Here is a 121,896-nt window from a genome sequence, read left to right as displayed (position 1 = left end):
CAAATTGATGAATCACATCTACATACACACACACACACACACGCATATAAATATATATACACACACACACAGCCTATTATATAAACACAAACTTTTGTCAGATGAAATTATTCGCGATTAATTAATTTGACAGCCCTAAAATATATAGAATTTACATTATAATTTAAACATTTTATAAATATAAAAATATGTATTATTAATAACAATTATTGTTCACAAATATTATGCATTAAAATTGTAAAAATGCATTCTTCTTTATAAATAGTCACAGTCAAGCTGAATTGAAATTATCTAACACACACTACAGCTGATGCGTATTTTCAGTTATGGAAAGTAAACTTAAAGGTGGTTATAAATGTTATTCTGGTTACATCAGAGGGTTAGTCTTTGATATACTTCAATACACAATACGTTATGACTGCCTGTTTAAGCGGACGTAAATGAGACAATAAATTGTGCTCTTTAGCTCATACTGTATCATCCTCTGCTTTTAGAGGAGAAATCTTTATTTCAACATAGCAAAAAATAAAATTGTTACATATTTTACAAAATTGCATAATCAAATTATGCACGTTTGGAGTTAAATCCATTATGTAATCCTTTATTTTTGCTTAAAGAAAGCAAGGTCTTAAATCTAAAGGTACATAAATGTGCCCAAATATATCAAAAGAAAATGCTGCTGTTGTATTACAGAGTTATACTAGTACATGTGAAATACCAGAACATCAGTATGTAGGAAAACAATATTTTAAACAATCTCATAAATAATTTTTGGTATGAAACTCTTAATATACATATTTACACTTGCTTCTCCACAAAAAGTATTTGGGCGTAAACAGTCCCCGTGCAGTGTGTTTCGGGCTCAAGTTGTGCACATCCAGTGGAGTCTGTTTTCAGTTCAGGATTCGGTTTCACCAGCTCCAGCTCTGCGTATGTCAGACTGTCCTCTACCACCCTTGGCTTGAGGGCGAGAAGAGCGAAGACAGGGCGTTTCAGATATATGAACACTACAGTATGTGGTCAGAGGTCTAAAAGGGGCGTTTAGTATTCACTGAGGAATGTGGGGTCAGACAGAACAACATGAAATTATAGGTATAATTTTAGGATTGTTCGTAGACGGATGGAACTAGGAGTCTCAAGTAGGAACAAGCACTTCATCTGATAAGTAGATATTTCAGATGGTCAAAGCAAGTACTTCTAAAAAGGGAATGCACACAACACAAGTGGACAGAGCAGAAGCATAGATCAATTCATGTCCTCCGATACCCTATCAATTACACTCATTTAAACAATTTCACAACACAATGCTGGATCTTAAAACATTTTCTTTTCTTTTTTTTTTGCTGCTTTTCTGCATTTCTGTGATTATTTCCCTGGAAACTAATCTAATAAGAATCAACCATGTTAAATAAATAATCACGCTTTGGAAAGCAATAATAGTAAATAAAATTATAACACCCATAAATGGAGGTAGGTATAGCAATAACTGTGGCGAACATAGAGCTCTATGAGAAAGCTACATTATTTCCCTCTTGCATGTTTCTAGTCTGTGAAAATTCAATTGAGAGGCTAAAGAAAGTGCGTTGTTAGATGCAAATTTAAAATTGTGAATAAAAAGATTACACATACAAAATTAATTATGAAAAACATTATAAAAGTAATTTAGCAAGATATATATTTAGGGCAATTATGAAACCGTATCAGCATCACTTAATCTTTTTAACGTTTTAGCATGAAAGCAAATAATGCTCTTATGTAAAATGAATTCGATAAGAGTCGGCATTCCTACCATTTTTGTAGGTTGTGGCTTTAAAAGTTTGCTTCTACGTGGTTTTCTTGGTGCAGGTGCTAGAAAACAAACCAAAGAAAACATAATATGAAAAATATATAGATTTTCAAGGGTTCGAAATTTGGAAACACTTCACAATAAGGTTCTATAGTGTACCATTAGTCAATGGAATAGCAAGCATTTATTAACCTTGGTTAATGTTAATTTCTACATTCACTAATACATTTTAAATGTTAAATTAACAGTAATTAATGTATATTGAATGAATGTGAGGACAAAAGCATCTGCCAAATGCATAAATGCAATAGTGTATTTATAATTTAATATGAACCTATATTATTAAACGCCATTAAAAAGTTCATTGTTGGTTCATGATACCTAATGCATTAACTAATGTTACCCAATATTTTTGATATGACAATATGTACGCAGGGAGTACATGGTGTTTCAATGTACCTTTAGCTGGTATCTGTGGTGGTGGTAGTGGTTCAGTGACGTCTCTGAGATGAGGTTTGTGTCGTTTCTCTTTTCTGTGCATTGCGGGAGAGGAGCTGGACACACTGGTTACTGTCTCCCCTGAGCTGGACATTTAAAACAGAACAATGTTACGCTTAGAATCAATCTAAGAATCAATCATACATACATAACAGTAAAGCAGTGGTAAACCAGGTCTACCTGTTTTCTGGGCACTTCACAAGGTAATAATTGGCTAGATGGAGACAGACCAAGCATAAAAAACATTAGAAACAAATTAATAAATAATCTATGTGACATAACAAGAAAAACAGGATTGTACAACACGAAAATAATTTCATTTTGAAATGAATTTTTGCACTGATGACATTGTATCGTTAAAGTATCGGGTAAATAATTTGGACTCTAGGGTAAAAAGCTCATCACCTCGTAGTCTTCGTTTGTGCTGTAGGTGCTGACATGTGATAGTCATGGCAAAGACAAGCATGCAGACCAGACCGACAGAGCAGATGAGCACAGCACACAGATACAAATCTGAAAAAGATCACAGCAAAATAATGCGCTGTAAACACGTTATTACAATGAGCGCGAACCCTGCAAACAAACAAATGATAACATTCTCCAACAATCAGTATTACATTCTTTTTACTTTTAACAAATGTTATTAAAACTATGAATTACACCCACAATAATGTGTTGTTTTATTTTGTGTTTAAAATGTAGTGGATTTTGTAATAATGCAGTGGAAATGTTGTAAAGAGTCATAAACCAAGGAAGAATCTTTATTCCAATAAAAGCTTGGGCAAAGCTGACCACAAAAATAAACCAAACACTGTGAGCACACTTGATTTACACTTGGTTGAATTTGGTTTGGTCTTTCTCCACCGGAAGGGAGGAGATGTAACACACTAGCCAAAAGCTATCTAACACTAAGCTGTGATCCAAGCCAGTGTCTTTATCAGTGATTGAGACCATACACCAGACTGCAATAAACAAGCTCTATTTTATTACAATATTGAGGCAACAGCATACCTTCAAACATGCTCCATATGACATCAGCTTTTCCTGTGCTTGGTGTATGATGTACTGAAAACATTAAGAGAGAGAGAGAGAAAGAGAAAGACAGACATAAATACAGCTGCAATTAAGGGGCCAACCACAAAAAAAGGCATGATGAGTTATGCAAGCATTGCTGGGAGCATCAGAGCAACTGCAACAATTAATAATTAAAGACATTTTTAAAATATTTTTGGTAAAAATCCCAAATACAATCATCACTTTGACATGGGTGGCACTGTTACCAAATTGATGTGTTAGGAGACAATGACACATATGAAGTTTAAGGTCAATATGCCAAAGCGTTGCAGATTTATAGCCTCAAAATAAGCTTGGCACCATGCCATCAAATTTGTTGATGTGTTCGAAAAAGTAGCTTTTCAAAAAAAAAAAAAAAAAATGAAATGGCAGACAGCAAGTTTGACCGAATATGGCATAATTGGTATTATTGTTCTTGGTATGACTCAAGGAATCTATAAAGACCAGTTTCATTAAAATAAACACTGAATTAAAAGAGTTTTATGATTTTTGGGCAAACCGTTCAGTTATAAGCAAATAAAGCTATTTTTCATGTCTCCTGACCAGTAGGTAGAGCTGTGCCAAAATGCAGCATGTTGCCTCAGGTCATGCTTGTGATTACATGTACCAATATTCGTCTCAATACGCTAAAGCGCTGCGGAGATATAGGCTGCATGCAAAATCGCAGACTTAAACAGTATGTGACAAAAGAAGTATGTCCAAATTCAAAGTACTCGTAAAAGAGTAGGCAAAAAGGACCCGGATGACCTACTTCCGATTCTGAAGTGTGCATATGATGAACACTTTACTATCCCATGAGGCCCCGGGAGAGGATTTGTGAATGGCAGTGAAGCGGGTAGGTCACATTATAATGACAACATGGCGAATGTAGTATGTCCAGATTACATTCATTCTACACACTCTCATACTATATAGAATATACTTTTTTAGCTGTCGTGAAGTAGCCTAATTACTTTTTCAAAATAAGTACCTATTCAAGAGAGTATGCTAGAAGAAGAAGGACAGCTAACGGATACAATGGACCCTTTTCACATATCCGGGGTTCTCAGAAGCAGAATTTGTCAAAGTCGGGTAAATTTCTATAGCGGTGAATGGGAGATGAAAGCAAATATAATTTTGAATTTGCATTTGCTCTAATAGCAAAAGAAAAAAATCCGCAATAGCGTTTCTACAACTTTCAAAAGAGGGAAAAATATAGAGATTGATTACAGCAGTCAGAAGAGAAAGATGTCTAATTTACTGTCACTCCCTCAGCTGTTGTATTAGAAACTGCGTTATTTTGCTTTTTACAATTTACTGCCAAGGCAATATAACACAAAGTATATTTAAAAATGAAAATATTAAACACTTTACTAGATTTGCGATGTTGATAACTGTGGTAACGCACCATCATCAGTCCATGAAAAGGGTACATAGGTGCCTTAAAACTTGACAGTGCTAATAAAATGCCATTACAATTTTAAATGACACTTCATTTATGTAGCTGGTTGGAAGCATTCGAAGTAAAAAAAAAAGCGTTTAAAAGTTAACCCTCTGGGGTCTGAGGTGTTTTTGGAGTCCTTGAGATGTTCCGACATGCCCTGACATTTGTGCTTTTTTCAGTTGCTTATAAACATATCAATGGCAAAGGTGTAATTACACTCTATTTAGCACAAACAGGACTACCATAATATGTGAGCCACATGTATGTACATGTTTTCATTTTTGAGAGAATAATGTTTATGCATGGTTATTGAAAAAACTAAAAATGAAAGTTTCTGAAATAAGGCCACAAAACACATACTAAATATGTGTCAATAAGACTTTTGACTAATGGATTTTTTTCTTCAAAACGATGTGAAAATCATCCTGCCTAATCATTCACATAAAACGATACATTGATTTAAGTTTTGTGAAACACTTTTAGTTTGGAAAGCCAATATGCGGATGGGGCGTAAACGCTCCAACAGCATCATGCATATTTAGTAGTTCACACCTGATGAGACAATGCCCCTGCATACTTAATGAGCCATTCATTCAGGTGTGTCACCTATAGCCACAAGAAAGAATACAAGAGCAATATATATATATAGAAATTATTGAACTTAAATACAAGCTTCATAAAAATGATCATTCTAGAAGAAAATTTCAGATGGCATTTAGAGGCTTTTGCATCTGAACTCTTCATATACACACACACACACACACACACACACACACATATATATATATATACACACTACCAAATTGGTTCACAGTTGGAAGCATCGCAATTTTATTTTTTTTTTCACAAATTGTGCTTGCAAATTGTATAATATCCAAGGTAAACATGTCTAGTAATTGTGCAGTTAATTCTCATACTGTATTTTCAGTTTTGGAATATTTATCCTCTCCCCAAATTTGTCACTAATAAAACACAATACAAATTATTTCAAGAAAAAAATTATATTTACCTTTTAATAGTTTGTTTACATCTACCTTGTAAATATATATTTTTTATTAAAAAGGTTACAATTACAACAACAATTCAAGTGTAATCTTTCTTTGTAAAAACTAAAGTATACAAAACGTATTATTTGATGACTTTATTTTTGACAAAACATACTATATTTAACATATGAGCAAAATTGGCAAACAAAATCTTATTTGATGTGGCAGTCTATTGTACAGTAAAAACTTTATAATCTATTCAAAACTAGTCAACGTCTTTCAAAACTAAAGTATACATTTTATCATACGTATTTCAAAGTAAAGGATTCATTAGTTAGTTGATGACTTTATTTTTGACAAAACATACAGTATATATTCCTCATCTCAGTATAGCAATAGAGTTTGCTAAAAGCTGTTCATACAGCAGTATTTGAAAATCGATAATATTTTGTAAAATTACATTTATATTTGCATTTATGTCAAAACCTAGACACTTTTAAACATCAAAATGACATTTATTAATATGTATTCGTGTAAAAATGTCATATAAACAGATTTTCATATTTAATTTTGCATGGAAACGCTTCCAAGACGCTTGCGTGTCGCGTGAAAAATAGGCGTCGGTTCTATTTATAGCATGCACGCGTTGCTGTATATCTGCAGTGACAAAGCAATTCGCGTCTCACGCAGGCAGTGTGCAAACTCAAAACTGTTAACATGGGAGCCGAAATAAAAACGGACACGCCACGCAGCTGAGACGCTTACGCCACGCATCCAGTGTGTCACCGGCCTTATCCAGCTGATGTGGGCGTTTCACAGGTTTGTATGGATCGCCTCACATTTGCGTTTGTATAGCGCGGTCTCCGTGGGCGGAGTCACATTAAAACTTAATTAGCTGAGATGAGAACGACTGACATCTCTCTCTTTACATACATATTACATAAACTGTGAATATTTGTTTTTTATAAAAATTACTTAATTTAAAAGAAGAGAATTCAAGCTTCATGCCTGTGTGTCTGTATGCTTGTTTGACTGAGTATTCGCTGAGTTACAGTTCATTTTCGGACGCGTTTCAGAATTGACTTCACTGACAGTGAAGGCAGAACTCGCATCATGTTTATTTTTCTTTATTTGGCGAAAAGCACAACACTTTGTTTTTATTATGAGTATGCACAAAAAAAATACACACTAAACAGGATCGATTGATGTATAACACAAGCATATAAGATAAAAATTAATATTAGTATTTAGATTTTTTTTTTTGCAGTGATAAGGACCGACCTCAGGGGGTTAAAAAAGAAAGAAAACAGATCTTATGAGCACTGGAATCAGTTTGTAGTTTTATTGACCTTTGGGGTTAGGTTAGGTTTTTTTTTTTTTTTTTTCAATTGCAAACTTGTTTGGGATGTTGTGGATTGTATTGCACTTAACATTTGTATTGCAACTTTACAATCTAAGTTCAGGGGAAAATCTCTGTATTATCATATTGTTGAAAATTTGGGTCAAGTCTCAACCCGGTCATTCTCTCCAACATCTTGTTTACTGTGGATATTTTTTGCAGGGTTGTGCTTGATGAGGCTTCAATATGACCAGGCAAGGACATTTAGTTTAAAAGGAAGTTGCATTAGCGGCCTCTAAAAATACTTAACCTTTGACCCTGAGAAATGTGGCTTTAATAAATCTATCACAGAAAGCTTATAAACAGCTATTAATACATTCAGCATGCATTACATCAATGTTTAAATATTTAATATTTGTTTACCTGGGAAACTAAGTTCAGATTTTTGAGAATACATGGAAAATCATACTCTTTCTCTCATTCATTCTTTAAGTTTTCTTCGTTCAATGCTTGCTGCATGGCATTTTTTAAACAGGTCAGGGGAAATTGCTTGCAGATGTTGAGAGCACTGTTGGAGAGAATTACTTTCAAAGATAATTGTAAGATAGTTAAAACTTCAAATGGGCTCAATAAAATGTAGATGATTGAATGATGAAACGCAATAAAAAGTGTAAGCAAGAACCTTGTTATTTGTGTGCCATTAGCATGACAAAAACTTGAAATTTCCTGTACACTCCCTCCATCTGCCAATGGTCAGCCAGAAACATAGTTCTGCCCCTAAACCAATACCATGAGTCAGTGTTGCTGTGTTGGTCAGGTTACCCCTTAAATGCATGAATGTTTCGCCAATCATTATTACATATTCGGGTATTTAGCGACCCGGATCTATATCTAACACGGCTGGATCTCTACCTTCTCGGTAATATAAAACTCTCCTGATATTAGAGTAACAATTACAGGAGAATCAAATAAAGCATATTTTGTTTCCTTTTGGAGCTTGAAATGGTTCAGTTTGAGCAGATGTTTCATGCCATCATCACTGTCCTCGTCAGAGCTCATTTTCCAGCATCTGGCTCATATTCGCAACCTCAAACATATTCTAAAAACTATCATTTTCAACATCTTCAAAATCAATATTTTGATCGCTGACAGCTTCTTCACCAGATCCACCATCAAGTGACAGTGACTAATATTTGATTGCGTTCAGTACTTGCTCTGCAATAAATCGCTGAGCCATTTCAAGTTTTGCTGATGATACTTCCTAATCTTTTGTTTTCTGTCTGCGGTAACTATGAGTGAAACGTCACTTCATCATTGTGTATCAGATATTGCCACCTTGTGGAAAATTGGTGAATTGCACTTATTCAGTCATCAGAGATTAAATTATTGTTGTGAAGAAAAAATATACTTGCACTGTTACACACATTGGGTCATTAGTGACCCTATATTGTAATTTTTACACAAAAAAATAATGGTAAAACAGGCATTCTTTTATAATTGTATATATTTCTTTCTTGTTAAATAGTTTATAATGAATTGATTGAGGAATACTAAGGAGGTTGATGTCTAACTTGAAAAAAATGTACGAGGATGTGGGTAGTGAATAACGTCCCAGGTCACTAAAGACCCGAGGGTTAAGATGCTAAAGAAATGTAATGGAAGGGTAAATCAATCTACAAATGGTTCTCTCTGCATATTAAGCAAGGAGAAAGGTTTTTTTTTTATATTAAAATTACACACTGTTACATTATCTTAATTACTAGAGCAGTGAAAGGCTCTAGAGAAATCCTTTCCAAAAAAAAAAAAAAAAGGACACTCTGTCCACAGCAGATATACAGTTACACATCTGATCTGCATTTTCTTTCAAGTCAAAACCATTCTATAAAACCCCTGCTAAACTGAAGGGTTCAGCACATTTTCAGATCTGCAGAAACACTGTGCAATAACACTCGAGAACAAAGTGCACACTACATTCGAAGTCAAACGGGTGAGGAACGGGGCATGTTTGAGTGCCGCTTTTGTTTTGGAAAAGCATTAAGTCATTTGCTGGCCGACCCTGTGGCTGCAGTGATGGTTGAAGTGGTTAACCCCGCTCTGTAGTCCTGCTTTGGTCTATGTTTATGGGGGATCTCAGCTAGCTGACATTGTTTTGTTGTGCATAACAAATTCCCCGGTTTAATTCAACCTACGACCTACATTTCCTTCCTTATTGCCTCTTGTTTGTTTACTCTTTCACTTGTTTTTTTCTTGAACTGGTCTCAGAGTCGGGTAAAGTGGGGTATCTGTGGTTGTCTAAACTCTACAGTAATATTCTGTTGCTTATATCCCTCAAACCCACATCTTTATATCAGAGATAAATGCTGGTGTTTATCTTCAAATAAATCATCAGCTATATGTGCACTTTATGTGGTGGTTTAAAAAAATAAACCACAGTTTTTCTCTTAAAATAAACTGCTTAAATATACAGAAATTTCACAGACTTGTTACTTTTAGAATTTAGCTTCTAAAGCATCAGTTATACAAAGAAAACTATACAAAGGAAAATGCAATGGTTATTCATTGCCGATGATGAAGGATAATAAATAACTTCACTTTTTGAATGGTACAAAGCTACTTTAAAGAAATGGTTCATCCAGAAATGAAAACTGTGTCATCATTTACTCACCCTCATGTCATTCCAAACCCATATGACTTTCTTTCTTCAGTGGAACATAAAAAAAGAAATATGACTTGTGCACTATATTCCAAGTCTTCTGAAATCTATAATAGCTTTGTGTGAGGAACAGATTGAAATGTAATTTATTATGCACTGAAAATCTTTACATATGCTCTAGTTCTCACTGGCACGTTCATGAGAGAAGCAATGTCTGATTTGTGAACGCATCATTCGTTTGAGTTGGATCTTTTCAGATGACTCGACTGATCCAGTTTACAAAATCGTGACAAAAACTGTTGAAGGTGAAGATTATCAGTGGAAAAATTTATATTTTAGTCTATTGATCACACAAAGTGATTTCAGAAGATGTATTTACAGCAAAACGCACAAGTATTATGGAATACTTTTATAAAATGTTGATGAATGATATTTTATGGTGTTTTTGCATTTTTTTTAAAGTTTAAAAGCTCTAGTAAATTCTTCAGAACATCTCCTTTTGTGTTCTATGGAAGAAAGAAAGTCATACGGCATGCAATAAGTCAACAATGACAACATCTTTTGAGTGAACTGTCCCTTTAAGTGCAAACAAATACTTCTTTGTTCTCTTCATTGTTGCTAGAATCAGGCAATTGCCGTTTATCGGGCAGATGATTAATCCAGTGGACGCTGAAGCATTGGGGACCTCTCGCTGTCCGAACACCATAGGAAAACTCATAATGCAGCCAGAGTAAATGTTTTCAGTGGCATCCTTGCCAAGCCTCCTCGCTCTATCCCCACAGCATGTCCAGGTTGCTCTCATTAACAGGCTCATGGTCTGTTTGTGTTGGCCCAAAACACATTTAGAGTGGAAATGATGTATATATGTGGAAGGTGGAACCCTGAGACTTACAAACACACCGAAGCTAGCATGTAAGAAAAGGCTACAACGTGAGAAATGGAAACGTTTACGCTTCATTTTCTTGTTGATTATTTGAAAATTTTATGGACCATTCTAAAACTATTTGGATTAGGGCTTTGAACCGTTGACATGGAGTAATGTCACTGTGAATCTGATATAGTCACTCTTTTGTGATGTTCTGAAAAGACAGACCATCCCCTCTGTAAAAGAGGTTTACAAATAGCTAACAATGACCTTTGTCACTAATTGTGGAATTGAAATTGACCCTGTGCTGGATGTACTGAAGGATTAGTGAACTGGAGGAAACAGCTGTCGTGTGGTTAGCCCTGACCGTGGCAAGACATCACTCTTACACCACATCCAACTCAACCACAGTGTTCGCTGGCACTAGTGACTAGGCTCTGAGTTGAACGGTTAGTTTTAAACGCCGATACTCCAGATTGCTTACTTGCATTAAAAAAAAAGCTTTCACATTGTGCAATTTTTCTAATCAAATGCGTCTTGCATTTTTTTGTTATTGCACTAATTAATTTGTCCAAAAGGAATGGAGGAGGTGGTCCAACAACAACAACAACAAACTTACGCACATTGGAGAAATTATCGTAACATCAAATGTATGATGGTTTCTACGCAACATTTTATAAATGAGGCCCATAATGTCTCACAAGAACAATTCAGATGAGTTGAATGTTGAAGAGTCCAAACTTTCGGATTGTACTCGTAGTACACAGTGCTCTGTTTTGGTATGCATCAAAACAGAGAAGCCACAAAGTTAGCTTGACAAAAATGTCAAAATGGCAGACGTGTCAACTACCAAAACACACTGCAAATGTGGTTTCAATGTATGATTAATCATTCAGTATTTGTATAACGTGCAATAAGTAAAAAAAAACAAAAATGCTTTTTGGTGCTTGGACTCAGGTTTACTAACATGCTAAAGCTAATGGTCGCACTAAATGAGAGGATGCACATTTGACATATGAAAAAGGTGAATGCTTCTATATAAAAAAAAAAAAGTGTTTCATTTGAGACAACATTAGCCTTCAGAATTCATATACTGAATGGCTGAGTACATAATGTATTTTACATCATTTAATAAAAAAATCCTCAAGTTACCTCTTAATTCCATGCTCCCTGTTCCATTCGACAAGGCCCTCCACTTGTTTCTGTGCTTCCGTATTTCCTGCACTTTACAGGTGTAGTTACCCCCATCCTCCAGGGACACATTCAGGATAAGCAGACGGTAGATCTGTCCGTCCATTTCTTCCCACAGGCGGAACTTTGTCTGGGGAAAGTGCTTGCTGTAGTTGCCGTAATACTTGGCTTTCTTCATGCCCATCCTGACCACGAGGTGCTCGTCTTCAGGAGTGGGGAAGTAGAGCCAACGTAGCACCAGGACACTGCTGCTTCTCTTCCTCTGAGACACTAAGCAGGACAAAGTGATGTTGTCTCCTTCCATACACATGCTGACTGGCCCAGGGGTGACGGACACATTTAAAGCGGCACTCAGCTCTGGGGAAAAAAACAACATGTTTCTCTGTATTATTACTGCTAATGTATATTGATTTAAATCCAAGAAAGTCATTCCTAATTTAAATGTGCATACAGAAGAGAAATAAAAGAGATCATGAAAAGAAATCTTGAAAGATAAAAAATAGCAAATTTGACCATAGTTTTTTTTTTTTTTTTAAATGTATAATATAAATGATATTTATCCTTCAATTTTCTTTGGAGCTTCATTTGTGATATCTCCTATTTTGGCCTAAATCCATGACCATTAAAGGGTGTAAAATATTTTGAATGCATCTGGGCTCAATATGCTCTGCCAAACAGAAACTACAGGTGGAAAACATTTGTCTGCCTTCTTGAACTAGAGGGTTGAGCAGGGAACACGACAAGAAGATTGTATCCAGCTGTTAAAAGCCTTTGTCATGTTTATGTTGTGTCCCAATTACTCGAGTCCCTCAGGGGTCAAGCTGGGCTCTGTTTTCAATTCAAAAACCACATCACAAGAGAGATTTGGACATAAACAAAAAGAAAGAATCCTAGTTGCTTAACTAAGACTGTTCAGAACAATGCAGTCTGGCATATTTTGAAATATGCACTGGAGAAAAATACACAAATATAGAGTAAAAGTAGGTCAAAGAGGTTTAAAAGTTTTGCTTAAATAGTTTTATGCAGATAAAGACTGGAGTTACTTTACATGTGTGACAAACGTGAAGCAGTCATCTGAAAAATCATCTCACTGACCATGTACCCCCGATAGCAATTTTTGCCAGTTTCGTCACTGCATATTAAAAGGCCAACATAAACACACATCCTTACCTCCAATAAAAGCCCTAGTCAGGAGAACTATCGCAACAGCGGAGAGCTTCATTTTGCAGACCCGCAGGCTCCATAAACCCAACTAAACGTCAAGAAAAGAAAGGAGTCCCTGAGATTTTTTCTCCTTTTCTTTCTCTTTCTCCCTCTCACTGTGTGTGTGTGTGTGTGTGTGTGTGTAATCTGAAACAGTGCGTGCTCTGTTCCCAGTTAGAAACACCCCTCTTTCCCAGTCTTTCTTTTTTCACCCGCTCTCATTTTCTTTCTCTATCCTGAAATCACTCCCCCTGCCAGTGAAAAGTACGTAGGAAATGTCATTTCCCCGAGAGAGCCTTTGGAAGCAGCACAAATTTTCAGCTGGACCTACAGCATCCGAAAGTATAGGAGCAGCGGCCAGGTCTTAGTGAGGTTTAAGAACTCAGCTTAGATAATGAGTGAAGACAGTGGCATGTCTCACAATGACTCACTTTCCAAAGTGAGAGTCCAAAACCCCCTTTATATAAATATTACATTTATTATGACAGTGGTAAAAATTGAGTTTACCGTTATTCATACTATAGTTTAAAATGTAAGCTGAAAACTTAGCTAGTTCATCCAAAAAATTGTATTAATGCTGATCCAAACTCTTTCTTCTGTTAAACACAAAGGAGATTCATTTGATTCACTGATTCATTTCTTCCATGCAGTTACAATGATCGGGACTTTTAAGCTTTAAAAAAGGATGCAAAACTATTAAAGTATCTTAAAAATAGTCCATACATCTTATGCACCATGCATAATATATATAAAAGCTTTGTATAACAATTTACAAACTGACCAAAATGTCTTTCAAAATTCATACTTTGTATTCTATGGAAGAAAGAAAGTCACAGGTTTGGAATGACATGATGAGTAAATGATGACAGACTTTAAACATTGACTACTGAAAATATGTCCACAGGATGCAGTTTTCTGTCTTCAGCACACAGTTCTTGTCCACCCATCTCGTGGTTTGAAGCATAATGGTTTATTGGGTAGAGTAATGTGCTGAGCTAGTGGTTTCTCCTACTGGGAACTGCTGCCAAGAGGAGTTGAATTACACAATGTGCTTATATATAGCAACAGAGTATATGGCTACAGCTTAACACGTGTCCTGCCAGTGCAATACTTCAGCTTTTGTCTTTAACTCCGTATTTTTTGGAAAAAATTGTTCCATTGTTCTTACTGGATCAAGGAAAAATGTAATACAGCATGTTGTTATATGCTGTCTGGAGACAAAGCCTGTTGAGAATTTCACAGTCTACAATAATTTATGAAACATGTTGAACTCAACCAAAGGAGCATGTGCAAGAAAATGGCAGTTATTAGTAAACTTTGATATGCTGGGATCAGTCGGTCACTACATTAATCTACAGACATTTCCCATCTTTCAAAGCAAGCAAGCCTCATGATCACAGTCTCAGCAGACAACAATTGTCAACAAGCAATAAACAATTGTCTAAAAATGTATCTTTCAGGGCTGCCTCCAACTCACTGATTACAATATTGACTGTATTTCACAGCTTTGGATATAAAATTGGAATACTATAGCATACCTTTACTTAATACTGTGCAATATTGTGTATCTATATTTTTTAAATAACATTTGGAAAAAAGTAAGTCAAAAAACTTTAAAAATCACAGCTGATACCATATCTGGTTCCTTCATCATACTGAAAATCTAAACAGTCAATCTAAGCATTCATACTCATATATCCTTCAGAAGTATCAGTATGATGTGATGGTATTCCAAACCGCCTTAGACAATACAAGTAGTGACATTGCGTCTGTAGTTCAAATTAGTTTTTTTAAAGCTAATTTATCAGGTTTTTTTCTATTCTAATTAACCAGTTAATCAGGCCAGCAAAATGCAAGAGAAACTCAATTCATTGTAAAATAATTACATACCACATTCATTCCTGCTATCAGGACTCTACACTGACTCCATGTGGCTACATCCTCTCACACGGATCCAACTCAGTAACGCATTCACTTTATGATATATATATATATATATATATATATATATATATATATATATATATTATAGTTTATAAGGTCCCAATTGCTCCGAATGTGTATAAACCAGTGTGTGTATGTGTGTTTTTGTGTGTGCGCCAATCAAAAAAAAAACGTTATCACTTATGTTACCCTTGTAGATAATGTAAGACACAGTGATTCTTACACTTATTCAATTACAGTTTAAGACATTGCCCACCCGCAGACCTGACTCCTGCAGCGAAATCATGCATTTCATATCAGAGTAGATTAAAAGGGCTCATGGAGAGAAGCTCTCAGTCAATCAGTAAGTGGCTCGTTAATGTAATACACGAGTCAGCGGGAGATACGGAATAACACGCACAACAACATCTCGGCTAACACAAGAGCCTCGGGTCCGGTCTCTTCTTCGGACATCTCCGGTATGGTCAGTGCTATAGGTTCAGTTAGGTGCTCGACCGACCTCCACAGATGCCTCTTAAAGTTTTTAATGGGAGTCGAGAATCAGGGGAAATCAAAAGGAGATGCTCTCTCATATCTCTGGTATATGTAGCATCTCGAGGGAGCTCTTGTTAAACTCATTTGGGCCACTCGCAAGGCAACAAAGCAACACAAAGACACCCTTCCATTAAATCACTCGCTCAGTTTGTTTGTTTATTGGCTCTGCCATTAGGGCAAATTATTCTCAGTTAATTGGTTTTATAATTATACCACTGGATATGCAGAGGACCAGCGTTGTGGCACTCAAAAAAAAAGACCCAGCGTGGAAATGGGACTGTTTAATGTCCTAGATTATTTACATATTATAGCCTGTTGCCGTTCCCCACCAGCCTCACGGTGTCAGTAAACCGTGACGTATTTCTGGGAATAAAACTCTTGAATCATGATCTTTGGAAGTTTGGAACAAGGCTTATTAGCTGTGAACCACTGAAATACTGTAGGAGGCCCAGTGGATCAGCATTTTTAAAAATCCCATAAGATATGAATTAAATCAAATAGATAGGGCTGTATATAAAAGCGTTTTGTCACTCAGAATTCATCACAATTCAGTTCATTCTCTTGTAAAAGCATGTAAGGGAAGATCTATTGACATTTTCATTTAAATGACTGTGGGGTTTTAATAAAAAGAGACAGAGCAGGCCCCTCAGGAGGGAGTCATTTAGCTCAAGCTTTATTCAGATGGGGGCGGTGGCTGATTAAGTCACAGACCAGCTAATATCCCTGATACAATCAATATCCGAGAACATTACAGAGGCCATAAGAAGGGCTATGCGTTATTTTCTCTCAACGGGATTTTGTAAATGAGCCTGGGAGTATAGTGATGTTACTGTAATATTTGATGGCTTAAGTACTTTCAGTGACAGTGATTATTGACGGTGTTAATTATTAGCCTTTGATAGGAAAACAACAGAAGCCACACTACAGAGTTTATATAAAAACAACTGTCATTTCAATTAAGATTCAACAACTCCCTCACAATTCATTTAGTTTGTATTATGTGGACTTCATATAATGACAAAGTGATTAAACACTCTCCTCGCCTGCCATTGGTTAGATAAACAGATAGCCTCGCCCCCAAACTCACACCATTGGTTGAGCCGATGTTGCTGTGTTGGGCCAACAAACAGCGTTTGTGTGCTTATACTGACAATCCACGTACAAATACAAAAGGCATTATTGTTTGTAGATATTTTTAGTCCAAAATAAAGCGAAAGAGAGTGTGCAAGCAGTGGTCTCAATATCTTGACAACAAAAATAAACTAAGAGTGTATTAAAACAACATTGTTATCTGTTACCTTTTAAAGCATTTAGAAATATTTGACAAGCAGAATGTCTGTAATTGCAGTACGATCCCATAAAAGTCATGCGGGGTGATTCACAGAGGGAATGACCAGTGCTTGGAAGAGACCATTCCAGCCTGTTATGGGGTTCAGCACCTACCTGATCTCTCAAGGCCACACATGTAATATAATCAGAACTTTTACAAGAGTGCAGTATCCCACTGAGCCCCCTTAAATCTACCCATGATAGCGAAAGTTGCTCCCACTATCCCCGACATGGCAGAATATGTAGAAGTTTTTACACTGAAAAAAAAAATTTAAATAAAAAATGATGTGTGTGTGTTTTGGGCTACTCAAACAAACAATTTCTGAGCTTATCCTGTGAAATTCCACCTAAAAATGTCTTATTTTAAACTGAAAAAAAAAAAAAAAAAAAAGATTTTGTTTCTTATGTAAATCTTGTTTTGTAGCCATTTAGATTTTTTTTTTTTTTTTTCAGGAAAAAAATCTTGCAGTATAAAAACATGCCTTTTTAATTATCAAAAACAAATCCAAGAAAATATGACTATTTGCAAAAATTAATGAAAAATATATATAAAATTAAGCATTTCTAAATGTTAGTACTGCAATTGTATCGCTCATGTTCTCAGCTGTGAGACTCATGTTGTTTTCATCATAACATGTCAACTTGTTCAGCTGAGGATATAAGGCAGTGCTGTAAACTACAGCTGTGAGTGGTGAGGAAGTGGTGAGCGAGAGTGGAACAGCTCTGACGAGAGCTTAGCAACAGAGCTCTAAAGAGGAGAGAGGGCGGCCCTGCTGCTCCATATGTGAGTGTCCATCACCTTTACACACCAGGCCCTCTGCTGCAGCCAAGACTCCTGGGAAAGAGCTCACTGCACCCATGTCCTATTATAGCAGTGCCTGGCTGCAAAGTTAAGACTGGCGTGAGACAGCTTGACATCAGGAGGACATTTGAAAATGGACTGACTGAGGGGGGAGGTGCCAGCTCAAAAAATACCCCTCCTATTGTGACCCATTTATTCCCCCCTTTTATTAAGATAACTGGCGACAGAGACTGTGCAGTTTATAAATTGTACTTGAACCTTAATAACTGACAGCTGCTGGTATTAAGTACAATTGAAAATCGGGATACAAATACAGGATGGAAAAAGGCTAAAAATCCCAAGGAGGGATCAGATATCATCTGTTGACAAGTCTAAGGCACGATTCAGCCAAAAGAAGTGGGTGACACTTGTTAGTGAGGCAACAAGCTATTTTTAGACCGTGGGCACATGTTCATCTGGTTAGATACATGCTATCCACCACAACAACTCCACAAGTGGATACATGTCATGCCACAAACAACAGGGTTTTTTTCATTTTTTTTTCTGTTGGCATTATAAACTCCAATGGTGCTCAAATGTAATTTTGACTATTAAGGCCTGGCACGGCACAACAGAATTACAGGCTTATTTTTTTTTAGTTTTTTTTTTTATCTGCTTGACACTTGACACCACATGGTTATTCCAATACGTGTGGTGTCTTAAGCCTTCATCCCATGTTTCCAGCTCGATCGTCTCTGCCTGATGCCACTGCTATTTCAGCGTTTCTGCTTCTGAACCCTCGTTGCTTTAGCCCCGCCGGGGCTCTTGCACAAAGTGGCCTTTACATCTGCTCTTTGTCAACTTTAAGGAGAACCCTCAGAGTTTGCCACATATAGTATGCTACGGATAAGGAATGGCTTCTTTCTGAAGCAAGAGAAATATTTTCTCCACTAAAAAATGAGATATAAGAGCAAAAGGTAAGAAAAAAGCTCACTTGAGTTCAGAATGTTACAGTTGAATGTTATAGTTTATGTAAGCTGTTATAAAAATATCAAACTGAAAATGTGTTGCTTATTATTATATGGTTTATAGAAATATGTAATTGAACAACATAATATGTTAAATGTGTTATTATTTGTGGACATGAGAACCATACTGCAAAAAAACCCCCACTGCATTTAAAGCATTAAAGGATACTGCAATGCTAAACACATTTGATTTGAGTGATTCAGCATCCAACCTATGATCATTGCAATAAAACCATGATACTTTTAAGTGTACTAATTAATTAATTTATTTATTTATTTATCTTAAATAAAACATATGATGAACATGCAGTTTAACCCTAACTACTATTTATTATGTTGTCATACTACTTGTAAAAAGCAAAGATGTAACCAAATGTTAAAAATGTAGGAGTGGCAGTTTAAGAATCTGTCTTCTTAGATGAGCACTAATCTGATTATTAAAGGGATGTGTCTATGGTTACAGTGCTGTATGAAAGTAGCTTCAGTAGCGTTCCAACCGCTCTGTGAAGGCAGGGCAGGCAGGGACAAGAATAAAAGAGTTATGTGAACTATGCAAATCAGCTTCAAACAAATACCCTATTTTGCTTCTGTTAAAAACAATAATAAATAAATTATATTATTTTCATCTAAAGATTAGGCTGAGAACCATTACGCTGTTTTTAATCATTCAGACAACACAAACAACTCTGCAAGTGATTAATAAAGTATAAACATATACTTTATCAATATACTAGATCAACACAAAGCAAAGGGTATTCAAAATTTATTCACACTAAAATGTCTTGCATGTTTCAAAGCATCAGGGGAATTTATTTTTTACTTGCGTGTTTAAATTTGTAACCACAATAATGTAGGGGGTATTTATAGCTATTCCCCAGAATTAACAAAGCATCTAGAAATAATTGTCATTGCATTTGTTGTACTGAATCTTGCTCTGCATAAGAAGCTTAAATATTTAAAGAATCCATATTTAATCTTATTTTTCAATTGTCACAACTGTAATAAACATTTATGCCTTCTATTGTAATATGTAAAATCAAAATGTTAACAATTAACATACAAAAGGCCAAATGTGACCCTGGACCACAAAACCAGTCACATGGGTTAATAATAATAAATACTAATAAATAAGATTTCCATTGATGTATGGTTTGTTAGGATAGGACAATATTTGGCCGAGATACAACTATTTGAAAATCTGGAATCTGAGGGTGCAAAAAAAGTAAATCGCCTATAAAGTTGTCCATTTATGTTCACGATTGTGCTGCATTCACTCACAAAAATAAATGTTTTATATATTTACGGTAGGAAATTTACAAAATATCTTCATGGAACATGATCTTTACTTAATATCCTAATGATTTTTGGAATAAAAGAAAAATAGATAATTTTGACCTATACAATGTATTGTTGCCTATTGCTACAAATATACCCGTGCGACTTGTGACTGGTTTTGTGATATTAGGTCACAAATGATCTAATACTAGAAAATAATAATAATAATAATTTGTTACATGTATATAGTACTTCTCTCTGCACTCAAAGCACTATACATATGGAAGGGCGAATCTCCTTAACCACCATGGATATAATGCTTGAACCAAATGCTTTATAATTCTACCAATACTACCATATGAAAGCCATGTGCATGTAAGCAAGTGTCAGAGAAGGTTAATATGTGATCCTGTGTACGAATGGAAAGCAGTTTCCTTCTCTAAATATACTTCACGTGATATAAATGTGCAGTATGCAAGGTGGAGCTCAACGGTTTGGATGTCATACTTTATAAAATGTCAATTGTGCACTAGACATCTGAATCACTCAGCAATAGCAGTGTGATTTGCGAGAACTTTGTTGAGAACTACAGTGAACTGCTAGTTTATGACATCTCTGCTACTCTTGCAGGAAAGGAAGGCATTTTGATCACCTTTTAGAAGGTGAACTACTTAAATGCAAGACACCCTGCGTCAGCCATCTCCAAGACTGACAGGGACAACTGTGACCTGTCCATGAGAGTAAGAGTGTGAAATGAGCTCCCTGGAAAAGCGCCACACAGGCCAGCGGGGAAGCATGCAGGGCCACCACAAATACTCAGATGGCTTCAGTGACACATCCAGCAGTGGCAGCTTTATGGATGACACGGACAGGGAGGTGAGCAACCTCACCGATCGTGCCTTCAGGAGCCTGTGCATTGGAGAGGAGGCCATTTACAATGACTCGGAATTCCCCTCGTCTCCGACCGAACGACATAATGCTTTTGCAAAGGAAACCCAGCAAAAGACAGTCTCCCAGGAGACATTTTCATACAGGATTCAGGATTCAGGGGAGGCAGAAGGACAGTCCGAGATGGCCTCAACATTCCAGCATTCTTACACGGATGTAACCCATCAGCAACAGGCTTTTATGGAGGGAGGCTTTTCTTATATGAACAATGGCTCCAAGGAGGTGACGTGGCAGCAGAGCAGGAGCGCATCCAGAGTGTCATCTCTAATCAAAGCCTTTAGTTCAGGGGAGTGTTACCATGAAAGTGGGACGTGTGACGTTATTCTGGCAAGGGATAGGTATAGAGACTTTGGCAGTGAATCATGGGACAGATCAGCTCTGCTAAGCATCCAGAGAGAACTCTCTGAGTTCTCAGGACATCATCAGAATTTTAAGTCAGGCCCCTTTCAGTCTTACAGAAACCATTTTTACACATCCGACGTGGCTGCAGCCGTGGCCCAGATGGACACAACAGTCCTGATGAGTTCTTCAAAAAGAAAGATCAAGGAATTGAACTCCACAAACAGTTTTTTCCATAGCGAATTCAGTCCCTTCCAGCTGTGGGAAGAGTACAACAGGTTCCCCTTTGAAAGTACGAATGTGTCAGGGTTTATGTCAGCTAGTGAATTCCCAAGGTGGTACGATTCTCCCATGTACAAAGAGCTGAAAGACCACAATAGAATTCCTAACTCTCCGTGCGAAAGTCGACTCTTCAATCAGAGACAAATTCAGGACGTTGTGCCCAGCCAGCGCTCCAGGTCCACGGTCCTCCAGAAAGCCTCAGCGATTGAGAAGAGATGTGAATCTGAGATGGCTTCCAACTATCCACCTTGGAAGAAAAACAATAACTTTGTAAGGAACAAACTTCCAGGCAACCGACCCTCCACGGTCTCACCTACTAATGAGAGAACATGCAGGCCAGATTCAAATTTGTTTGGCAATAACAAAGTTACGCACGAGTTAGTGGTCGAGAGCAGAGTGCCTAGCAGTGTGACGCCATTCAACATCACCCAGCTCCTCACACCGGTTATTCACACAAGACAAGAAACAGAGACGTCTGAGATCCTGCAGTTTGCACACACTCCTTCTGTTTCTGATTATTCCTCTCAGGGTGAAACTGAACCTAAACTTCAGACTGATGTCAAACATCTGCGTGATAGCTACAAATCCAAAGCTTCAAGTCTGCTGTTCAACCTCAAAGACAACCGAAAAAGAGTCAAGAGTACATACAGTCCAACTAGATTCAAAGGGCAAGAAATAACAGATCGAAATAAGCAGACGTCAAAGCTGGAGGGCCGCGAATCCAGATTTTCGGATATTCTTGTATCCCAAGAAACGGCTCAGGAGAATTTGATTGGAACGGATGCACGGGCCTCATGTAATCTAATCCGAGAGCCCAGTGCAGCCCCCATCACCCCTAAAGATTATACAGATGGCTTTGGATCATATGATAATTTGACATTAGCTTCACCTCAAATTCAGGACGGAGTCGCTAATTACAAATCGTTCCGTGGAAGTTCAGAAGGTTACTCTCACAGCACAGATCTGCTGGCTAACACAGAGCTCTCAACACACAATCTTTCAGCACAAGGTAAAAGCTCTCTGACTTCAGAAGGTCAATTAAAAGATCTCAACGGTACTTTTAGTCCTGCTAGGCCAGAAATAGCAAATATGCTTCCAAAGGCTTACCCACCGACACATTCTCTGCCTGCTCAGACATCATTGAGATATGGTCAGAGCGATAACATGAGTGAAAATGATCTAAAACAAAGAAAGGACTTTGGAAGAAAAACATGTCTTGAATATAGCCAAAACGAGGCCATTAAAGAAAGATGTCCTTGGGACCATCTTGGTTCTGTCAAGGAAACAAACGGAAGATCGGAATCACGGCCATTTGGAGGAGAAATAGCAGCGCTGATTGAGATGGACAAACAGAGGAAGGCAACTGCCAAGCAATACTCTGCCAATGACAGTTATTCTGTCCAAAAGGAAACGTACATGCAGAAAGTCAATAAAGACATAAAACTTGGTCGACTTGCAAAGGAGGAAGACACGATATCACCCAGGAAAACGCCTTACAGTGATAAATCTGTACATGACAAACAATTAAACACATTTTCAAAGCCTACTGAATCATATGGAATACCAAGAAACAGTCTCCAGAACAAAACATCTCCTCTAAAGGAAGTCTATTGTGGTTTACAAAGCTTCAATGTCAACAATTATCTTGAGCAAACGGCGTCTTCTAACAGTATGGCAACCCAAAATACATTTGATCAGAGAGCTCATGCACCTTTACAAGACCATAGAGGTCAAAAGAATGAAGGATTGTACTCATATCAGCCATACAAGTATGAGCCTAACAAACAGTGGCACATGGCATCGACAAGTGAAGATAGGCACACTAAGGAAAGTGTACAATGGACACTAAAACAATCAGAGATGATGGAACAAACTGTTGCAAAGAGTTATAAAATGTCCAATACATCATCAAGTACCCAACACATAAACCATAATGAGTTTTCCACCAACAACGGTGCACTAAATCCTGGTCAGCACGATAAAGATTCAGTCGTACCAGTTGACACCTCAGATCAAAATAATACAACTAAACAAGAAGACAGGTTCAGCATCAATGATATTCTTGCCATTAGAGATAATGAGCAAGCAAGGAGACTAAAGGATAATACATTTGTTTTGGCTAAATCAGAACACTCACAAAATCAAATTAAATATGATACAGCTGATAAACTAACCATTTCAGAGCCTGTAAAAGAGCAAGAACAACAAGGCTACAAAGTGCAGGATGTCACGAGTCCATCACCTGCCTATATAAGAAAGGATTTCCACAATACAAATGAAACAAATATTAACACTGACAGAATAATGATTAAAGATCCTGACAAGGTTACAACAAGAGTGTTTTCTTACAAGGAAAGAGGCCAAAGCAAACAAGAAATACTGACGTCAAAATTGAAAGCACATGCTCAAAAGGAAATATCTGCGATTAAAGAAAAGGGACTTGCCAAACAAGGCATTCTTGCAAGAAATGCAACAAAATCAAGCATGAATATCAATGGCGATGGTCAAGAAGGTCACTCTGTTAAAAAGGAGATCACAGCAGACAAGCTGAATCACTTGTTTCAAGATATCACTTATTCCAGTGTTACCCAGAACAAAGAACAAATTAAAACACACAACGATCATCACAAGAATGGATCTCCACCATCAATGGAAAAACAACCTCTTCATTTTGAAGATAATCAGAAAGCAGTATTGGAAAAGAAGGGCGAGAACGTAAAATATAAACCTTTGGCTATAGAAAGGCAGAATGACAAACATCCAGCAGACGATAAAGAGATGAAGAAAGAAATGTTTACTCCGGACAGAGTGGCAGATATAAAAAATGATGTCCAGAAAAACTACCAGCCATCCCGAATCTCACCAAAGGATGTTAACACCAACAAGGAATCTGCAAAGCAGAGACTTGAAATGTCACCAAGTGAGTTGATGTCCAGTCATTTGACAGCAGCAGTCAAGACAGAAAACTCCAGTCCCCATAATCCACCTGCAATCCTTAATGAAAAACAAACAATTCAGCATGATCAGAAAGAAAATCTGTATGGACGTCAGTATACTTGTTCTGAAAAAGCTATGACTAAACCTGTTGATCAAATCAAAAAAGACTTACCAGATATCACTTATTCCAGTGTTACCCAGAACAAAGAACAAATTAAAACACACAATGATCATCCCAATAATGGATCTCCACCATCAATGGAAAAACAACTTCTTCATTTTGAAGAAAATCAGAAAGCAGTCTTGGAGAAGAAGGGCGAAAACGTAAAATATAAAGCTTTGGCTATAGAAAGGCAGAATGACAAACATCCAGCAGATGATAAAGAGATGAAGAAAGAAACATTTACTCCGGACAGAGTGGCAGATATAAAAAATGATGTCCAGAAAAACTACCAGCCATCCCAAATCTCACCAAAGGATGTAAACACCAACAAGGAATCTGCAAAGCAGAGACATGAAATGTCACCAAGTGAGTTGATGTCCGGTCATTTAACAGCAGCAGTCAAGACAGAAAACTCCAGTCCCCATAATCCACCTGCAATCCTTAATGAAAAACAAACAATTCAGCATGATCAGAAAGAAAATCTGTATGGACGTCAGTATACTTGTTCTGAAAAAGCTATGACTAAACCTGCTAATCAAACCAAAAAAGACTTACCAGATATCAATTATTCCAGTGTAACCCAGAACAAAGAACAAATTAAAACACACAATGATCATCCCAAGAATGGATCTCCACCATCAATGGAAAAACAACCTCTTCATTTTGAAGATAATCAGAAAGCAGTATTGGAAAAGAAGGACGAGAACATAAAATATAAACCTTTGGCTATAGAAAGGCATAATGACAAACATCCAGCAGATGATAAAGAGATGAAGAAAGAAACGTTTACTCCGGACAGAGTGGCAGATATAAAAAATGATGTCCAGAAAAACTACCAGCCATCCCGAATCTCACCAAAGGATGTTAACACCAACAAGGAATCTGCAAAGCAGAGACATGAAATGTCACCAAGTGAGTTGATGTCCAGTCATTTGACAGCAGCAGTCAAGACAGAAAACTCCAGTCCCCATAATCCACCTGCAATCCTTAATGAAAAACAAACAATTCAGCATGATCAGAAAGAAAATCTGTATGACCGTCAGTATACTTGTTCTGAAAAAGCTATGACTAAACCTGTTGATCAAATCAAAAAAGACTTACCAGATATCAATTATTCCAGTGTTACCCAGAACAAAGAACAAATGAAAACACACAATGATCATCCCAATAATGGATCTCCACCATCAATGGAAAAACAACTTCTTCATTTTAAAGAAAATCAGAAAGCAGTCTCGGAGAAGAAGGGCGAAAACGTAAAATATAAAGCTTTGGCTATAGAAAGGCAGAATGACAAACATCCAGCAGATAAAGAGATGAAGAAAGAAACGTTTACTCCGGACAGAGTGGCAGATATAAAAAATGATGTCCAGAAAAACTACCAGCCATCCCGAATCTCACCAAAGGATGTAAACACCAACAAGGAATCTGCAAAGCAGAGACATGAAATGTCACCAAGTGAGTTGATGTCCGGTCATTTGACAGCAGCAGTCAAGACAGAAAACTCCAGTCCCCATAATCCACCTGCAATCCTTAATGAAAAACAAACAATTCAGCATGATCAGAAAGAAAATCTGTATGGACGTCAGTATACTTGTTCTGAAAAAGCTATGACTAAACCTGCTAACCAAACCAAAAAAGACTTACCAGATATCAATTATTCCAGTGTAACCCAGAACAAAGAACAAATTAAAACACACAATGATCATCCCAAGAATGGATCTCCATCATCAATGGAAAAACAACTTCTTCATTTTGAAGAAAATCAGAAAGCAGTCTCGGAGAAGAAGGACGAGAACATAAAATATAAACCTTTGGCTATAGAAAGGCATAATGACAAACATCCAGCAGACGATAAAGAGATGAAGAAAGAAACGTTTACTCCGGACAGAGTGGCAGATATAAAAAATGATGTCCAGAAAAACTACCAGCCATCCCGAATCTCACCAAAGGATGTTAACACCAACAAGGAATCTGCAAAGCAGAGACATGAAATGTCACCAAGTGAGTTGATGTCCGGTCATTTGACAGCAGCAGTCAAGACAGAAAACTCCACTCCCCATAATCCACCTGCAATCCTTAATGAAAAACAAACAATTCAGCATGATCAGAAAGAAAATCTGTATGGAGGTCAGTATACTTGTTCTGAAAAAGCTATGACTAAACCTGCTGATCAAACCAAAAAAGACTTACAAGTTACAAGCACGGAGACTACAAAATCGAACAGCAGTTTGAATAAAAATTCTCTCTTGGGATTGGACAGAAACACAGAGGAACCTAATGTACATCATAAAAGTAAGATTACTGTGGAGCAGTCTAAAAATGAACCAATCAAAAATAGCTCTGGGATTACAGCTAGTCAACTGACATCCTCATCAAGTGACATGAAGTTTAAAAATGGAATTCCACCTTCTAAACGACTAATGGAACCTGCCAAATCAGAGCTCACCTCAAACCTTCAAACAAATACACTGAGTGCAGATGCAGAGAAGCTTTTAAATAGAACCTACAAACATAATTCTGGGCACAGTTCAGATTCAGAGGCATTATCAACAGAAAATATGGTCAGAATCAACTCTGTACCAGCAAATAATCCAGCCTCACAAAGAACCCAGGAGCCAAAAACACTAAAACCTTTTAATAATGAAGACGGACAAGCATTAATAATCAAAAACATTACAACAAAGGAAAATGACTTGGCTAAGCAACAAAATAATAGTTCACAAGTAAAAGCTGTAGAAACTACCTCTGCAAACCAAATGGTGGAGAGTCAGTCAAAACCAGGAACAAATAAACAATCACTAACACAAATAGCATCAGCTAAAGCAAAAGAAAGCTGTCAGCAAAAAGAACTCCATCAAGATGATGAAAATACAAAGACTCTGCTCTCATTTGACAAGAATGAACTCCCCAGGAGCCATCAGAGTATGTCAAGAATAAAAAACAATTCAGAGGCAGTAAATAACAGTCAACCCAGAGAGAAAAAAACAGAAAGTGCAAGCCCAAAACAAAAAGAACAAGGATTTCCTAGACCATTAGATATATCACTTGAGAAAAACAATAACAAGTCCACAAAAGAGTCTCAAGAAGTGAATCCGGGCAATTCCGAACCCAAAAAAGCAGCAGAAGACAAACAAGAAGCAAATGTTTTCTTCCAGCATAAAGTATTAGTAGATGAGGGTGTGGAAAAGGACAATGGACAGCCTATTTCAACACAGAATGAAAAATCCACAGCAGATATATCAAACATCACCATTCTTACACCTAGCAAAGAGGAGCCTGCAGAGGAACCCATGATTTACAGTATTTGTGTGTCAAGAAAAACAGAAGCATCTTTAGACGATGAACCTATGATCTACAATATTTGTGTGTCAAGTAACTGTCATATTGATGATAAAGAAAATACAGGAAAACAAGATGAAGTGAGTTCTGATGAAACTGAGAGATGTGTGAAGGATGAAAGCTTTCATATTAAAAATGACAAAGCAGAAAATGAGCATGATGACGTTCACAGACAGACTGAAGTGTCTTCAAACATTGGAGAAAAAGAAGACAAGATTGGAAAATGTGAACCGCCTGCTCCCGTGGATAAGTCAAGTGTCATAGGAAGAACCAGTACATCATATGAGGATCTCTTAGTTAAATATGGGCTTCCAGTCAGAGATCATGTTCATCTCACATTAAAACATATGCAGGATGAGAGAGAAAAAAAAGAAAAGGAGGAAATTGAAACTCACCATTCACAAAAAACAATAAAACATGGAATCAACAAAACTCTGGTATCCAAAGAGAAAAGCCTGGATAACACACAAACACATCCAGATGACACAAGACAAGCACCCATTCAGCAGGAATCCATTACAAGTCATCCTTTAAAAGAGAATGAGAGCAAAATCAAGCAAGCACAATATGATATCCCTTCAATAACTTGTTCCAATAACATGGCTGAAAAACAACAGATTAAAGGAAACGATATACCAAAACTTGTTCATTCTACAAGAGATGCCACCCTTATGGCAAAAGATTTAGAAAATGTTGAACAACAAGATCAAGATACTCATAATATTGACCCATCAAAGCAAAGTAGGAGAAATGATATTCAGTCAAAGGAAAAGAAAGTTGAAGAGCAAATGAGAAACACTGAGAAAACGCAAAGTCTGAGGATGATAGGAAACATTATTGATGATGCATCTAATTCTAGAAAGTCCCCAAAGAAACCTGAGAATGCATCCCTGACTGCTAAACAACCTGCAATAACGAGTGAATCAAGAAGAGCAACAAATACTGAAGTTGTAAAGGCACCAATTTCTAATGCATCCATGGCAAAGGATACAGTCACAGAATGTACATTTCCTGGATGGACAGTACCTAAAAAGAAGCCTCAAATGGTGGAAGGTGAAGACAAAATGTTTAATCATACTGATACATTTATGCCGCAAAACAATACAATAAATGGAAGAGAAACATTTAACTTAAAAGTTCAGAAAACTACACATGAGTCAAAACAAGAGGATTCTATAATAGCTATGAAACAAGAGTCTGTCTCAAACAAAGATGCCCAAACTCTGCAAAAGAATGGAAAGGGGGATTTCGGGGAGAAGAGGGCACAAGAAAAGTTACAAGTTGAATTTAAAACAGGTAATGAAATTACAAACAGGATGAAGATGGTTTTAAAAGACGGCGCTGCCACAGATGTTAATAATTATAAGGATAAAGTTAGCAGTATTGGTGAGGATGTGTGTAATGTTGTAAAACAAGACCAGGCCTCTTTTGAAGTCCCAAAAAATAACTTAGAGGACATAAAAGTGTCTACAGAGGAAGTATCATCAAACAAAGAATTCATGGCAGGCCACAAAAACCAACATGAAGTGATAAAGAGGGAACATTTGAAAGGAAAGAAAGGAGCAGTCGTGACTGACCGTGTGGGTGAAAAAGACTTTACAGAGCAAAAGACGTTACCATTGAAGACCATTACAGCCCAAAATGAACCCAAAACCGTGGATAAATTGAACGGTACCAGTGAAACGACACAAAAACATACATATGATGTTGGAAAAGAAATCACACCACCTAAGAAAAATGGTCCAAGTGAATCAGAAAAGACCAGTCAAGGACCAGTTCGCAAACAAGAGATAAATATCTATGATGATAAACAACCTACACTGAACAGTGACAAAAGAAAGAAAGAAGACCCTGTATTAAGTCTGAGTGGACAAAATAATGGTGATTTGAAAGTTAATGAAAAGAGAAACAGTCTCAGAGGGAAGAAAGAAAGAAATGTTGAAGCTACGGAGACAAAACAGGCTGAATGGACTAATACAAACCAGTCTCAGCCAGGGAGAAGTTTTGTCCCTGAAACAAAAGGAAGCGTAAGTTATGAACAAGAGAATTCTCAGTTAAATCAACAGAACACAAGTAAAGAAGGTATATTATCCAAATCAGAGGCTACACAAAGGAACAACAAGGGGACTAGACCAGAAATATCCGCTATCGTAGACTATGCTAGATTGAAAGTTATCTCTGCTGAAGATGATACAAAAGAGCATGATGTATTCCCCAAACTAGAGTTCTATGATCAGTCAGTTTTAAGAATTCATAAAGATTCACATGTAAATGTGCCAGATACAAGGGGAAAGTCTAAAAGAGAGATAATTTCAAGGGAGAAATCGCAATTGAAAAATCAAACAGTTAAAGAGACCTTTTCACAAAATTACAATCAATTGAATCCCAGCATGAGTACAGCTCAAGCAAAACCTATATCACTGGTAGCTTCAGGTTCACAAGGTGGAGCCACATCAATGGGCACCCAACTGATGGCTTTAACAAACCATAAGGAATCAAACACTAAACCAGCTTTCATGGAGCATCCAAATAGAGGAGAAATAAATAAATTGTATCAACCCAAAAATCCCCAAGGTACAAATACTGTACCATTGCAAGCCGAAGGTACAATAAGCAGATCAAGACAACTGACTCATGACAAAACAACTGAAAAGGCAAATATTTCTCATTCTGGAAGACAAGAATCCCTTGCAAACTTGCCTTCATCTAGCACTGTAAAACTGGCAGACAACCAAATAAATATGACATCACCACCTGGAGAAGAAATGGAAGAACTACAATATTACACAATAAATGCTCTTGATACTGAGCTAAAGCCAAAGGAAACAAGTGAACCACCTCCTCCAAGTTTCAAAATGTCTCAAAACAAAGACTCAGATGAAAAATCAGAGGAAGAGAAAAAGGAAGATAGACTGTTTTTGCAGAGTCCAACAGACTATGGTAAAGTTCACGCGACAGGACCGCGATCCAACTCTTCTTCTCCAGCGATGGGGAAACCCATCATGTTCAGAGTGAAGGATAATACCATGAGAACGTCTTCTGTGACCAAAACCGTCAAACCATGCTTTCACAGGTCATGTGATGACTTCAGAGTTGGCTCACCAAAGGAACACTTGAGCGGTTCAGAGAAAGAAGATGAAATTCTCCCCAATCAGTCTGCTAACCCTCCAGTCTTACATGAACCAGCTATTGCAGTCCATCGGCCCCATAAAGTAAAAGAGACACTGCACAACAACTTGTCCTTAGCCGAATACACAACAAAACAATCAAAGAGCCATCAGAGAAGAAGCCAACTTTTTGATGAAGAAGAAACTCATTCTGTCATCAGCACAATGTCAGAGGATATGGACAACTGTACAGCGAACCTCACAGATTTGGCTAACATACGTTTGGCCTTCATGCCCAAGAATGAAACCTACAGAGACAACTACCAAAGGCCTGCATCTGCCTGCTATGAACGACCAGAGTCAGCCTGCTATGAAAGGCCAGAATCAGCCTGTAGTGATATGAGGCCACTGGGTAAACCTCCAACGGTGCCCCCCAAATCCGAAAAAGCTCTTCGACGAGCACAAAGAATCGCAACGAGGCGTATGAAAAAGGCAGAGACCCCCAAGATGCCGCCTGAAAACCAAGAACAGCTAGAGTCCAAATCAATCAGAGATGTCGCCGAAATGCCCTCTTCACCTTCGGACATACTGTCAACACATCCAGGGGTACAAGCCTCACCTCCTCTTTCACAGTATGACATCCAGCCAAATTACACCCACCCAACACACAGTATAGTTGCCCAACCTTTCCCCATGACACAGAGAAAGCTTTTGCAAGACCCAAACTCAGGGCAGTACTTTATGTTGGACGTACCATTATCGGTTAAGAAAAAGACATTTTATGACCCAGAAACTGGTAAATACGTACAGTTGAACGTCCGTCAGAGGTCTCAAGGTGCTCTAACGCAGCCAGCATCGGTGGAGATGTTAAACGCTCCCTACATGCTGTATCGTGGGTTTCTGCCAATGGCCGCGTCTTCATTACCACCCATGAGGTCATCGTCTGAAATGTCAACACCGGCTGCGTTAACAGACGAACAGGATATGATTGAGACAGGTAGCGAACTGTGGAGACAGAATGTTTATCCGCAGAATGCAGAAAACAGAATTAACACCAATGAAAGACACACAGATATTATAACTATGAGTGAATTAGAGGACTTTGCAATGGAGAGCACGTGACGAGTAAAGTTGTTTAGATATTAGGTAAATACTTTTTAAATTTGTACACAAATCTACAGTTACATGACTGTATATCTAAGCTATTTAACTGTGACTTTTAAATAAGTTAAAAAAGTTCTTAAAACTGTTTTTGATTTGTATTTAAGGATTGCTGTTAAACTGTGTTTTGTAGCTGAGGTAGGGCAGGGGCTCTTTATTGTCAGAAAAAGTCAAGGGAAGAACTGTGAAGCATTCCAATTAATTATGTTAAGCTAAACATTATTTTGCAGTGTACTTGTTTATAATACAACAAAGACCATGCCCACTGACTGAGCACACAGTACATTTAAGGGAAGTACATTTCTGAAGCGACTACAGCCTCATCCTCAGACCCAGCCAGAACCTTCACTGATCATTTTGTCAAAATAAAATTAAAGCTAGGTTTTTTTTTTTAAATCAGATTTTCCAAACGACCCACAATATGCATGAAAATTGTACACTATGAAGTTTTGACAGTTTAAAACTAAATACTTGTCCCTTGATGTGCTTTGGCAGGTTGCATATTAGTGGTCTGTCTTTACCTTGCCATGGTTGATGATGTATGAGTATGACTATGAAATAATTGCCTTATAAACTTGCAATGTACTACTTTTACAGTCTTTCATAAGCTCATTACATCATCATTAAAGAAAGATTTGAAATCAAAATGTTGTGCCTGGCTGCTGTGTCCTCACACAGAACCCATTAAAAATATAATGCATTAAAAAATGCAGGTATTATCTGATGTAACAAACTTGATGAGAATGAGCTTCATTGCTCTCTTTACCTCATTCCTGTGGCTCTACAGACTGATATATTTGTGAGTTTGAGTGATTTCAGTATCTGCACAATAGACCACTCTAGTGGACATAGGGTGCATTGCACTTTGTAAGTACAAACTGTGTTCTCTAGTAAATCAATCAATTATATATTACAAAATATCTCTAAACATATCTGTTTGTCTAATGCTTCTTAAGAAATATGGCTGATAATTATTTATTTATTATTATTTTTCTTTTACGTTCTGTGAAACAGTACTTCCAGTGGGCATAATAAATATTCAGAATCAAGTAAGAAAATCTTTGAGCGTCATCAGATCCATTAACAATATTTCTGTCTTATCTTTCTCAGACTTATTGATCTCTTTTTTACATAAGTGCGGGCAGCTGTGATAACTGCACAGATGTTGACCGTATCTTGACCTATGCAGGAAGCCCATATCTCAAACAACTGGAGCACCAGAGTTTGGATATGACTTCACTGACAATGTATCATTAATGCAACAAAAGAACTCATTAACTTCATTCAAACAGAATTTGAAACAAATGATTTGTGTCATTATTTAGTTTAGTTTAGGGTTTTTAAGGCTTGCTTGGCCTCTCTCCAGTTAATTTGATGTAACAATGCTTCTCATAATAGAATGAATTACTGCACTGAATAATCAATAATCCACGTGCAATGAATGTTACGAACAATCTTCTAAAAATATTACTACAATAACTCTAAATTACTTAAAACCATCACAGGCTATTTGTTTTTCTGTTTGCTTGCTGTGCGAGAATTCATTTTGGAAAAGAAAAAAAGATTAACAACAGCAACAGTGTCTAAATTGATTTTTCCCCTGAGTTGGGTTTTCTCAAAGTGGAGACATCTTTATCAGCCGTTGCAATGCGCAATTACAATATGATTTCTGTTGGCTGAGAGAAGCATACAGAGGATTACAGGTCATGTATGAGTAGCAAACATGTTTTAGGTTTAGATATAAGAAAACTGTGATCGCTATAACCAACATCTTGCCTGGTTTTCACGAGTTCACATTTTCATATAATCATTGCAAGGCTTGTTGTTCATGATGGAGATTATTAAACCCAATTTCAAAATTCCCCATGGTCTACTTAACTAATAAAAAAATACATAATATTTCATCAAATAATATATTTAATACAACATAATTTGCACTTCAATCCACAGGATTAGATGAACACACTCCTCAACTTCTTCCACAAATGCCCAAATGTAATATTTGAATAATTAATTGCTCAATTGACCAATAAAAAATAGCATAAGAGTTAAAGATTTGTGTCATTTAAAATGCACAGTTTTTCTGTTCTGGGAAAATAGAGTCAAAATATGAATGACTCATCCTGAACGTCCAATCAAAAGCTGTCTAGAATGAGCATGCCCCGCCCCTAATACCACCTACTTCTGAAGAGCTATGTCCATGGCGGGCATGTAAACAAATAGTGTTTATTAAAAATAGGGCCAATTAAGCTCTTCAACATAGAATACAATAGAAAATATATTAACACAGCTAAGAAAAACTGTATGCTACTCATCAAGTACATTTCTGTATATTTATGTCAAAAGATTGAACGGCTTTTTGAGCATTTTAAAACATTTAGATTATGTATGCAGGCATATTAGCACATGACTAATTATAAACTTAAATACATTATAATCTTAAATGCATTAGACTTAATATTTTAGGTAAATATTTATATTTAAATCTCTACGTAAAATATTAAGTCTAAATGTAGACATTAATACTTATCTTATAAGCAGATTGGTGAAAATGTCCGTCAGTCAGCCATCAGCCTTCACGTCATGCAGAATGATGGGAGAAATTTCGACAGTGATCGATCTAGAGGGCGCTGTGAAGACAGAATTCAGCAGCACTTTGTCTTTACCTTTTGAGACCTCTTGCATATTATAGGCCTATGTTTTGTGAGCTGGACCAGGTAATCTTTTCGTTTGAGCTGAGATAAATATATAAATTTAAAAATCAGTCAAATATGTGTGCTCCGCAAGCACTGTGTTGATTTCTAGAAATGGTCATAACGTAAGACTTTTCTGGTGTCACGTGATCTTAGCTGCTTTTTCGTCACTTTGCGTAGGCCTAACTCAATTTTTAGCGCGGCTTCTGATTTAATTTTTAAATTTAGACTCGATGTAATATTTATTTAATATTTGCTATTTAACAAATTATCTGTAATAGTATTCTAGATGTTAGCCTATAGTTAATCCAAAATTTATAAAATCATTAAAAATGGCACAACCAATTTGAACCTTGGTCTTAAGTTAAGTATGGAGAACATGTATTATTTTCAGTATATTTTGTTGTAGATTCAGTAAATTCTTTCATCTGTTTATTGTGAGATATGATATGAGTGTCACTTAATATCATGTTTAATAGGAATTCTGCTTATTATATGGAAAAATGCTGTCATACTAGCTAATTAATAATATTGCCTGTTCATAATTAACCTTATTTGTATACATCAAAATATTCTCATTTTCAGTTATTGTCATATTGTCACACATTTCGAGCAAAGCATATATTATTGTGTCACCATAAAACACAAATGCCATTCTGCACTGTTTCATCAGGCAGGACTTTTGACATTATCTGGCTCTGCTTTGTCATCAGGGTGTCACATCATGAATAATTAAATCACTACTTTGTGATAATACATAATTCAACATCAATTATTAATGCTAATGTGCTTGCAGTTTACTCAATTGTGTTATTGACTATCAAAGTAATTTCCTGAAAATCCTCAAGGACAAGAATTTAATCAGTCCAGCCCCTTTTCAAAGGTAGCACTGTTAAGTGTTCTTAATCTAAGTACCTTTTTTCAATATTTCTGCTATGTTTCTTTGAAAACAGGTACTCGCATTTCCTTTTAATACCAATTTGATGGTTCATATGCTCCTAAATGACTATTCCTCATTCACTATCATATAATTGCACTGTTCTAAAATATTGTGGTTTTGTTTTTTTGCTATAAAAGAAAATAACAAAAAGAATTCAAGCGGCATGACTAAGCCTCTTAAAAACCTAGTGACAACTGAGCCTTGTTGTATATCCAATGCATAATGTCATAATTAGCACCTATCACATCTTTGTCATCATGGGAAGCATGTAAAATAGCTATGTGATATGAGAAAGTCACAATATACTTTAAAGTAAATAAATAATAAGACCAACCGCTGCTTCCATTTTTGCAGCCCTACCGCTTGAGAACTAATTAATAATTGATCATAGCCAGATGGTGTGAGCAATAGGCAACAGGAGATGTACATGATTGCCTACATGTTTAATTGTTTTACAGAACATGTCAAAACAGGACCAGTGTGTGGACTCTTGCAGTCTATCACGGACGTACAGATGTGATTACAAGAGAGGTGTCAGTTGTCATCGCATCAGCATGAGTAAGAGTTACCCGGATCATATCATAAAACATGACAAACCACTTAATATACAGTTCTGTCCTTGATATTATCTTACATATATTATTTCACATTAGTACATTTATATTTCAGCATGGCATATATCTTGACACAATGCAGACTGTCTATCATCACCTGACTTCACAGTACACTAGTCAAACATCAAAGTGGATTGTGAAAAATTAAATGTTCACATTAGCAACCAGGGAGTTTTCAGTTTGCCACAGAGCATGTTCAAAAGTCATTCCGCCACTGAAACCGAATTGCAGCGCCAGACGCCCGCATAGACCCGAACAGGGCAAAACAACGTCAAGAATCATGAGTAAAAGTGAACGAGAAGAGGAAAAATTACAATTGAATTATTAGTTTGACACATACAAACACACAAAATGCACAATAAGGGATTGCACTTAACACCGTCCTGTCCAGGGTATGTCAGTGCTCTCAAAAAAGAGGCAGCAGGCATTCAATGTTTGATTATAAATCCTTCATCCAAAGTGTGTCCTCCAATTAGGAAAAAAAAAAACAGCAACCAAGATTTCCTCATTTCTTATCCGGACCCTCCTTTTGGCAGTGCAGATGCTTGTCTGGAGTTCTTCGTAACGATGTGATCTTAGAGGTGCCGGAGGCAGGACTGGAATCGCTTCCTCCAGCAGAAACAGTGCTTTGTCCCAGACCGACCCCTGGACCTGTTGTAGACCCGGCTCCCAGCAGGTTAGCTGACTGAAGAACGGCCTCTGAATGTTCCCTGGCCTTCATCCGCAGGGCTGCGACACTGGCTGTCCGATTACTCTGGCACCCATATGGTGGCAGGAAGGAGAGGCCCATTGGGTCAGGCACACAGCAGGAACACAATGGACTTCCTAATGAGGTAGACCGGAATAGTGTGTCATAATGGGGCAGTCAATGTCCTTTATCATTATAAATATGTTTTATTTCACACTGCATATATATATATATATATATAAATAACAATTTAATGGTAGATTACAGTTCTGACTAAATCTCTATCTATCTTTCTATCTATCTAGTCAACAACACAGACTGTTGCATTTTCACCCATATCAGCTGCAGAAAAAAAAAGTAACACAAATAAAAACTATCTTATACATTTGTGCATGTTTTCACGATGACGTCTAGTAGATCCTGGATCTTACCTTTTAAAGTTGCCACTTGTGACAGGGCTTGTGCATAAGTGGCTGTGTTCAGCAGAGTCCCTGGCAGACAAGATGGGAAAAAAGGTCCACCTGAACCCACCACTCTGTTAATACTGTGCATAAAGGCAAGAATTTGGCATTACATCTCTTTTGAAAAGCAAACAAATATCGTTTGTAAACGTCGCATTTGATTAGATGATCTACACACTTCTGCTGTAGTTCCATTGGTTCTTTCTTATTTCTGCTATGGTCAACAGGAGACTGGTTGAGGTTTCTTGCAGGAGGTGCACCTTCACTCATTTGCTCTTTACCTCCCTCCTGGTCCGAAGTTCCTCTCTCCGTTTTTCTCCACTTTGCCCTCCGGTTTTGAAACCACACCTAAAGAGAAAGAGAAAGAGAGAAAAAAAACCCCCAATGAATAAAATTTTCCTCTCTTTTAGTTTGATTAAAAATGCTAACTCTGTTGTCATTTTTACTCACTTTCATGTAATTTCAAACCTACATATTTCTTCTGCGGAAAAGATGTTAGATATCCTTTTGTGTTCAAAAAAAAGAAAAAAAGTGTAACATGAGGGTGAATAAATAATGACAAAATGTTCCTTTTTTGGTAAGCTATCCCTTTAATCGCCTCTCTTGAGACACAAACACATTGTTAGCTGCATACATTTTAAAAATGATTATTTTCACACAATGCACATTTCTGAAATGTGCCGCAGGATCTAACAAGCCAGTGACTTGTGTCAAACTTCACGAACACAACTGCTGAGCATATGCAGTGAAGTTCTTGTATGTTAATTGAATGAAGGTCATTGCCTATAACAACATTTAATTGAGCAATTTTTCATTATCATTTTTTAATGACTTCCTACTGACAGTCTCCCTGCTTCTGAGAGAGAACCATGATGAAGTCGTTTATTTCTCTATTTAGTGATTGTTTGACAACATCAGATTCGATTAAGTCTGTGCTCTCTAACGCATTAATCATATTTGAATGGGAAAGGTTGCATAATGCAGCCATATCTCCACCGCCTGGCCAGCATTGTGCAAAGGTACAATGATGTGAACAAACAAAACACCACACACATATAGCCGGCTCTCTCCACATAATATGACACAACAGTTTACTGGCAGGACAACAATATGCACAATGTAATTGTGGCAACATTATCTCACCCTTGCACCTTCCAGCTAGAAGTCATGATCCCCCAGCACTGAATGCTCTATAATTGCACCATTAATCTCAATTTGCAGTTTGTTCTTAATGCAGCACAAGCCAATTGACACTTTAAAAACGGTGGGCGCCCACTATAGCTACTACAACAAAACAGAAAATTTATTTCCTAATAATAATGTAAGTTTAATATCCCTGCATGCTGCGACCGATTCATGTTCAGATTTAATAATAGGAATCGGGTAATCCGATTAGAGAGAAATAATTTGTTTACAATCCCTAATTTACAGCAGCGAATTCCATTATCGCGTCGCAGTCATTGGTTTTAAGCGATAGTAAGATGACCCTGGGGAACAAAAGGGAAACTATTATATTTCCTACAATTAGATCTGAGCTCAGAAGGAAACCCAAAAGCAAATCTGGAATGCAGGAAATTACATACAGACACGTTGAATGTAATTACACGTGGCCAACTTGATATTACCGCGGATGTTTTGCAAGGCCTCAGAATATGAAATCGAAGGTTTCAGGTGCGCGAGCGGTTTATAACCTAGAATCATCGTTCTCGGGACGTTTGTCTTGCTCAAAAAGCACTGCAACCTCTCTCCATTTGCTGAAACGCGGAAATGGCAGTGCATCTAAGCAATTTTTATACCTTAGAGACGAGGGCAAATTAGTGTAGAACATTACCACTAGTTAATTATGAATGACCGATTAATCAACCTAATCTAATATTCCACATTATGTTGATGTTATTAAAGCGCATCACGGAAATGACAGAGTGGCTTCATTTACTTTCTTTGGCCAAAGGTGCTCTGAGCCCTTTACGTGATGTATTTCTCGTATATCTCTGGATCAGGTCAGTTGTGGAAAGTGTCTCACCTGAACACGAGCCTCTGTTAAGTTGATTTTCATCGCCAGCTCTTCTCTCGTAAACACGTCCGGATAGTGGGTCTGTGCAAAAACCGCCTCCAAAGCCTCCAACTGTGTGTGAAACATTTTTATTTGGCCTTATTGCTTGAATGCATGCTTTATAATTCAGAAAGAAATATCTGCTTTTCTTTGCGTTCGCTCATGGGTAAAACACGGATAAAACTCACCAAAATTGTTAAACTGGTGTCTTAAAATTTTAAGTAAAATTAAAGTGATGACAAAGTGGTTAAAACTTTGTATTTACTGAATAAAATGACAGGAATCATTGCGACAATTTAAATGGATAAAAACAAAGATGTTGTTCTAATGAAAACATTTTTTTACATTAGAGCAGGCCAAGGCTATGCTCTTCTTCGGCCTTTTTCTCGTCTTACATTTTTCCATTGTCATGCAACCTTGATAGGCTAAGCATAAATAAGCAAAGGCTCTACTTGTTTGCTTTAGTATTAAAATAAGTTTACTTCCAAAAGATTATGTATTTGTCATATTTATGTAGCCCTATGTTTACGTGCATTTACTTTACACGCGGAATGCCTAGTAAAAAACAGGACTTTATAAAGCAATATTATAATGCAAATAAGTATCAGGACAGTGGTATGCATTTTGCTCCTCACTAACCTGTTGTAAAGTGAAGGTTGTCCTGTTTCTGCGTTGTTTTCTGCGCAGAAAACCGTCATCGAAGTCTCCAGAGGCGTGATTCCCAAACCCATTTGTGTTCACTGTGTAAAAGAGTAACGCGACACTATTAAAATATTATATTTCTGGTATATATAAATGCATTTTCTTATAGCCCTAAATAAAATGATTTCCCTCAGTTGCCTAATTCACAAGGAACCGTTAATTCCTTGTAATCTGCTTGAGACCTGAATGATCACTTTACACAATGAGAAACCATGACCAGCAAAATGCCAGTTGAAAAGCATGACATCTAACATCTGTTCTCAGACAGACTGCAACAAAAAGTCTCAGCTGGGCGGCTGTCAAGCTCTCGGTCACAACATTAAACACAATAAAGCCATAAAACAAAACACAAACATGGGGAGATTATTAGCCATCTTTGATCGCGTAATATAATGCATAAGATTTAAATTATAGACGACGAAAAAGGAAGCGTCTCAATATTTATGTTTTTAATACAGGCCTTTATATTTAAGATTACAAAGTTAAAATTTTACATAAAACTTAAGAAATTAAGTATAGCCTACTTACATGTATTGGTCCTGCAGCACTCTCCTTCTAACTGTGGAGGACAGTGAAAGTAAAACATGTTTTCCGGTGTTTTGCGAGTGGAGAGAATATTTCTCTCTGCATGGAAAAAAAATGGCCAAACGTCAATAGTATAGCCTGTTCTCCAACTATTACCGCGTCTTAAAAAATAACTTTAAACAACACTAATACTTCTCTGCAACCGATTTGAAGTGCATAAAGTAAAAAAAAAAAGCATCTGTACCAATAGATGGTCTTGATGCAATCGCGATTCTCGTGTCTCCTGCTCAACCTCAGCAGAGCAATCGCACTCCCACAGTCAATCACTGAGCGCTCCAGTTTATCCGCTCTCGCGCACACAAGGAGGGAGTGACCAGATGTCTTAGTGACTGTTTAGAGCATGACAACACTCGCCTTTATAATCTCACGCGTAATTGCAATTAATCAGATTTTCGTTTTCAGGACATTTGGATAGGTTCTCCGCGCCCAACCGGATTGCGCACGTGGTGGTAAACGTCAAAAACCTCCAAGGCATTAGACTATACTACGAAAGTGTAACTTTAGCTCGATGCATGCATGCATATTCCCAAATCACGAACACACGGGCACAAAGCACGATGCACTTTTTTTTTTTTTTTTTTTACACAGTTGCTTTTTATATTAAAAATCTAGATGACTGTTTTTGAATTTAAAATTGGCTGTCAGACCAGTAATTGCTCATTATATGGGTTAGGGGTCCACTTTATACGAGAATCCACTGGCTGCGCGCTCGCAGGTCCAAATTTTGATTTTGTTCACAGCAAGGGGTCCAAGGATTTATTTCCCACTCTCGCGTAAATGATATGCAGCGGGACCCTTTCAATTACTTTTAAAACGCACGCGGGACGCCGCGCGCAGACACCGCCGCTCCTCTGCTGCTGGAAATGAGGCTCCGAGTAGCAGCTGAAATTTTGAAGTGCAGGACGGTATTGGATGAAATCACATAAACGGCAAAAAAGCAAGTGTAATGGTGCATAATTGGTTCTCTAATAGCATTACACAAGGATAATAGCCTGTTATGGCCCCCTGCACTATTAAGTGCTTCCCTGGCGTAGAACGTTTATGATATTAAGAGGGGAATATAATGATATTTTAGTTATTAAATGCGTGTAATTAATTTATGCACTGCTGAAAATAAAGTTGGTGTTATCGTCAAAATGCATCGGAAACTGGGGGACGAGCTCTGTATAACTTCCTGACATTTGTATTATTATTATACGAAACGGAGATATATTTAGATTGAGAAAACCAATAGATCAAGTGATTTCTACGATCTTGAGAGGCTGAATGGGAGAGATGAGAGTGAGTGTATTACAGCAGTATATGTGCCAGCTGAAATGAGTGTCATAAAGCGCTGTCTTTAGAGTGCATGTGCTAGTGAACAATTGCTGTTTTTAATTTTTAACTAACAGAATAATTGTGTGCGCACGAGGCCTCGTAAGAAAATAAAAGAAAAAGAAAAACTTTCAGCACCATGGTCAGCGACAGGACTGCTCGCGCACAAATATCCACCATTAAAAAAAAAAGACAACTTTTGGTTAATAGACTACAAACGAATAAGTAAAATACTATTATTCTGAGCCCATGCATTAACGACTAGGCTACATAAACGAATAAAGTTTTAATGAGGTCGGAAACAGAGCACTGAATAAATTCATAAACTCAATCTGTTGTTTTCTTTTATATTGTTTCAAACAAGCATTTTCACAGTTAGTTCTTTTAATGATTCATTCGCTCTAGTTTGAAGAGAAAAGTATTTACACAAAAGCACAATTTAATTATTATTATTATTTATTTTATTTTTACAATTGAAGAGGTCGGTTTGTTTTTCATTGGTTGTGTACTAAATCGCGCTGACAAACAATATAAGACGAACTCTAATTTCTGACACATTAACTTACAAGAAATAAAACCCTGTCCCTGAGAGCCCATGGCATTGTGATTAATGTGCAACAACAGAAAATCATTGTTCCTTTCAAAATGAGCTCAGATAAGCCCTCATGAGGTGGTGCATCTTCCGGCTCATCATCTAGTGATGCATTAAATTTCCTAGATCAAATTAATAAAATGTACTAAGGAGTTGATGTAAAGGATGATGTTTATTGGGTAACTTTTAATGAATACATTTAATTGTTCAAACGTATAACAGTATTCCCTAAACTCCATCACTGGCTTTACACATTGCAATTACATTAAATCTCATTTGTTCCCAATGAACAAACATTAAATGGGAAGTAGAGGTAGATACTCTCAAGACATTAAATAATGTTGGCTATAACTTTCAAAGCCACCTATACTCACTAAAACGTCATGTAAACAATTTGGCACCAAGCACCTTTAGGGTGGAAGCACTATATAAATGTACATTTTCCATTATTAAAAAAGATTACAATAGTATTGCAATGGTATTGCAATAGTATTATAATATAGTACAGCAAAACAAATACTGGTCTCATAGTTACCTGACCAACACAGTTTTCAGGAAATTTCCAAGTTCAAGTAATTTCCAGGAATTTTACAAAAACAAAGAAAAAACAGCAAGAGACAATTCTTTTCATACAATAGGAGTGTTTTACAATAATAGGGCCAATACAATTCTTTTTTTGTACTTTTTATGGCCAACCTGGAAAGTTCTGGAAAGTTTATTGAAATTAATTGCATTTTCACATTTCGTAATCTTTTAATATGCTCCGCTCCGTTTACCTGAAGTCAGCTTTAAGCTTCCACATCCCTTCCTGCCCGGAAAGTCTGTGGAACTCACAAATATTTCTCAGCAGTTCTCTGAACACTGGTGTTTGTGTGGAAGTGAGTCTTGGGGTGAAGTACTCCAGGATCTCCTTGGTGCTCGCCTGGCCATCCACCTGAGCTTGGAAGGCCACAAAGTTCCTCAGGTCGACCAGAAGCTCATCGTGTTCAGTAGGAGTCACATGCATGGCGGCAGACTGAGTCTCTCTCTCTTCCTCTTCCTCATCCTCTTGTCTTTGTGGTTGATTGAGGTGATTCCTGGCTCTCATTCTAGCGAGAAGAGAGGATGAGGAGAGAGAAGCGGATTCCTCCTGTGCTCCATCGCCGCTGAAGTGAGCAGCAGATCCTGGCTTCTTCACCACTGACTTCTTTATAATAGCTGCATCCTATATTAAAAAAAAACTTGCTTAACATCATTTATTATTTTATCGCGGGTTCACAGGATATTGTACCCATATAGACGTACCTTGCATTTCTCTGCTGCTTTTCCCGTTGTTCCAGATGACTGAGAAAGAAGTGAGTTTTTCTTCTGTCCAAACCTTCTCCTAAGAGAAAAATGTATGTTAAAACAGCCTTATTTTATCATTGACATTTTATAATATTACAAGACACATAATATTGTTCAGTTAAAATTAAAGGGTAAGTTTACCCAAAAATGAAAATTCTGTCATTGATTACTCACCCTCATGTCGTTCCAAACCTGTAAGACATTTGTTCATTTTCTGAACACAAATGAAGATCTTTTTAATGAAATCTGAGAGCTTTCTGTCCCTCCATTGACAGTCTACGCAACTACCACCTTCAAGCCCCAGAAAGGTAGTAAAAGCACCATAAAAGTAATCCATGTGACTCCAGTGGTTTAACCTCAATTTTATGAAGTGATGAGAGTTTTGTTTGCGCAAAAAAACCCAACATAAGTACTTTATTTACAAAATATAATCTTCAACGCATGATCAACCCTAACGCAACGTCTGCTCTCACATCAACACAACATATATGCGTAGTGGCATATATTAATTTGTGTTCCGAAGATGAATGAAAGTCTTACGGGTTTGGAACGACATGAGGGTGAGTAATTAATGACAATTTTCATTTTTGGGTAAAATAACCCTTTAAAGGAGACGTACTTGACTGGAGGTGGGGTTGCTGTCGTAGACCCTCTTGAGAAAGGCAGCCTGCAGTTTTGCCTGGAGACCTTCAGAGCTCTCAGCGCATCCTTCGCCACCCTATTGGCCTCAGCTTCCACAAGTACATAGTCAGGGTTCGATGACTCCATGATGCTGTCATGCTTCATGACACTGTGTATCCCTGATTTTTTAAAGAGTTTGGCTAGAACATAATCGTCACTCTTTTTCTCATTTTTTCTCTCCTCCTCCTCTTCCTCCTTTTTGTATCTCTTTTTCTTCACCAGGTGAGAAATACGGCAGCCCTCAAACCTGACATCCTCAGAGTGCTTGCGTTTTTTATGCTTACGCTTGGGTCCGTCTGAGGGTAACGTGTCCTTTTCTGGCATTTCACAGTGCTTTTTCTTCTCTCTGTGCTTTTGAGGGCTGTTCGTAGAAGAAAGATCTTTACTAGTGCTGTTTGTCAAACGGTCAGCAATGTAATGAGGTTCAAGGTTATTGTTCGGTGGCCCAGAAGCACTGTTGTTTGAGAGACCGTTGACTGAGGTAGCGTTTCTGTTTCCTGATAGAGATGAGGAATCTTGCTCTTCAACGCAAAATGCAGATGAATGAGACAGTGATGGTCTCAAGGTCCCCTGAGATGGACGAGAGATCTTGTGTCTTTTTGGAACCTGCACATCTGATCCTGTGCCTATGAAAAAAATACAACACAATTCAGAAGAGTTCTGTACTGTATCTACAAATGGACATCTTTGTATCTTATTTACCCCTGAAAGCTGCATTGTAGTACTTTAAGGGTTCATATTATTACTCTAAGTTAATAATATACACCCTTTTAGGAGTAGATAAGGTACAAAGTTGTCCCTTTAAGGGTACTGCCCCAGTAACAAGCTGTTGTACCACTAAAATGTAAAATTTTAGCATTTGTTTTTCTGACAGTGTACCAAAAATGTTTTTTGTACATTGCCTGATTTTAACACATCTCCTCTTTGTCACATCAGCCAAATGAACAGAGCATTTCTTACAATGAAAATATGCTCAAATGGTTAACATATCCATGAATTACCTGCAAATATTGCACTGGTTTCTGTTCCCTGGGAGCCGTCAGGATTGCTCAGCGTGAAAAGTTCATAAATGTCGTTAGACTTGAAAAAACGTCTCTGCTTAGGATCTTTTAGCACTCGGTTGGTGAGAAACTGTTTGAAGATTTGTCTATAGAAAGAGACAAGAAATACTGTAGTTGTTTTTTTAATCGCCATTAAGATACACTCTAGCCCCACATTTCCTGAATTATTTCCTTTATAGCCTAAACACTGACATGCCAAAATCTCACCCTGCTGGATGGTTTATCAGTTTAACAAATGCAGGTTAGTTTGAAATTGCAAAATTAATATGCCAACAATCCCACTCTTCGCGGTGTTTCGAAATTCCCATTGCCTCCCTACAAATAACCCAGTAGTCTACGACAGCCTTTAGCGACCAATTAGCGAATTTGTGTTGATATCTAATTAAAAAAATAATGCATTTCAATTACTGTCTATTGAGCTCCTGCAGACAGAAGTAGGACATTATGGATTGTAATAGTCCTCCTCACCATTACCAGCTCCATCTCAATGCCCAGTCCCAGGAAACTAACCTGTGGTAAATCTTCTCCTCAATAGTTCCAGCTGTCAGCAGCCTGTAAACCGTCACCTGCTGTTTCTGCCCGATCCTCCAGGCACGCTCACGAGCCTACAGGAAGAGGTCAATAGTTCAGATCATTACCGATCAGCAGTGCATGCTACAAGCATCAGGTACAGCAAGAACATGCGTTTTGGATGTGAAATACAGCTTTGGCAGACCTGAGTGTCTGTGCTAGGGTTCCAGTCTGGGTCGTAGATTACAACCCGATTTGCTCCAGTCAGATTGACTCCCAAACCTCCAACTCTTGTTGTCAGGAGGAAGACGAAGATGTCCTTGTTCTGTAAAAAGGGGGGGGGGAACAACTGATTAATAAGTTGGTTCAAAAGCACCATTACCATCACAGAGAGCATAAAACATGCCCTGCTATCTCATATTTACCTGGTTGAACTGAGCAATGAGAGGCTGTCTGGACCCAATGGTAGTGGTGCCATCCATTTTGAGATAGGAGAAGCCATTCTCCCTCACGAACACCTCCAAGATCTCCAGCATCTGTGTGTGTGTGGGAGAAAGGGTTTCAGACAGAGCATAAAGAACAGGATTAGTGCTAATAGGATTAAGTGAGATTAATATTACATGTACAGAAGTACCAACTGTGTGGGTTTTAGGTTCTCTCTGAAGCCAAATCTCATTTCTATTGAACAAAGACAGCTGGGTCCTGACAGACACCCTACAATGCAATAAGATCTCCTAATGAATTCTATTAGAGGGCAAAATGACATAATAACTTTATTGGTCCTTTAGTGGTTCTGCTGGAGATGGTGAGAGTGCAGCTTATCCATCAATACTGTGGGTTTATTCGCACTTCTTTACTTCAGCGATGGCCTGATGGATCTATTTATGTGAATTTGGCTGAAATCACCGAATCACATCTTTGCTGTTGTGCATTTTGTCTATCCTTCTTTTCGCCGTTCCTTTCTTACTGACCTGTCTGGATTGGGTGAAAAGCAACACTCGGTGTCCCTGTTTGAACCACAGGCGCAGCAGTGACTCCACCACAATCATTTTCCCAGAGCGTTTCCAGTAACCGAAGTGCTCCTCCTCGGTCAGCTGGTCATCAGGGATGCCTCGGAGCAGCCGTGGCCCGCCTGTGAACAGATCCGGGTGGTTGCACATCTTCCTTAGAGCTATGAGGCCTGAGAAGACCTAGAACCACAGGGTGGGGGATTGAGATTAATACACCGGATGGATATGTTAATACTTTTAATGGAGGGAGAAAAACAATTCTCTCTTTCCATGTAAGAAATAGGAAACACAAATCTTAATATTAATAAACTTGGTTAATTTAATGAAGGTAATTGACCAGAGCAAAGTAAAGTCTCTTCCTTGAAGTAAATGCAGCAGTCTTTGCATTATATATGTGGCTTAATGGAGTTTGTGACCACATAAGAGGGGTTTGTAAACTGCTCTGCAACCCACAGCTTTTGTCTACTCAAAACACATTTAGAGCATTGTGATGAATAGTTTGTATAAAGGAGCTTTTCCTTGCTGTGACACTTTGCACATAAAGAGAGTCAATAGTTCACAATGACTATTTTTTTTATGCAACAAGGCAAGCATCTTCACAGGTGTGTAAGGCTGACAAATTTGCCAATTAAACAGATTCTGCATCATTGTGATGAGGTAATTTACAGTAAATCAAACGTATCTGTACACATTAGAATAGTACAAGTCCAGTTTTACATATTTCATACTTTCTCCATTTCACATTGGTGTTAGCATAACAATTTGCGTGAAAAAAAGTTAAATTAAATTTTAGCAAGTTTGTACTAGTAGTTTGACCTATGTTTGCTTTTATGAGAGCTGTGCGAGCTACACAAGTTCCTTTAAAACCTGTTGATCATGTTGTCCTGGATAACTTGACAGAATTATCATTTTTATTGACCAAGAAATAATGGCAAATCATACAATCATTCTTATTTATTTTACATGATAAAATGCCTTAAAATACTAAAACTTTATTTTTAGGTTTAAATTAGATTTTGAATCCCACTATGGATTGGAGTGTTCAAACATCCCACTATATAAATTCAAGAAGCTCTCTAAATGTTTTTTTCTTTACACTCTTTTAAACAAGCACAATTGTGTTTAAAAAATAGCAGTACAACATCAGTAACCTGATGAACGATTGTTATTAATAGTAGTGATATTTCTGCATTGCAAAAAATGTACTTGTAGATGTAATAGTGTAATGGAAAAACAACAAACCCAACTGTCATGACATTTGATTTGATTAAAAAGTTGATTGGTGAGGGGAAAATGTATAAAAAAAGCAGCAAATTATAGGATGCTCAGCTAAAATGTTCTCAAATGCTTTAAAATGGCAACAAAAACCTGAAACACGCAGAAGTAAATAACTTCAACCCCATTGGTGACATTAAAACTCACAGGAACTGTGGAATGTAGTTTGTTAATGGCTGAAATACCTGTTTCTAGGTGCCAGAAGTTGATTGACTCGATGCAACGCAGATACACAGAAGTTATCAAAAACAATGGTTATGTAACTAAATATTAGTTTAGTAATTTAAAGTGAAGTCAACACTATTATTATTATTTTTTGAACAGATTAATAATCCTTTTCTTTGCTTCCTGTAAAAGAATAACGCAGACTTGATAAGCTTTAATTTGGAATTGAACGTGTAATGTTTTCAGTACATTTGAAATATGGAAATAAAAGCTATTGAAAGATATTTGCACTTTATTCACTTTTATTAATACACTGCTATTTATTTGAACACAACTGTATGTGAACATATAATGATAGGGGATGTCACCACTCTCAAGTGGACTGAATAATGAATAAGGCTTTTTACATAGTGGGGAATAGAAGATCATCAATTTTGAGCAATCACACTGGTGTTTTACACATGTATCCCTTACATGCATGTCTCCATTCAGAATTTGATAAACCTCTTTGGAGTCCAAAAAAGTCTGGTAAACCTGCCGCTGATCTTCCGTTAATCTGCAGAACAGGACCTGTTTGGACAATAAAACATTATGGCCTGTAATTGAGTTGATGTTTGGCTTGTAGTCAACATATATTTGATTATTCAACACTAGGAAGTTTCAATGTTTCAAGCTTGATGCTTTGACTTTCTTTGGAACTACTTTTTCAGATAAAACAATATGAACTAACTGGCCAAACTGTGCCTAAAATGCAAGTGATGCTGTCATGCAAGGAATACAAAGATAACTAGTTGAGTATAGATTCACGTCTTTTAAGTATTGCATGGTCACCTGTTCGTTTTTGTCAGGTAAAGAGAGGTTTGCTTTCACATCAGCCTTCATTCTCCTCAGCAGGTAAGGGTTAATCGTGTCACGAAGAACACAAGCACATTTATAGGCTGTCTGGACCTGAGGATTATAAATAAAACAGATAAATCCATTTGTGACAACAAAAATATTAAGCAGCACAACACTGATAATAATAAGCAATGATTCTTTAACACCAAATCAGTATATTAGAATGATTTCTGAAGGATCATAATAATGTCTCTAAAAATCAGAGTAATGTCTGCTGTAAATGAAGCTTTCTCATCACAGGAATAAATTACATTTTAAAATACATTAAAATAGAAAACAGTTATTTATATAATATATATTTTTATAAAATATATGCAGCTTTGGTGAGCATAATAGACTTCTTTCAAAAACATTAAATAATCTTACAGACCCCAAACTTACAGTAGTGTACATGTTTGAACTTTTTGCACGCAAACACACCCACTAAAATATATTTATGTTTATGTTTTTGGCTAATTAACAAGCATCCACTTCAATACATTTTATGAAAGCCAAATAAATGAGTGTGTCCTGAGGCATGTCAACAGCCGCTTGTTCTCTTTCTCTCCTCCTATCAGCAGATTGACACATTAAAGATTCATAAGAGTGCTGCTGGACTCCAGAGGGGGGCTACACTCTTTTATCAATAATGTTCTCCTGATCCAGCGTTAGGCCAAATGCCATTTAGCTGTAATTTAAAGGGGTTCGCAGATCAAAAGTAAGCCTGCAGTGGAACCACAACACTGCAGGGCATACAACGAGCCCAGATTAGGGCCCATTTGAGAGGACAAAAGAGAGAGAGAGAGAGAGAGAGAGCAAGAGTGAGACAGAGAAGCAGAGGTTAGATGTGTGAATAAGTAGTGATACAGCATATGCTTCATAATAGAGCTGGCTGCAAAAGAGCTAAAGACTTAATGTTTCAATTTTTAATTTCTTTTTTTTTTAAACTTTTAAGTTTTTCACCATTTTTAAAGACCCCTTTGTTGTGTCTGCAGAGTTATTGTGTAGCCACTAGATGTCTGTGCTTGCTTCTTTATTTTATTACAAGACATACAAACATCACACCATTTATTTTTCCCTAGTTCGTTTTAAATGGTCCTGCAATGTGAAAGAATATTTGTACTTTTAAAAATAAATTTGTCTCTGAATTAATATACGGTCATATACAAGCCGCATGCATAATTATAAAAGAATTAGATACATGTTGTTTAAAAGGCTCTTAAACCTTTCTATAATATCAAAATGTTTCTTTTTTTACAAAAAGAACTCCAGAACTCTGAAACACATACTTTTAAAGTAGAATGTCAAACACACACACACACACACACACGAGATTGCACATGATTTGAATTAGTGCACAGGACAGACGTTAGTTAATGTTTCATATATTTTTGGTGCAAAGAAATATGTACAGCATAAAGTGTGTAAATTCTAATTGCAAGATTGTAAAGTCTTCTCTCATTTCTCAAATGAATATCCATTAAAAGAAAATGTATGAACGTATGAGGCTGGTCAGCAGGACTATGCAGACAGCTGGGAAAGGAGAGAGCACCATGAGTCAGGGGTTAGCTATCTTCAACCATTTAATAACATTAATAATTAGTAAAGGTTTTTATTATTGGCAAAGGAAACATCAATAGCCTTTTAAAGCAGTTCGGAAATGAAATCCATAAAGTAAGTGTGCTATTAAAAAGGTTTCCTAATAATGGCACATCTACATTCCATTCACCATGCAGCCATCAGTACGCTGTTAGAAGGTTTTTATATGCCTTTGAATTAATACAGGCACTTCCATCTCCGTGTAATATACAGTGTGTTCTGCGTTCATTACGCCGTTATATTTGATGTAAATGATAGGTTTATATATGAATAATAAGAGAATTTTAACTGCACTGATCAGTAAGCTCTGGGTGATGAGTGGTTCACCTGAACTGCAGACGCATTAGAGTATCCTCCCATGGTAATGGGCACAGAGAACTGCTCCATGAAGACGGGCAGGGTCCCCAGCTTCCCTGGAAACACAAAGTCAAAGAGCGACCACAGCTCTTTGAGGTTGTTCTGCATGGGTGAGCCCGAGAGGATGAAACGGTGGGGTGTCCGGAACTGTGTACAGGGAAAAAAAAGAAGAAATCAGTGATAATCCTTCATAATAAGATGTAAGTTGATCAAGTAATCAAAATAGTTTTGGAAGCCTACCTGTGCAAGCGGTCAGATACTACTTGACAGTGAAACCCCGTTTAAGATGGATTTGGTTTTAAAGCTCCATTAGCTTCAGTTTATTCAATACCAAATCAAAGTGTTGAGAAATTTCCAATTGATTTTTTAAATAAAGCGATCAATAGCTCTGGCGCTCATTTAACTTGATGCAGACTGAACTAAGTTAATTTCGAAAAGGTCAACTAGTTTTACCTGCGTGCTTTGTGAAAACCGCAAGTCTTTATTTGACAGCTTGATTGTAAAATCCAGGAAAAATCTCTGAAAAGAAAGCAACGGTCACCTGCTTGCATGCCATAGTCACCCCAGCGTTGGGGTTCCTAATCTTGTGGCCCTCATCCAGGATGACGTAATGCCAGTCGTACTTCTGGATGTAATCTTGCATAATGCGTATGTATGAGTAGGAAGTGATGAGGATGCCGTGACCTGCCACTATTTCCGGGATGAGCTTCTCCTGAAAATAAGGAATAAAGTAAAACCGGAAAGTAAACTCACTCGCACAACAATGTCTTTTTTGGCTGTTAATTAAATTGAGGAAATTGCAATAGGTTGAGGGTATCAGGCCCCTGGCGATAGCGTCTTCATCAGAACGACGAGTCTATACGTCTGCTTTGACGTCTCACATGAACGGTCTCAAGAGTGTTCCAATTATAGACGTGCAAAGCGACTAACCTCTGTTCCCAACCCCCCCCCTCCACATTTTTTTTTTTTTACTTTGTAGCCAATTAATCAGGTACATCTGCTCTACAGGAGTGTTAGTGTTAGCGTGAAGGCGGTATCATTAGGTGCCAACGCTGCATAAACGTTCCTCTGTCTCTCTCCCACAAGCTCTTGAGACCAACTCTCCACCTAGAGGGCAAAGCACGGACTGCCAGACAACAACCCCCATTAATCACTGTGTCAGGCAGGATGGGGAGGGGGGCAGTGAAGACCACTCACAGTAAACACTTCACAGCCGCCCCACAGCAGCTCCTGCTACCTTAGCTTTAATTAATTTAACATTTCCTTGGAGCCAATTCGACTCCACACACTAGGATATTTGCTGACAAGGGGAAAATCTCACGCTGGCATAAACGTTACAGGCCGAAGCGACACAGTTCATCTTAATCTAGTTGTCATGTTGCTTGTATAGAAAAGTTAGAGCATTGAGATTACATGTGTTGAGAGTAAACAAAACAGTTTACATTATGGAAGTCACAAGAATGGACATCCTCAGCTCCAGCAAAGCGTGTCTCACCTTTTTGCTGGTGAAGGAGCCCGTGTCGTGGAGGACAGCAACACGGAAAGGAGGCCACCATGTGTGGAACTCTTTCACCCACTGATGCATGACTGTAGCCGGACACACAATGACCGTGGGTCCCAGTCCAGCATACCTATAGGAGAAGGGAATGTGGTCACAACACTGGAGAAACTATGTTTTTACTAGGTGTTAATATGCAATAAGTCATCTGCTTGAAAAAAATAATAAAAAAAATAAAAAAATAATATATATATAAGAATTTTGGGTAAGAAAGTTTTTTTTTAATTAGAAATTAATAGGAGCTATTAATATATAGTAAATAGGAAAATAATACTATTCAGTAAGGATGTATTAAATTGATAAAAAGTGACAGTAGAGTTATAATGTCATAAAAGGAGTGTTTCATTTATTCAAATCAATGCTGTTCTTTTTACTTTTTTTATTTATCAAATTAGAATGATTTCTGAAGGATTATGTGAGACTGGAGAAATGGCTGCTGAGGAATTGTATATACACATGCATTAAAACACATACTATATACATACAAACAGTAAAACAGTGTGGGCCAATTCCTCACTGAATTGAATCCATCACAGCAGTTAGTGAATCATCATCTGACTCACTTACTGAACAAGTTACATTACTTTCAGTGATGTCATCCTTATCGAAATGAGGGTAAGTTTTGTGTCAGTATAATTACTGGCTGATTGTCCATTTTACATTTTGGAGAAATCCTAAAATGTTTTACTTGCAATTACACATTAAACTTTAAGGTGATGAACCCCATGAGCTTACACCACAGCTGTTCTGGTCTTCCTCTCCATGTGAGTGTTCACTAAAGAAATGAACTGAAAAAACATGCACTAAATGGCTTTAGGAGCATTACAGCTTGATATGATATTCCGGATTGTGAAAGCCATTGATAGCGAGCCATAATTGAGTTTGCAAACAATCAATTTGCGGATGGGCGACGCCAGACAGCTTATTGACCAGCCAGGAGGGCCTCCACCCCGAGAGTGTTTGGCAAGAAAAGCAAAAAAAGTAAAAAGGCACTACCTTAAACGTGTTTAATTACATGTTTCATGTTTCATTTTCCACCCTCCCCTCCCAACAAGCAGTCTCTATTTCATGTCACGTCCTTGTTTCTCCTTTGATGTCGCCACTAAGAGAATTAGAGGAATATCATAATTGAAACGTCTTTAATAATTCACGCCAAACCTCTCTCCACCAGAAATCCAGCTGCTGAAATATTCATCGCAATCGAGACTTTGAGTCTGGGAGGGGTGGGGGAGACAGCCGACGTCTGTGTTTATGTGTGCTCGTGTTTATGAGTGTTTGTACACATGTATGGGTGCATGGTGGACTCAATGGCTGATGATGATGAGCGTGTTTTGGAAAAGAAGAGACTCAAAGCACAAAGACAGAATGAAGAAAACAAGAAAAAGAGTGAGAGAAGGTATAAATACTATGGAAGTTATTATATTATATAAATATAAATATTATATATATATATATATATATATATATATATATATATAAATATAAAGGAATACTATTTCCACCTCAGACAAAGATATTAAACTATATCTACGTAATTATAATATATAAATAATATGCAGTGTATAATTTTTATCCTTATATAGAAATGATTAATTACGTAGAAATTATTTGTATTCTGAGGTAGAAAAAGATTTTCATAAATTAAATTAGATAAATACAGTAAAAGTCTACAAGCATGTAGTGTCCCTTGCCTGTAATTGGAGCCACGTGTTTTTAGCTTGCTGTAGCTCAGGCCTGCCAGGAAGGCAATTATCTGTATCGTCTTGCCCAGGCCCATCTCGTCTCCCAGAATGCCTCCTGCCTGCTGGCAGTGCAGTTCCCACATCCACCTGACACCTGTCTGCTGATACCTGGACAACAAAAGCAAACGTTTTGTCACACAAAACGCAGCCACAGCACAAACACAGTGGCTGATGAATTAATCATAGGGCCATTATCACTATTGATTCTGGATAAATGGGCCATAAGTGTTGCCCAATTGATGTGCTGTAAAACACATCCAGAACACAACAGCCTGAGTACTTCTTTCTAAGCCTAAAGCACTTCACAGCTCAGCTTTCAGGACTCATACATTTAAAATTGTGAGTAATTTTTGTACACATTTAATATTTCACATTGGCTGTGTCCAAAAACTTAGGCAGCTGACTTGTTGCCTCGCTGCTTTATCAGGCGATGACTTTGCAGGCAACATTTGCACCTCGCGAAACTGATTTCGGAGAGACTTCGAAAACGTAATGGCAAAGGTAATGATCCACAGAAGAAAAAAAAAAAGTGAGAGCTTTGGTAAAAACTAAGAATATTTAATTACTACAATAGTAATTTCTCACTATAAATGACATAAAAAGTTACGGAATGGAATGCACAGGATTGTGGGATATCAAAGGCAGCGAAAGATACATCTATGCTGCCTTTAAAAATCAATCAGATGAAGGTATCTCAGGAGACAAGAAATGAAGCTAACACTGGATTCAGGCGGGCCGTGATGCCTTCTTACCCTGGAACGCATCCTCCGAAGGCAGCATTTTTTAACTTTCGGACACAGCCATTGTATGTGTATGTGTAAGTTATTGATTGTTTTCTTTCACTATGTGTGATTTGTGCGAGCCATACTTGAAGAGTTTCTTCCAAAGGAAACCAGGCACTTTATATCCTTCATCAAACTCCGCTTCACTCTCCTCAGTCTCCTCTTCCCCTGCTTCTCTCTTTGCCTCTTTTTCTCGAAGTCTTTGCCTTTTCCACTTCCTGCAAGAAGACAAAACCACAACATTACCACTACATTTGTAATGCTCTCTTCACAACCGGCATCAGCTTGAAGCCTCTTGAAGCTGCACATAATCACAGTACATTCACCAAATAGGACTACAGAATCAAGAAGTTGAATCTAATGAATAAACCCGTTTACTTTACAGGGCTTTTTCTTTTTCAACTTAAAATTATTCGTTTCCAAATAATATCATGTAAAATAAATATAAATTTCATTGCATTGCATTCACTCATTTCCCATCTTTAAATGAAACGTGATGCAAGTGTGATATCATATATATTGGCTTTACATTGGCCTTTGACCACCTTGCACTCTAAGTTATCAGCATCGGCTATCATTCTAAAGTATAAATCTGTATTTTACAATTTTTTTCCTCATAAAGATTTAAAATAATGAAATGTGAAATTTTTTAATGAAATGTAATATAAGTGTGAAATACTGTATATATCAGATTTATAATGGCCTTCAGCAAGATATCAGCAAGGCCTTAAAAAATCCTTATCGTCCGACCACTAAGCACAAGGTTCAGTAGCAAAACGGCTTGAGTAGCCGTGCATCATCGTGTTAAAAAATAGAAACAGGCCACACACCGGTGTGGACACAGCGTCAAGCTAAACAACAGACCCCATCGAGACATTTCCCATGCTGAAGACTTCACATACCGTATTTGATTAACGATCTTCTCAAACTAAAACAAGTCTACTGCTGACATTTAAAATTTGACTCCGTTAAAGATGCCTCCAATGGGAAAGTCGGCAAGGTACAGTCAGGTACCAAAAGTCCCTGGCCTCGGTTTTTAATTTCCTAGCCAAAAAACTACAGACAGACAAAGGCAGAAACAGAAGAGAGAGTGAGAGCAAGAGCGAGAGACCTTTCCTTTCCTCTGCCCCTCACTCCAGCAGGCCAGATTTAATTGACCCACTTCTGGCTTCAGGGAAAGCTACAGCAGTTAGTGGTAGTGTCGTCAGAAAAGCAAATTAAGATTGATACAGACAATTAGGAGTTTGAGCTCCCCAAGAAAGGAACGGAGAGAGGAGTGTAGGGAAAAAAATCCATCTTCATTTGGGGTTGGTCCTGTCACTCCGCAATGAAACTGTTCCCTTTATCTGGGGCTTCCGAGACTGCACTTGTAATTAAGTCAAGACTAAGCATTGGTTCAGTTAATTATGTTTTTTTCCCCCCTTTCCTCCACCACTCAGCATTGCTGTGCTTCACCATAGCAGCATTCACATTTAAACCAACCAGAGCAGGGAAACTATGGAGAGAGAAAGCATGCCAACTCAATTTGCTTACTATAAATACAAATGCATAAATCTTGTTAGGTTTGCTTCCATCTATTTGCACGTTAACACTGGAATAAATACATGCATACCATAATGAGAAAATATGAATAGGCATAGAATTTGCTTAGTCAAGGAACAGCAGCCAATTTCATCAGTGGATTAGGCTATCTGTTCTAGCATACATGCTAGGCAAAGTAACTAAACATATGAATGGCCTTTGACTGTAATGATTGTGACAGTTTAGGAAATGATGGATTCAGACTAAACTTACCTAATCCTTTGCCTGTAACACTCGATATCTCCATCATCTTTACATTTCTTGACTTTTCCGCCTTTCTGAGAGTCTTCATCCTCTGAGCTGCTAGGGATGTACTCGTCGCTCTCGTCCTCCTTCTTGGGTTTCCTGGTTTTGGCCTGGTTCTTCTTCTTGTACGGTTTAAGTTCGTATTCTTCATCTTTATCCACCCAGAACTCATCATCATCATCTCTCTCTGGTTCCTCAGGATCCATCAGCTCATCACTCGGGACGTACTCCGAACCCTCGCTATCTGACGTCTGTTCCCCATCGCCTTTCCTCCTCCTGGCTCGGGACGGCTCCTTCTCCACCTTGGGCCTAGCTTTGGGGTGAGCCCTCAAGGCGGTCCTCTGGAGCTTACGCATTCGCTTTTGGAGCTTCTTATCTTTGCTGGAGAGGGATCCGTTCTTTTGCTCTTTGCCATGCGTCGTCTCTCCTGAGAGCTTCTTGGTGATCTTCTTCTTTAAGATGGGTCTCTTCCTGCTATCCGCTAACATGGCTTGATCGTCAAGGTACTTGTCAAATCCTGAGTTCTCGCTGAGCATAACCTTCCGCGGCTCTTTCTTCTCTTGCTTTTGAGGGATCCGTGAACCGAAGGGGGTCATGTGACCTGTGCGGATGAGCTCTTCCCATTCGGACTCCTGAGCTGGCATAAGCATGCTGCCCAGAGTGGATGGGCCTGGTTCTAACAGAGACAAACAGAGTATAGATTAATACCACTATTGTCATGAAAGCATTTTAAAGCAAACAATCAAAGGAACACAACGAGAGAAATTAACTGGGTCACACTTTCCATGATACAGCCATTCTGTAACATTTTGTTAAAATGTGTTCACGGTGTTTTTTTAAGAATGAATGAATAAATAAATAACCTCTGAAAACACTGTACATAAAGCACTCCAAAATATTTAAACTGCATTAGAGAATTTATTGTGTTATCATCATTTTTTAAATAATTTTATATAATATTTAAAAGCAATAATTGTCAATATTATAATTTATTTGAACTGATTGAGCCAGTGGTCAAAAATGTCAAATATGCTGTGCAGTTTTATGTTTAGAAAACAATATATAGTGAAAATAAGATTTTTTTTTTAAAACAATCCCAAGGCGCCAGCGTTGCCCCTTAAAAAGTACCACTACTGGTCCCACAATAGCATATTAAAACAAACATCCAAGATACAGACATTCTGAAAGTGTATAATTTATGGCGCCCATGGCATATAAGCAAAGTGACTGTTCAGCAAGATCAAATGAGTATATGATGCATCAATGATAAAGCTAATAATGTATGTAAAGCTTCTGCAAAGGACTGTGCTTTAAACTTACCTTCATCATCCTCAATCAATAATTCTGCCTCAAGCTTCTGGATATCCTCTCCATCAAGAACAGCCTGCAATCTCTTCTGCTTGGCTCTGATCTTTTTTAACTGCTTCTCCTGTAAAAGATAACAGGCTTCTGAAGTATTGTGTGGTAAGGGTTTAAAAATAACAACAACAACAACAGTGTGTTATTGAAAATGACAAGCTCTTTTTTCGTTATGAATATAAAGTGTGTGTATATATGTATATATATATAGATAGATAGATAATGCTTTAAAACTGAGATGGCAGATCTAATAAAATTCCAACAACATAAAATCTATAGTGGAATAAGCTAAACCAAGCAAAAACAATTATAATAATAACAACAATCCAGCATATGCTCACCTTGTTCTCTTTTTGTCTTTTGACAGACTCAATTTTCCGACTGATGTCCTTGCTCGAGGCAGCATAAGGGGTTAACTGCTCTAAAATTTTGTTGATGTGCTTCAAAGCACTTGTACATGACCTGAAATACATTACAAGTCAATTACAAAAGGTGACATCACATTCCAGCACTGAGATTTCATTCATTGACAAATGTACATGTTCAGTGTTTCAAGATCAACAAAGGAAGCATAAATTCACCTGACGTCATCCAGTACGGACTCATATTCTTTCTCTGCCTCTGCTTTGGCCGCAGCCTGGTTGGCCTCCTGAATGGCCCTGTCCACCTGCTGCAACACACCTTGCTCGAGAACATCTTGGTCATATACATCCACTCCCAATCCCTGCAGCTCAGCAGCCTGAGAGTTGTGGTCCACTGATCGGATCTCCTGACGGTTGATGTGGAGTAGGGGCTGTGATTTTCTAGGATTCTGTGCCCCAACATTATCCGGACATGTAGCCGCTGGCTCTTCCTTACTGCTTCCTGGGATGGAAAGGCCATTGTCTTCTTGGACTCCAGGAGTAAGGGCACTGACAGGGCTGGACATGGGAGGCAGGGCCTGGTCCTTGTTACCTTCTACTGGCATTGTTAAGTAACTGTGAATAAGGAGGATCTAAGACTGTAACTTTGGACATATTTAATTAGACACCACAGTAAGAGTAGTATCATAACAGGGAAACTCTACAGTAATTGACAATGGCTTATGTATAGAATCATAGAGTATATATTTTTTCGTAGTTATCTCTATAAATGGTAAAACATATAGACTGAGCAATTACAGTCACTGAAGAACACAACAAAAGACAAACACAATGACTGAATGCTATAACAGCCTCGGTTTTCACAGTAACGCACAATAACAACGCGACAAATTGATTAATTTGAAGACAAATGTGGCTATGCTATATTTGATTATATCCTTTCTAAATAAAAATAAAACAATTTAAAGAGTGTTTTAAGCAATAGTATTGCTTATGTGCTAAATGCTAACTGCTAGCATATTATTATTGTCGTTTGTCCTCAACTTAACTCAGACTTTAAAAAAGCCCAGCAATAAACAACAAACCTTCACAACGACCCGACTCTTTCAAATGATTTATTCGTTTAACGTGAAATCCATTAAGATTCGTTGTTTCGTTGTGTACTACTATCTAGCATGTGAACTTGTTACACAATCAATGCATAATAAACTGTGAAGGAAGAGAGTTTAAGGCACCGTAAATGTCCCCGGCTGAGGAAACATGCCAAAATAAAAGTCGAGAAAAATTCCTCTGTAATTAGATCCTCTGCTTATTTGTGACATAAACCTCCGATATAATGATAAAACCTGGATGCATTTTTCTATAAATGTTTAGTGTGTTTTTCTTGAATGAATTAATGAAATGAATGAATTAATGAATGAATGAATGAAAACACAGAACACAAAACACTCCCGAATATTTAAATGTTATTGGAGCATTTATTGTGTTATCATAAATTGTGCAATATTTACATCTATTTTTGAATTTTACATTAATTTTATTTAATATTTAACAGTCATAATTGAAGCCAGTATTATCATTTATTTTAATTGATCGAATTAGTTGTCATAAATTGGCAATATGCTGTGGGATTTTTATATGTTTAGCAATGTATAGCGAAAATAAGTTTAAATTAAAAAAGTTAAATTAAAAAGTTAAATCTATAAAGAAAATATCTCTATGAAAACAAATTCCAAGGCGCCAACGTTGCGCTTAAAAAGTTTCTTATCATACAGCGCCCTCTTGAGATCAGAATTTTTACAATTCCTTCCATGAATTTACCATAGCAACCCTCTTGGTACCGTTTGATTTTTACAGTAGCCTAGCAACAGTAAACTTTATTAAGGGGTTGAACTTAATATCTAAAAACGATTTCTCTCTTGTTTAGTGTTGATTCGGTAGGTTAAGCAGGATCGTGGTTGAATACTGGTGAATGAACTGTAGATGGCGGAAGCGAGTTGCTTGATATTGCAAACTCTCAATCTCCAGTCACTAACTCCAAACTTCTAGAGCTGCAATCATTTGTGAAGTGCTGTCATATTTAAAGACAAAGGAAACATGGAGACGTTTGAAACCAAGCAGTAAAAGCCGCAAGTATCATAGTTTTACTCTGTTTTCCAGTCGTGTTTTTCCTCAATGTCCCGAGGAAAGAATGAGTGACAGTGTTTGTGACACATCAAAGCAAGCGATCAGGAAAACAGCCATTCCATAATACCATGTGCTTGGTGTGCACAACTTTGATACTGTAAAGTTATTACTTTTTTTTCCTGATGATACCATGCCAGCCAAATCCAATTGTTCTTAGACCTTGAGTTTGCTGCCAAAATGTTTCTTCCATATGACAGGTTTTCCATTCCCATATGTTTCCTTCTAAAAGCCTGAAGGAAATCATATTATATTTATAGCGTTGTGTCAACCTGGGATTACTGAGGTACTAACTGATATATCCAGTGTTTTATTAATATCCCCTTCTATGTGTTTATCATTAAATTGAATTAATTTTTATCTGCTATAGCCTACTTTCCTTATAGTCCCCATCATGTATGTGTATCACATGATTTTATTCTTATTTTTAGTAGTGTATCTTACTCGAAAAGTTAAATGAAATTTCTGTTTGAATTGATTGCAACAGTTTAAGGGGATTTTGAAGTGTCTGTTTTTGCAATAACGCCTCGTAATTGTGCAGAAATGCTACATAAGTTGCCAGTAAAAGACAAGACTTGATTGTAATCACAAATTATTTATTTCAATAACCCAAATCTAATAATAATAATAATAAATAAAAAAATATTACTTTAGAATAAGAAATTAATTATAAAAAAAGGTAAATAAAACCAACACCAAAAAGCAGATATGAAACGTATTTTCCCCCATTCCCATTTATTTTCAATTTGGGGTCATTTTGACCCTGAGGACCATTAATTAATTAACTTAATAGTTACAAAAAAATAATCCCTTTCTGTCATGCGTAAGTAACATGAATCTAGGTGAAAAAGTGATGAATTGCATCAAATGCTTTACTTCATATTGTAAAATACTACATATTGTGCACCACCTGGAAGGTTTCAGTGGATCACCCTGAGCGTTCGTGTGCATGAATCTTAGGTTAGCTTGCTTTTAAAGGCCATTCTTCTGATGATGCTATAAATTAAACTGTCACTTCTTTCCCTTACTTTGTAGTTTCTGACCCCCGAAGTTAGATCTTTGCGCAGTATGAAGGATAATGTTACTTCTTTTGGAGCTTCAGATGATTATTGATTGGTGAGCAAGTGTAGTGCATTGGATAAACCTCAAATGAACTTTTTCTTTTTCACAGAACCCTTCAGGAACTTGACTTGAAAAGAGATACGGCTACATCGGCTCTGTATATTTTACAGAATCCGTTCCTAATGTCTTGATATGATTTTTCTGTTTATTTTTTCGGCCCAGTTTTCTATACCATGAACAGAAACTGATGCAAAGCCGACGGTCTATGTGCAAAGCGTTTATTTACAGTGCATTTCAAAATAAACAGAGGATTTAATTAAAATCTTATTCACGTTTCACTCAGCCATTCACAAATGCAAAGGAATCTTAACCAAACATTGAAATTGTTCAAATATACACAGCATGTGGCGGCAGATTTCTTATGTTTGTACATTGTGAACGGACTTTTTGAAAGTCACGTAGGCCCACTGAGCAGAAGCAGAATAACTTATTGCATATCCATAAGGAGTTAATGCTAAAACTAAATAACAAGTTAAACTTTTGCTGGTGCTGTAAACAGATTTGCTTTGCTGAAAAAAGCAAACATTATTAAAAAAACCCAATTAACCAATTAAAAATGTAAAAGGTGTGCTATTCACTGTTAATCTTCCTCTCTGGTGAACTGAGGAATCACTGTGGCTTCATCATTGTGTCAGTGAGCTCAACTTGAGAACTGACTCGCAAACAAACTGATTCACATATGAATCATACAGACTGGTTTGATTCATTGAATCAACCTGAATTGGACATAGCTCAAAATTTTCATTGAATAATTTAAATTTCAGTCTGTTTGTCTAACCAAACTTGAAATATAGTGCACATGTTGTATGACTACTTTTATAATTCTTTTGATATTTTTGCATCCTTACATTTAAAAAAAAAAAAAAAATGTTTATCAGAATTCACTGAAAATGTTTATGGCACTACAGGCCACTGTAAATCTCCTGCCATCATGAACAAATGTAAGTATGACGAAATCACTTAATCACTGCTTTACGTCTCTCTGCCCTCTGTGTGAATTCTTTTGAAGGTAGATGAGCAATTAAAATATTTACTCAGCATGTACAGTGCATGAAAAGGGGAAAGCTCAGAGGAGGGAAATGTAAATTGATGTTTGAATTGCTCCCAGCACAAGTCTGTACATGTTGCTCCGGGGGAGAGTCTAGCGGAGAAAGCTTACTCAAATAAACCACGCAGCCACAAATGAATTACCTCAGCAAGTGATATGCTCTTAATGTTGTTTGGAATCAAAGGCTGACCTGTTAAGAGGAATGTAAACTTGCTCCATACTTGGGGAATTTTCCCTGATCTGACTTGCCCGCATATCTGAGCCGTTTATTGAATCTTTTAAGTTAGTAGCCAACGAATTGGGCAACTACCTGAATACGTAGATGTAATGGCTGTACGTATGTGCTTAGAAACCTGTTGGTGCTGGTAGATTAAAGTGCAGTGCATGTACATCTTGTACAACTTTATGTACGATGCAGCCATGTTAAAAAGAAATATAAATATAGTTTTATCTTTTTAAGAAATACATTAGATTTCCATTTTAAATAAATTATAAATTATACAAATAAATTATTTATTTTGAATAAATTATTTATTTTGAATAAATTATATTTTTTTATTTTATAATTTAAATATTTAATGTAATTATTTGTAAATATTATTTGAGAATAATATATTATTGACTATATACACTGCCTGGTCAGTAAGATGTAAAAAAGAAAGAAAAATAAATTAATGCATTTATTTAACAGAAATGGATTGAATTGATCAAAAGTGACACTGACAGTAAAGTCATTTCTAATGTTACGAAATATTTTTATTTCGAATAAATCCTGTTCTTTTGAACATTTCTATTAATTTAATATTCCCAAAAAGATATAAGCCTATCACAATTTCGACAGAAATATTAAGCTGCACAACTGTTTTCAACATTGATAATAAGAAATGTTTCCTGACCATCAAATCAGAATATTAGAATGATTTCTGAAGGATCATGTGACACTGAAGACTGGAGAAATGATGCTGAAATTTCAGCTTTGCCATCACAGGAATAAATCTAAAATTATTATTATTAATTAATTAATTTTTTTTTTTTTTAAACCGACTGAACCCACACTTTTGAATGGCAGTTTAAAACCACATAATCAGGATATACTCCCTCCCTCCCCCCATTTCAAATATATAACGATAAAAATAAATAAATATTATCATTATCATTAATATTTACTAGTTTATGTGTGTGTGCATTACTGTTGCATGACATGACTCTAATGTCAGAGCTGGAGTTGGCATCTGCGCCCAATTCCCTGCCCTCTTAATTCAGCACTACTAAGTCTCGCCAAAATTCCCACAACAGTAGGGGAGATTGAAGACTAATATGTGATTTCTTTGAAGCAAATGAAGTGAACCGAAAGTCTTTTTCTTTTTCTTTTCTCTTACCTTTTGCTTGCCATTGTCACCATGGGAACATAATGTGTTTGGAGACCCATAAGTTCCTAAAGATCTTTGCCACCACATCACAGATGCATTGAGCAGTTACCCACAACTGTGCGTACAAAGCAGGCACGTAACAATGGGTGGGCTAGCATGGACCTGCCTACACCCCTGACACAAAGATCAACTGGGGCTTTTAATCAGATATTTAAATTTAGGTTGCCGTTTCAGTTGTGCAGGAGCAACTTTTTAGGATTGCACAAGCAGAAGGCACCAGAGCTAATAGACATGAAATAAATGCCACAAAAATACATTTTTATTTGTATTTCATGGGGTCGTTAAACTCCTTATACTTGATTGCATGGCTTGTTTGTCGTTTAGTTCATTGTTTTCACTGTTATAGGTTTGAGAGAGGTTTTACCGGAATAGGTTTAAGTATTGAAAAAGTATCATCAATAATAATAATTTCGACTCTGGGTTAGGTGAGGTACTTGGAGTACAAAGAGAAAAGGGGCATTTTTTAGGATTTAAAAGCATAAGTGAAGCTTATAATTTTACAAATGCACTTACATCAGTTCTTATGTATTTGAGCTATAAAGCTTTTTAAATAATTTTAGGGTTTTAGGCTTTAATGAAGATGTAAATTTGGATGTAACTGTACACAGAAAAGGTTAGTAAGGGATTTGTTGATACTGAAATCATGTTAACATGCATACTATTTACGTCATGTGGCTATACTATTTAAACAGTGAGTATTTTAACATTTATGAATTGGTCCCATTCACTTTTCAATGTAAACTAGGCTACGTGTTTTTTTTTTGTTTTTTAAAGAAAAGGAAGGGCAAGTCGAAAATCATTGTTGTCTTTTTGTGGTAATACACATGATATCTTACAACAGGTGCTGTTGAGTTTAGTTTGTACTGAACCTTCAAGACTCTTGACTGAGGCACTATAGGCACTTTTTTAGACTCAAATGAGAAGCCAGCTGTGTTAGTGCTTCTGCTATATCATGTACAGATAATCATTTATGAAATCAGAGCTGGGGAACTGTCCATTGAGATTTATGTCGTTTGTAAGATGTCATTATATGGATCCACAGTATAAAGATTAGTTTTAGGGAAGGAAATGAGACTCATACATCTGTAGGCATCTAGCAAAACATTTCCATTTCAATCACATTCTTCATGAACTCCAGTTCAGACAGGTGGAGTGTAAAAAGATCACTGGGACAATTCACCCTGTCATATCCCTAAACAACACTGCCGGGATCTAATATGTCTGGCTTAGATTTGAGTTACAAATGCACTAAAAATGCACAAATTGTTTATGTGACCAAATGGATGGACTTCCTGTTAAATAATTTAGCTTTCTATTTCATATTAAGGTCTTAATTCATAGGGATTAATTGTTTATACACTGGGGATAATCACTTGTTCCTGATTGCACAATTACATTTACTGATTGGACATTTATCAACAGCTGACTCTGCCGTTCACTGTACTTGTATTAACATAATTTACTCAGAAATTGCATCATAACATGTCTTCTCTAAGGCTCATGTCCTTTCTTCTTGTATGGTAGTAATTAAAGTTTTCAGTCTTTGTAGGGAATGACTACAGAGAACAGATTTTGATGATGATAAATGACTTGAGCCCTTGCTTCATATTTAGCTTGGATGAGTTGGTAGCATCACGTCCATTAGCTAAGCAGTATTGAGTTAAAACACATCTGTAAGTGATTTAGCAATTGAAGGGACCATTATATCCTCTTCTGAACTAATGCTCGCATCTGATGTGTTGACAGGGCATGAAGGTGTGGAGACCGCTGGCGTTGAGGTGTCGGTGTCAGACAGCAATTCACTCTCTCTGGACTCTCACAGGGCTCTAATCATCCACTGCATGTGTGTCAGTTTGCTGGAACCGATTTGGCCACTATCAAATCATAGCCTCAGATGTGTAAGAAAATGCAGCTGTAGTCAAAATAATGATTAACCTGATGAGTAGACATGTGGTCATGCTGGCGAAAGTGTGACTGGAATTACATTTGTGTGTGTGTTCAGTGTTTGCTGTGTCTTTTCAGAAATGGCTTCGGGGATCCCATTCACAGGCAGAGCTCCAGGGGGTTGCAGTTTCCAGTTTGGAGGAGTCGAAGGCCTGAGATTAATAACCACAGAAATGAGCGTACAACCAAAACACAACATATCCGTGCAATCTGCTGTCTGAGTTTTCGCTGACACTGAACAGGTACAGATGCATAATACAGGGAAGGCAAGGGCTTAGTACATGTTAGAAGAAGGACAAAGGAACTGCTGCGTCGCGTCCTAAGGCAATAGTTCACCCTATTTGCATACCTATCTGTTGAAAAGAGTAACTTTGATATTATGCTGTTAATAATTAGTTTCACACATAAGAAATAATGTCATATGTGTTAGAACAGCATGAGTTTGAGTTAATGATAACAGAATGTTTATTTTTTGGGGTAAAAAAGTTGTTACTGGGACAGGACCATTTCAAAAGCTACACATTTGTACCTTATTTATCCGTAAAGGGTGAAACGTATTACCTAAATGGTACACATTTGTACCTTTTGAAGGGGTGTTGTCCTAATGACAGTTTTTGTACCTTTTTTCGGAGAGTGTAACATTTGAATTGCATTCAATTCAAGGTCTATAGTAGTCAATAATAATTTAGATTTAAGATTTAGCTCTTTTCCCTGTTTTTCTGATATGAGGTCAGCCTTGTGAAAGTATGTGGAGAAATAAAAGTAAGGCTGCAGATATAGGTGTTACATTTTCATCATTCTCATCTAACAGATCAGTGTGTTAAATGCGGCTCTGGCACTTTTATAGTCTTGCTGACAGTTCCTGTGGTAGGAAACATGCTTTCACTGAATTTCCCCTCTCTCCTGTGTGCCACCTTCCCTTTGTGTTCATGTCTCCCTTTATGAGAATAAATTCACTGTCAACACTATTAATGAGCCATCACGCCTCCCTGAGTCGGCAGACATACTGTACTACTCTTTGAGTTCTAAAGAATCAAATTAATCATGAGTAGCTGCAAATGCCATTGTTTGATAGATAGATAGATAGATAGATCTTTTAAATAAATCTTTTTATTAATATTAATTATTATTTTGTTCTGTCTTATCTTAGTTTATTTATTTTCATTCATTAATTAAGTCACTGGTCAGCTAGTGACCTGGAAAGGTAAATCATACTGAGTCACTTTTTTTTCTCTCCCAGAATCGTTGTTTTTGGCACAATATTTGGTATCTAAAAGCAAATGCATGCAATCCCAGGATATATGAATGTTTACATTAATTTAAGAGGCTAAATCTGTTACAGTAGGCTAAATCTTAAAATAAGTCTGCGGCATTTTCCTTTTAAGTTTAAATGAAAATGTACTCAAGTTCATTCTACTTTGAATCAAACTCATAGACTAAGAAAGCATTACTAAAGATGCTCTGCTTCCAGACAATTTCTTAATATACATTAAATCAGATTTTCTTCATTTCATCTATATGTAAAAGGTTTAGAGTATGCATAATTTTCTAATGTTGACAGTCTCTGTCCGTGACTGATTATTCATACTTGGTTCTCCTTCATAAACACAAGCATGTACAGTAGCACTATTGGGGAAAGAGGCTTCTTGATGCATTACAGCAAGCTCAAGTAATTACAGGCTTTGCTATTACATTTATGAGAATAATTAGCGTTTTACAGTAAGCAAGAGAACTGGGTCTTCATCATTTAGAAGTGCTGATGCTTGAGCAGCAGTGAAAAACTTGAGGAGTTCAGTGCCCTGATATTAACTTGCCCCTCTATTATCTCTAATGAGACAAACAGATGTGTGTGGCATTGTTTTTTACAGCAGTGCAGTGACTTATTCAGCAAAAATAAAGCGTCCCAATGGAGATCCCATGCATAGAGTACAGGAAATGTAACTGTGGTAGGTTGCAACACAGAAGTAGCCCTGGTCTGATGCTTACATCCTTTTTGTAAAAAGTTATTTTGTTGAGGAAAACAAACTGATGCGGTGTCTTTGCAGTTCGAAGAGGTCAGTGGTTCTTTTCTTGGCTGTTTTCTCAAGCATTGACCTTGGGTTTGGACAATTAGTCTATGCTATTGAACAGGGACAGACCTGAGCTTCCAATCAAGACTTGGGCTTTTTGTTTTCCCAGAAGTCAGTGAGAGACAAAGGTCTCGGGTCAAAAGAACTGTCCCCCCGTATCGTTCTGTCTTTTGCCCATGTCAGCTGGTGGAGCCACTGATATTTTCTAAAGTCTGGAAGAGACTGAAGGCTCACAGATTGACTGTCTGGCCCAGGGCAGAGCGCATAGGTGGGTCTTGAGGTTGATGTTATTTAACTCAGGGGGCCAAATCAGAAAATGAGCAGTCACAGATCATTTACAAGGGACCTTCAAAGTTCAACCAAGCACCAATCCAAAGTTCTGTCCTCACTTCCAGCATTAGTAAATTTGCAGTGTGCCCCGCTTGAATGCTGGGAAACAGATGCTGCTTTTGTCAAGCACAAGAAAAATCCTGGTAGACTGACGTTTTATGATATTAATCTTGGATGATGAAATAGAAAAAAAATATGTTGGAAGTATAAAAGAGGACATTCTGTCTTAGATCTTGTTCATGCTTCTGCATGTTTAGAACTGGCACGGTCATAATACATAACCAGTGGATTTTGTGTACAGTTGCCGGTTCCAGCCCCACAAGGGTGGATATGCTATATTGAATTATTAATTTAATTTAATTCAACACACACACACACACACAATTTATCTTGGCCTAAATATTTAGAATGCTGCATTTTTCCAGCATTTAGATGTAGACTGTGTTGTCAGTTAAGCAACTAGAGAGAGCAGACCTCAGGTAGACCTCAAGGGTTCAAACTTAACTTGTTTCAACACAATAAAGTCATGTTCTACAAAGGTTGTAATGTCATACAGAATTAAGGTTGAAGCTGTGCAACCTTCTTTTAGCGGCCCGGGGGAAGACCTGTTTAACACTTAAACGAGTTTAACCAGCTACAAATCCCACCTGACAGAGTCACAGCCCGTGAAACGTCCAATTGCTTTTGTTTTTATCATTTTATATATTGTGCATGAAACCTGGAGCTTTCAGAAATCAACTGCAGGTCATGTAAGACATATTGTGATGGATCTTGCATCTTACTTAAATTTTTATCAGTTGCACAATCTCCTCTGGGAGAAACATAATGCTCTTCATCATTTTTTTTTGAGGGGTCATTGTGCAATGTGGAACATCAGGAATTGGAGTAATAAAGTCAAGAATCAGCTGGCCACATTTAATAATAGTTTGAAAACGTGAACAGAATGTGCCAAATTTTTTAGAAGGTATGTATGGCAAAGGTCTAAGATTTCAAAAGCAAAGTGTCTTTCGCCTTTGACATCTTAGAGGTTCACTGCACCCGAGGACTATAAAGAAATAAGTTAGCGTAATCAAAAATAAACAGTAAATCGACATTGGAGGGAATGATGAATGGTTCTTTGGAGGGTCAAGCATACATTCTAGTTATGCAATGTTCATTTACTGTGTTACAGAATGTCCAAAACTGACCACTAAGGATTTTGGGAATGGATTCCTTTGGACAGATTTGAGACAAACACGGTGTGGGAAAGTCCCAAAGCCCCAAAAGCTTTACCTGCTATGTGTGTTACATGACTGTCAACACCTTTGTTGTTTTATTTCAATAAAACGTAACTAAGAGGAGTACAATATGTGTACTTTTGGTTTTCTGGCAGTCAGGAAGGAAATCATGTTGACATGGGTTGGATTGGCATTACTAACAGAGCATGTTCTTGGCTTCGTTCTTTGTTTTTCTTCCTCGGCACCCAACGTGGCTGCTGTCAGCACCTGGTCAAGGTGCCAGTTAGGTGCAAATAGATCATTGTAAATTCCGGGCTGTACCTTCATTCATTCACAAAAAAAAAAAAAAATCTTTGCAGGAAAAACCACTTGAGTGGTTTCCTTTTCCCAGGACCCTTGTTATCATGCTCTAGGCTTGGTGACATTACATTTGTATAATGTCAGCTTACGCTGCACTTCCTAATTTACTTTTAGCAGCAAGAGTTTATTTCTTGCAATCTGTCCTTTTTGGCAGACGATCATTTAAACCTATTGGGACTTTCTTTTTGGGGTTTTTCAACTGTCTTGCTGGTTTTTAGTTGAATCTAATCAAGTGAAGGTTATGTGAACTCTGGGTTCTGCTGTGACTTGGCAAAGCTTTCAGAGAAAATTGATTTTGTAACGAATCAGATCATATGTCAAATTCAGTGCACTAATAATTTGACTGAACTCACAACAAGTGTGGGGGGAATAGCAGCTCTTTTCTGGATAACTAAATGGCCCAGAGTAGAACAGCAGACATAGACCACTCCTTAATATATTATTTATGTACATGGAAAAGGTTATTACAAAGAGACTCAGTTGTATGATCACTTCATAAATATGCCCACTTGCTGCAATTCGTTTTGATGAAAAGAAAGAAATATTTATTTTTGCACATTATCCTTAAAAAATAGTGAATTTGTACATAGCAGTGAGAACAAAGCTCAAGCAGACTGCCTATAACATACTTAAAGGGATACTTCACTTGGCTTGGTAGGGCAGCGAAGCAAGTGCATTCTGGGAGTTGTTGTCTTTCATCCACATGAGCCAAAAATAAGTTTTCTGGCTTTTCTCAGTCTAGAAGGCACCAACTTCTAAAATAATTTCACATTTCTACTACATAAATGACAGAATTTAAATACACATTCATCTTTGCAGTGGTGAAATATCCCTTTAAGGAACATAATTATGACCGCCGCTAGCGTAGCTAGCGAAAGCGGTCATATAGGGATTGTCAAAGTTTTTTTTTTTTTTTTTTCCGTCATCTACTGAATTTTTTCGTCAACGATACCAGGGACACCGAAACACCGGGGAACATGAAATTTGGTGGGCATGTAGCCCCACTAGACTTTTATGGAAAAATTTCGTTTGGTCCCCGAGGGCCACTCCCCCCCCGCGCTGGGCCCCCCCAAACCCAAAAAATGCAGTTTTTCCTAAATAACTACCTGAACCGTGGCACCGAGGATGAAGAATTTTTTATGGTATGTTGGTCTACTAGACTTTTACGGAAAAATTTCGTTTGGTCCCCGGGGGCCACTCCCCCCCCGCACTGGGGCCCCCGTGAATTTTTCGTCAACGATACCAGGGACACCGAAACACCGGGGAACATGAAATTTGGTGGGCATGTAGCCCCACTAGACTTTTACGGAAAAATTTCGTTTGGTCCCCGGGGGCCACTCCCCCCCCGCGCTGGGCCCCCCCAAACCCCAAAAATGCAGTTTTTCCTAAATAACTACCTGAACCGTGGCACCGAGGATGAAGACATTTTTATGGTATGTTGGTCTACTAGACTTTTACAGAAAAATTTCGTTTGGTCCCCGGGGGCCACTCCCCCCCCGCGCTGGGCCCCCCGTGAATTTTTCGTCAACGATACCAGGGACACCGAAACACCGGGGAACATGAAATTTGGTGGGCATGTAGCCCCACTAGACTTTTACGGAAAAATTTCGTTTGGTCCCCGGAGGCCACTCCCCCCCCGCGCTGGGCCCCCCGTGAATTTTTCGTCAACGATACCAGGGACACCGAAACACCGGGGAACATGAAATTTGGTGGGCATGTAGCCCCACTAGACTTTTACGGAAAAATTTCGTTTGGTCGCCGGGGGCCCCTCCCCCCCCGCGCTGGGCCCCCCCAAACCCAAAAAATGCAGTTTTTCCTAAATAACTACCTGAACCGTGGCACAGAGGATGAAGACATTTTTATGGTATGTTGGTCTTAAGGGCCCACATCAACCTAGCCCATAATCGATTGTCAAAGTTTTTTTTTTGTTTTTTTTTCGTCATCTGAATTTTTCGTCAACGATACCAGGGACACCGAAACACCGGGGAACATGAAATTTGGTGGGCATGTAGCCCCACTAGACTTTTACGGAAAAATTTCGTTTGGTCCCCGGGGGCCACTCCCCCCCCTCGCTGGGCCCCCCCAAACCCAAAAAATGCAGTTTTTCCTAAATAACTACCTGAACCGTGGCACAGAGGATGAAGACATTTTTATGGTATGTTGGTCTTAAGGGCCCACATCAACCTAGCCCATAATCGATTGTCAAAGTTTTTTAGTTTTTTTTTTCCGTCAATCTACTGAATTTTCCGTCAACGATACCAGGGACACCGAAACACCGGGGAACATGAAATTTGGTGGGCATGTAGCCCCACTAGACTTTTACGGAAAAATTTCGTTTGGTCCCCGGGGGCCACTCCCCCCCCCGCGCTGGGCCCCCCCAAACCCAAAAAATGCAGTTTTTCCTAAATAACTACTTGAACCGTTGAACCGAGGATGAAGAAATTTTTATGGTATGTTGGTCTTAAGGGCCCACATCAACCTAGCCCATAATCACTCATTTGTGATTTGCGCCCCTCCCATAAAAAATTAAAATGCAATATTATTCTGCTTTAATCGCCCCTATCTTCAGTGGAGATGTTCAGAACTGCACCATATTTCATGTGTATGATTAACTTGACATCCTCTGGGGTTATGCTAAGTTTCGTAGAATTTCATCCATGGGGGGGTATAAAATAAATTCATTTATGTGCACATTTAGTGACTGTACACTCATCGGCCTGTAGATGGTGCTGTTGAGCGAAGGGTTGCTGGTTTAGGATGATACTGTCACACACACACATGCAGGAATACAAACAAACGCAAGCATGCACACACACTGACATCCACAGGCACAGACACACACCCATACACACACATACAAATCCACATGCACATGCACAGACACACACACACAAACACACACGCGCACACACATGTACGCACGCACACATACACGCACAGACACACACAGACACACACATACACAAACACACACACATACACACACACACACAGACAGACATGCACATACTACTACTTTTTTTAGGTATCAGCCATATACCCGATTTACCAATACCCAATGTGTTATGCTTGGGCAGTATACTAATGACGTGGGTGGGACATGTTTCATGCCATGTTAGATCACATCCTGAGAGTCTACGCTTTCAGAAAATATATAGTTTATATAGTTGAATCAGTTTTCTCTTCATGGTACAGACCAAAATGTATTATGTGTACACTTTCTTCACCTAAATCCATAAAATCCCATTAATTTCAATGGGACATTTACTTAAGTGTTCTACTAGGTACAGTGGGAATGAGTTTAATTTTGTTTACATTGTTTTTTTAAAACTCTGGGACCAGGGCTACAAGATAAAACCACTTTTTTGGGGAAAAAATGTTTTTTATTTCAGTAAAACACAACAAACCCATGCCAAAGTCAGATAACAGACTTTTACCATCAACAGGCACCTCAACCGTTTGGTAGAGGTTTGTATAAATTGAATGGGAGGGTCCTTTGAAAAAAAAAACACAGATTTTTCATACTTAGTATGTATAAGTATAAGTATATAAACTATTTTGATCCCGTGAGGGAAATTTGGTCTCTGCATTTATCCCAATCCGTGAATTAGTGAAACACACTCAGCACACAGTGAACACACAGTGAGGTGAAGCACACACTAATCTCGGCGCAGTGAGCTGCCTGCAACAACAGCGGCGCTCGGGGAGCAGTGAGGGGTTAGGTGCCTTGCTCAAGGGCACTTCAGTCGCTTTTTACTGTTAACCACTGTTATGGATGTGACGTTTTCACATTATGGATGTTAAGTGTCTAAACTAATGACTTTTGATATAAAACTTAAATAGTAATGGCAAATAATTACAAAACTCTAAATTATCCATGATCCACAGGAATACTCCAGACAGTCTTTTAAAATATACAACTTATATACATAAACACGCAATACAGCCAAATTGCTCCACGTCATTTATTTTTGTGGAAAGCCAGTGCAGGCTTGAGCGGCGGTCATATTTTGTACCGCCATGCGGTACATCTAGTTTAGTTTTTTACATGTAAAAAGTATAACTTTTTGACCTGTTCCAAAACCTATGTTCCAAAAAGCTGCATTTCTGAATCCAAGTAAAAAAAAAATAATAATAAAAAAAAAAATATATATATATATATATATATATAAAATATACTAATAAATATATTGTAAATAAAATGAACCCAACTACACTCTACGAGTTTTCCACTGGTACATTTGATAATTAGTGACAACGGGTCAGGATGTGACATGTTATATTCGGACAAAATGGAAAATGGAAACCACTGTATAGTGATGTATACAGTTGTCCATTGACTGATCTAAGGCCTTCAGGGCACTGAAGTCTTCATTCTATACTTTATAGCATATAAACTGTTCAGAATATAGTCGCCACCCTTCATTCTTCCCATTGACAGCAGTCAGGCCTTCAGGGCACTGGCCAGTAAAGAGATTCTCAGAGAAAAAATGTAAAGCTATAGAGTCTGTTTAGCTGAATCCGATAGAATAGATCCTGTTCATGTTAATGAGAGGTGAGAAGTTGGGGACAAATGTTCTATTGGGTTTCCATTCCAAACACTACAGATTTCAACTCATATGTGAGGACCAGATGTTTTGCCACAGGGATGGAGTACATTTCTCATCTAGAACCGCACAGGAACGTACACATTTCTTTGGGAATGTGCCAGAAAGGGCTTAGGTTCTATTGAAGCATGTCTACCTCTACTCGTATTCACAAAACACATTTTTCCTTCTTGATAAATAAGAGGAGGTTAATTTTATTGTTTTCCTGTATAGGTGAAATGTAGCAATTGGCTGTGTCTTTGCTTTATTTGTGCAATCATTCTATTCCTGTATAAATTTCTTCAAAGAGTCTGAGTTTGGGTTTGCTGCTCACAGCTAGTTAATCAAGTGAAATCATTCAAACCATTCCTGGATTCCTAAAAGCTGAGTGTAGTTTCAGCAAGAGATTTCTGTAAAAACTGCAAACCCAGTCTTTTTTATTATAAGCTTTCTGATAATTGTACATTGTGTTTTTGCACATGCAGTAATGTGTTTTTTATTCTGTTTTATTCTTTGACCTTTCACAAAGAAAAAAATGCTGAACATGGAATTTGCAAGTAAAACTTGACAGAGAACCAAAATCCATCAGTCTCTATCAGATAAGACCAAACATTGACTACAATCTTTACTAATCCCATGGGGCCAGAGAAAAATATATGTGGCACACTGTTACCCCTTCCAACATTAGATTTAGTTTTGCTTGCTTAAGGTATGTGTATACAATGTGTGGGGCCCTTTATGCTGAGAATATATTATTCTGTCAGTTGGTCTTTTTTCCCATGATCTAATCATGTTTAGAGTATCAGGAAATCAATAGAGTGAGAACACATTGGTCAGTTTGTACATTTTGTAAGTTGTTAAATATAATATATATTTTGAATCTCTTGCTATGAAAGTCAAACTTTCCTTCTGATGAATTTGACCTTCTATACTCTGGTGAAGGAGTTTGGATAAATAAATGTACCTTCAGTGTGCCCTGCTGGTCATCTCTGCAGTACTTCCTGTCCGACCTCTATCAGGTAGCTGGATTTCCCGCCCTGACACTGTTGACTCAGCTGGGCTTAGTGAAATGTTTCTATTTGAGCACACTGAGTAATACAGGTCCAATTTGTAATGCTGCTAAAAAGGTTGCAGCCTTACTAAACAAGCTGTAAGCCCTGCTTTATTATCCTTCACACCTTTAGACCAGCACAAAGCTCTTTAAAGAGAATCTCACTCAGGAAAACAAGCTTCTACTCTGAGGCCCTCTTATGAGCGTGTGAAATCCCTGAGCATTGGTGTTTTTAGAAGCCCAAGCGTACAGAGGCAAAGGTCAGGAGAGCTTGGAGGTCCCATACACGAGGTTGCCCCTAAGATATTTTGCTGGGGCTTGAAAGGAGTCTAAACTTCCTCCCAATTTCTTGTATGGGATAAAGAGAGGTGTTTTACCGGGAGGCTTAAACATTTTTTTTTTAGCTTTTTTTTTTTTTTAACTCTTGAAGTGGTTCTTTTTTTTCAAGATTAAACATAATAAATCTCCAAAAGTGATGGTTCTAATATGTTTTCCCTCACTTCTGTTGAAATAACAAGAGTTGTAGAGTGGTTTCATTCCTCTTCCGGTGGCCGCTTTCTGAATTAATCACTCTCAACAGGTAACTTTCAGTGGGCGATCATGATGAATAGCACCCAACTCCATTAAAGTAAAACACTGGTGATTAATAACATCCCCAGACTTCGCATACAGAGCAAGACAAATACACATCTCTCCTGACCTCTTGCCGTTCAGGGTGAAATCATAACCTTCCTCTCCTCTGCACACACACAGCAATCAAAACAAACTAAGCCTTAAGCTGGGGAACATTGAAAATGTGAAGCACACACTGCAAGAGTGAAACTTATCACCCTTTGAATGTTTAAAGTGATTGGATCACATTCTAATGCTGCTCTTTTAAATACAGTGTTGAATGGTGACTACGGGCTTTTACCTGAGAAACAGAATGAAATTAGTTACGTTTTTTTTATAAAAGTCTTTCTGTCTTCTTGACAGCTGTCATAACCATTCATTTTAATGTTGGCCACAATCTGGAGCTCTTTTTCTCTGTAAGAGCCTATATTGTATTATTGATTTTATTATTTGAATGTGACATTTTGTTTTGTTAAATATAATATTTGTGGTTACACTTTATTTTAAGGTGTCCTTGTTACAGTGTAACTATACTGAGTATATTATACATATTATACAATACTGAGTAATATTGATTAACAACATGTACTTACAGTAAGGTTTATTGGTTATAATTATGTATAATTTACTGTTATTACTGTAGTTAGTACATGTACCATTTGTGACAGTCACTGTAAAATAAAGTGTCCTTGTTACAGTGTAATTATACTGAGTATATCATACATATTATACAATACTGAGTAATATTGATTAACAACATGTACTTAAGGTTTGTTGCTTATGTATAATTTATGTTATTACTGTAGTAAGTACATGTAACGTGTGACAGTCACTGTAAAATAAAGTGTTACCATATTTACTTACTTACTTTTAGTACTTTCTTTTAGAGTTCTTTTAGAGTAGACTTTTTCTGTGTTTGTAACTCAGCTACTTTCACTGTCTGTAATTTCACTGTTTTAACCTGTAAAAAAAACGAAGAAAAGAAACCAGTTTTACATCAGTGGTTTGGACTACAAGCTCGTTGTGTGTATTTTTGGTCTCAAAATAATACGTTGGTCATATTGTATTTGTAACCATGTAAGAAGCTTCTACAAACTTCTACGAAGAATGCTGAAACGCTTTAGTCTTGTAGTGTGCACTTGGCTTTTAATCAGCACAGCTGCTCTCGCTTTTCAATTCTGCTAAATTCCCTTTATGACCGTTTACCATTTGAGAAATTAGTAGTCAGTTGTGTTTGCCGCATCTCATTCTGGTTGCTAGCAGCGTAGAAGTGTTCTTTCCACAATTATTGTAAACATCTGATGTGTTTTGCTTACAGAACCCTTCCAATGTATTCCATATGGCTTTCTTGATGCAGTTTGGTTATCGGTAGCCACATGATCGCCTTTGAACCGATCAAGCAGGTCACGCAGGAAGCAGTGTGTATTTCAGAACACATTTATCATAAAGTATCTGATCTCTGCGGTCTCATCCGGTTTTAGTGTCAAGAGCACAAATGAGCTCAAAGCCCAGAACAACAAGCAACATAAACAGCTTTCAGTGTTCTCAGTGGGGTGGCTGCTCGTTTATCTCTCTCAGTGAAGCAATCGCTTAGCGAAATATTTTCACAACTGTTTGTTCAGTGTGGGGCATTAATGGGTCATTTGGTCATTATCTGTTCTTTGCATTTCTAGCGTTGAGATTCGATCATACGATCTGTGAAAAATAGTTACTAGTTGTGGATGACTTGATGTCAGACCTCAGGCTGATTACTAATCTCTGCTTTAGCTCAACACTAAGGGAGCTAGAATGAAACTGTCATTCAGGAATTCACTGGAAACCTTTACGGTCTTGTTACAAACCATCTAATAAAAAGAAACTGAACTTTTCCACTTTGTAGAATCCGCTATAGTGTATAGAATATTTAGGGCCCTATCTTGCACCCAGCGCAATTGACTTTGTCCACCGACGCATGTTTCATTCCTATTTTGCACCCGCGCAAAGCGCGCTTTTCCCTCCACAGAAGCACGTTGCTAAACCAGGGAATGAACTTGCGCTCCCTGGGCGGTTCAGCGCAAAAAAGGAGGCGTGTTCCGGCGCAAACAATCCCTGGTGCTATTTTACTGTTCCATAAAACAATTGCGCCACTGGCCAGAAAAAACCTAGTCTAAAGTCAGTGGCGCCTTGCGCGTTGTTCATTATGCTATTTTAAGGGCGCATGCTTGACCATAATGTATAGCGTGCACAACACGCATACACTTTGATTCTCTAATCTACGAAGCAGCAGTTTTCATTTATGCAAATCATATTATTACAAACGATAGATAGATAGATAGATAGATAGATAGATAGATAGACAATTTATTATAAAAGCATACATCTAGCTTACACATTTACCCACATTATTATATACCTGTTTAACCGAAGCTAATTTGGGTGTGTTTCTCCATCCCCAATGTCACTTCTCTCTCTTTTACGGCCGTGACGAGAGCGTTGCTCTCCTCGGCTGTGAACCGCTCCTGGCGCGCGCCTGGCAAATCCGCCGTTATAATAGCAATACGCCAAGGAAAAAGCGCGTCTGCTCTTAAAGGGAATGTGAGATGTCGCTCTGATTGGTTTATTTCACGTTACGCCCAAACCACACCTATGAATAATGAAGCTACTTCAGACCAACCCATTTTAGATTTGCGCCTGGCGCAAGAGTCATTTATCCCGCCAGTATAATAGCAACAGCGCCGAGATCCGCCCACAAAGTTACTTGCGCTTTGCGCTTTGACACTTGCGTTTCAGATCGTTAAAATAGGGCCCTTAATCCGCTATTGAATTTGTCATTTAAATGATTTTTTCAGATTAATTAATGTCGCTATTTAGCATTAATTGTGACATAGGCAGACCTAAATTCAATACGAGACAATTTATTCAGACACAGTATGAGTTGCAGACATGTTTTTCCACCCCTTTTTGATTGACAGCATATAATCGGCCCTGATCAACGGCTGTTTTTAAACAATCAGCTGATGGCCGATAGTGAAAGTAATTGCTTTTATTGCCCGATACATCGGTGCATCACTAATATTTTTATCATATATATGCCTAAATTTAAGGCAACAAGCTTGTGCTAAGCATATGTCGCTCTAAATAAACCATTTTATGTTATAATATTATCCAAAGAGTTCAGCTATAGGGTTGTTATTCATTGAAGACTGTATAAATAACCAACTGTGTTAGAAGTTTATTCAGAAAGTTTATTCTGAAGCAGGTTCTCACATTAAACTAATTATCTTGTGTTTCACTAAAACAGGTGTGAATGTGACTATCGCACACACTGTTCCGTCAGTTTCATTGAACATCAATAAAACCTGTGTAACTAATATCCTCCTGCTCTCTCAGGATCAAATTAAAGTACATACTTCTCACCTTTGGAATAATAAAGCAGCAATGGTGTGAACTGCTCTCTCACCTCAGGAAATTATACCCTTTGCACAGGCTTTTTTTTTTGTTGTATGTATGCCAACAGCAAGCGAGAGTACAACATTTATATAGTCAAGTATTTCCACCTGTATAGGGGATTCTTTATACATTCAGCTTATTTTCATGAAAGTTAATGCAAATGTAAATGCAGTGTAAATTTCAAAACAAGATAAAGAAATCACATAATGCATAGGGTTATTATTTAAATATAAAATATTAAAAGATTAATGGTATATCAAGGGATATCATTCATATGTAGCTTAATCTATAAAGAATTATAATGTATTACCGGTACATAATAAGCACTGCAGTGAAGTAACGACAGTGCATCACAGACAGATTCTGATATCTGGGACTAAAGAACTGCAGGTGTTTCAACCCGAGAGTATTTTAGGCGGTTATTTAAACTGGTCATTAATTATTTTTAAATAGCTGTCTAGCGTGAAAGAGAATGAATTATTTGACCCTTGTGGGTGAGCTTTGAGTTTAATGTGCGAGTCTGAAAATATGAAAACCTTTAAATGGGGAGCTCGGATAGATTTACTGCTGGAGAACATCAGAGGATGAATGTTCTTGGAATTTATTCCTCTTGTTGGGGTAAAACTGCAGGGGTAAAACTATTTCTCACCCCTAAAAAGTGTCTGTATTACACTCTTGAACCTTTTTTGATTTCTTCCAGTATTTCAAGTTTCAATATTATTTCCCCTAATTCCCAAGAGTCTGCCAAGTTATGTATTTGCTTTCCATCTTGATTTAATGTTACCCACCCCCTCTCTCATCTGAATCTTATCTGCTTCTTTCTTGTTCCGTCCTTTCAATGATTTCTTTCATTTCTCTCTGTCTTTCTCTCCCCTGCTCTTTCATTTTCATTTTATTATTAATTTCTCAATGTAGAGGTCTTTTGTTTGCTCTAAACAGTTGACTCATAGTGTATTTTCTCTCAGTCCAAGTTTGGAAATAGTGTTTATGTTCTTTTGTGAGACATTTTCTAGAATGTTGTATTGAGAATCCATAATTCAAATGTCCTCAATACAAAGTTGACGTAATTTTCTAGTTCCATTTTGGACAAAGCCTTGTACTGGGGAGTTTCCAAGTCCGTATTCACCAGAAACCCTGAGGGTTTGAGTCAGAAGATTTTCATGGTGAATAATATGACTCCTACCATTATATGAAGTGTTTTCTGTTGTGATTTATGGTTAAAGAGGCTGAAATCTTCCTTGAAATTACTTCAATTAAAAATTGCAGAAATAATTTTGAGCGCATTCAGACTGCATCCTTCACGCTGTGAGATTTAAGGTTAATCATTTTGGACTCGTCTTCGAAAACTAAATGACCCTGCAGTTGTTGTTTGTCAAAGTAATCCTACCCAAGACAAAACAGCACGCCTCTAAATATCAAAGTTTTTTTTTGTTGTTTCTTCAAGAGGTGAAACATGCATGTCTGGAATGTGTGCTCAGTGGTTAGGTAGATCTTAACTGGTCCAACTCAATTACCTTTTAATTAGGCCTGGAAACCTGGTGGCGTCTCATTGGGGCAGGAAGTGATGAAGGACTAAAACATCTGCAGGCTGTTTCTGCAGACACTCATGTTTTTGCATGAGTGTGTTTTGCATGTGCATGCTTTCAATTGAGCAGGAAAAAGTGTTAAAGCATGTTAGTGATTCTAGATCCAAATCCCTAATGATTTTACCAATATATTTGTGCTTGAAACATAATACACAGTTTAGTGATGGTGCCATATTTAAACAGCACTATGTTCTGCCTTTTATTTGTAGGACTAATGAAAATGGATTTGATTGGCCTTCTTTGGGATGTTCCACAAAACATTGCTCATCTGGACAATTGTTTCTGTCTGTTTCTCATAAAAAATAAAAAAAACTGTTTAGTTGTGTGGTTTGGCTTTACCATTGATTTGTGATAACAAATAGGATTTCCTTGGAATATTTGAAAGTTCATAAGGCAATGTTTGGTTCTCATTGACTTGCATAGTCCTCAGGGGGGGGGGGTTTAACAATCAGAATGAGCAGAGAAACAGCCGTTTCTACAGCCTTATAACACATTTGCACTGCTGGTGAAACACTAGAAAAGGATTGCAGTTCTTTAAAGCATATTGCCAGTGTATTCTGTTTGAACCCATGCCATTAGTCCACATTGTCAGAATCAATGTGAAAATGTCAGGGGTTTTTCATTGAGAGATTGACATGCATAGGGATTTCATTATATGAAGAGCCATCTGGGGGATTTTCATGTGCCCATTGACCCCACATCTTTTTGCTATGTAGATCCAATCATGTAGAGAGTCTTGAAGCCACAAACTCAGAAAAAATAGTAACAGTTAATGTACAACTAAGTAATAATTGGTATAGCAAACCGCAACTTACAGCAATGGCGAACATTAAACTTAGACCTATTATAGTCATATAAAGTATGCAGTTATGAGTATGAGGTCATACAAAACAACTGGAAAAGGAACTAAATCCAAATGGATTAAATTAAAACCTTACAAAGCATTAAAAGCATGCCAAAGCAGACACGTGATGAACCATTATGGGAGATCATTTCATTCTTGACAGAAAAAATAAACAATATCCCTTGAGAAAATGCAAACTTGCAAAAGTACTCAGCAGAAAGCCCAAAAGGTGTTTTTATCTGTCCGATCACAATAACACATGCTGTTATGTACCTTAAATGCTTGTTTGATTACGCAGTTCCATCCCTTATTGAGGAATCAATTTTATTATTTTTGGCTTCAACATAAAAAAGACACATGCATCTTTAAAAGCAGCCCATCATATCAAAGTGCTTGATTGCGAAATCTGTTTGGCTTTTGTCAGTGCGTAATGAATACATGGTGAATCTGGATGGTAATCAGTCTGTCAGTTAAAATGCTGAATGCACAGTAGAGCATGAGTGAGACTAAAAAGTAAATGACGTAAAATGTGTTCCAGTAGCTTGTCTCTGCTTATTAGTTATACAATAGACTCAGGTCATATTAATGTGAGGGATCCGGGTAGTGTTTTGTTGAAAACTCTTCACACGTAACCATTTTATTTTCACAACAGTACAACTCCTGTTCTGTGAAAAGACAGCTTAATTGTAAAAGATTAGAGATTAGACTTGTTCAGATCTACCAAGATAGTACTATACCAAATATACCATTGAGGTAAGAGTGTATACAGCGGTTTAATTTGTTTAATTGGTTTAGATTTATTTTTACTTTGGCTTGTTAGCATGATCAAGTTGCATGATCAACCCTGTTGGTAGGTGTTGTAATTATAGTAAATACAGCAAGGTTTTTAAACTCTATTTCTAGAAAATTAAGTATGTGCATCAGGTGTGTTTTTGCTTTTTAACATTTTTTTTATTTTTTTATTTATGAAGGCACTGTGTGAACTTTATCGTTACATATTATATTGTTATATTACAATGCTATTATATTTTTTTGCAGGGAATTAGCTTATTTTTTTGTTAATAAAAAAGCCTGACAGTGTCACTGCTAAATACCTATATTGTGGTATTCTGTCATGTTTCTCACTGACAAGCCCCCCAACTAATTTTTTTGCGCACAAAAAGTATTCTCATCGCTTCATAACATTAAGGTTGAACTACTGTAGTCACATGGACTATTTTAACTAGTCTAACAAGTCTTTACCACCTTTCTGGGCCTTGAAAGTTGCAATGACGTTGCTGTCAATGGAGGGACAGAAAGCTCTCAGATTTCATCAAAAATATCTTAATTTGTGTTCCGAAGATGAATGAAGGTCTTAGGGGTTTGGAACGACATGAGGGTGAGTAATTACTGACAGATTTTTGGGTGAACTAACCCTTTAAAGAAAATCCTGAACTTCCCACTAATATTTACGACTTTGTGGTGGCATCCATGTGCATTCAACTCATAAACAAGATCTTTTCGACATGACTTGAACGCACCATTAGTCGCAAAAGTATCTTTCTCTATTGAACGCTATTTAAAAGTGTATCTGTGTATTCCTAATGAGATATATTTTGCAAGTAAAACAAATTACAAATGTTTCTTTAAATTGTAGTTGATGTATCATATCCTTTATTTTCATTTTATTTATTTTTTAAGTTTAGTTTAGTTATAAATCAGCTTGGAAAATGTAGCCCTATATTGATTAGATCTTTTTACTCTTCGTCCAATACATCTCACTTTACTTCTTTTTCTCTTATAATCCCTTACATATGTACAGCAAGACTATGTACAGCATCCTATTACCATTTCTTCCCAGAATAGCTCACTTCAATAAACTACAAATTATCACCGGCCCTGCACTCTCTCTTTTCCAACTGTCTCAGACATTTCCCAGGAGTGTCAGTGCTTTTTATTAGTGTAAAGGTCCTTTTGCTGATTTAACCGCTTTTGTTGGTTTTGTTGATCCAGAGGAATTTCATAAGGATCAGCTCAAACGTATTCTTTCACAACTGAAACCTGTATAGATGAACTGATCAACAGCCATATACATGATTACATAAGTATGTTTGTGCCAGTACAGCTCTGACCCAACTTGGTTTCTCATGTCTTTTGATTAATATCACTCCAAAATAAAGAAACTCAACACCATTTGGCCATTCCAGTTGGTCATAAAAGTGAACCTAATGAAATTGCATATAATGAGCTCTATTATGAAACTAATGTTCCAGTCTATCATGTTCCTATGTTCTACATCTGTCATCTTAATTTCATTTCATCTGCAGTAATCACCATTCATTTTGAATGGGCTGAACATCACATTCTGTGTTGTGTTGTCCACACTTTCACAGCTTCAAGGCTTCGCTTTCAAAACCTGAGGGAATCCAAAAATTTGAGTTTGGCTGGTCATGCATAAGTTTATGTTTAACTTGGAGAAGACAGATAATATCGTCTGGCCTTTGTGTTTATTGTGCTGTCCCATTGTCTGCAGCACAGATTTAGAAAAGCTTGGTTATGAAATAATGCAAACATTTGTAAGGACAATAAGCATTCAGGCCATTGCCATGTTGGGCCATTGACTATTAAAAATACATAGGTTAATGTTCATTTTTACATATACTAATACATTTTTACATTTCAAATGGAATAAATTAACATTAGATTATTTATTAATTAACAAACATGAACTAACCCTGAACAATAATACATTTACATTAATCCACACTACGTTCAAACGTTTGGGTTCAGTAAGATTTTCTTTTTTCGAAAACAATTCATATTCTTATTCAGCAAGGTTACATTAAATTGATAGTAAAGGTAAAGGTAAAAGTAATTGAACTGAAAGTAAAGGCTTTTACGCGGTCACCAAAAAATTCTATTTTAGACAAATGCTGTTCTTTGGAACTTTTATACTCCTAAAAAAAATGTATCATGGTTTCCACAAAAACATACTGTTTTTAGCATTTGATGAATGTTTTTTGAGCAGCAAATCAGCATATTAGAATGATTTTGGAAGGATCATGCGACACTGAAGACTGTAAACAAATTCAGCTTTGCCATCACATGATTACATTACATTTTAAGATATATTTTTTATTTATTTATTGTAAAAACATTTCACAATATTACTGTTTGTGATGTATGTTGATCAAATAAATGCAGCCTTGGTGAGCATAAGAGATTTCTTTCAAAATCATTTAAAAAAATATTCTTAAAAAAAACCCCTCTTAACCCCAGATTTTTCAACAGTATGGTGTATTAATAAATGCTGTAAAAATTGTTCATTGTTAGTTTGTGATATCTAATGAATTAACTAATGTTAACAAATTTAACTTTCTTGAAAAGGTAATTCACGGTAATTTCGTGACCAGGCATAATACAGTCCAAAAGTCAAACATGACTTTGGAATAGAATCTTTGCCTGTTTCTGATTCGAATTTTTTAAAACTTCATTGGATAATGTTTCAAAAATCACATAAGACCACCAGTACTTAGTCTAGACAGCAGTGGTTTAGTCACCTATAGGGCCTCACCATCCTCACTTTTCATCCTCTTGAGATTTTGAGTCATGATATCCCATAGCACAAGAATATATTCTACTATTACCGCTAGTTATGAAGTACAGTGGAATGAATGAATAGAGAGTTATTTCAGTGTGGCTTCAGATTTTTTTTTAGGTGTGTAGGGAAGCAGAAACAGGACCCCTCACCCCTTGTTAGGCCCCTCAGTAATCATTTTCTATTGGTCGCTTCACCACATGAAATAGAGTGTATTGTCTTGTGAATATCTGTGATCAAAAAGGACACCAGCCATCTGAAAGAGGGATTTCACATGGTTGGAGGATGGGGAGCCTCCATCAGAGCCTGAGTCACTCCAAAAGAATCTGTCTGTGCATTGCTTTGTCTGAAGTTCAGACCTCTCGCCAACCTCTGTTCACCCTTGTTGAAGCCTACAAGTGTATAATCTCTCGGACTCTTAGCTATACTATGGAAATGTGTGGCGTTAAATATAATAACCTCCATTAACACATGAAAGATATAGCTAAATCAACCATTGGGGGCTGTTTTATCATATTTTGAAGGGACTGCAGATGTTTTGTACAAGAACACTGTTCAGTCGTTGCTCTTCCCTTGAGAAATTCAGCAGAATTGTTTCCTTCTAGAATTGATTTATGTCTCTGTTGGTTCTATCCAGTGTGAGCACAATTAAAGGCATTAAATGGGCTTTCAGCTATGTACAATCAGGAAAAGTTTCAAATGGAGCCATTCCGGAATCATTATTGCTCTTTTTCAGAGAAGCGTTTGCATGCTGTATCATAAAGGGTCATCAGATACTGAAACAATAAGTGCTCGCCAATGCGCAGCGATTCCCCGGTGGATTGTGACTCAGTGGTTGTCACACAACCTTGTGCAAGTATTTGAGCACATGCTTGCAATAAGGCAATGATATGGAGTAAGTTAAATGGCCATAGGCCAAATCGTACAACTTCAGAGAGATTGTGATGAGAAAGTGCAGTAGCCCTTGCTGTTTGTCCTCTAGGGAGCGAATTAGAAGGGTTTTCAAGCAATTTGAAAGATTAGACAAAATGTAACACAGGGGTTGATGCAGAAAACATATGAGAATTAACCGCTGTGAACTATCACTGATTTGAACAAGGGTAATGTAGGAATAATTTTTACCATGCTCATTTTTTATAATAATTCCAGCGCATGCTCAAAAAAACGTTCTAATTTCTTTCAGGAATGATACTGACAAAACATATTATCGGTTATATTACATGTTACTGTAGAACCTTTACTGCTTGTTTTGTGAGATCATAAAGTTACAGAAACTGGAAATTAGCAGAGCTAAAAGCTTGATGATGATGACTACGTAAAACAGACACACTTCTTTGTTTTCTTTGAACTTGTATAATGTATTTCCTTCCTCTAAATAGAGTACAAATGTTTAGATGGCGGTAAAAGCTTTTTAATGAATATTCCAGACATGATGCATGTTAGTATTTGTGCCGTCGCCTTTTCTCTAGAAATGTAATGAAATAGATTATAAAATGTTGACTTATTATACATTTATGCTTCATTATGTACATTTGATACTTTCCCTTTTTCAGTTTTAAAAATATTTTTGACAGCTTTTTGTTATTGTTTCACAGAACTTGTTTTGTACATTCAAATGTTAATTTATGTTCGGAGTGACTGATTATGTTGTGCTCTCTTGGGACTTAATCAGTGTTTTTGCCATCCTAAATGTGCCAATCTTTTGGACTGCTGTGTTAAACAAGTATTAGTGTAGCAGCAGTTTTAAATATGTAAACTGAGATTTTATTTATTTTTAAGTATATCAGTGACAAGAATAATTTGCCTCTTTTTTGCTTTAGATGGCACAATTCAAGCATCAGAAGATTTAATTGAAAAGGAAAGTTAAATGGTTATACTGCAAACAATGATACAAACAAAATATTGACACCGAAGAATATATATATATTTAATAATATATATATATATATATATATATATATATATATATATATATATATATATATATTTTTTTTATTATTATTTTTTTTTTTTATTATTATTATTATTTTTTACTTTAAAAAAAAAAAAACACTTTTTCTTTACAATATTTGTATCACCTTTTGAAGTACATTCTTTATCCCCTGCGGTGTAGTTAAACTGACACTCATAATTCACTTCATCTTATCTGTCTTCACAGCAACACACAAACCACTGATCTGGTTGATGATATCTTTGTAGCTTCCTCTTTGAATACTGTAACTCATTCCATGTAGTTGATGATAGGCTGTAAAATGAGGCATCCTCAAACAGATTTACACAATAACTTTAGACTGTAGATCTGACATGAATATGTCAAAGTTCACCACACAATGACATTTTGATCAATAATCTTAAATAATTCACTTTCACTATACATTGGTTTTCAAGTTTTAGGAATTAATGAACACGTAATGACTTTCCAGTTGGCTTAATAATTCCTTTGACTTGTGTGAAGGATTTCTATGCATCTTTGCATGTGATTTCATCAAGAAGTCTGAGAAAGCATTTAACTGTAAGGTCGCATTTACATTACATGGATCAAGTGACCCAATTTGTGTAACGAACACTGTAAAAAATGGTATGATTAATAACTTATGACAACATTGCTTTAACTCAGCAAAATAAGTGATATAGTTTTTTTTATAAGTTATACAAGATTCAACACTTTTTTTAGGTCAGTTTAAAGTAATTTACCAGTAAGTTCAAATGACTTAAACATCCAGGTTTATTGTACTTAAAAAAAAAAAAAAAATTACAGTGAACATTTAAACAGGAAAAAAGCTCACGGATTGCAATACTCTCAGATCAGTTTCAGGCCTCATTCATATTTGGAAATAAATCTGATATGAATCAGATGTGCATCTGCCATGTAAGTGGACAGATTATATATTCCTCTGACAATGCGAGTCGTATTTCATTGAAGCAACAGTGTCAATTCTGCCGAATGACGTCAACTCAGGTGGTCACCAACCGTGACCACATTACTTTTTTCAATGGCGCAATGGAGGACGAAGGCTCAACTCAATGTTTTGCTGACCTTTAAAGATGGTGGGCAAAGCAAGCTCGATGGTGTTTTAAGCCCCCAATGGCTCCTTAGAGGCAGCTAACCCTACCCTCAACCTTAAACCTACCCATCCCCTCGCTGCCTGGAAGGCGCTGTTGGGGGCATAAAACACCATACAAGCAAAGTCTTGTATTATCGTTTCATCTGCGTCCATTGCAAATCGCACCGTTTTTACTTCCTTTTCAGCCTAAGCTTTTCTGGGTTAGTACGTCTACCTTTTGTTGTTTTGCCAAGTGTATAGTGTAAAATGCAGATATCACATATGAGTCACATTTAAAAGATGTAAGCTGATTGTCAACAAATGGAACTGGGCATCAAGATCTGCAGTTTAAATGCGGCCTAAGTGTCCTAATTTTTATGCCCGTTCAAAGTAGCTTGGTCTATTATTCTTACTCGGAGTTGCTCGGGCAAACTTGAGTTTCTGTATTCAATGTAAAACTTTTCCTTTAATTCAACCTCTGCTGAATCTATCAGCTAATCTCTGGAGACTTCTTACAACTAGTATGACCTTTTAGAAGCATCAAATTAGCCTTTAAGTGGCTACTTGTGGCTTTTGTGAGATTGGTGTCAGAAGTTGCGTTGAACTAAAACTTCTAATTGTCCACATAATTCTAAAACTTTTAGTTGCTATAAGGATAACACATTTTTTTTATGTTTTTCATTCTGAATTATGTTAAATATCTTTCACTTGCATGAACAATTTACCTCTCTTATCATTTTTGGTAATTTATCATTCTACAGTTTTCATATCACATTACGCATATTGTTTAGTTTTGCATCCCCTTTGTCTTTTTAAAATTATTGTATGTGGTAAATAATCTTAATTTGATTCATAATTTGCTCATAGTATCTGTTTTGTAGGTATTAGAAATATTAAACAAATCTGACCTTATATGAGCTATACAAATTACATAATGTATGTGGTACAAGATGTATGTACTTTTATAGCATGCTTTTAGGATCATCAGTTCAATTTCTGTTTTGAATCAGTATCTTTAATATAAATTTGATTTAATCTCTTTTGCACCTTATCAGAGCATACGTGTTTCATAACAGCTCTGTACCAGATTTTATGACTGGCAATATTATTAATTTATTTTGCCCTTATTGCGAATATTGATTTTGACGGCTATATGAAGCTGTAATATGACTTAATTTTCCCTGCTGTGCAAGAGATTATTTCTTCTGAGAGTAAGGATTTTATTGGGTTTCTTTTTCCATTTTTAAGGGAAATTGAAAATGACAGCTTATAAAATGTACAAGGCAAATATTTTATTTTACACTAAAACTCATTGGATGTTTGGACAAGTGAAAAAAGTCATTCAGTGTCTCATGTAAATCTAAAAAGTGCTCCCAGGATTATTTATAAGAGCTGTGAGAAATCAAGGTGTGATTTTTGAGTCTGCCTGCAATTCTTGACCCCCATTTGAAATCTTAATTTCCCTTTTCCTCATTTAACATCTAGATTCTAATGGTTGGAGACATATAGGTGGCAGGTTACCCCTTTTCTCTTGGTGGAAACCAAATCACAGGTGACAATACTGATGTTCATACGCATCCATTAGTAAAACGTCATACAGAATTCTTCATAATGATTTATTTCAAAATAAACACTTTGGTGACTAAATCAAACCAATGTACAGACACACAAAAGAAAGAACAACAGATGTGCTTTATGCTGTCATAAGCTGCCATATACATAGAAGTAATCTTCACATTAAGTGGGGAAAAGGAATGGACAGTATATGCTACAGTTAACTATACAGTGTTGAAAATAGTGACAATTTGATGGAATGTATGAAAAAGGTTCCCTTACTTTTTTCATGAAATCATGGTCAATTTTAATTTAATGGCATCACTACATTGGGACATGTTTTTTAGAAAAAAAAAAAAAAAACACATTCTGAAATATCTTTTTTCAAAGAAGTACATGATATTTTTGCAAGATATCCCCCCATGTTAATAGGAATGCAGCTGTATAGCGGGGGGCTCTAACCCTTTACCCAGTACACAGACTCCAGTGGAAGCACAGAGTAGGCATTATGTTTCCTTATAGATTTTGTGCCCCAGGGTTGTGTTTGTAAATGTGGCCTGGTGCTTTTAACAGCTCAACATTATGAAATTGGCAGTAGTAACAGACAAATTCCATACACTAATTTTCTTTGGAGAGGCACAAGGCATTGACGTACTTTGTGTGGTGTTCACGTTATGTGTATTCCTAGACCAAACAGTTGTCCAAGGGAAACAGGAGCTTTAGGTGTTCAAAATTAGGGATGCACGATATAATATCGACTACCATATCTGTATCGGCCGTTATATGGTAATTTTCAATGTTAGCGTTATCGAAGTGCAGCGCCAGTTTGTCATATAGGCAACATCAAATTATAATGAGAACATTATAATTGTGTGCTTGGGTCATGGCTTTTAATGGTAAGACTTTTGTTTTTTCAATCAGGATCTAAAAAATTAAACAAAATGTGAATTTAGATTTATCGGCCAATATATCGGTTATCGGCTTTCAAATACAAAGGGTTAACGGTAATCGGTATCGGCCAATCTGTTTCCTAAACGTAGATGTGAAATAATCCACAAAATATTTAAAAACAAACCCACTCAAAATAATAAAATCTGATGCTGAAGATACAAATGTTTAATAAATTTGGCAATACAGTCATAACTATGTCTAAACACAGAAAACTTTAGGCTCTAGAACTATTCATTATGTAGTGGACATCATCCAGAATCAGATTTTTTTCCCCGTAAATGTCACATGGGATTATAAAGTGCATTGTTATATATATATATATATATATATAGGTAGTAATTACTTCAATTAGTTCTGTCTCAAGGTCTACCTCAGATGTTCCACTAACACTGGTTTTTTAAAAACATTATCATGCCTACAATTTTTTGTACTTCCAGAACTTGGCTATAAATTCTCCAACCTCTTTTTTCTTTGTTAATTGATGATGTGTTTTGAAGCACAACTGTCTCTAATGTCATAATTCTGCTGAGCGTGAAGCAACATTTGCATGTTGTGATGCTGAGTCTCTTACGCACACTCAGATCGGTCAATTAACAAAATAGATGTTTTTGTACCAACTCTCTATTGGCCCACGAATGCCTTCCAGTAAAGCTAATTACATTCCCCAAAGTCAATCAAAAACTGTCTTGGTTCATGCAAGGTCTAAATAGTTAATATTTGTTTGGCAAAGTAACCCTTTCCAAGAATAAAACAAGTGATTCTTTTCCATATATGCCATATAACGTTTACAAGCAGTTTATGCTGTTACATATATCTAAATTATGAACTAGTAAATACATAACAAAAATCAAGGTAAAAATCAATGCCCTTCTTTTTGTGTCAAAGAACTTGCATGCATATGAATTATCTGAACTTCATTCCTGCTAATGTGAAGTCACATATTCTTTTGCATCTAAGATTAAAATATATACAGAGTTTTGAATGTTTGCTCCAAAATACCTCATTATCTCAATACTGTTCTGCCTAACCCAACATAACCCAACAAACAAAGGAGCAAACACGACTCCAAAAATATCTCTTTACTGTTTTTAAGACGATATAAAAAAACATTGTATATACATATCATACGTAAAAAAAAAAACACAGTCATACATATATAATTGCACTTGGCACTAATAGAGGAGACTACATGGGTGGTGATGATGGACTGGTGGTCTTTTGCTGAGTCATTTACTGGGGATGCATATTTGGCAGGTTAAGTGCTGGGTCAGCAAGCATGCCAGAGGTCTACAAGGTACATATCTGTGACGGTGGGCTGTCAGATTCCCGGGTCATCTGGCAGACTTCTTAGTTTGTCTGTTGTTGGGCCTTTTTCATTCTGAAATGAAGAGACGCAAAATGTTAAAATGTGACAAGTCACACACCATCATTGAACTTATTTGATTACATTTATTTTAACTAACTCGTGAATAGTAGCAGGACATTTTTAAATAGCCTTTATCTCCACAGTGATTAAAACAATAAACTTAAATTATGCTTCTGGCAAGAATGTAACAGACATGTCTGCACTTTTTATAGGCAGTTTCTATTAGTAACTGCATGCAGTTAGTTTTAATTGGGCTGAAGCTTCCACTATTGAAAATCCTCTAATTTCAAGCTGAAGCAAATTTTAAACTACTGTAAAAAGTGATCCTTTGACTTAACTTAAAAAAGTGAGGAAACCTGTTGCCTTAAAATTAAGTTAATAAACTTAATGTAATTGAAAATTTTAAGTTATTTGGAATTGTCGAGTTTGGCCTAAAGAAGGCTTCCAGTACTTAGTCTCAAAATATTAAGTTTGATAGGTGTTAAAGTATCTTAACTTTTTTTAAATAACTTTTTTAAAGTAAGTCACATGACTGGAAAGTCTGAGCTGTTTAGTAGCTCATTGACCAGAGGTGTTGCAGATGGCAGAAACCTCCCTCACTACCTGCAGATGTACAACTTCCTTTTTCACTTATTGAGCTGTACTAAAGACCGCACAGTATGTGCTCATTAGCGTCCAGAGACCATTCATGGGTGTTCAGCCTCAAGGAGCCATCGTTCATCTCTTACTACGAATGTTTTGTTGTGCAGACCGGACAGTTCACACTTTTCTACCCCTTTAGACAATGCTTTTTGTTTAAGAGGTAGAAACACACCAATGAAGGCAGCGCCTATGGTTTGCCATACTACATCCATAAGCTTTATATTCACCCACCCCCTCTCAAATTCAATCTTCCAGCTAGCAGTGAAATGAAAGACGATGGCAACCAGTCCCATTATCTAATACATCAAGCTCATGATCAGATGTGAGAAATGTCTTTCTTCTCATGAATTCAGAACAACAAAAGCTTGTTTTACTTTGTTTGGACATTCACGATAACAATCAGCGGAGTAACTATTAAGGCAAGGCCGCAAAAGCCTGAACATGTTTTTCATTAGCTCGGCAGTAGCTGCTAATCTTGCACATCAACTTTAGAGAAATATATCAGAGCACTATAACCGGACAAAAACATTCAAAAGAAATCTGAGAAACAAACCGGGAATGGCTTTTGTGAGCATTTAGAGATGTGTGAGATACAAGAAAGACCAGTATTTTAAAGTGCGGGTGACTTTTTGTCAACAGAGACTACTACATAAACTATTACACTGAGGCTTTGATATTTGATGCGATACATAATTTTGTCTCATTTTAATTTGTCTAAAAGTCTAATTTGGTTAATTGGAATTGACTCTGCAAGGCTATTTATATTGCATTTGTGAACAATGCTATAAAACAAATTAAGCATTGTGGCCCTGTATTTCCTCTCCCGTTTCTCCCATTTCTCAGCTCGTGTTTGTCAAGAAGGTTTCCTTACTTGTTCAGGGCGTTCTTCAGGTACTGTTGCAGCCACTTGGTCTCTGGGTTAATGCACACTTCCTTGTTGCTCTTCAGTTTGGCACTGCAGGTGAAAAGTGTAAGTTTTCATTAAAACTTGTTCGAATCACGGTGCTGAAATTTGAACTTTTTAGACATTCAAATTGCAGTATAAGCAAGCAATCATTGCTAAGTATAAAGCTCCAAGGGCCCATTGTGAGCAGATTTTGAATGCAATACAATAGAAACCCCATAGTCAGCATCAGCCATACAATAGCAGAACAGTTGTGCATTCAAGCTCAGCCAAGCAGTTGGTTCTCAGTCACTCCTCTCTCTAGTAAGTGATATTACACTGCACTCTCTCATCACCCTAGGTATTCTTTTCCTGCATCTGCATTCCCTATTTCCCTACAGGTCTTAACAGATTGTCAGATTGTTATCACAATCTTCCTTGTAGCTCTCAGCAAAAAGATTAGATTATAGGTGTCTCGTCAGCACAGGTGAACCATTTGTTTTCAATTGTCTACAACTGACACAAACAAATCATTAAACTCTTTCCAATGTAAAGTAAAAATGAATCAAGTTAAAATACCATTTTTTGAATTTTAACAACAAAAAAATGTTGGTAACACTTTACCGTAAGGTTAGCCTACATTAGTTAACTACATTAGTTAACATGAAATAATAATGAACTGCAATTTCAACATTTACTAATACATTATTAAAATCGAAAGTTGAATTTGTCTAACATTAGTTAATGCACTGTGATCTAACATGAACAAACAATTAACAGCTGTATTTTTAATAACTAACGTTAACAAAGATGAACAAATACATTAATGCTAACAAATGAGACATTATTGTAAAGTGTTAACGGTATAATATTGTATTTGTATTAATAATAGAAATTAATTTATTACATAAATAATTGAAACTTTTTATGAATGAATGTAGTAATAATAATAATAGTAATGATAATTATTATCAGCATCTTGTTTTAATTAAAATGTTTACAAAAAATGTTTTTATACATTTTTGTCTGCTATGGATGCGTGTGTTGTTGCTATAAATGCTTACTATGAAAAGTTCTTTAAACCCAGGGTTTCTGGCATACATTATAGTTCATGTGATGATTTGGATGTGATACACACCCACACACAAACGGTCTGCTGAACTTCGCAACTGTGAATTGTTCTCATCATCCTGTGAGTAACACATTCCTAAAGGAGCCACAGTGAACGGCATTACATAATATAAAGTACAAAAAAGGTGTGCACATCCCAAACCTTCATTGGGTTCAGGTGCAGGACAAAAAGATGACAATCACAGAAGTAAGAAGAGTAATATCTGCACACTGAGTTTACAGCTCCAAAAATATTTATTAATAAACAGTGCAACGTTTCGACCATCAGGTCTTCACTAGGCACCAGTTTATTAATAAATGTTTTTGGAGCTGTAAACTCAGTGTGCGGATATTACTCTTCTTACTACATAATGTAAATACTTGAACAGTTGATGAGGATGAGAGCATTCTTCTGAGACAAGATTAGCTTTAAAGTATGTGTCCACTATCATCATATCGGTATCATTAAAGTAATCAGTTCTTATCTTCAATTCACAGATCCCCTCTAATTTGGTTAGCTCACTCTTTTGAAGTAGCTGCAGTTTATCAGGGCCTGGCATTTGTTTGTGTATCTCGATCTAGTCAGCAGGAGTTGGAGAGGGTCTGGACTGCGAACAGCAGGTAGTAATTACCTCACAGCAAGCCAAGGCCAACAGCAAACACTGGTAGATAGTGTTACCAGCATCACTCATCAATGCAGATTTGAAGTATCAAGGGCTCTTGAGCTTTGGGATTCAGGTTCTGATCTGCTCTCCAGGGCTTTGCCAATGGCTTTTGTGGCAATCGTTTGTCGGCTTGTGATTTTTGAGTCTAGCCAGCTGTTTTTATCTCGCTGACCCTTTGACACGGTTTAAGTCTTTGTTTACGCCTTGGTGAGCGTTTATGGTATGGAAAATAAGTGACATTTGTAATGGAGTTTGACAAGCCACTGCCATTAATCTTTGTTAAAAATCCAAATAAAGCAGCTATTTTGAACACCTCACTCAACAGAGGTGAAAGCATACAGGGAGGATAGTTCTCATCAGCATGCAAGGCTATGGTGTGTGACTAAGCACGTCATTCAAGCCCTTTACATGTGTGAGAAAGAGCTTGAAGAGGAACTCTTTCGGACCCCTATGATGCTGTTTTCCTGTACAAAATACAAATGCATCCATGCTTAAAGGTCCTACCCCCTCCTATAGCATTTCCCCTTGGATGTGTGCAATTGTGAGAGCCTGTCCAACGGTATAATGCCAGACAGGGGAGGCCAATTCCTGGCCCATTCAGCATCCCTTCAGTATTTAGAGATTGATGGGGTGAAGTGATGTGTTTCTGGGTCATGAAGAGCTGCTGAGCGAGTAGGAAAGAGAGAGTTTAGAGAAGATACTCACATGACTTGGAAGGGGCAGTTGGGTGTGTGGAGGAACTTGAGCTCACGAATGCTTCTCTGTGGGACAGTGTTGACTGTGGAACGGCACCAGCATCTCTCTACCAGGCTGATGGGCTTGGCTGGAGAAGAATTAAGAGAAAAAGAGAAGAGAAACTCAATTCAGCTGTTGCTGCAATTCTTGTAATTCGGTGCATGTGAGCGTTGGATGAAATCATGGTGAATAATGATGTTTGATGAGAAAGTAAATGAGTGCAAATCACTTTCTGCCCTGCTTTTTAATCCTGAGCTCACACCACATGTGCTTTGTAAAAGAAAACAACATCCTTGACTAAAAACGAAACTTTGGTTTAATTTTCTAAATCCATCATGCTCTAGCCTCCAATTCACTATTGCAACACTCTCTAATAACAACCAGCACAATTTTCAGACTGAGGGTGCATGTTCCTCTATTGGTTTTTCTATGAAAACTGAAAGTTATAAACGAGATTCATTTAGCAATACATATTTATATTAGGCCTATATTACAGGGCTATGATATTGAATGTTATGCACTCTATAAATTATTATGAATGAATATGCCTTTGAAATTCAGTGTATAATATTACAGGTATACAGAGGTAAGTGACATTTTTAGGTGCATTTATAAAGCACTTCAAGTGAATAGATTTGATGATATAGATTTAGTGCACTCATGGTTTAACCTATATTTTAGTTTTTTTTTTTTAAAGTATTAAAGTGGGCATTGCTAGGTTGTATGAATTGTAACGCGCATGCACGCAAATACTTGGAGGCTGTTTTAATAGCCTTCACGTTCTTGCACATTAAAGCCAATGATTTGTATGGCAGCGCTGGGATTATTGTTCCATTTGGCTCAGACCTGTTACTCGCTCAAGGAAGCAGAGACTTAACAGCTCGAGCAGCTTTACATTGTAAGTGAAGACGGCACGGCGCACGTACGCAAATACTTTAACGGACATTGCCCACTCACAAGAGTCCAGAGGTGTAAATTACCTGCGACTTAACGGAGCTCTATCCACTTTAGTCCACTTGTAAAATGCTAATGACATCTCTAGTAATCTATTTTCATTGTGATGTAAACGCGCAAACCATCGTTAGAGCCGCGCGCACTGGCTCGATTGAAGTACTGGCGCTATCTCTGCGGTTCTGTTTTATCCTCTAATTTGTGAGTAATTAAGAGAAAACAAAGAGGGCGACAAATACACAAATTAATCAACGCCGTGCCAGAGCCTCTCTGCTCTCCCGACCGCATGCGCGTCAGTCTGTTACTTACAATATTTGGAAAAATCACGTGCGTTAATGAAGTTGAAATATCAAATCAAACTTACTTTTTTTTTCATTTCTGATTATGTAAAAAAAGAAAAGAAATTAATAATCTGCGCAAAGCATGAAATTAGCCTAAAAAAACGTTTTACATTTAATTCACACGGTAAATGCAAATGCACTGAAATATGCGTCGTTTCTTACACATGTGCACGTTATAAACCTAAAAATATGTTTAACTTTGCAATAGTTGCATCGACTGTTCGCCAAATAGTGTGTCAAAACGCACAATGCACAATGCAAAAATAATGTAAATATTTGCAAAGTATCTATTAAACAATAACTCACCATTTGAAACCGGTGCATGAATGACGACCGCCATCAAAGCGAATACTACGATCAATTTCAGATCCATGTTTGCAGTGTGAAGAAGAGATCCGCACAATGTAGAATCCAGGAGCAACTGTGACAGCAGCAACTGTGTCTCTGAGTTAAATTTGCGCACAGCCTCTAGTCCAGACACCCTCTCCGACCCCCCTACCTTCAAAAGAAGAAAGTGGGTGTTCCCACGATTATTTGTCAGCTTTTGGCACTGCAGATATCCCTATTCTGGCACCAAACTAAAGTACTTACTTTTTCTATCGAACAGATCTTTTTTTTTTTATTCATGATTTATTTAGCATTTGGAGTTTGATGATGGATATTGTGAATACAAAAACTTTGGGCCAAGATGTGAGCATGCATTTATAAAAACATAGTTCAAAACATGCCAAGTTCTTAGAAATGTAAAAACATTTATAATATTTTCAGCACATTTTGATTTAACAACAAAGTGCTTTCAATCTAGGTTACAGATTGAGTTAGATTTATTTAAATTTTATTTTATTTAATATGATTTAAAACAGTATTGCTTTACTGCGTTTTAAATAACAATAAGACATTCAAACTAGTTATGCCAAACCTTTTCAAGAATTTGAGCTTTTAATATACCTTTTACCGCTTCTGCATAGTTACACTGTCTAGACAATTTTGGCCCCACAAAAAAAAAAAATTCATAAACTAAAAACATTCACCACAGAAGGGTTGAATTTAAGTCATTTGTATGCATTGTATTTCTTAATGTATTTTTAAATAACACCCATGATTAATGATGTCTTTAACCTTTACATTTCTCAAGTCTTTATCTATTTACATTGTGCATTCAGCGTTTCATTACCGTGCATTTCTTTATTTTGCCAAATTCAGCCACAGAAACCACCAAATTATTCACAGAGAAGCCAAAGGTCTGCATCTGTTTACCTTTAGTCACAGTAAACTCTAAGTTCTATAGACTGAAATAGCCTAATTTGCATGAATACAGATTCTCAGCTTATCTTCATAATGACGGTTTTGGAAATTAATAAATTGCATCCCTAGTATTAGCAAAGCAATCAAATAAAGATGCAAAACGTAATTAAAATAAATAAATCAGTGTTATTGTTCCATCTTAAAAGGAAACCGAGAAAGTGAGAAATGGAAAGCAAACAATTAGTTTTATATTGGGCCAGAATTTTCCACCAAGCCTTCCAGTTAAATCAGAGTGGGGTGACGTGGATGGGGAGGGGGTGTATTAGTGTGTATAACAGGACACAGATGTTTTCTCAGTTTCCATGGATATAGCTGTGCCGTGCTAGACTTTTGTCCCGTAACGAAGCTCCAGTGGAGAGGGGAGAGTTTTCGTGTAATAGGACTCAGCTCACCGGGTCAAAAGTGGCCCGTGTGTGCCAGTGCAGTGAGAGGTACAAGTGTTGGCACGCATTTAATCACTCTCAGTCAATTACTTTAATAAGTGATGGGGCAGTTCAGATTTTATGCCAGACTGACTATTTTGTGCCTTTCTGCTTCAATCTTGAGACCTTTTAGCTTTTCGTTTGAGAAAATGTGGAAAGGATTTGAGATGGGGGAAAAAACAACATTGGACATTTATTTTATAGCTTTTAAATGTTTGTCTCTATTATCTTGCTGTCATTCTAAATTTCCGTTACTGTGTGTTTAAACAAACTTTTAAATGCCTTTAAAGTCTTTGAGTGCTCAGCTTTCCTTTCTTCAAAAGCCCGGAGGTGAATGCAGATGTCATTTTACAAGGTGCCACCGGTGGGAGAGTTCACACCCACCCTGAGATTCTGCAGGCACGCTCCCAGTTGGCCAGTGGATAACAAGAGATGGAAGTAGAGAGTTTTATGGTTTTCACTTCAATTCTAAAGCCTCATCAGATCAGCAGCCCTGTATTTATATTTATCTGCATAACTCAGTATCTAAACTCTTGGGCAACATCTGAGGGGAAGATCAAAAGAAAACAAAGCGTGTTGTAATTATGAATTAGCTTACTTTTCTTTTCCTAATCTCATTTTTTTAACAACATATTCAACCTTTTTCCCACCTGTAGGTTATTTGAATGCTTTTATTACATGTAAATCAATCCAAATTGTCTCGTAAACAGTTTGGGCCATAACATCCAGTGTAACCTTTAACTGGTCCACTCAAAAATATTGCATTGTCAGCATTTCTAAACATATTTGCAAACATATTCATATTCATGCAAACACATACATATTTTAAAGAAGCTGTCAGAGAAGTTTAAGGCATTAGTGCATTTAGTTCTATGGTTTATAGACCAGCTGTGTGTTTTTGAATAATAGCAGATGGATTTGCTTTGCGATGGTAATATGCTGGTTTAGTTTGCATAGAAACAGTCTAACTTTTTACGGTGCAGATCTCATGAGGAATGAAGTGATTGTACTGAAGTGGGTCAGCAGAATGAACTGATCCATTGTATCTTTAAGAATAAATTTGTTAAAAAAGATCATCTTAAACTGTTAGAACCTCATTACTCACATAGAGCATTTCAAAGCCTCAGCATAGGAATATTCATTAAGTAATTTTGGATTAAAGCTCATTAACCCTTTCAATTATCATTTGACTGTAATGAGGGAAGTTCCATTTACAAGAGGTGTCAGGTCATCCTCAGATCTTGCCCCGTCCTAGTCGCCCCCCACATGGAGGGTTGGGGCTCTTGCTGTGGAGCACCCCTGAGTTAAGTAAACATGAAGCCAACAGGGGAAACCAGAAGTGTTATCACTGACACGAGAAGAGCCTTCTAGGGTCTAAATCTAGCCCGGCAGACTCCATGCCCCCCATCCGCCTGCAGAGTGATGGAGTCCCACCCAGACATACCAGCCAGGGTGACCATATCTATGTCAATATTGTGTTTAACCAAAATTTTTTGTGTTGAAACAACTCAATTTAGGTTGCTTAGGTATTTAACGGCTAGGGTATTATTTCAATCCTGCTTCATAGTAATGTTTTGGCTAAAGGACATTCATTTTTAAATGCTTTTCTTTACACCATGTTGTATTGCTGTGCAAGTTGCAAGTTGCTGTCCTCTGTATTTAATCTACCCAAGTTAGTGCACACAGATTATAGGAGCAGTGAGTAGCAAACCATGGACACACACACCCGGAACAGTGTGCAGCCATTTTTGCTGTGGCGCCCAGAGAGCGATTGGGGGTTAGGGGCCTTGCTCAAGGGCACCTCAGTCTTTTCCTGCCGGTATTGAGAATCAAACTCAGTCTGACTCTCTAACCATTAGGCCACGACTGCCCAAAAAAAGCAAACCTTTTAAAAGAGTACTATGATTTTTGAACCCATCATCAAATTTTTTGTTGTTAAATAATTAAAAAATATATAGTTCCACTGTAAACCCTGTTCCTGGAGGGCTACCTTCCTGCATTCTTCAGTTTCAACCCTGCTCCAACACGCATACCTGTTATACCTTGAACACCTGAAAGCTGGTTCAGGTGTGTTTGATTAGGGTTGGAGACCTCTGATCTTGGGGCTAGTTGTCACACTTTTTACATTGCAAACCTATTTTGTAATTTTACATTTATGTGAATATCACATTTTTGAATGATAGTTTCTGTGTAGGTAAATTAGGTAAAGTCTTAGAAAAAGCTGTGGAACATTATTGCAAAAGTTACATACACAGGCACTTCTATTTATAGCCTACAGTATAATAGACATTTCAGCTCAATTTAAATAGTAAAACAATAATGAAAAAATCATAAAATTCGTTAAACATAAAATGTAACAGGCAACAAAAACATAAACCAACTTGCCTAAATGAAAATGTAACAAAATGTCTGACTTGACATTTATTTCCTTGTTTTGAAAATGCAGTTCTCTTTTTGGTTAAAATCTATCTGTTATATATCTGTCTTTTCCCTGAATTTTAGTTCATTTAATTTTTATTTTATTTTTTTGCCAAAATGTGATGACATTGGAGAAATTGTTCAGATTTAAGACTGTAAGGTGTTTGAAACGACACAAAACAACTGTAGATTTTTTCAAAACCTCAGTCACTGAGATGAGTCACTTGTGACAGCATCTCCATGTGACAACTAACCCTGGTCTTCCATCTATGGGAGACAGATTGTAAATGTGCCCCATGATTTTCTTCCTTTATGTTGGTAATGAGTCACAGGGCAGTCTTGTGAATGGATTCTCGGCAGGATGCCTCTGCACTGTTTGTCCTGTACACCTCGCACAGATCTCTGACAGTTAGACTGACATGGAAATGAGGGGGCTGGCTGCAGATATGCAGCTCCGAGTGGGACTAGACGACCCGAAACGCTGATAGCTGGTAATTAAACAAGAGGATTGCTCATAGCCTGCAACATGAATCACATAAGAGCAGTTTTTAAAAATAAGATTCTTATTCTTGCTCAATTTGTCCTTTTTATAGAATTAGGTTGATCCTTTTAGGTTTTGTCATAGTCTTACGGCTATGAATAGTTGTTTAAGCGTAGTGTGGGACTGTGTGCACAACATCTGCTATTGCTCTTTGTGCTAAGAGGGAAAAATCCCATTACGCTTGTCTTTGTTGTTGGCTCTATGGCAACTACAGTTGATGAAGATGAGTTGGGAGGAATCAAATTAGCTGATCGAGGGGAATGAGAGCAAACGGAGAGTTCTGAATGCAGATAGAGCAGATGTTTCACACATATTTACTTATCTCACAGCCAGTGTTTGTGCTGACAATCTTCCAGTAGGGATCACTTAAAGGAATATTCCTTTCTGCAAGCAAGCACTCTTTTCCTGTAGTCAGAAGAGGATGAAATCAAAGATGAATCAGATTATAACAACAAATGAAATTCATCCCACTTAAATGTGTCCATATGAATTTTGTTTAATTGCAAAGACTGTTAGACTTTAACCTTATGCCATATCTTTTGTTCAATAGATGTAGTTGGGATGTAATCTAGGCAACATGTGCATCTAGCAAGGGTGTAGAGCGGGAAACACTGTCCCACAGGACACAACGCACCGTCTAGGATCTTGCATGTAGCGTTTTAAGTTTAACCGCTACCGCAAAAATGACTATGGAGGTTTGAGAGGACCTTTATGTCACACACAGTCACAAAATAATGGCTGAAGAGCAGACATTTTAAACCTTTGTGTGAGCGGCGGTCTCTTTCCCATCATTGACGGTTAATGTAGAGAGATATTGTTTCTTGGCTGCGGTTTGTGATTCACCGAAAAAATTTCTTTGGTGTCATCCCATGCAAAAAGGTCTCTGTTTCTCCCAGAAGTAAAATAATTTAGCCTGTGTTTACCACACGTTTAAGAAATCACAGTGCATACTAGACTTGTTGCCTGAAGGTGTGGTTGTTTTATGTTGTTTTTCTTTGTTAAAATCACTTTTCAGAAATTTGCAGTGTTTGTGACACATTTGCCTTGCAATTGAACTGGACCTTTTCTGATAAGGGATAATTTTCCCAAAAATTTAAATTCTCTCATCTACTCACCCTCATGATGTTCCAAACTTGTATACTGTAACTGTTTCCCCCCCTGTGGAACAGAAAAGTTTTGAATAATGTTCCTTTCTCAAAGCCATTGAATGACTTTAGATGGCTTCAAATATAGCGCATTTACACTACACTATATATACTGTTCAAAAGTTTGGGGTTGGTGAGATTTTTTTTTAACATTTATGAAAGAAGTCTCACCAAGGCTGCATTTATTTGAACAAAATACAGTAAAATGCATTAATATTGTCAAATCTTACTACAATTTAAACAACTGTTTTGAATTTCAATATATTTTAAAATGTAATTTATTCCTGTAATGGCAAAGCTGAATTCTTCATCAAATATAATGCATTTCTTATGCGTGTTCTTAAAGGTGTTCTTTTTTTGTGGAAACCAGGATTTAAACTTCTTTGATGAATACAAAGAACAGCATTTATTTGAATTAGATTTCTTATGGAACAATGTAACAGTCTTTGTCACTTTTGATCAATTTAATGCTGGAAGTATTTATTAAAAATAAAATCTTAGCCCAAACTTTTCAATGTTAGTGTATTTCATATTGACTGATTTGATACATTTTTAATTTTTGAGGTTAAACGCTTAGTCTTGGGGTCTTGCTTACGTTATATTGAATAGGATGGTGGGGATATTCTTTAAAAAAATTACTATTTACGAAGAAAAAACTCATATTGGTTTAGAATGACATGAAGGTGACTAAATGATAACAGATTATTTATTTTTGGGCAAACTATTCCTTTAAAGGAGGCAGTGTATTGTTGTCACATCAATGAGAAATACCACTAGAGAATTTCATGTTGAAACAATCTTTATCCTTTGAATTTGAGGCCAATGTGTAAAGCCGACAGGATTCATAATTTTATTTGAGTTTGAAACAACACTTCTTCCTTGAAACCGGTGGATTTATTTGAATCTCCAAAATATCAATAGGATAATTTAAGCTTACGTAAAGCCTTTTGGCTCGATGATGTGATCTCCATTGTTAACATTCTGTCTTTGCTCTAACAAGCTTGTGGTTTAAGCAAGAAAGCTAATCAAAACATGCAGGGCTCTCACGCTAATGCCAGTAAACATTGTTCTCAAGCGTTGCTCAATCTGCAAGTGATGTCCCTGCCATTTTTATCGAACTACCATATCCTGTTAGTACAGAATTGTCAGGGACAAATAGTCCTGTATGATCTGTACATGGAGATTCATCCTGAAGGTTCTGATGCATTGCCAGCTTTATTATGTAAACGTATTACACAATTCAGGAAAGTAACTAAAGTTTAGAGAAGCTAGTTATACAAGAACACTAGAGTTTAAAGGGCGCAACATAAACCCTCAACACCAATCACACGAGTATTTATCAGAAAGTGAGAAGTATGATGTGAAACTGCAGGCTAGTGTGGTAATTTGGTGTGGTGGTCATTTTTTTCACAGGGCATCTGTTGAGATGTCTATGGGTCAGTCTGTTCGCTTATCTCAGTTTACCCTCACTGTGCATTGCATTTGCTACACTTTGCTAAAAAACATGAAAAACCTGCTCTATTCCCTTGAAGCATGAGCGCGGCACTGAGATTTACTGTTCTCCATAATCGTTCACAACTGTTCAACCACACTAAGATGCCTGGCTGAATCATAAATCTTCAATACGATACAATCAGACACAGTAAGACAGCACTGCAGCATCAAACAGACCAAAGTGGCATGACATTCTCACATTTCTTTGGTGGACCAGATTAAGTATCTTTGCAGAATCCCTCTTGGGATGATTTTGGTGGTCCAAAATGTTTCACTTCTATAAACTACTAGTTATGATTCCTTCAGCTTCCTTTACTGCATCATACTGATGTTATTTTGGTATCACTTTAATTTAGGGTCCAATTCTCACCTTAACTAGTCTCTTATTAACATGCATAATACTAGGATATTGGCTGCTAGTACTTATAAGCACATAATAATGCCTTATTCTGCATGACCATATTCTACATCCCTTAATCCTATCAATACCTAAACTTAACAACTACCTTACTAACTATTAATAAGCAGTAATTAGGAGTTTATTGAGGCAAAAGTTATAGTTAATAGTTAGTTAATAGTGAGAATTGGACCCTGATCTAAAGTGTGACCGTTATTTTTATTAGATATGTTATAATTAGCCATTTTCATTACAACACACACATTTATGTGTGCGTATATATATATATATATATATATATATATATATATATATATATATATATATATATATGTATATATATATATATATATATATATGTATATATATATATATATATATGTGTGTGTGTGTGTGTGTCTATATATATGTATATATATACTGTATGTGTGTGTGTGTGTGTGTGTATATATGTATATATGTATTTTATATATAATTCTTTTTTTTTAATAGTATTTAGTCAACATCATAAGAAGCATGTGAGACAACATGTTGAAAACGAATTGGCTGAACACATTATGAGAGTGAGGCTTTAAAGTTCCACATTAGGGCTCACATGCTCGACTCATCCTGGGGTGAGGGAGCCATTGAGGTATCAAGCCCAGCGGGGGGCACTTCTGCTGGTTCATTGTGGGTCTAAAGTGGCAAGGGACCAGCCGGCTGTGTCTTTGTGCCTGCTCCTTTACCTCCTCTGTTTTGTCACAAACTTTTTCCTGCTTTGACCACCAGTTGGGCCAATCAACAGATGGAGCAGAACCATATGAAAAATGGAGACAGCCTTTCACTGCTGACACACAGAAAGCATCAATTCTTCACTTGATGATAAAGACAATGCAGTGCTCCAATAGTTCTCGACATCAGTAACCCATGGGAAGAACTGGAGAACCTGAATTCTGATTGGTGGGCTTTTCATGAAGAATAGCTCTCAGAAGTCAGATGTACTGTAAACCTTTAGTATTTTAAATTAGTATTATGTTTATTCAATTCATATACATTAAGGATGCATAATACTGTTTAATTATACCATCAGTTAATAGTGGATTAGATGTATTATTTTAAAATGATCTGGATGTATATCGGGCGTATAAATCAAATGTGACAAAAGTCATATTTTCATTCAGTATTTTTTAAGAATCTTGTGATGTTATGCAGCATTAATTTGACTGAATTTATTGATTTTAGTGTTATAATTTTAGGCGAAATATAGCTTTATTGGTTATATATCTCCAGTTCCATACACTATACTGTTCAAAGGTCAGTAAAACGTTTGAATGTTTTTGAAAGAAGGTCACCAAAGTTGAATTTATTGGATTAAAAATAACCTAAAAACAGAAATATTCTGAAATACTATTACAATTTAAAATAGCGATTTATTCTGTGATGGCAAAGCTGAATTTTCAGCATCATTACTCCAGTCTTCAGTGTAACGTGATCCTTCAAAAATCATTTTAATATGCTGATTTGATGCTCAGGAAACATTTTTTTCTTAATTAATGCTGAAGTACAGCTCCATATTTTTGTGGAAACTGTGATTTTGTGTATGTGAACTCTGTCAAACATAGTTTCTTTTTTAACAATGCAAAAGTATTTACTGTCACTTTTGATCGAGGAATAGATATTGATAGATAGATAATCTTGCTAGCCCCAACATTTGAATGTGTCTTTGTTTTAGAATTTTGTGAGACTTTAGAATGTTGCTTTCACTCTCCCCTCATTCCTATGTCCAATGTCTTTATTTGTTGTTCTCTTTGTCTCTTTTTGTGCCTTTTATATAAGTGGTTGCTCAATACCGAGGGCTGGTGCAGAATTAGAATTCCCGTAAAAGCCTGAATTTTGGCAGGGCGGTTCAGCGCTGTCTGAGAACCTGCCACCTGGCTACAAAGAAGCCAAAGCAGGCACTGGAGTCATCTTTCATATGCTTGACATAACTACTCTTAATTATTTTTCAACACATTAGACGATTATGAATATATGACCTATAACATGAGTTTACAAAAAGCATCCACTAACATTAAAGATGAACTGAACTGAAATAATCAACACTGATAACGTGTTGTTTATGACAATTAAAAGTAAATTACACAAATTTTTTTTTTTTTAAATATCAATATAGCTTTTTTTAAAAGCAACACAAAAATTGCGTTTGTTAGTATAAGAACGCTGGCCATTCTGATGACGTCACTGGAATGGTAGGACCTGCGAAGGTATATAGGCAGCTGCAGCTGCAGGTCCTATACACACGAAAATGAGTCATTTTGGTTATGCGTTTGAGCCTGTGAGGGACAGGCCAGTAGTACCTGACTACCACCACAAGGAGGACGATCAGTTTCAGGTTCCACCTACAGTACAGGATCGTTTGGGGGGGAAGTGACTGGTGTGGGTGCTAAACCTGTCTATGATATAAACGCGGGCGCTGCCAGAGCATGGACACTGCACCGGAATCGATCTGTTGCAGAGAGGTCAACCTGGAACATTTATTTTTGAAATGCGATATGGTATTAGACCATAACGCATATATCGATATAGTTCAAATTTGTGATCCTTGCTCCCCCGTGCCCCCGCTCCTCCTTTTCCACTCTGCGTGCGTGTTTAGAGCATGTTATGTTATGAGAGGCGAATCACGACTACTTCAGAAAACCCAGCACAATAGGAACTACCAGGCAGTGACATAAGTGTACGCTGAAATAAAGTCTTTCACCTCAGAAAAACGGACTTTCTTGTCCTGTCAGCCGTTATACTGTTCTCGTAGCGCACATTCTTCAAATGCACGCGCAAATGCAGCGGCGCGCGCTGTATCGCCTCACTGATCAAGTGCAAAAGAAACTACGAGTATGCAACGACGTTACGTTGTAAATTACATGAAAATGTTAAAATCAAAATACTGCACGGCCAGTTACTGCACAGATACCTCTTACTATGGACCTAACAGCTAACATAGTTCTGCGAGTTGAACTCCCTGCATCAACAATGTTTCCAGACACGATGAACATCAGCTAGCTTCAGGGTGAGTAGAGAGGGACATTGGATTCAGTTTACAGACCTGCTGGGTTTAGTTAGCTGCTAGTAAACGCATTATTATCGATCTGTGATATCGTCGGAGTCTATATTTATTTATACAGTTTATATGGTATTTAGGTGGCTTGTGGAGTTTGACAAAAGTGCTTCCAACATGTTTAGCTGCTAGCTCTTTACCTAGGTTGGATCGTTTGGTATCTAGCTTGGTTTTGTTACTCAATTTCAATTTCAATGAATGCAGAGTGTGTCAGTCTCACTTTTGTTGAACGCTATAAAGCCTAACGTTACACGTTATATGTGCGTGTAAGTGAATATGTACATGTTTTGTGTATGTGACAACGTTACATAGCCTACAGCCCTTTGCTTAGTATACTTGCTAGCATGATAACAGTTAACATACTTCTCTGCCTGACGTGAGCGTTCCAGCCTCAGACTATGTACGCTATGGCTGCTCTGCTTGTGTTGGTTAGCAACAGAGTAGCTTACCATGCCAGTGACGTAGCGGAATGCTGAAATCCAACATGGCGGCGCCCGTGTAACAACAACAACATTTTCAATATACCATTTTATCCCTTTTAACAAATTCTGCCATTTTAATAATTGTACCAATGAGAATAAATAAAATACATCTGTTATATCACCTTTACTCAAATTTTCAGTTCAGTTCATCTTTAAAGGGCACCTATTATGCAAAATTCACTTTTACATGGTGTTTGAACATAAATGTGTGTTGGCAGTGTGTGAGCAAAACCACCCTAGAATGATAAAAATCCACCCAGTGTTTTTTTTTTTACAATCTCAATAAATCATAAGAACTGTCTCAGAATGAGCTGTTCTCAGATTCGGCGCAATGTGACGTATAATTGAGCAGGCCCCTCCCACGACGTTTGATTGACACTTCAGTTTGAGCCTAGACCCGCCCTGAGTGAGCTGGACACAGAGTCCGCCATTGTTGGACACTTGAGCAGCTGTAGACAAGAATGTCTCCTAAGCGATTGAGGTGTGTTGTTGATGGATGTAAGAATGAACATAGCAGTCTTCATTTACTCCCGTTGTTACTCGAGGATGGATCAGTACTGTTCGTGATCCAGCTTACACTCTCCGGAGCAACAGGCCTAACGTGACTGGACACGGAAGAAATGAAAGTGCGAGCGCGCTCTTTATGACAGCTCTTCGAGTCATTTTACGGATATAAGGTTTACCAGTTTATTTAGCACCCACTGAAAAGGTGTGTATATTTGTTTACTGTTAGTTGTAACGAGTGTTTTGTGTACTTCGCTGTGTATGTTGTTGATAATGAAAGGGAGAGAGAGAGAGAGAGAGAGAGAGAGAGAGTATATGGATAAGACTTTAATGCGCACTTCTTATACTGTGTTTATTCAGCTCTTACAGAGATTCTCTGGAGTAAAACTGTTGCTTCATCTTTTGTGTGATGTACAATAAACTTCACTGAACTCGTCAGTATATTTTGGTCATCATTCGGATGGGATTTGCTACAGCAGGCTTGTATTAGTGGATAAAAGCAGATGACAAATAAGTTATAACCATAATTAAACTAAACTATACCTGTTCTATGCCCATACAGCATATATTCTCTGGCTCTGTGGGTATTATTGTCCGACTCGAAATGAACACCGCAACTGAGAGTTTCTGTTCTGATATTATCAGATGAGATTGTCCTGACTCTGAGCGCGAGCTCGTGAGGCTCCGCCCCCTGTGCCGTGCAGCAGCAGTTAATTTGCATTTAAAGGGCACACACTAAAACAGCGCGTTTTTCTGAGCCCCAAAAAATTACAATTTAAACATGCTGTAAAAAATGATCTCTTGGGTATTTTGAGCTAAAACTTCACATACATACTCTGGGGACATCAGAGACTTATTTTACATCTTGTGAAAAGAGTCATAATAGGTGCCCTTTAAAAGATTGAATGATTAGAATTGCCAGTGTTCATTTATTTGTTTGCGTAGCATTCCTGGTTTACAGTGTGTTAAAGCTGGATTTTGTCAGGGTGATGACAGAGATAGTCAGCAGGTTATGGACACTCAGTGGGGTGTGAGAGCATTTTGTGGGAGTAGATCAGGGCAAAGGGATCTTTTGCACACATCAATCAACAGCACCAAACCCAGAGGTCCCGCCTGCAGAGAGGACATTGATTGCCCCGTTGCATTGAAAGCCTGTCCTCTGCAGTCATGAACCGATGCATCCTGTTATATGAGACCAGATTCCTAATTTCCTCTAAATCAAACAGTGGAATGCACAGGGTTGCTTGCTGGGGTTAAGAACAGGACAGAGCCATGTCCTGATAGCCTGACATTATGAGTCAACACAAACTTCTATGTTTGCCAGTAAAGTAATAAAAATGTTGAAATTAATCTAAATAGCTTCAAGCATGCTATTGATAAGTTATTTGCAATGAGTCAAATCTCATGCTAAAAGTTTAAACATTACTTTTGATTTCAGGCACTCACAAATGTTGCACCAAGAAAGAGAAACAGCAGTGAGGCAAAGAACACAAACTGTAGTTTTAGTCATTCATAAATATTAAGCCTGCTCAGACAGTGCAGACAAGTTTATTTTGTCACTTGAAACTTAAAACCACAAAGCCCAACATGTGCCTCAGGCAGCGGAGTGAGCAAGAACATTTCTTGCTTAAAATCCTCTGACTTCTAAGAGCAGGAAAAAAGGTTACGACTAGACGGCTCTTTTATTTGTTTGAAAGCAGGTCACATGAGTTACTTGCAAGGATGTTTCGGGATCACGGATCAGTCTGTGACTTCTTTAAAGCTGCTGACTGGTAGATTGCGGCAGTGGCACTACAGAGGCAGCGGAGCGAGTCTAGGTGAAGTACGACCCAGACATGCTGCCGCTATACTGCGGCTAGTCCTTAAGTGTCTTTCTTCATGGATCCCTGAGCCACAAAGAGCTGGAAAATGACAAAAATGTCTTTATGGAGTGGCTGTTCTCTAAGAGGATCCATATTATGTCTTTGTAGCATTCCTCGCTTGTAAGTCGCTTTTGATAAAAGTGTCAGCAAAATGAATACATGTAAATGTAAATGTTTACTTTGTGATCGCATATAGCTTCCTCTTCAGCTCTCTGGCTTAGTTTTAGAGATGATTTCCAAGAGATTTTGATATCAATCAGTAAGTGAACTTCCTCATCTGGCACAATTTATGAATAAATACATGTTATGATCTGCATATTTCTTTATTTCTTTATTTTCAAGGATAACTCAAGGATGTTTCACAGCAGCTTTACAGAAAATCATGTTAGTTTATAATATCTTAATATCGTCATGCCTTATAGTTGCATTTAGCAGATTAGATAACTTTGAAACTCTCTAAAACCCCAAAAGAAAAGGTTTTACAAGTACATTTCATTTAACTTGATTTTTAGAACTGTACCAAATCTCAGAAGAAATCAATTCAATGTATTAGTTTGTATTATAATAATTGGGACTATTAATTTAACATGTTTAGTTAATATGTTTAATATGCATGTTAATTATTTAAATATCAGTTGTTTATAAGGTTATGTGTTATTTAAAAACAATGCAGTGGACCAGATTCATTTTGCAGAATCCCTTTAGGGATGATTTTGGTGGGCCAATATTTCCATAAATGGTAATAAACAAGTTTTTCACTTCTATAAACTTTCTGCACAGATGCGTGGAACTACTTATGATTCCTTCCGCTTTCTTTACTGTGTCATATTTTTATTAGATATGATATAATGGTACCACTTTATTTCGATAGTTCACTTTATACATTATGCTAAGTATAACTTTGCACCATGTCAGCTAACTCTTATTAGAGTATTAATAGACTGTCTGAACGGGATACTATTTTGGCATCCATTTATCATCATTTACTCACCCTCATTTATGTCCTTTTTTCTTCTGTAAAACAAACAAAAAGATGTTTTTAAAAATGTCTGTTTTTATTTAATTATCTATTTTTTTTTTTGTTCATATAGTAAAAGTCAATGGGATGTTGTATTGACTTATATAGTATGGACAAAAATGTTTGAAACATACTTCAAAATGTTGAAGACATTCTGCAATCTTTTGTGTTCCACAGAAGACATGAGGGCGAGTAAACGATGACAGAATTTGAACTATCTGTTTTAGTCTACTCCATTGCAAAATGGATTGCTGTGAACTGTATGGAACTAAAATAATGTACTGACTGCAAAAAAACACTTTTTGAAATGCATATTCAAAGATTTACTTATTCTGCAACATATTTTTCTTCATTTGGTATCTTTTCTCAGCAAATATTGGAATACGGGGTTCAAATAGTAATTGAAATAGTTTAAACAAGCAAAGATGCCATCTTACAGCTCCTCAGGCGAGAAACTTTAATGAATTCGGTCATCTGTTGGTAAAACACTGTGACTAATGCCACAGAGAGTTCTTGTTTACTCTGTGAATGGGATCAGCATGTGTCAGCGCAAAGTTGGAAGTGAAGAGGTAAAAGACTCTCGTATAGAGCACACCACAGTGGCCATCACTAAAGACATGCTGCTGTCCATCAAACTTCTTTCTCAGAGCTGACACTTCAACTTTATTTACAAGCCCCGTCTGCACCATAAATCGACATCTGTTCACACTTTACAACATTTTCGTCTTGATTTCAAAGATTCAAGCGGCATAGGTGCGTTTAAGAGGGCTTGCAGATGCTCCAGCGTCCACATGCATTAGCTGTCAGTCATGGCGAGCAAGAAGCTGTTCTCTGTTTTCACTGCACATAATGATCTCAATGGAAACATGTTTAAAAATAAAATCATCATTAGAGGTGGGAAATTGACTTGATGAAAAACTAAAACGCTTATGATTCTCGCTAAGTAAACTAAGTCCTGCTGAATTCACTTTGCTTATGCTTAATTGATTAATTATGTAAAGGTGAAACACTTACTGCTGAACATTTTGACATAGAGCAGTTGTTAAATTATAGTAGGGGACTTGCTTGACCTTTGTGTTACCTTAATTGCCTTGTTTCTTAATGGCTACTATGATTCATTGGGTTTTGCCATGTGACTTTTGGTGAATGTTGTTTACATAATCTATAATTGTGAGTGAATGCCCCCTCAGGTCTTCGTGGTTCTCGTACAGGACACAGGTGTTTTTTTGATGGTAATAGTATACACTGTAATAGGCTTGATGTTGTTGCTCTGCTTGTTTCTCCACAGTCCACAATTTTTCTCTGGTTATGTTACTCAACAGATGCCTGGCCAGGTTTAAGATGGGGTGAACCGTGGCTGAGTCAATGAAAGGAGTAAAAGAGAGCGAGAGAATGTTTTAGGCTCAGCTGAGCGAAGGTTGTTGCCAGAGCTGTGTTTGATTAGCCGCTCAGGCCGCGCTCTGTTCTCAATTAACTCCACAGTCATTTCTTTTCTTCTTTCTTTGAGGACTCTTTATTCTGGGTGGCTTGAAAAGATGCATGAGGGACTATCAGCCACCCAGCATATATTCTCAGCCTCGAGAGAGAGGCAGTAAAAGTGTGTGATTATCTTGCTGACGTGAACACGCTCAGGTTTCAGGCGCTCGTGTTATTGTACACTTTATCAGCAGATCACCAATTTTGCTGTACAAAATTAAGGAATGAATTTGCCAAATGTTCTGGATTTACTCGCATGACATGCTCTGCAGTGGCATTTTAGTATCTAAAATTACCAAGTAAAATTGGGTTTCCTGCGAAACAGACTCCTTTTGAAAATAACCAAGGTAACAGATCACTCCTACAGGCAAAATTCAATCAGAACCTCATTTACTCAATTCTTGTCCTTAATAAAAAAGAACAGATTAGGTGAGATTAGTTTACAAGTCTACAGAACCAATGAAACATAATTTAATAAAAAAAAAATATATATATATATATATATATGTAAGGAATAATTGACGACAGGCCGTTGAATTATTAGAAAAATAATGCACACCCGAGGTGGTAATGCGGTCACGACGCGAAGCGGAGTGGCCGTTCACCTCGGGTGTGCATTATTTTTCTAATAATTCAACGGCCTGAAGTCAATTATTCCGCTTATACTACAGTTACCACACCTCGAAACATTGTTCAGATTATGTATTTCAAGACGTTTGTAAAGTTTTTGTCATTAAAACGCTCTTGTATGTAGGACTAATTTCTTACGCATCTAGTCCAATGCCTCCGTTGCTAATTCCAAAACGTCATTTTAGAGTTAGTAACGGAGGTTTGAGCCACTGATAGCAGACTAAAGCTGGGGACACACGACTAGCTGACACATTCTCTGACTGTTTTCATCGACTGCAGCAGATTTTAAACACCGACTTTGAACACAGACTGAACGCGCTGAACGCGCGTTTGGGCATTATCAGTCATAAGTATCAAATTGCATTCATAACCGGCCTTAAAGTGTGTCCCCGGCTTTATGCAGTTATTAATGCAGTTATTAGAGAGAGATGTTGCAATAATGAGACAGAAAAGCATGTGCGTCAGTATTATTAGCCTATTTATTTATTAATTTAATTCGTTTTAATTAATTCGTTCATTCTTTTTTTTTTTTTTTTTTTTTTTCATTGACAGATGACAGTAGACTATAGCCAAATAAAAGAAACACAAAGCCCTTTTAACAAGTGGGCCTATAAATAATTATTTATTTATTATTATCTGCAATAAAAATCCGTACTGCAGGACTATCCATTTATTTAGCCTATATTCAGTTTAATTTTCTATTGATTATAATATAGACAGGACTATATACTTTATTTATTAAAATTAAACTGCATGTTTCCATTGATTGTGAAGCTAGACATTGAAAATTGCAGATCAAGCGCATGGGGCTAAATGCTTTTTCTTGTTATGAATTGTATCCTATTTTCCGTTATTACCGTTAACTACGCGAAGTGATTTGGAACTGTAATGCGGTCAAGACCTGCCTGGAACTACTTTAGCCGTGCGTTTCCCTGAAAATAATGCACACCTTAGAACGTTCGTCAACCAATCAGATTCAAGCATTCAACGGCCCTGTAGTATAAATATATTTATACCATGGGCTGTTTAAATACTCGATTCTGATTGGCTGGAAGGTGTGCAGTAAAACCGTTTAATGCACAGGTAGTTCCAGTCAGTTTGATTACAGTTCGAAATTAATCCGCTACATTGGTAACCATAGTAACACAGATACACTTGCAAGCAGAGTGAGAGACGCATATGAAAACGTTTATTTAGGTAGGCTAAATGGATGAATTTTTCATATCGTTTAATTTGTATGGTGAATATGGCAACTCTGAGAAATGGGCCCAGGCACAAGACGAAATAGAAGACTTGGAGAAGACGTTGAATGACAAAAAGCGGCACAAAGAATTAACAACAAATAAATGACATGATTAGTTCAAATAAAGATTGCCTTGTCACTGTCAGTGTTGCCTGTCATTCATAAATAATTGTAATAAATCCATTAAAGAATCATTAAGTTAGCTATATTCTTAAGCAACGAGGGGACGTTAGCTGATAGACTTTAAAGAAGAGACGCACACAGGTAACTCGCGCACGCATCTCTCTCTCTCTCTCTGTTCCTTCTCCTTCAGTTCTCTGTCTCTCTCTTTTAATAATGAATTTAAATGTGAATTCATTCAAATAAAAGCAATCCGATGGCTCTACTTTATTTAAAGCGGTCGGAGTGCAAGAACTGACGAGCCTTAACTTAAGAAATAACCGTCATTTTTACACGTCTGTTAAAAAATGACACTGTAAACATCAGTTACAGCTTTAACTTATTTTTAACTTGGCAAATAACCAAGGTATAAGCGGGATAATCCACGGCTAGCCGTGCATTAAAGAATTTTAATGCACTTCGTAGAGGCAACCACCCTCCGCTTCGCGTCGGGTGGTTCTTCGCCTCTACGTCGTGCATTAAAATCCTTTAATGCACGGCTAGCCGTGGATTATCCCTTACTTATATATATATATATATATATATATATATATATTTATATATATTTATTTATTTATTTATTTATACGATTTAATAAATGTAATTATGTAATTTATATTTAATTTTATAATTGGTTTTATATACCATTATAAAATAAGCTATATTCATTTATTTATTTTTATATTTTAGTTATATATAATTGAAAAACGTTTAAGTGTATATGTATATAATAGTTTAGATATAATGTGTGTGTGTATAGATACATACGTACACACACATATAATATAATATAATATAATATAGTATAATATAATATAATATAATATAATATAATATAATATAATATAATATAATATAAAATAATAATATATAATATAATATAATGATATACAAATTGAACTGTAGCATGAATTCCTACACTGCTCAACACTGAAGCTTATCTGCTCTCCCGATCATTTGATGGGATGTATTCAGGGTTTAGAGGAGGGAAAGGCCTTTAATTATTCTAATTAAGTTTGGGGCACAAGCAAGGGCGATTCCTGGAGGCGTATCTGTAGGGTATGCAGCTGTATGTGCTGGACATGAGTGCAGTTCGGGGTGAATCAGTGTTCTGGCATGAGATGAGACTTTCCTGCTCCTGTGTGGCAGGTCTCCATAAAATCCTATCCAGATTTCTGCATGTTCTTATCATGATGGAGAGGGCAGGCATCCACAGGAGGTCCTCCACTTAACACCAATTTGCCTCCCTGCAGGTGCTCTTTGATGTGGCCATCATAGGAAAGAGGGAGGGAACCATAAATAAGTGAACTTTCTAAGTTACCCCATCATTACACGGCCACATGGACCCAAGCTCGTCAACCTTTCCGGTCCAGAGGTCGTAAACCCACCACAGGCTACACAAACAGGACCATGAAGCAGAGAAAACTTCACCACACACCAAGTCCGGCTAGCTGACACATACATTAAATATTTCAACTCTTACAACAGAAAGGCCTAAAAAATGTTGATTGGATTTTGTTTGTTAGTTAACCAAATTTAAATTCTTTTAAATTCATTTGCCGATTTAAATTTTTCATTTACCGAATACTCACATTTAACATACTTTCTTTACAATGTGAAAAAAAAAGGTGATGATATTATATATAATAAATAATAAATATATATTATATTATATTATATTAATATATATATATATATATATGAATTATATATATATATTTTTTTTTTTTTTTTTTTTTACATATTTCATCTATATTTTTTAAATATGTATATATTTTTATTCCACTTTCTATTGGAACAAAAATAATTGTGAAATGTCATAAGCAATGTTCAGTACACCTACTCTTTAAAAAAAAAAAGCTAGCAAATAAATAATATTGAAATATTGAAATGTTCACAGTGACAGAAATCCCCAATCACTGAGAAGAGCTTTTTAACAGCTCTTGCCACCGATGAAGCATGCAGAGCAAAACCGTCTCTACAAAGAGCTTAGCGTTCCATTGCAATCAGTCCCCCTCTTGCTTTAGAAACAACTTAAAAATCCTGTCATGTTCCCATGTCTTGAAAGGATTATAGTGGCAGTTGGCAAGCAGAGGGTGTTGACAAAGGCCTTCCTTTTCAATGAGAAATACCACTGGCCTCAGCAAAAACCCTTACTTACACCTACCATATGCATCATATGTTGTATTTATACAGTGTTGAAAAAGCCAACATGCTAAAAAGAGCAGTGTAATAAAAATAAACCAAAGTTTTGTACTGATGTTGTACAAACCTAACAAAAAGTAGGACAAAGTCACAGTGAGATTTTCCCAAATCCACTTTTCTCAGACAATTCTGATATATTGAAGAGTTTGAATTCGAATCAGCTCTTCTTTTTTGAGTTAATTCTAATTCTATTAACTCTTTGATGGCTTAGAAAGCTGTATAAATGTGTCTGGCTGGCGAGGTTTTGTTGAAAAGGGTGTTGGTGTTGGCCTGCCGCACACAAAAAGAGTCCTGCTTGTTAGGTCTGGATAAAGAACACAGGACTGAAATGCAGGGAGAGCACTTCACTGCATCGAGAGGGGTCGTCTCCGGATGCTGACAGAATTCTGTTAACCCCTGACTTGCGTCACAAAAGCGTCCATTGTAGCAGTAGGCTGGATGTGCGTTTTTGGGGCGCTTCGGGTGAATGTAAAGTAAGCCGTCGCCTTTTCTTCCTTTTTGTATTTCTTACACCCCCTCGATGCTTTTATTTCACACAGATCTTTAGATTCAATTTACTTCTGATTCATTTCCATTGAAGCACATTATAATGGTCAAGTACTTCTGAAATAATATGCTGTTTTCAGTTGCAGGTCTACCTTTGAAAAGCGGGCCTGGTTTTCAGCTGCACTGACTTGAATCCCATTATCACATAAACATTATGCATAAACGTTATAGGATCACAGCCCCTGAAAATACTCCACTATGCAGTATTCAGAGGCATAATGCAAATAAATGAAACAAAGGTCCTGTTCTAAAAAAACACAAAAACATTTCCTTTTTTTGTCAGCAAAGCTCAGCTGGAGTGACCAATGTGTAGTACAGTATCCAATTCTGAGATCCAACAGGGCATATGATAAAAACAGCAACGGCAGTGTCATTTCTAGCCTGTACAGTTTAACTGGCCATTAGCCTGTAATATAAACAGCAAGTGATTATGGAAAGTGCTTGATATTATCAACCTCGTCTGAGACTCAAAAACCATCTTCTTCTAAAATAATAAATATATGTATTTGTTTTTAGATATTACATATAATTACTTAAGTTTAAACATGCTATTGTGGGTATTATTATTATTGTTAACTTATTGTTAATAATATTGTTATTATTAATATATATTCTCTGAAAAAGTCTTATTTTACAGTGTTGTTTTGCTTACATTTATCTTGTTTGAAACATATACAAGTATACAAGATGTGGTTGCCAGTAAGTAACTGTGAAAAAATCTGAATTTTATAGAACGCCTGTATTTTTTACAACTTATAACTGTATATTTCATTAATTAATATAATTCTAATATACCTACTTTAACTACCAAAAGCTGCCTTTTTACCTTAAAATGTACCGATAAGTAATCACCACAATAATACAAGTGAATCAAAGTTCATCGTACACTGCTTGATCATAAAACGGTAAATGGTAAATATTCAAATATATATACTGTGCACAGGGTCATACGTACAAAGACAAAACACCATCAGGGTAACGCACATGACACTAAAATAAAATGTAACACAAAACACACTTATGTACATTACTGAAAACAAAAATAATTTATAGAATTTAGTCTTTAATTATAAATCTTTTTGTCATATGTGATGTGTAATGGAGGAATTTCTGGGAATGTCTTTTTACTGTTTTTTTTACTGTAAATTATATGGTAATTCATATTTTTTTCTTGCAAAAAACATAAATTTGACAGTATTTACACTAAAATTACGTATAATGTGATTTACAGTTGCTTACCGTATATTGTAGGGTAACTTACAGTTAACCAATTAACATGTTTTTACTGTAGCATTCTACAGTATTTATAAACAACTGCAATTGCAACGCATTAATTTCAACATATTTTAATTTTCCAACAAAACCATTGATGTATCATAGTTTTCGCATTTCAACCAAACCATTGTTTACCATTTAAGATCTGCCATGGTTTGGGATTTTTGTTTGTTTGTTGTGAGTGTAATTTTAAAAGAACAGGTTACTTAGGACTTTATGAGCAGCAGCTGAGTGTCTATGTGTCTGCGTGCTTCCCTGCTGTGAAAGCTCACTAGGCTAATAGCCATGTTCTCGCGCTCATGACCAGGCTGTGGCCCAGAGGCTGCAGAATGACATGTGTTCGGGGCACAATGACAGCTTGAGCTCTATCTCCAGATGTATCTCAGATAAACTTTCCACCTGGTGACAAGCAACAGACAAGTGCTTTGGTAAGAGAGCGTTTTTTCGTACGCCTTCATAAACACAGCTAATGATGACAAGCCTTTAAGGAGATGAGTGCAGAAAGAGGAGATTGTTAAACCAGTGCAGGAGAGAGCTTGTTTTCATCACGAGAGACCTTAAGCTGGTTCAGTACGTGAATTAGGATCTGTTTAACACTCCTTTGATGTTCTGAAGTCTATACTGGATTCGTAGCACACTTTTTGCTTCTCTGTAGAATGCTACTGTAAAATAGACACAAAAAAACTGTCATTGGCTGATGTTTTATGTGTGGTTTTAACCTTTTAGATTTTATCA

The 121,896-nt window shown here is 37.0% G+C and overlaps 5 protein-coding genes across 6 annotated transcripts; 1 reads left to right on the top strand and 4 right to left on the bottom strand.

Moving 5' to 3' along the window:
- Window positions 1-477: 477 nt before the first annotated feature.
- vstm4a (V-set and transmembrane domain containing 4a) lies at window positions 478-13,188 on the bottom strand. Its single transcript, XM_084092468.1, has 8 exons — window positions 12,986-13,188; window positions 11,777-12,172; window positions 3,296-3,349; window positions 2,690-2,797; window positions 2,465-2,498; window positions 2,246-2,370; window positions 1,790-1,848; window positions 478-960 (listed from the first exon to the last, which is right to left on the bottom strand). Exons 1-8 carry the CDS (start codon window positions 13,035-13,037, stop codon window positions 799-801), a joined length of 990 nt encoding a protein of 329 aa, XP_083948594.1. The 5' UTR covers window positions 13,038-13,188; the 3' UTR covers window positions 478-798.
- Window positions 13,189-18,103: 4,915 nt separating this feature from the next.
- On the top strand, window positions 18,104-33,226 carry cUnh10orf71 (chromosome Un C10orf71 homolog). The gene is made up of 2 exons (XM_084092311.1): window positions 18,104-18,583; window positions 20,540-33,226. The coding sequence occupies exon 2, from the start codon at window positions 20,663-20,665 to the stop codon at window positions 32,144-32,146; it is 11,484 nt and encodes a 3,827-aa protein (XP_083948437.1). The 5' UTR covers window positions 18,104-18,583; window positions 20,540-20,662; the 3' UTR covers window positions 32,147-33,226.
- A 2,991-nt stretch (window positions 33,227-36,217) lies between these two features.
- Window positions 36,218-41,254, bottom strand: drgx (dorsal root ganglia homeobox). Its single transcript, XM_084093621.1, has 6 exons — window positions 40,865-41,254; window positions 40,274-40,374; window positions 39,605-39,706; window positions 37,760-37,929; window positions 37,552-37,664; window positions 36,218-37,257 (listed from the first exon to the last, which is right to left on the bottom strand). Exons 1-6 carry the CDS (start codon window positions 40,920-40,922, stop codon window positions 36,938-36,940), a joined length of 864 nt encoding a protein of 287 aa, XP_083949747.1. The 5' UTR covers window positions 40,923-41,254; the 3' UTR covers window positions 36,218-36,937.
- Window positions 41,255-42,980: 1,726 nt separating this feature from the next.
- On the bottom strand, window positions 42,981-60,531 carry ercc6 (excision repair cross-complementation group 6). Its single transcript, XM_084093889.1, has 20 exons — window positions 60,403-60,531; window positions 59,537-59,932; window positions 59,297-59,417; window positions 58,917-59,025; window positions 57,564-58,272; window positions 55,856-55,987; window positions 54,937-55,095; window positions 53,183-53,318; window positions 52,229-52,399; window positions 51,658-51,834; window positions 49,687-49,803; window positions 49,330-49,425; window positions 47,377-47,595; window positions 46,831-46,941; window positions 46,611-46,730; window positions 46,406-46,500; window positions 45,836-45,981; window positions 44,773-45,460; window positions 44,112-44,190; window positions 42,981-44,031 (listed from the first exon to the last, which is right to left on the bottom strand). The coding sequence occupies exons 2-20, from the start codon at window positions 59,920-59,922 to the stop codon at window positions 43,600-43,602; spliced, it is 4,203 nt and encodes a 1,400-aa protein (XP_083950015.1). The 5' UTR covers window positions 59,923-59,932; window positions 60,403-60,531; the 3' UTR covers window positions 42,981-43,599.
- Window positions 60,532-91,352: 30,821 nt separating this feature from the next.
- Window positions 91,353-100,212, bottom strand: cxcl12a (chemokine (C-X-C motif) ligand 12a (stromal cell-derived factor 1)). 2 transcript variants are annotated; one of them, XM_084093887.1, is made up of 5 exons: window positions 100,123-100,212; window positions 99,255-99,447; window positions 97,627-97,744; window positions 95,135-95,218; window positions 91,353-93,633 (listed from the first exon to the last, which is right to left on the bottom strand). In XM_084093887.1, the coding sequence occupies exons 1-5, from the start codon at window positions 100,195-100,197 to the stop codon at window positions 93,603-93,605; spliced, it is 501 nt and encodes a 166-aa protein (XP_083950013.1). In that variant the 5' UTR covers window positions 100,198-100,212; the 3' UTR covers window positions 91,353-93,602. The 2 variants fall into 2 exon arrangements, with proteins under 2 accessions (XP_083950013.1, XP_083950014.1); XM_084093888.1 differs by lacking the exon at window positions 100,123-100,212 and adding an exon at window positions 99,540-99,590.
- Between the last annotated feature and the right edge of the window lie 21,684 nt (window positions 100,213-121,896).

The sequence above is a fragment of the Abramis brama genome (genome assembly GCF_963993115.1).
Source record: "Abramis brama genome assembly, chromosome: 19".
In the NCBI taxonomy this organism is placed as follows: domain Eukaryota; kingdom Metazoa; phylum Chordata; class Actinopteri; order Cypriniformes; family Leuciscidae; genus Abramis; species Abramis brama.
The sequence above is the reverse complement of the archived record's forward strand: the minus strand, read 5'-3'. Positions and strand labels throughout refer to the sequence as shown.

Bases quoted from the DNA above. Each gene is read 5' to 3' on its own strand.
- drgx (XM_084093621.1), bottom strand. From the start codon at position 40,922: ATGTTTTACTTTCACTGTCCTCCACAGTTAGAAGGAGAGTGCTGCAGG. The intron at 37,930-39,604 runs GTGAGACACTTT...CTTTCTCTTTAG, and splicing joins TAACAGAGGCTCGTGTTCAG to GTGTGGTTTCAAAACCGGAG. The intron at 37,258-37,551 runs GTAAGATCCAGG...CTACCTCATTAG, and splicing joins ACAAGTGGCAACTTTAAAAG to GAAGTCCATTGTGTTCCTGC.
- ercc6 (XM_084093889.1), bottom strand. From the start codon at position 59,922: ATGCCAGTAGAAGGTAACAAGGACCAGGCCCTGCCTCCCATGTCCAGC. The intron at 55,988-57,563 runs GTAAGTTTAGTC...GTCTTCTTGCAG, and splicing joins TGTTACAGGCAAAGGATTAG to GAAGTGGAAAAGGCAAAGAC. The intron at 44,032-44,111 runs GTACGTCTATAT...TTTTTAATATAG, and splicing joins AAGCAGCAGAGAAATGCAAG to GATGCAGCTATTATAAAGAA.
- cxcl12a (XM_084093887.1), bottom strand. From the start codon at position 100,197: ATGCAGACCTTTGGCTTCTCTGTGAATAATTTGGTGGTTTCTGTGGCT. The intron at 99,448-100,122 runs GTAATGAAACGC...CTTCTTTTGAAG, and splicing joins GCAAAATAAAGAAATGCACG to GTAGGGGGGTCGGAGAGGGT. The intron at 97,745-99,254 runs GTGAGTTATTGT...ATTCTTCTCCAG, and splicing joins TCATGCACCGGTTTCAAATG to CCAAGCCCATCAGCCTGGTA.
- vstm4a (XM_084092468.1), bottom strand. From the start codon at position 13,037: ATGAAGCTCTCCGCTGTTGCGATAGTTCTCCTGACTAGGGCTTTTATT. The intron at 2,499-2,689 runs GTGATGAGCTTT...GTCTCCATCTAG, and splicing joins GCACAAACGAAGACTACGAG to CCAATTATTACCTTGTGAAG. The intron at 2,371-2,464 runs GTAGACCTGGTT...TTAAATGTCCAG, and splicing joins GTGAAGTGCCCAGAAAACAG to CTCAGGGGAGACAGTAACCA.
- cUnh10orf71 (XM_084092311.1), top strand. From the start codon at position 20,663: ATGAGCTCCCTGGAAAAGCGCCACACAGGCCAGCGGGGAAGCATGCAG.